This window comes from Scomber japonicus, chromosome 1 (assembly GCF_027409825.1).
Source record: "Scomber japonicus isolate fScoJap1 chromosome 1, fScoJap1.pri, whole genome shotgun sequence".
NCBI classification, from domain to species: domain Eukaryota; kingdom Metazoa; phylum Chordata; class Actinopteri; order Scombriformes; family Scombridae; genus Scomber; species Scomber japonicus.
In genome coordinates, this window is record NC_070578.1 from 25,027,446 (window position 1) to 25,128,893 (window position 101,448).

General features: G+C 37.9%; 6 protein-coding genes across 6 annotated transcripts; 3 read left to right on the forward strand and 3 right to left on the reverse strand.

The window, feature by feature from the left end:
- Positions 1-23,205: 23,205 nt before the first annotated feature.
- LOC128362166 (beta-2 adrenergic receptor-like) lies at positions 23,206-24,781 on the reverse strand. The gene is made up of 2 exons (XM_053322855.1): positions 24,499-24,781; positions 23,206-24,110 (listed from the first exon to the last, which is right to left on the reverse strand). The coding sequence occupies exons 1-2, from the start codon at positions 24,779-24,781 to the stop codon at positions 23,206-23,208; spliced, it is 1,188 nt and encodes a 395-aa protein (XP_053178830.1).
- A 15,007-nt stretch (positions 24,782-39,788) lies between these two features.
- Positions 39,789-43,425, forward strand: LOC128382712 (haptoglobin-like). The gene is made up of 4 exons (XM_053342755.1): positions 39,789-39,875; positions 40,232-40,293; positions 41,763-42,037; positions 42,680-43,425. The coding sequence occupies exons 1-4, from the start codon at positions 39,871-39,873 to the stop codon at positions 43,241-43,243; spliced, it is 906 nt and encodes a 301-aa protein (XP_053198730.1). The 5' UTR covers positions 39,789-39,870; the 3' UTR covers positions 43,244-43,425.
- A 6,855-nt stretch (positions 43,426-50,280) lies between these two features.
- On the forward strand, positions 50,281-53,868 carry LOC128380786 (haptoglobin-like). The gene is made up of 4 exons (XM_053340711.1): positions 50,281-50,376; positions 50,733-50,794; positions 52,284-52,558; positions 53,140-53,868. Exons 1-4 carry the CDS (start codon positions 50,372-50,374, stop codon positions 53,710-53,712), a joined length of 915 nt encoding a protein of 304 aa, XP_053196686.1. The 5' UTR covers positions 50,281-50,371; the 3' UTR covers positions 53,713-53,868.
- A 12,027-nt stretch (positions 53,869-65,895) lies between these two features.
- sult5a1 (sulfotransferase family 5A, member 1) lies at positions 65,896-69,990 on the reverse strand. The gene is made up of 6 exons (XM_053320785.1): positions 69,852-69,990; positions 68,391-68,602; positions 68,170-68,296; positions 67,958-68,055; positions 67,291-67,471; positions 65,896-66,014 (listed from the first exon to the last, which is right to left on the reverse strand). The coding sequence occupies exons 1-6, from the start codon at positions 69,988-69,990 to the stop codon at positions 65,902-65,904; spliced, it is 870 nt and encodes a 289-aa protein (XP_053176760.1). The 3' UTR covers positions 65,896-65,901.
- A 5,572-nt stretch (positions 69,991-75,562) lies between these two features.
- On the forward strand, positions 75,563-82,022 carry dpep1 (dipeptidase 1). Its single transcript, XM_053318488.1, has 10 exons — positions 75,563-75,886; positions 76,036-76,162; positions 76,915-77,047; positions 77,136-77,286; positions 77,977-78,046; positions 78,943-79,119; positions 79,603-79,687; positions 79,807-79,882; positions 80,437-80,572; positions 81,629-82,022. The coding sequence occupies exons 1-10, from the start codon at positions 75,759-75,761 to the stop codon at positions 81,824-81,826; spliced, it is 1,281 nt and encodes a 426-aa protein (XP_053174463.1). The 5' UTR covers positions 75,563-75,758; the 3' UTR covers positions 81,827-82,022.
- A 1,965-nt stretch (positions 82,023-83,987) lies between these two features.
- On the reverse strand, positions 83,988-99,183 carry slc22a31 (solute carrier family 22 member 31). The gene is made up of 9 exons (XM_053320690.1): positions 98,794-99,183; positions 94,244-94,347; positions 94,008-94,162; positions 90,028-90,196; positions 89,069-89,214; positions 86,753-86,861; positions 86,284-86,498; positions 85,079-85,190; positions 83,988-84,590 (listed from the first exon to the last, which is right to left on the reverse strand). The coding sequence occupies exons 1-9, from the start codon at positions 99,181-99,183 to the stop codon at positions 84,146-84,148; spliced, it is 1,845 nt and encodes a 614-aa protein (XP_053176665.1). The 3' UTR covers positions 83,988-84,145.
- Between the last annotated feature and the right edge of the window lie 2,265 nt (positions 99,184-101,448).

Below are 101,448 nucleotides of genomic sequence, written 5' to 3' on the forward strand. Positions count from 1 at the left end.
CCGGCAGCAGTAGAGGAAGCCCTTCAAGTCCTCTTCCCCTCAGTTGAACTCCCTCTCCGCTCTGTTATTAGCTGTGGGCACTGTGGTATCATAGCCTCACGTTGGTGTAGGCTGCTGCTTTTATTATTTATTCTTGGATTTTTCTCACTCATTGACACATTGAGATGCCCTCATAGCCTATCATAACACCGTCCGCTAATCCTAGAATAGACAGCAGTCATTAGATATAGCCAGTAAAGGCAGCGGTACTGTGAGGATCAGCTGTGAGCTGCTGAGTGCCTCCTTCTCCCTCTCCTGAGGCCAAGTCCAGACTGACATGTATCCCATATGTGGTGTCACGGGGGGAGGAGAGGCGAAATCTGGCTCAAAGACAGACAAAACTTTAAAAGTGATGGCTACTTAAATGTACAGTTTCCTCATATAACTTCAATCATAGCTAGGAGGCAGCACTTATCTGTCCTGGAGATGATATTTGTGCTTGTTGTGATACAATCTGAAAGATAGCAGAAAAAATGGAGGTTGTATATCATCTTGAATGAGCATTACCCAGATATTTAGTATTAATTTTTTTACAGCTCAATTGTTGCTTTTTAACTCAGTGTGTCTAACCAATGCACTACTAATCTAATCCGTGGAGAGCAGATGTCTTGATTAATATATATACAGTCAGTGAAGAGGAGGGAATTAGACTTTGCTTGACTGCATAGGGAGAGAAACAAGCAGGAGGAAGAAATTGCAGTGAATGAACATAATGATAATAATAATGATAATTAATAATAATGCATTTTATTTAAAGGCGCCTTTCAAAGCACTCAAGGACACCTTACAAGGCACATATAACAACAGCAGTACATTAAACAATATAAATCAGGTAACATTTAGTGCAAAGATAAAGAATAAATATGAATGTGACTACAAAGTGCATTAGTACAATAACTAAACAAGAATGTGATTGCATAGTCAGTGTGAGACAGAGTATGCCACTCTGAATAGGTGTGTTTTCAGACAAATCAGAGATTTAAAGGTGGAGACAGAGTCAGAAGTGTCAATGTCTGGTGGGAGAGAGTTTCATAGGTGGGGGGCAGATCGGCTGAAGGCTGTTGACCCCATGGTAGTTAACTTGGCAGAGGAGGATCGGAGAGTTCGGGAAGGTGTGTAGATGTGAATAAGTTCAGAGAGACATGATGGTGCCAGGTTGTGAAGGATCTTAAAAGTGAGGAGTAGAATCTAAAAGTAGTAGAACATAAAACGCACATACTGCCTTTGTATGCAAAACATGTACCCAAACCAGTGCTGAAGCAGAAGACTAGACGAGGAGAAGGAATGGACTAGGGTTGGATAGTCTACACATGGCTTGACTTTTTTACTCTTTGAGTAAAACTTCAGTACTCTGCTTAATTATTGATTCATCTGGAGCACCAACAGCTACTGCGTATTCAACATAACTGCAATGTTCCTGATTCAGATCTCGTTTGACAGAGAGATATGAGAACAGGTTACATATACATAGGATCACAATAAGATATGTATTCACATCACAATCAATAAATCATACACACCCAGACACAATAAAAACAATCACAAATATTTTGAAGGAAGTGATGAGGGACAGAATCCACAGTCCTAGTTTTGAACAAAAATATTTTTTAAATTTTTGTTGGGGGTTTTTGTGAGCCAAGGTATATTTAAAATGAAGTGGATCTTCCACAGTTACAGCCTTTTTAGTATTAAATATTGCTCTGTGTCTTGACAGAGTGTTTCCCTGTTGAACTGTGGTGGAAGGATCCTAACAAATTAGGCATTAAAAACACATATATTGACTTGATTTGACTAATTTGACTAATTTAAAATAAACTGTTGCACTGGAGGGCTGTAGATTTTGTCCCCCATCTCTTAAATTTTAAATGGATTATGAAGGAATGAGATCTCTCAATGATCAGTATGAACAGGAGAAATGATTATAGAAAAAAAAAGAATATTCGTTTGAACACCTGACTTGTTTATGGCAGACTTTAAAAAGAAATCTGAACCTATCTTTTTTTTCTTTAAGATTTTGAAGATATTTAGTGTCTTTGCTCTAAAGCGACTGCAGAGTGTTGAATATGAGAGAGCCATTTGCTGATGGCATTGGGTTATTATCCAACAAATTGAAGTGTTTTTTTAGTCTTTATTCAGCACTAGACAGACAGAAAACATGGGAGAGAGAGAGGGGTGTGACATGCAGCAAAGGACCTCCGACCAGGATTCGAACCGGGGTCAGCTGCATATATGGCTTGCGTTCTAACCACTCGACCACCTGCACATCCCAAACCTATCTTTTAAACGATTGATTAATTATGAAAACTATTTGTTGAAAATTGACTAATCTTCTGTCAATAAACTGATCTATTAGTCAACTAAATGCTTCAGCTCTACACTCTGCATAGCCCTCTGTATACTTAGTTTTTTTCATTTTGCCTTTATTATATAGTGACAGCACAGACAGGTAGGAAACACAGACCGAGAGATGGATATTTATGACATTTCCCAGGCTCAAACTGGACTCAAACGGAACATTATGGGAAACAGCATAAACACAAGGCCCCCACAACACCCCCTGTTGCTTTTTCTCTTAAACACTCCACTGTTCTGGTTTGGTGAACCCAAGTATTGGTTTTGACATTTAGACTGTTCATTCTTTTGTACTGTGCTATATATAGATGACATTTAAAAACGTAAGTTTCTTGTGTGATATTTGTGTGTTTTTTCTGGAACATGGGATGGCAAAAGCTAATGAACCATTGTTTTCAATCAAAGAAACTCCATTGGGAGACTTTACAGGCTTGAGAAGAATGCACAATGACTAAAAGATCTAATGTCTTCTGTGTCAACGGTCTCAAAACCAATCAACCCTGAATGTTACAAGGTAAAGCAAAGATGGGTTCTGGGTCAATTGTCAACTTCAAGACCGTAAATTAAAACTCTACCTCAAAATGAGAAAAAGTGTTCAAAAACACTTTTTAATGAATGAACGGTAACAAGAATTCATGACGAGCCTTGTGAATACACTTCAGAAATGTATTCTCACTAAAGGTTCATCTCAATTCTTATGGTTTGACCTGTACGTATTTTGTCCTTGTGACTGCAATCTTGAGTGCTTTTCAAACATGGGTTATGTAACATTGCTTGATTTATTAATCTTTTAAAGATTTCTGTCATTCAGACATGGGTGTCTTTATTATATTAAATGGACTGTACTTATAAAAAAAGAAGAAGCCCAAATTATACTTTATGAGTATGCAAGGGTCTACTAGGATCCTGTGACATAAATTTTGTCATCAGAGGGTGCATGTGTAAGCTCTGTGTGTAAAACTACAGTACGTGATTTTCTTGTGAATCTGCGCAATTACAATGCTGTCAAACCCAGATCTACTGTGCATGTATGAAACACGTCCTCCAAGCAGACTCCAGAAAATAGTATTAAAAAGAGTTACTACACATTTGTGATGTCCACAGTTGACCGTGTACGTGTCCGCTTGGGAATATGTTTAAACCTTAATCCAGACATGATATTTGACATCTGATGTGTGAGCTGAAAGGTAACCTCATGATATGAAGACACTCTGTGTTCTCACAATGTGCATCAGTGATGGATTTTAAAACTTATTTTGCAGTTGTAGCATGAAGTAAAGACCTTGAAGTACTTATCTCAAATGAATTTATTTAATAGCAAATTCTTCTCCCTACCTCATCTATTCCGCTTCTTCACACTGTGAGGGGAAAAAAAACATTTTTATAGGCTGTTCTGACATGAAAAGAATCTCCTCAACAACTAAATGCTGGCTGATTAACAATGTTTATGAAACTAATTAAATTTTCTTTGTAGATATGAGATGACAATTAAGTGATTTATAACAGTAATGTTACAAGTCAGAACATAATTGACATCATTCAAGTCCCACTTGTGTCATGTAAATAAAATGTAACTAGATCTGACCTAGTAAAACTACTGCTGTGATGTTGAAGGGTGACTCAGATACTTATTCACAAGACCAACATGAAAAACACTTCTGTCCAACAAGTATTATGTGTTTTCTTGTCACACTTAATACAGATTAAAGATATTTGCACATTTTCACACAGTTCGCACACAGTAGGCTTATTCAAGAATGGACTTTTTTCACTGATAACTCACAGAAAAATCTTAATGAACTGATCTGAATTGCATTATCACAATTTCTTTTTTGTTGTAGTCTGTAGTTGCAGTCTGTTAGTGTAGATCTGAGAAAGTGTATGCACCAATTTTGGTGTTTGGAATTCAGCAAATCTTAATTTAAATATGACTAAGACATAAGATGGCAAAACCTCTATACATGGAGAGAGGGAAAAACGGCATATTTATAGCAAGTAGGAGTTTGGGGAAAGCCAAGCACAACTCATCACCCATTTAACAACATTTCTCCTGTGAAGCATGTCGATGGCAGCATCATGCTGTGGAGGAGGATCAACTCCACAAATGCAGGCAAATTCTTGAAGAGAAACCTGCATCCAAGTGTTCAAATTGATATACCATTCAAACAGGACCGTGACTACAAACACAAAAGAGATAAAGACACTGGAATAACATCAGAGCAGGAGCATGAAAGTCTTTCAGAGTCCCATGCCAAGACTCACTGAAAACCATGCAGCAGTTGTCGATCCTAGCCAACCTGACTGTCAAACCAAATCTCTAGGGCAGAGAAAACCACCACATCTGCACTAATCAACCATAACGTTAAAACCACCTGTCTAATATTATAGAGGTCCCCCTCATGCATGCAACCTCATGGACTCCTCTGAAGGTGTCCCCTGGTATCTGACACCAACATGTTATCATTAGATCCTTTCCTGTAAATTGCAAGTTAGGGTCTCCATTGGACTTGTTTTTCCAGCTCATCCAACAGATGTTCAATCAGATTTGGTCTGTTGGAGATCTGGGGAATTTGGAGGCCAAGGCAATACCTTGAAATCTCTCATATTTCTCAAACCAATCCTGAGCAATTCTTGTAGTGTGGCAGGGTGCATTATCCTGCGAAAGAGGCCACTGTTGTCAGGGAATACCATCGCCAAAAAGAGTTTTTTCCCGCAGCACTGTTTAGGTAGTTGGTACCTGTCAAAGTAATGTCCACAGGAATGCCTGGACCCAACATTTCCCAGCAGAACATTGCTTAGGGCGTTACACAGCACTGGCTTAGCTTCTTGCCATAGTGCATCTTGTTGTCATCTCTTCTCCATGTAAACGATACACCAGCACCTGACCGCCCACATGATCTAAAAGAAAATGTGAATTCATCAGACCACCTTCTTCCATTCCTCCAGTTCAGTGTGATGCACTGTGTTCTGACACCTGGCTATCATAGTCAGTGTAGCGGCTAAAACTTAAAGTCACTGAGGGGCTGCATAGACAGGCTAAAACTAGTCGAAGCGCTGGCTACTGCACGACTATAACTTGTGTCTAGTGAAACAAACAGCTTCCGGATTCGCTTGATGCATTCTTTATTTCTCACCATTTCAATGATCTTCAATAACATGCAAGTATCCATTGCCAGTACATATAAAGTCCATTCACTGTGTCACTCAACAAACAAACGTGACGGAGCCCAGAGTGGTCGAAAAACTGTGTGCTCCTCCGTCTAGCAACACCTGACACCTGACAGAAAGTTCCCACCTATACAGAAATGTACATTAAACACCATGAGGACCTAAACTGAAAACAAGCTTTTGTCAATTTCTTTCAAACAGATTGGGGTGAAGTTGTGTGTCTTAAATGGTAACTGGTATAAATTATTTTTACAGGAAAGGCTTATCCATTTGCAGTTTAAAGCTGCATTTTATAAAACATTCCCATAAATATAATTTTAGAAAATGAATGTCTACAAAGAAATATCATCAAATATGTTTCTTCTAATCCAAGTTTAATTTCACTACTGTTTACCCCTTTAGTAAACAAACATTTTAAACATCCAATTTTTGCGTGCTGAGTGTAGTTTCTCAACTCCTCTAGGCGAGAGGCACATCCAGATGCAACAGCTGATGCCACGATGTACATTGCTGCTGCACAGCGCTTAATTGCGGCAGAGCAAAGGATAACCTGATTATCTGATTCCTCATCATTAGTGGCAGCTAATTTTCTACAGCATTTAGACTGAACTATCAAATTGCCCCATCATTTAAATGTCACAGTCTTGAATGAAGGCAGGCCCTCACTCACCATGTCAAACTCTGAAAACCAGAAGACACCGATCAATGGACAGTAAGGCGGATGTCAGGCAGACGTGATTATGCAACACAGAGTGCTGCAGGTGCTGTTTGAGGTGTTTGTTTGCCATAAGGAATTGGAGGAGGAATCACAGCTGTGAGCCTGTCAGGTCAGGTCAACCAAACAGGCATAAATGTTCTTCCTGAATCCTGATAGTGATGTAATGCTATTTGGATGTTACAGTTTTTCAGATAGAGCATAAACATGTAAGGTTAGAATTAGTGGAAATACTGTATATACTGTAAATGTGAAAAATGTGAACTGTGAATTATGTACATTGTCACTTTGTAAAATCTGATGCATTATTGCATTGACACCATGGACAACATTGAACCCCACAGATTTCCTCACTGGCCGACCACAATATGTCAGAATTGAAAATCGAATCTCAAACACTGTAAAGATGAACACTGGCACCCCACAAAATGTGTCGTCAGCCCCATGCTTTATGCAGTATTCACCTACGACTGTGTTGCCTCACCATCCTTAATTTTGCCTCTACAGTTGCATCATAGACTCTATCTTAACCAGCTGCATCAATATGGGAACAGCACCGCCATGGACCACAAGATTATCAAGGTGCACCTTTCATCTCCGCAGGGCATTTACCACTAGAGAGTCCCTAGAGGAGTCTGCAGCATCTAGAGTCCACTCCCCCCCCAACACAGGTCTTTCACACTTATGCCCTCAGGCAGGAGGTAGAGAAGTGTGAAATGTAGGACCTCTATGCTAAGGGACAGATTTTATCTTCAGGCCATCAGACTGATCAACAGATCCCATCCACTGCCCCCAACCCAACCCTAACCTATACCTCATCATACAATAACCTTCAGTCTGTCTTACCCCTTGCACCCACCCACCACCTCCACACACACACATACACACACACTCCACACTCACACACTCTACCTCAATATATCTCTGAGCCTAAGTAAAGGTTGAAATGAAATGAAATAGAATTTTGCAGATATTTTGTTTGATACTACTCTGTATATTCTACATAGTGTTCTTTGGAGATTTTATTTACTTCCTTTTTATCCCTCCTGACATTTTATTTATTTTCTTTATTTGTATATTCTTCATTTCTATACTTTCTGTACTTATTATTATACTATGCTATGTATTTCTTTAATAAACAGCATTCAGAGTGGAGGCACATAGAACTTTTAGAAGCTTATACTAAAACAAAAGACAAAAAACATCCTGGTCCTTTGCCCCCCCCCACATTTTCTATTTTTACAATCTATCTAGCCACCCATTTAATATGGCAGAGCACAATAATAACTTCTATATCTAAATTCCCATTGTTCTTACATGTGCAGTAGTTAATTTATGGCTTGTATATATTTAAAATAGGGCTGTCAAACGATTTATTTTTTTCATCGCGATTAATCGCATAATTTCCATAGTTAATCACGATTAATCGCGTTTTGAATTGCATGTTTGAAATCCTGTTAATTTACATTTCAAGGCAGTTTTAAGCCCATAATGTAAAGCATTTCTTACCAGAGTGTCTTAACTGGGAATCGATCACGGCTCTGCTGCGACTCCCACACTCCAAAATGGTACTTTGGTGGAGCTGAGGCTTGCTTGGCTACACCTGGGTGTTTAGCGTGGAGCTGCTAACTCAAACTCCACGTACTCCGGTGGTAGTTAAACTCCGTTTGACAAAGGTTGCATTTTACTTTTGACTTGTCAACTGAACCGTCTCGAAGTTTTTTAAAGTTAAACAAGCTGTTCAAAAGTCCATGAGCTCTCTTACTTTCCATCACCGCGGTAGGTTTACTGCAGGAGGCCACTTCAAAGCATAGCGCTTCAGCTAGAGGAGCCGTCTACGGGTGAGTAGAAGGGACAAAAAGGCTCGCAAAATTAAAATGCGATTAAAAAAAAAACGCATTATGGATTGCCTTAATGTAATCGCGATTAACGCGTTAACGCTGACAGCCCTAATTTAAAATATTTCTTCTTCTGTACACTTTGTCAAATAATTTGATAAACAAGTTATCCTTCAAATACAGATTCAGCCAAAAGCGCCATTTTCAACACTACAATCCCAGTCAAATGTCAGTTATAATATTTGTGGTGGAGGCACTGGCATAATTAGAGGTGACTGTTTGACTGTATGTTGCTGCATGTGGTTTGCTGATCACCACAGCAACCACCAGTACTTCCGCAGTGGGTATCAGCATAACCCCACCATTTTGGTTTTTCATACATCACTGCATTCATGCAAATAAGAGCTGAGTAACACCAAGATGAAGAGCAGATTTGGACAATGCATCTTACACCATCCTTTGCACTGGAGACAGGCTTCTGTAACATCAAAATATTTCTTTATTAACAGAACTCTTAGAGGATAACCTTGCAGCAGTGTAACAGAAACAGAAAGGAAACTGTGCAGAACTATGAACTATGGTGAACCCTTTAGAATTTTCCTATCTCTGCATTACCTAACACATGATGAGATTTTACCCAAGTCCGAAAATTAAATGGAGGAACAAATTAGACAAAAACATTGAACATATTGATTGAGGAAAATGATCAAATTTTCCTCTTTTGCAGCAATAACTTCAACTTCAAATTGCACCAGTAATGGTTTATCAACCCTGCACATTGGCTTGGAGAAATTTTAGCCCATTCCTCCTTACAGAACAGTCTCAACTCACAATGTCAGTGGGCTTCTTTGTATGAACTGTGCGCTTTGCTTCCTTCCACATTATTTCTATAGGATCAAGGTCAGGACTTTGACTCACTCCAAAACAGGAACTTTTTTCTGCTTTAACTATTCTTTAGTTGAATGACTTGTATGTTTAGTGTTGTTGTCTTGCATGACTTTCTGTTGAGTTTCAGTTCATGAACGGGCCCCATGACATTTTCCATTAGAATTTGCTGGTATAACTCAGAACTCATAGTTCCATCAAAGATTGTAAGATTAGTCTTAGCTCAAAGGCAGCAAAGCTGGGCCAAACCACCACCATATTTCACAGATGGGATAACTTTCTTATGCTGGAATGCTGTGTTTGCTTGTTGCCAAACACTTCTCATCCACGTCAAAAAGCTAGATATTGGTCTCATTCATCCACAGAACATTTTCCAGATAGCTCTCTGGATTATCCACATGGTCTTGAGCAAAACATAAATGTGCAACAATGTTCTTCTCTGCCATGCGCACCATTGATGTTCAGTGTTGTCCTGATGGTGGACTAGCGGAGGGTAACAATAATGATTGTGATGTGATTGTGATTGTGTAAAAATGATGTTGAATGTCCTCCATTTATACACAATTTGCCTGACAGTCGACTGGTGGAGTCCAATTTTAGAAATGGTTTTAAGATCCTTTTCAGCCTAGTGTGCATCAACAACTCTTCTTTGGAAGTCCTTAGAAATCTGCTTTGGACTCATTTGGACTCTGATAGTGAAGACCCAGGTTTACTTCTTTTAATAATAAGGCAGGGCCTCCCAGACTCACACTTAATTGTCATCCCATTGATTGAAACACAGGAGTCTAATATCCCCTTCAAATTAATTAATAATCCTAGAATTTCTCATAATATAGCTGTGCACAATTATGTAACATTGGATCATTTTCTTCAACAAATAAATGAACAAGTGTCAGGTATTTGTGTTACTGATGTCGCTATTTCTAGTGTCAGGACTTGCATAGTAATCTGATCATGTTTTAGGTCATATTTATGCAGAAATAGAGCAAATTCCAAAGGTCTCTCACACTTTCAAGCACCACTGTAAACCAAAGAATATAAAAGCCCCAAAGAAAATGAGCCTAATTTTGTGTAATTTGGTACAAACTACATCTGGCCTCCTGTGTATGGGATAAAAAACAGCCTTTAATGCATCTTTATATTTGAACTCGCTTGAGTGATGCTTGTTTGCAGTGCAGTGTGACTGAAGTTTACAGCCCAGTGTCCTTCTGCAGATGGTTGTTATGAAAGCTCATGAAGCCTCTGGCTATGGGAAGTCACAGGTGTGATGGAGGCAGACAGAGCCATAAACGACACACCACGCTGCCCAAACCAATTACTGCTGATGAAACTGTGTATACATACAAAACACACAGAGAGCAGAGGATAGATACATCAGTATATCTTGACAGAGGTTCCATTTTTTTATTTATTTCAGATATCTTTGACAAAGACTTTTAAACAGTAAAATAATGGCAGTAATGCCAATATAAAATGACAATAAAGAAAGACAATGAATAATTGATCGTACAGAGATAAAAGAAGAAACCAAATGCAATTTTGATTGATTATTATTCCCTATGCAGCATAAAGTGCCAGTGAAATAAGCAAAACAGTTCTAACAGATAAGTTTGTGTTCATGTTGGACTTAATATTATGTTGAAATTTATATTGAATATTCGTAAATTATATGTGGCTCCACTCTCTGCTTTGAAAAGAAAAATTAAATGAATCGGGTCTTGCACAATAACAACGACTTAGTGATAAATCAAGATATTTATTGAAATATCACAGGATCAGAATGGATGGCAACACTAAGCAGTATGCTGCATATATACAACTAGAAAGAATGAATGAATGTATGATTGAATGAGTAAATTAAATGAACAAGCTGTTGCTGACAGAATAAATCAATTAATTAATGTTATCAAAAACAAGTCAAAAATGCAATAAGGGGCAATTAACTCTGAGTAAAGCCCAATAAAAATTTGATTTTGGATAGTTCTTTGCATCAACTCTTAGACAGAAGCATGGCAGATATTTTACCTACTGTTTCTGTCGTGATGACGGGCTGACTTCATAGAAAGCACCAAGCAAGGTGAAGCAAACTCAGTGACCCTTGGGTGGCCAGGGTGACAGCCAGATGAGAACCACAGTAGCGGGTTCAGTGAAGCACTTTGGTTCACTGCTTCCCAGGAGGGTGAATCCAGTCTCACATTTAGTTGAGGCCACACAGCAGGCACACAGCAGGGGTGTACGTTTCAGTGTTGTTGTGTTCAGTGGCAGGCTGCACAGTATGGATGCTGGAGCTCTAAATCATTAAGAAATCTGTAATGATAAGAATAGGAGATTATAAAAATAATGTATATTCAAATGACAAACAGCATGTAATAACTAATCGTACTTGTCTTTCAGTCTTTCTTCTAAGTTGAGTCTCTTTTCTTGAGCGAAAAGGGAAAAATAACAACGTAACATGGACCCTAATGGCTGGCTCAGCTGGAAAAAACTAAACACAAAAGACAATGCAGCAGCATTCAGCACACAAACAAGCAAAAAAAGAAGCCAAGCCAGATAAAGATTTGTCAAATGTTATCATTTACAAGGCATGTTTTGGAAGAAATGGGATCCTTGGTGCTCTTTTGAATAGATAGCTTGATTACTAATCAAAACTGACCTTAAAATGAAAGTGAGCTAATTCTATTCCTATTGGCTATCTGAAAAATATGCAATTGCAAATTGGATGCTCACCGATTTCTGACGTCTATGCCAATGTCATCAACCAGTGAGAAAATACTTAACCAAATAAAATACATAATAAAATCAATAAACCTTAATTTTCTAATCTGTATTTAAAATCTAATTGTATCTATTAAGAAAACATTGTCCAAGTAATTTTACCGTAGCTAAATAACACACTTACACTTAATAAATTAAATGCAATGCTATAGAAAACAGACCATCACAACTGAACACAACACAGATTAACATTGATAAGAAAGCCAAGATATATATTTTTACAACTATTTTAAACAATCATTGTAGGTAGGAAGAGAGAGGCACACACTTAGAGAGGAATATGGACTTCCCAAAGTTTGTGAGTCCAGAACAAGGAAGATATTTCCAGGTTGATGCAATCTGTATCTGAAAAGAAAAACAAAGTAGTTAACTCCCAAAATTGTCTAATTCCTCTCTGTGACTGGTGGAGAAGGCTGGGTTTTCAGTTCTGTTCCAAGCATTCCTGACATCCTTCATGGTTTGAGGTCAGGGGTCACTGTGTGTGTGCTCCTGTATCTACACAGACAGACTGTTAGACCAAAAAGAATCATAACATTTTTGAAAGAATTGTAGCTTCCTTTTTATATACCTGGGGTTGTTGATGCTCTAATACCATTTAATTGGCTGGTACACAGCAAGCGTCACAGAAGGTAACAAGGCAAAAGTGCAATCCTTACATTTCAGACATTTGCTTCTATTTTTGGCATTGTCCTACACTTTTCTGGTTTTACATAACTTCCACTTCCCATAAAGTAAGCAAACACCCACTCAATATGGGACTTCAGCTCTCATTAGCCCAAGACAGGGGGGCAGCTCTGGCTCAGGAGGTAGAGCGGCTGTCCACCAATCAGAAGATTGGCAGTTTGATTCCCAGCTCCCCCGTCCACATGTGTACAGTTGCCTGCTTTGGCTTGAAACAATGCTAGGAGAGCAGTGAAAGTGAACCTAAAAAAAGACACACTTGAGGGGAACTTGCAGAGTCAAATAATAATTCCCTGGGTTTCGTCACTATGAATGAGTGCTTTCATCACATACAACTCATTTGATCCATTGTTAGAATAGAATAGAATATCCTTTATTGTCATTATACAACAGGTGTCACAACGAGATTGGTTTGGGATCTCTTCCCATGGTGCAATAAAAAGTCAAAATAAATATTATACATAAAAACAATAAAATACTTAAGAGCTAATTACACACAGTCTATTGGACATGTTGCACTTATTGCATATGTTACATGAGGTAGATGTTGGATACTGTTAGGTATGCGAGGTGCTGAGGGTGTGGGTGGGTGGTTAATTGTTCAGGAGCCTGATAGCCCAGGGATAAAAAGTGTTTCTGTGCTGGTTTGTGCGGCTTCTCAGGTCCCTGTAAGTTTGAAGAGGCCTTGGCCGGGTTGAGATGGGTCCGACAGGATCGTCTTTGCCCTGTTAAGCCTCCAGGGAGGGCAGGGGGCAGCCAATGATTTTTTGTGCCGACCTAATGACCCCCTGCAGGGCTTTTCTGTCTTTGGCTGTGCAGCCGGCATACCACACCTTGATGCAATACGCCAGCTTTCTATCGTGGAGCGATAGAAGGTCTGCAGCAGCTTTGCCTCCAGGTGACATTTTTTCAGTAGTCTTAAAAAGTGCAGTCTCTGCTGAGCCTTGCCCACAACTGCTGAAGTGTTGGTGTGCCATGTTAGGTCGTCAGCCACATGCACTCCGAGAAACCTGAATGAGGAGACTCTCTCCACACAGGCACTGTCTATCTGTAGTGGGGCGGGGTCCACTCTCTTCCTTTTCCAGTCCATCACCATCTCCTTGGTTTTGCTCGTAGGCTACGAGCCTCTGGACCTCCTCCCTGTACGCTGTTTTGTCGCCGTCGGAGATGATACCCATCGCTGTAGTGTCGTCTACAAACTTGACGATGTTTGAGTGATGGGAGGAGACAGTCATGTGTGTATAAACCATACAGTAAGGGGCTCAGCACACAACCCTGAGGGGAGCCCATGCTGAGTATTTGGGTAGAGGATGTGTGGGGCCCAACCCTCACTGTCTGTGGGCGGTCCGTCAGGAAGCTGTTAATCCAATTCGCAGGTGAGGGGTGGGAAGTCCAGGTCAGTCAACCTCTTGATGAGAATGTTCGGCAGAATGGCGTTGAACGCCAAACTAAAATCAACATGCGGCAGTGTGGAGAATGGTGGCGATGGCATCAGCTGTTGAACTGTTTGCCTTTTAAGCAAACTGGTGCTGGTCAAAGTTCTGAGGGAGGGAGGACTTGAGGTGGTGTAGCCTCTCGAAGCACTTCATGACCACAGGTCAGTGCCACCGGTCTGTAGTCATTAAGGCTGCTTATGGTGTTTTTTCGGGGGTTGGTGGCTGCTTTCAGGCAGGGTGGGACGGTGGCCAGTTTCAGGGAGGTGTTAATATAAAATATTGCTTTTAACAGATGTAGGGATGATTATACAGAGAAAACTAAATGCTAATTAGTAAGAAGGTGCTCAATATTTCATTGTAGTGTTTGTTTTTGTTTGTTGCTTTTTTGGTTCCTCAATAACAAATTTAATATTTGTTTTGGTAGCTAGATGGATTTATAACACATTTTTAAAGCTTTAAAAGTATTCAAGCTTCTTTCTGGAATTACTGGTGATGATAATATCAAGAGCAATAACCTTTTTGGTATTATACCACCTCTTCAAACACAGTAAAACCTCTTTGATAAATATTACAGCACTGCCTCTCTGCTTCAAGACAGGTTTCAGTGACAGGATCAAAGTTTATTGAGGTGACTTTGGATGAACAGTGCAAGTGGGTATATTTATTGAGGACAATGTCAGCAGGGAGTCCAGATAGACCTGACACCAGACCAACAGTCTATTTGACTGAACCTCAGGCTGCTGGGCAGATGGCAACACTGATACCAAACTATGATTATGGGTGAATAATTTAGTTGACATATCTGCAAGGTGCTGGACAGAGCAAGGTGGACGCAGGTTGATGGAGCTTCTGTTCTTCTTCTCTGGAAGTTAGAAGCATCCTATGTGAACACGGAGAGATAGCCTACACAAGCAATCAGTTACAATATTTAATCATTAAAACACCAATTCTCCCTCCACTCAAGGCACAGCATATCAGTGAAATAATGGACATGTACAATATTTATGAGTGAGACATTTTAAAATAGGAATTGAGAGAAGTATGTTATTTTGCAGAGGTTTGGAAAGCAAATTTTAGAGGCAAGTGGTCAGCTGATTTCAAGGGACGATTATCCCTTGTGGTTGAGTGAATAGTATAACGATAACCTCAACATAGCAATTCATGTGATAACTGTAGAAGAAACTCAACGCCTGTCCTCTCAATGACAAAACCGAGAGCAGGGACAGTGATGCAGAGACGGATGATGGCAAAATGCAACAGCAGTGCCCTGTAATGTAAAGTTAGTTAGCTAGGTTGTTCATTTTTATTTTTTAATGCAAAACTCATACTGTATGGCTCATTCCACATTGGATTGCAGGACACTATACATATATAACATCAGAAATATAACTGACATCTTAACACACAAAAACTAATTATATGTACTTCTGTATACTTGTAAAAAGTAAATCTGTGCATAACATTTTAAATAAACTTAACATCAAATAGCAGGAGGATTAAAAAAAATGAGCCTAAAGTTTATCCTGATAGAGAGCTTTATTTTTTATATCCTAACCTAACGTTACTATGGTTATGGTTTTTGACGCTTGTCTATGGACATACTGTAGGTCTACTTTACTGTTTTGTTTCACTCTCACTGCCCTGCACCAAACAGCAGCCATCTCCTTCAAGAGTTGGTGGAGACCAAAAACAGAGCCAAAAGGAGAGTACATTTGGGGCTTTTGTTCATCAGATGATCTTAAACAACAGCAAAATTAATGCTGATATTGCTCCATGAATGGACAACTTAACCATAAAATAATAGAAAAATAAAATACAAAAATAGAAAACAAAATATTGTTATTGTCATTTAGATGGCACATTGATCAAATCCACTCTTTTATTTCTAGACTGAAATACCATTATGTTTCAACATTAAGTAGTAAAATACCAGATCTTGCCTTAAAGCTCTTTGCTTCTTAGACAGATTATAGAGACTCATTAGCTTCCTATATTTTTACTGTCAGTAAAAGTCAATTATCTTGATGAACAGGTTTTTATTCTTTTCTGTCCTCTGAGTCTTACACTTGAGGTTAATTGTCAGCGGAACTTAATTTTTTGGCAGCAGAGCTGGGATTGATTAAGGTATCCCCAGTTGTTCAGTATCACTTTACAGATTATTTTGACTCCTGCAGACCAGGAGTAGATGTGGCTTGTTGTTTCCCCTGTGCAAGGAACACAGCATCACTCCCAAACGCACCCCTCCCTATCACCCCTCTCAGCCATTTCTGCCTTTGCCCTTTCCTTTGTCGAGCCAAAAACAGACACCAGCCACAGGTGGTCTCTGTGCTTTATTGGTTCTGACACACATCTCTTGCCTTAAGAGCTTAGAGAGACAATTAAAAATTCATTAGGACAATGAGATGTGAGAGGATAAAAAAGAAATAGGACAGACAACAATACATAACCTTGCTGAGGCTTCAAAGTGCTCTGACCTATCGTCTACAATGTCTCTTGCTGGCGGCATGATTGTGCATGTGTGTCTGTGAGGTTGTGTTGTAGTGCAACTATAGGGAAACAGGGTCTGTTTAATATAGAAAACAAGACTGCCCCGCTATTACCATAAAAATTACAAGGCAGAGGGGCAATTATTTATGCAACACTTTTGTTAAGAACACAGAAATTCACAGCTGCTGCTGATTTCAACCATATTCAGTTGTAAATGTGTATGCTCCTCAAAGCAGCTGCTACAGTACACTTACCTTGTGATCCAAGACATTTAAACACATTCAAATGATTCTGACTAGCAAATAACCACCATCCCTGGTTTTTGTTTACTTGCAAATCAGTGTGTCTATGACTCACTTTTAAAGGACTGTATTTGTGTTTAATCTATTCTACACTACACCACATATTTTATCACATTCCCACTAATGTTTTCAGTCACAAACGGTCACATATGACATTAAATTAACCAGAATTTAAACACATTGCTACACACTGAAACAGTCAAAATGAAAAGTGGCTTTCTAATGCCTTTGAATTCTCTTTGTGATTGGTTGGGTTTTTTTTTTACATGGTTTTTGCCCTGCATAGAATTGGTTTGATTTTCACTATGACAGTGCACTGCCATATTATCCCTGGAATAGGTTTTACTAGGTTTTAATAAATTGAAACTCTAGTCTGGATTAATTGTTCTGTTCTCTGAGCTGTGGAATATCTTGATTTTAAAGCTTGTAGATTATGTAATAGTGGTATTTTTGTCTTGGTAGGAAAACACATCGCTGAAAGTGGGTCTGGTTGTGACAACTGTCTGGTTGTGTTTGGTGATCCTTCATAACACAATCTAGTGAGATGCTTGAGCTCTTTTTTCATGTCTGCACTGTTCACAAATCTTCAGTTCAATGAAAGCAACTGTGTCACCTAGATTTTATGTTTACTAATTTGTTTTTGAAAATATGTTAACATAATTACTGCATTTTTGTACTAATGAGAGCATCTCTCCATCAGAGCGGATGGAGACAGTTAGGTTTAGGAAACAGAAGCACACCTTATGTATAAGGTTTGTGAAAGATTGTGGTTTCATTACTGTTAATAAATTAAACACATCTTGTGCTTACAATCAATGTAGACTTTTACAATATTTAAACAAGACATTCTTTCCTAACCTTAACTTCTACTGTGAGTTGTCTAAACATATTAATGTATGATTTTAGTTATGTTTTAGTTGCTGCAAACAAATACTGTATTGTAACAGCAGCTACACGGTCGCCCATAGTTGGAATAAAATATTTTTTACTTCTTCTCATGAAATGATTGTGACAATGTGATTTATTCTTGATAGATAAAGTGTTTATTTTCTCAAAATTGTATTGATCAATCTCATTGCACCTGATCAAAGGTGATTACTGATGTGTATCAATTGAAACTAAAAAGAGGAATGTGTCTGAAAACAAAATGATTCCAACTTTATGGGCGACGGTGTAGAAAAAAGCATGTCAGTTTTTGCAACTTTTCACATTTGTTCATTAAAAATGTTTCCTCATCATATTGATAGACAATATAATTAATGGATAAGGGCTGGCAGTTTTTTATATTGTCAACAAATATTGTTGACAAAAAGTATTGTGTGAGCATCAATTTAATAATAGTTTTTGGACAACAATGGAGGTCTGCAGCACAGAGGAATAAGATTTATCAGGCTTCAGATGAACACAAAATACTTGTAAGTAGGATCGATTCATTGTTGGTTTGGCTCTGCACGTGAGATTAGTGACATGTTGCTCTCTGCAGAATTTATGTGCTACTAATTTGCTGTTGCAAATGATTAGGGTATAAAAGTAGTTTGTATAGGAAACAGGGTAAGTGTAACAGCGTTGCACAGTCAGATCGTAGCAATCACCTTTCATTTGAGCTTGGAGAGATAAATTCAACAATCCCTGTTCAGAAGACTTAAGTGACCCTCTGACCATTCAGAGCTCAGGATATGATAACAAGGACTTTGAGGTGAATTCTGTATTTGCCAGTGTTAAAACTTCAAAAAGAGTCTAATGAGGGACATGTTAGAGGACCCAGCATGGCAGATGAATGATGCATGAAGTAGAATCAGATGGCAGGCACACAGATAATAAAATTTTAATGTCAATCAAAATGCAACTTCACAAACCCAACGGTAAATCCTCCATCATCTATGATGCAACTACAATAAATTTCTTTTTCAGCTTAGAACATGCTGTTCAGCCTGTCAAGCTGTGTCTAGACAGTAACAAAAGTCAACATAAAAAGCAACAACCGCCACAAAGAGACTTTGATGCTTTAACACAAATCCCTCTGCATGTGTGGGGGCAGTTTATAACATGATATATCTTGGAAAGATGCCACCTCCCTGCAGCAAAATTCACAGTGGCACTGCATGAAAGGCTTTGGAGAGTAAAAGATGTAATATCAGATACAAAGATCCATGGGATTGTTCATCAAAGCATATAATCTTTTGGTTCATGAGTCTGTGCTGCAAATACAAATCAGGCTGTTTGGATAATTATGTAATAATTAATAATACAGTGTATAAGTGACACATTATTTATTCGTCATATAAATCATATATCCATATATGGCACTGTACTCCTCCCTCTTTCTCTCTTCTCTGCTCTCTCTCTCTGAACATCCCATGTTTCTCAGCGTTGGACTCAGTCACATGAGCAGGCAAGTGTCAGATCATTTATTTCATGGTGGGACTGGAGGTGGAGTACGCTTTTATCACATCCCTACTGACATTAGCCATCAGCCTCTCGCCCCTTCCATCTCTCAGCTCTTTAATGTCCTCTTAAATTGCAAGATCACTCTTGAAATGGAGCGATTGTGAAATACAAACTAATTTCCCATCTCTGAAAACACACACGCTACTCAAATCATAATTTGGGTCACTAGGTTTCAAGATCCTCTCGTCTGCATCTGTAGGCTTGAACTTTGCTATTTTTATTTGTTTCAGTGTAGAGATAAGACAGCACATCAGACCTTGCTCTGGATTCTTACCTGTACACTATCCCTACTACTATTCCCCTGAAGATCCAGGACCCATTGGTGTTTCTGTGGCTCCTTCCCCATCTTACATTACATAACATCACAGATTTGATCCTAGTGGTATCAGGGCAGTGATGCTAAAACACTGAATGTAAAAATGCTGAAGTGGTTTTCTAGCAGCTTGTGTAACTGCTGAGGCTGTGAATATTACAGCAGAGAGCTGAGTGCATTTCAGTCAAACATTAAACTCACAAATCAAATGTTCCCAAACACATTTATTATTACCAAATCTGATGCAATCACCATTGATGAATTATGCATTACTGATACAACTCTGTACAGTGATTCAATTTCAGCACAATAATGGTCACATATTTTCTTACACAGAACCAACGATGATTGAGATGCTGAAGATTACAAACTTTTCCATGACTATGACAGCTTTTTAAAACTAGAAATATATGAGTTTTGCTGCAAAACGCAAAATGGCTATTTGTTTGTACATGTAAGATATTCATTCATTCAGTGAATGTTTGCACGTAACATGCTAACATATTAGATTTGTTTTCTTTTTGTTTAAATTCCCTGATGTTGTTATTGGGTCAACCTGCAGTACATCACAGCACCCTTAACATCAACAGATACCTTCATGTCTATAAGATTGTCAGTCATTTGTCTTTAAAGGACCAGTGTGGGGATCTATTGGCATAAATCTTTTCAGAAATAGAATACAATATTCATGAGTATCTTTTAATAAGTGTAAAATCACATGAAAATAAGAATAATCGTGCTTTTGTTACCGTACAATGAGCCCTTTATATCTACATAGGGACTGGGTCCCCTTTCATGGAGGCTACCATGTTGCACCACCATGTTTTTACAGTAGCTCAGAATAGACAAGCCAAACACTGTTGGATCTCCCATATGCTTAGAAGGGGAGGGGATGAAGTATTCAGTTGGTTGCAATCTGCAACCACCACTAAATCTTACACACTGGTCCTTTAAAGGAATAGTTTTTGGGAAATAGGTTTATTCACTTTCTTGCCAAGAGTTAGGTGAGAATCACTCTCACATCAGCCTATTAAATACTGTATTGGCCCATATATGAGACCAAATAGTGGGGGTTGTACTTAAAAATTCAATACATTAGATTTTCTTTTTGAGTGGAGAATATCAGAGTAACAGAAACTTTGAACGAGTGTTGAATTTTGGGGGGCTTGTGGCCTCAGTGTTGACAGGCTAACAAGTTACTTGGTTTCTTAGCAAGTCTCACAGACTTAGTGAGCTCTAAAAGTGTTTAGAAATCCCGGTTTGACCTACTGTTTCTGACAGCACATGTAATGTGTTTTTCCACCTCTAAATAAACTCTCGACAAGTGTCGAAAGTGTCCGATATCTTTACTGCAGAATCAGACAGAGGACCAAATAGTCTGTCAAACTGCCAAAATTCATGTCACAGAACATGGTGATAAAAAACAAAGTGCTAACAACAAGATAAGATCATTATCATTTTTTAAGAGCCTGACTGTGGAGAATGTATTTGACTGAAATGCAAGCTAAACAAAATTACTGTACCAGTCAGAAGTTTAGACACACTTCCCCTTTAAGGGAATGCAAAGGTGTGTGCAGACTTTTGACTTTTTTGGTGCTGTATGTTCTGCTTTGACAGGCATTGCAAACTAGCTCAGGCTAGGCTCACGTTCCCAAACGGACTACTCTTACAGTGTTTTGTATCTTCAAAAGAGATTTTCCAAAAGCAGGTTTTTGGAATAGGGGGGTTATATTATAAATTATATTATATATATATATTATATTTGATCCAGTACAGTATGAAGTTACAACCAGGAAAGGTAAAGAGACAGAACTGACTGCGGTACACAAATTAGATATAACATGTTAATTAGTGAGGTTTAGATGATAGGTGAACTTTAGTCTTTACCTTTGGTCAGAACTGGGCTAGCTTTTCCCCCCTGTTTCCAGTCTTCATTCTAAGCTAAGTGTCTCCTGATTGTAACTCCGTATTTAGTGGCCAAGAAAGCAAGTCTATTTCCCAAAATATCAAACTATTCCTTTAATGGGCACTTCATGGTAAAGAGAACAAAACTGTTTTTTAATTGTCTTTCACTATCACATCGATTAAACAAAGAGAATAATGTTCAGGTAATACATCTGGAAACATTTCAGAGCTTGAACGGTAAGAAAAGATCATCTATATTGAGTTCAATAATTTTCCCGCTGGATTGTTACCATATCATATTCTCATAATTTATGACAGAAATACATGAATAATCATTAATCATGAATGAAAATCTAGCCATTTTATGTAGTAAAATGCTCTTCAACCTAATTTATAGATATTTTATATTGTCAAATTTTACAATACAGAATTCCAAACAATACACAAGACTTATAGCTGACACACTGATGAAACCATTATGTTACATATACATAATACCCTGAAAAGGTAGGCCAGCACAGTATGAGGGTCTGCTATTATTATAATGTTTTTTTATACTAAATCTCTGTGGATGTCATCCCATTCACTTAGTCTACAATGATTTCTGTTTTTGTAAATATACAGATCATTCTTTCAGTCACATTTGCTTGAAAAAAACATAATTTGTAAAATGCTAAAGGTTTTACAAATTTAACATTGTTTGCCACATGCCACGATCCAAATGACCCACATAGGACCCACACATTTATAATAACTAATAAAGTGCATTCCAGATACAGTACTTGAGGCAGATTGAAATCAGATGCTGAGTAAAATTAATATAACACCATTTGTAATGCACAGTATTTCAAAGAGGAGGCAGTAGTAGATTTTCTTAACATACTAAATCAATATTTCAAAACCCACAAACTGAAATTAAAAAAAATTAAAAAAAATTACTGAGTGGTTATTGTGGGTGTCAGTGCAGCTTCTGGGTTTAGTTCCTGAAGTTATTGAAAGGCCCACAAAAGCCTCTGATGTAAAGCTTCAGGAAAGAGGTTTGACGATGGAGCAAGGCGAGACAAGAAGACCAGAGGAGAGGATGTGTCCTATTGTGGCAGTGGAGTAGCTCCAAGACCTGCAGTTTGTTTCCTCAAGACCTACACTGTGTGTGCTTGGCCAAGCTTAAAAATCATGCCATGCATAGATATAAGTTTGCTTGTCCAGAGACAATTGTGGATGGAGCTCAAGTGTTAAAGTGTGGGATGGATTTTGATTTAATAAATAAAAGAAAGAGCCAGGAACAGGTTACCTTAGCCTACCATAATGAATGGAAACAGATGAAAAAAGCTAATCAAGGCCTGTCTGAAGACAGTTAAATCCACCATCCGGCATCTCTAAAGCTCACTACTTAAAACATTACTTTTTATTAATTTAATCCATAGAAATATTGAAGTGTAAAAATAACAATTTTTTAAAAATGTTTTTACGGGGGTTAGATGTCGGATGCCGGACAAACCATTTGTTGACCATGTGCAGTAACTTCCTGTAAAATCCACTGTTTACCTGGCAGCTACCCTCGGCCACAGCCTCAGCTCATCTCATTTTTAGATTACTTTTTTTTTTTAAGTACATATAAGAATAATTAATTAATGAGCTTTAGAGGTTCTGGTGGGAGGATTTTATACTTTTGGACAGGGTGCAGCAAGCCATTTCACTGTGTTTCCTTTCTTTCTGCTAGGCTAAGCTAACTGCTTCCATCTAAAAATGTTCCATACATGATGTGAGAATGGCACCAATCTTCTTGTCTACAGTAAGTCTCTGCAAGAAAACAAAAGAGTGCATTTCCCAAAATATCAAACTACTCTATTTAAGATGTCCCTCAGGTCTTCTCACCATGTGGAGGGGGGTGGTCTCGCAGAAAGAGCAGGGTGACACCCTTCCTGAAGCGATGGTCCCTGACACTGTAGATGATCACGTTACAGCAACTGTTTCCTGTTAGGATCCAGAAGGCAATGAAGGAAAAGTTACACCAGGTGTATCCCACCACGTTCCCAAGCACAAACACTGCAATGGGAGAGAAGGATGCTGTGAAGGCAAATGTTAATATACCAATTGTCTTAGCAGCTTTGATATCTGAAAAAGAGGGTCTGTGGGAGCATCCTCCCCCTCCTCCGCCTCCTCCTCCTCCTCCATCACTCAGACTGCCCTCAGATAGGAGTTTGCGTTTTCGGGTGTACTGTCTGATGCTAGTGAAAGACACAATGTTAACTGCTAATGTGCCACCAAGAAGTGTGAAGTCAAACGCTGGGAATAACAGCAAAATGTTGGCATCAGGTGGCAGCTGGCTTCCAAACAATAATGGGGTGTAGTTACACATACGACTGCATTCATTGTACTCCAAAGTGAAGTTTCTGCTAAAAATGAGGGGTGCAAGAGCCAGCAGAAAGCTGGCAGCCCAGGAGAGCAGGATGAGAAGCAGAGTTCGTCTCCGTGTTACCAAGGCATCCTTGTGAAGTGGCCGTAGGATGGCAACACTTCGCTCCACTGTCATGAGGAAGATGGTGCTAATGGAGACAAATGTGCATCCAGCGAACACAGGGCCAATAAACATGCAGGGTTGCCAAGGGCTCACTAGTCCACCCAGAGAGTTAGAGGACACTGGTGAGGTGGAACTACCCTGGTACCAAATGGGAGGCGCACTGGTTACCATCAGAGAGATCTCAGTGTAGACAGAGAAAGGGACCACAAGGACACCAACCATCATGTCTGCTATGGCCAGAGACACTGTGAAGGAGAGAAAAATATGCTGTTTTCATATAGATATATTTTTAAACTCTTTTTATTAAAATTAAAAAATGCAGTATAGTGGATATTTTTAAAACACTTAAAAGGAGCTTTCAGTTTTCAGTTTTTTGATAAACTAGTGTTTTGGAATAAGACTTTAGACTTTTAAAGGTCTATGGTGTGGGTATATTGAGAAAGTATTACTCCTTTTCACAATATTGGCTGAATTCCCACAGGAAAGAAAACTTCTGCTGGTGGTTATCACTGTGTAATCATCACTTGACCATATCAGCTTTTATTTACACGTGGATAGTTCAAATAATTTTCTCAAATGAAAATGAAATGAAACACTTTCTGCTACCAACAGGCACTGGGTGGTAACATTTACCTTTCAGATATCCCTGTGGTGTTCTGGACTGCCTCGTCTGCACAAAGACAGTAAGAGTGACCACATTCCCAACCACGATGGCAAAAGCCAGGCTGACCATGAACACCACTGTCAAGGTGCGATTGATAAACCCACAGCAACAGACAGTACAGAGAGGGGCCAGAGACTGGCCTGACCCAAACTCTGCCTGAGCAGATGCAGTCCAATTGAACGGGTAGTCTGTAGTCGCCTGCAGAACTGCTGTACTCCCAGGAACACTGATGTTGGAAAGCAGAGCAGTCATGGCCCAGGATTGACTGGTTTTTCCTTGTGATATGTGGTAGGGCTGCTTATGAAACCATATTCTGGGCTGAGAAACTATCCTGTTGAAAAATAAAACGACACAGTGTTAAATAGCAGTGTTTTTAATCAGTGTTAAATCATGTGTCCTGACCAATACAAACCTGGGTCTTCAACTAGAGAAGTAAAACACACACAACTAAATGAAGCTTAGACAGTCAGAAAGAAAGCCACTCTTGTCACACAGTAATGTCCACACTCTGGCCGTCACCCATTTCAGCTAGTACATTTGCAGTTCTAAAGTCCCCCTCAACAAAACAAGTTCTTCAAATATCCATCACTCTTAATATATATATATATGTATATATATATATATATATAATTAGTTCTAAAAGAAATAATAAAAAACAGAGGGGGACAATGCAAGTTTAAAAATTCCACATTTTAAAGCATTTGCATTATCTCTGGGGTTTTCTAATTTCTGCAAAATGAACTCATTGATTTTTTTTCTATAATGGTTGAATTCTGCAAATACTTCCCACCAATGAAGCCTTAAACAGTCATTGTGGAAAGACACAAAAATCATTGATTACCTCAACATCATTAACTCAAGCAGACATTTGGAGCTGAAATGATCAGAAAACTGTCTCTGACTTTCATTTTAAACATAGCATGATTTTGTTTCAGGATGAGCTGTGATGGCTAGTCGAGTCATTGCATTGCAACACAGAAAAAAAATTAACATGGTAACAAGGAGCTTCTTGATTTTTTTTTTTCTAGCCAGATAACTGTCTCTTCTTATATCTTTAATAGCAGTCAGTCATGTGGTGTGGCTAGTTACTTTGTATTGCCAACTATAGCATACACCTAGCTACCAATCAGAACGTTGTTACATGTACATTTCATAACTGCACATTAATGATCTTCCAGACGTTTAGTCAATTAACAAAAAATTAATCTGCAACTATTTTGATCCAATTGCAAATGGCAATGTCACTTTTTTCTGACATTTTTACAGAACAATGATTAATTGATCATGAAAATTGTGCAGTTTAACTGTAATAGTGTGCCACATGTCAGGCCAAGCACATAATCTAATAATGTGGAGAAGCTATGGAGTGCAAAAAGCATTTGAAGAGCTGAAAACAATAAAGTATATAGAGTGTTTAAATGCAGAGATGTAATATGTTAAAGGGGCTGTTTATACTAATGTTTTGGATAAAAGACTGGGTTCTCTTTGATTGTGCAATCTTTGGTGCAAAAAGGTAAAGTAGCCCTTTAAACTAAATTTCTAGGCAGAGTACAGACTGTGATTTTGTGTGTACAGTATGTGTGTGTGTGTGTCCTGGCTACATGCTGTTCTTGTGCCCTAACACTGTTGGAAGCACCTCGATGCTGTCAGTACCCATGCAGAAAGTCTAAGTTCAGTACCAAATGTCTCTCTCAGCTGACAACTAAATACACGGGTCCTTCAATCATTTATGCTGTTCACTGGGCTGGAGAGCAGGAAGGTACACACATCCAAGAAAACAAAGGGTAACAGGAATGGACACATTCAGACCACAGCAAAATCCCATGTTCTTACTTTGGCTTTAGTCGCAGAGACACTCAAAAAAATGTCACAGCTGTGTGACTTTAACTAATATCAGCAGTGAATTAACCTCAGAATAATGAAAGGGTTTGAGAGGATGAGCAATTAAAAAACACTTGTGGGTGTGCTCTCTGTTACCAGTGTATTTTTCAGGAATTAATGAAGACACAGAAGAATTACATATTAAAGGACTGTAAAGCTGGTCTGCCATGACAAATTGCTCACATATGATTAATTAATTTGAAGTTTATCGGATGTTTTCCCTCCACAAGCTAAATGCAAAGATGCCGATGGTAAAACCTCACGTGAATTATCTGTACAAAAAAGCTTTTCAAATTCTGTTCTAATTAAACACATGTAACAGGGGTGAGATGAAGTATATAACCTGACAGACCTTTCATAACCTTTCCATGTTATATTTATATGTGGAGAAGAGAATCAAATAGCTGAAATCTTTCATATTTTTAATTTAATATTATTCTGCAGTGCCTATAAGAAGTCTATATTCATGTTCCTCACACATGTAGATATGTCATTGTTTTATAACATTGAATAAAGATATACTGTATATAATATGTTTTATTTGAATGAAGATCAACATTAAAAGACCATCACCTCCTCCAAGTCAGTAATTACTGGATGCACCTTTGGCGCAATTATAGCTTTGAATCTACTGTATGTGAATAAGTGTCCATCATCTTTGTGTGTCTGAGAATATCTACAGTAGTGTGGTGCAAAATTAATAATGGTGCATTTACTGATTATTCACACAGAGGCAAAAAGACCAAAACAAAACCCAATAACACATGTCAGACACATGAAATCAGTTACAAACATAACAAACTAAACATGCAATTCTTTTATATGTTGATGGATAGCATCCAGCAAAAAGTGACCTATCTCAAACACCTTGTATATTCCCATGTACTGTAACCTATATTAATCTCTCTTGTCAAATAGACTGGGATGTCCAGCAGATATTTTCAGGAGAAGCTTAATGAAAAGCTCATAATAAAGTGGACTACAGGACATAAAATGCATTTCTTTCTCAACCTCATCCAAATCATGCAGGTCGTGTTAATGTTCAGTAGTATAAATTAGTCAATGTACAAAAATAATATATTTACCTTACATACAGACAGTATCTAATTTTGTACATTCATTGTCATCTGCTCAGTGAACACAATGACAGTTACAGATATGTAAACATAATAATTATAATAAAATGTAACATACTCAACTATCTTACAGCTGAGTATGTTACATGTTATATTTATCTCTCTCAGATTTTGCCCCCAAACAGACCATTATATTGTAAAATGTATCATCCATCACTCTTCTTCTAGTAAAACCATTATCCACCAGGATCCATCTAATTGTTTTTGCCATTAAAACCTCAATATACCAGCATTGGATTCAGTTTTTGTCAAATCATTTTACAGAATCACAAAGTCTGTCTTTTTTGTAAAACTTCTGTACAGTCACTAATGAGTTCCTGGGAGTCCATTCTGGGGTCTAGGTTTCTCATAAATTAAGTGATCAGTCTTAGTCTCTGTCGTTCTAAGTGCTACAGTACCAGATTCCTCAGTTTCCCAAAGGACACATCTGGTCCTAGTCTCTCTGCGTTCAACATGCCCATTCTCATCAGTCCATGGTCTTGAAATGAACACATGCACAGCATGAATCCCAGTTGGCTGTATTTCTGCCTAACATATGAATTCAGCTCAGGCAGAGAGACTATGTTGCATGACTGATTACCTGATTGTTACTATTGTCTGTGTGCTCTGTGTTGTGCTATACTCTTGGCGTGTTATTTACTTGGTCATCATGCTAGTATTCAGAAATGACAGTGTGGGAAATTATGCGCCTTTCTGAAAGCCTCTGTGTTTTGTTATCCAATAGGCAGGGAAAACCATATAGCATTTTTTTATCAAGCATTATACTGAAGCATGCTTCACATAGCCCAGCCTTTCTAGGAATCAGGAAAATAGTCAGCTATTTATATATCAAGGAGATAATGTGTTTGACTTTGGTGTATCCAATGATCAAGGCCAACAATTTTTCAACAACTCGTCAACAATCTTTATCTAAAAGAAGGAGCATTAATTAATTGAAAATTGCATTAAGATGCTGATACTGGCAGGAAAATAGGGCCACAAAGTCTGGGGTGGTTGGATGTAGAGCTGCAACAATCAATAAACAATGAACAATGAATCAATTAGCTGGTTATCAGAAAAATACTCAACTAGTTTAATAATTAGATAATTGGTTTTTAATAATTGTAAAGTAATTGGTCAGGAAATACTTTTTTCTGAAGATGTCATTTTGTGCTCTAAGAAATTATAACAGGCATTTTTCATTATTTTAACACTGTTTCTCATAAAACAATATTGAATAATAGTCAGATTCATTTATAATGAAAATAAAAATTAGCTGCAGCCCTAGTTGGATGGTCAACAAAACATCTGAAAGAGAGAAAATCCACCAGCCTCTGTGCTTCTCTCTGCACCTTGGTTTTCATTACACCCTTGTGACAGTCAAACTGAGCCACAGCAACAATAAGATTTCATCACTCAAACTGATCAAGGCCAAGACTTACTGTATAAGAGAATATTTTTTAAGTATTAACATTATAAATTAATCTTGTGAAGACCAAAATTACTGAAGAAGGATGGGGTGGCTGACATATTTTGTATTGAATGTATCCCTTCTGTCAGCTTCAACAGAAACCTTTAAATCATACACAGTTAACACTTCAGGGTTGTATAATGAGAGGTATTTTCAACAGCTTTAGGCAGTAATGTTCATGTCACAACAAAGCAATGCCTTTACTTTTAATTTGTCTGATGGTACTAGGAGTAAAACAAAAGAAAATGTATTTTGGGGAGGATAGTGCATGAACCTCATTATGGGGCTTTTTGCCTTTACCTTGAGTAAAGATGACAGGCGGAAGTCTTCCCTGTGGCAAGACCCCGGGTGTAGTGAGACAAGCAGCTGACAGCAAAGACAGCACACGCTTGCACGCACGCACACACATACACACACACATACACAAACACACACACACATACGTTGACCTTAGTCACCTTTGAAGACATTACATAGACATTAGTTTCCTAGTGTCTTACCCTGACCATAACCACTACTTGCTTAACCTTAACCAAACACTAACCTTAAACACTGAACCACAGACTCAAAAATCAGCACTTACTACTAATAATTGAGGACATGGCTTTTGTACCCAAATTGCACAAGTCATCCTCAATTAACTGGTCTTTAGTCAGAAATGTGTCCCCAAAAGTAGCCTATGGCAGGCTCACACACACAGTTTACTGTTAGAAAATCCCAACATCCCCACATCCAGTACAAACCGAAATATCTATCTGTGTTCTGGGCGAGTAGAAAATAAAAAAATAGGGGAAAATAAAATTGCCTACTATACAGCATGTCCTACATCTGTTAACATTTCTCAAACAACAAAAGAAGCCTAAATGGGTTTTCTTCATTTTGTGCTTGTGTGTGTGTGTGTGTGTGTGTGTGTGTGTGTGATGACTTTTGCAAACTGTTCCTGTTCCTAAACAGCTTTTATTTACACCACAACTCAGTAGTTTTTACATTATTTGTTTTTTTCAATAGCTGGATCAGATCTAGATTAGATAGATAAAGAGTAGAGTGACGGCAGGAGGTTGCAGGTTCCATATTAATTCATTTTTTATGAGTTTTTATGTTCTTCTTCTGACCCCTAAACTGCTGACTAACCGCTGATCACTTGAACCTTTGAGGAGGTTTGATAAGATTCTAATTGGCCCTCAGCATGCAGTTGATTAGCTCAGCAATGAGAGGGTTATAAGACACCCAGAGAACTGATTGTAGATCAATTGTTGAGGCACTAGATGAGTGAAAATGGGAACACTAAAAACGGAGTCTGCAATTATGCAGTCATCCAAAGAGCAGTGTAGGTGTGGGCATGTTGATTATTGTGTAAAGATGTTGCTCATTACTGGTCATGAATGTAATGGCTATGGCTTTGTCCAACTCATCTTGTTTTTTTCAGATTCACCCTCGGTCTGGACTGAACCAAACCTCGGATAATCTATGGATACCAATTTTGACTTTTACACATACCATTAGAAGCTGATAGTTAAATTGATAAATTAAGTGAGTGAAGCTTTTCTTCTTATTGTTATGTTTAATAAATGTTCATATTTTGTTTATTACGGCAATACTTCCCTGCACTGTTAATTTTTTTTCACAACACATTATGTGGCACCTTCAAATGCCAAGTTCAATGCTGACAATTCTCCATTTAGTGGAAATGGGAGAGATGCCTCTGGCTTCACAAAGCAAACTGAGACGCCACTATGTTTAACATGAACATCACAAATTCACATGCAAGGAAGGATGCTCCAGTGGCCTGGGGAGGCATTTTGCATGGACTGCAACTGATATGACTGGAATCTATTGTTACATTTAACTACCCATCTCTCTAAGAAAGGTATCAAAATACCCCAAAAAATACTTTAAAAAGATAACAGCTTGAATAGACGTTGATGGTGATGGGAAGAAGTATGACATAAAGGATAGCAGCCCCTGCCATTAGTGTATCAATGTGTGTGTGAATGGGTGAATGTGACTTGTAGTGTAAAAGTGCTTTGAGTGGTCGAAGGACTAGAAAAGTGCTGTAAAAATACAGTCCATTTACCATTTACAAACACTGTAGAACTTTGTGTCCAAAGGAAAATCACTGTTTATTATTTCAATAGAAACTCTGAAGGCTGACTTGATGTGAATCCTGGAGTTGAGGAGAGCAGCAGGTGAGTGGACTGTTTATCACAGTATTAATCACAGTGGAGACAGCATTTTTGCTGTCAGTGGCATTGTACTTTAAGGTACTTCCACGTTGGCCAAGCACGGTAGTTCCCACTTAGTACTAATGCAGATTTTTTCAGTCAAATGCTGAAGATTGGTGGGGTTTTATGGATGTAATTGGAATTAATTGGGGGAGGAACCAATTAAGATCATGTCCATTTATTAAGTGTTTTAAGTGGAGTTTGAAACTAGCATAAAACAGAACAAAAAGCATGGAGTTGTTCAAATAAGTGTCCTTATCATGTACAGAAATGGAGTACACCATAAATTGAGCAGGGTCCCTTTAAGGATTTCTACAGTTTGCTGTTCCCTGGAGGCCACTGTACTGCAAAGGGTGTATTTAGGTTTAGTTTGTTGGTAATGCATACATGAATTGTCTCTGACAGGGCTGTGTCCCTGAGTGACAGATCAGGCATATGTAGGAAGACCGTGGGTGCTTGGTCAGGGCTCTCAGGCCAGGTCGCCCAATGCACAGAAGGGTCATGTGCAGTAATAATGGACAGGCTGGCTCAGAGCCGCCTGAGGCCGTCTGCCACAGCACATGAGCAAAAAAAAGACGACTTTCTCGTCACATCTTGGCCTGTCATTCTGTCTGTGTTTATTCCCCTTGTGTTTGTCAAGAAGTGCACCAGCAACACATTCAGACACATACAAAAATACACTCCTGTCTTTTTTCCACTGAGAGCTATATCATCAAGTAAATATAGCATGAATTAAAAGATTCCAGTTAAAATGTTTTTCAAGAGATTAAAGCAAACATTATTTTGGCAGATTATGACTATCATTATTTCTATTATGATTATTTGATCAGTGGGATTAAGTGTGTTTGTGCATGTGTGCACGCTTCCTCCATTCTGTCAATGAGTCTAAATTACACACTGCTAATGGATGTCACAGCCGCCTTATTATACTAACTCAACAGCTGCTATGCCTGAGTGTTCAGATACCTGACAATTTCATCGTCATTGTTAGCAATGCTTTTAAAAGATTTGGGGCTCAGTAATGAAAAGATGAAAAGATTTTGAAGACTTCAGAGAGCTTGGGATTTCCTTCAGCTTTTGTAAAGAATCTCACATGAAGTTCAATAATAAACAGTTTCCATGAACTGCATTTAATGCTTTGTTTCCTTTGGGTAAAAAACATAAGCAAATGAAATAACAGTCATCCAGGAAAGTTTTCAATTATTTCACAGGCCATACAATGCTATTATTATGAATATTTTGCTCTTAAGTTACAGGTATTTATCTCCAGAAAGCACTCCTCATCATCTGTCTCTTAATTCAGATACTTTGATGACCTGCAGTGCTCTTCATGTATAATAGTAATATTGTATAATAGTTATTTGTTTAACACATCTAGTAACATTAGTCACAACCTACTTCTCAAATTAAAGCAGTAATCTTACAGCCTTTTATTTCAGAAAACTACAGCAAGGTCTGTTTTTAGAAATGTTACAAATAAATGGAAACTGAATGTGTTTCAAGAAGCAATAACAGTTGAGCGCTCTAAATCAAATTATTCGCATGCAAATGTAGCCTGACACAAAATTATATATCAGTTTGGCAATTTAAAAAACAAAACATAAACGCCACATGGAAAATAAAATAAGATAAATTGTAGAAATGTTTCACCTCCTTGTATCATTGTTACAACACACATCAAAATATTTAAAAAGGAAAAATTAGATCATACCGGCATCTTTACTGTTATGGACCATGAAACAGCTGAGCAGAGAGATGTCGATAATGAGAAAACAATCCAATATTGAAGTGCTGACTTTGTGAAAGTAAAATCCAGTTAAAAATACTCCAGTGAAGAAGGAAGTGGAGCTGTAGTCCTGGCATCATTCATTCTCTGGAGAAATACACATGCAGCATTAAGTCTCTCACATACTCCAGCTCTTTGTCCCTGTGATTCAGCCTCTCCCCTCTCCGTCTCCCTCTCCTCTCTTTCACTCTGTGGAGTGCTCAATCTCCCTTCCCCTCTCCACGGCTTCCCCCTCCCCTTTCCCTCTGCCAGGCTTGCAGTCCTTATCACATGCACATGTTCTTCCCCTGGAGCTTCAAGGTAAAGTCCACACTCTCATTCTTTCCACCCACGTTCGCCTTCTGATGTGACTCTCCTGGCCCTCTCATCCTCTCCCCTTCTTCCTTGCCACTCCGAGCATCTCTCACGCTTTGTATAACTGTCTCCAGTTGACTGCATCCAGTCCGTGCTTTATTATATTCATTTAACTCTTCATTCACAAACTGTTTGTCCTCTAGCTTATTAAATCTATTTTGTTTTCTTTGCTGTATACCATGGCTCTCCATAATCTTTCTTAGTAACTGACAATGACTTATTGCATTTTGTTAGTGACATTTCATCACGGACGTATCAAATAACTATTTTTTTCTTTTTGTTTACAAAATCACTTTGGAGTTTTCCCCAGGTGTTTGCCTTGGATCTTGGAAAAATGAGAGCCTGAACGAGAGAGATAGGTACTACACACTGTTAATGGCCCAATAAACACCATCAGAAGGGGTAAAACATATCTATCCAACGCTGGGCATTTGTCCAGCGTTGCCCCGATGGCCTTTACACACAGCTTTGATCGTATCTGGCACATGGGTCATATCCTACTGTCTTTATTGCCCCCAGGGAGCAGAGACTACACAGCAATCAAGTGAGACCTCTGCCCTCAGATTTGACTGTAAACACTGGAGAACACAGTGCAGAACACATCACTGATTTGCCCTTTCCTTGACTTCGTCTGTATACAAAATCAAAAAAAGACATTGAAATGGAAATTGAAGCTTACATCCTATATGAATACTGCAGACATGTTGATGAGGTCAGAGAGAAGGAATGAACAACATACAAGCTGAGCAGCATTATGTAACTTAATCCTCAAGGGTTTTTTCAACCTGCCAAATGAATAACCCTGATATATTTCCTGTTAATTTGTATTATATTGTGTATTCCACTTTTCCAACAACAGATATCTTGGCTTCAGGTTGATTACATATGGAGTGGCCTCCATGACTGGTCTTTTAATGCTGCTAATGTGGCATTAACTGCAGCAGAAGTCATGCTATGAATAATAAAGCATAAAGCGTGCAACCCTGACCATGCTTGCAGTTATTTTCCCTGCGTTTCCATGTCTTTCCCTTTTCCCTTGCATCTCCTGTTTTCCCCTATTTGACTGTGTGAGTGTGTATGTTGTGTGGGCTTGGTTTCATCCATGGCACTTTCCAGTTCCCTCCTGACTGTGACTCAGTCACCTTGCCTTCATCTGCCTTCCATCATCTCAACAGTAATTCAACTACGGTTCTCCATCCACTCATCGTTTTTTATGTTACTTAATTCTATTGTCTGTGATTGGATATGCCTTTACTGATCGTAACAGAATGATCTGACTTGCGTGGGCCCAGCATGCTGAGAACGCCTCCACCAAGCTCTTCCCACCTAGAGTACCCTTATGTGACAACATGACCAGGTACTTCACAATGTCATGGAAACACTCAAGTCACCTTTAGCCAATTTGACATCAAGTCAAAGAGTTTTTCACACACGTCTCCTGACCAGCCCCCAAAGCCCTGGCTAGCCCCTTTGCTCCAATACCTTCGACCCAGCTAGCTCTCCATCCCAGAGAACCTCACATCCCAGCGCCGGAGTGCTAAGTGGAGACTAGGGGATGTGCTGATCTTTTCTGATCCAGTGTTCCCTAGTGTTTGAGCAACAACCCTCTACGCAACAGATAAGACCCCCATGATATCTTGCATCATGGGGTTACTCAGGGGGAATGCTTTAGCCTGGACATCAGCTGTGTGGGATAGTTAGTCACCTGTTCACCAAGCTTCTCTTATACTAGCTTTGTCTCTGAAATGGGACAAGTTTTTGACTGCCCTGTTAACACTACATTACCAAACACCTCCTGTTACTGTGTCAGGGTTCTCCCTGCATAGCTGAATAGACAGTTGCATTTAGGACCAGATCTGCAGAATTGGGTAACTTGGAATTGAGCTTCACTTTTTTTAATGGGCTATGCGTTTCACTGTCTAGAGACGATTCAGGCAGATTAGATGCTTTAATCTCCCACAACCATTTATTTGGATAAGTGTCTTTGTGAACACTGTAGATAGAAAGCTAGTTGTCTTCTATCTTTGTCCTTCCCTTGATCATCCCCTCCACCTCTCATGAGAGCCAGCCCTTGCCTTTACCGAAGCATCTGTGCACTTCTTCTGTGTCCCTATCCTCAGCAGAGGAACCAATGCAACTTGGTCTGACATCGACTGAAAGCCTCCAGAGAATGATAGCAGGTTTGTGCATTTACTGTGGTCAAGCCAGCTATCTACTAGCCTCCTGTCCTCTTTGGACAAAAGAGGAGGCTCACCAGTAAAAGTGGGGATTCTTTCTTCAGTTACGTGATCCATGCAGCTCAACGCTGCGCTTATCTCTTCCATTGTGTGCCTCTGAGGGAAATTTTGTTTACAAAACCCAGCATATCCATTTAACCACTTGAAGTTCCCCTTGACACCCACACTCTCAATGGAAAGCTCCTTGCTTGAGTAACTCACATTACTGAGCCCCTGTTGTTGATTCCATTCATACAATTTCCCACAATCTGTTCCCCTCATACACCCTTGATCCTCGGTCAAACCTGGTTAAAACTTCGTAAATCCCACATCAATTGGTCCACCAATACAAGTCAGAGCTGGAGCTCTTTTTGTCATTAATCTTGCCTGAAATTTACCCTAGCCGAAGCAGAGGCAAGAAATACAGGAAATCACTGGACGACCTGCACGGAGAATTCTGCCGTTGGTTCCCTGATAAATTGACAAGTCACTTCAGCTAGTGTCATGTCCCTTTTCACAAGACTCTGACAGTGAAAAGACAGTGCCGCAGGAGTTGCAATTGGAACTGAACGATCCTCAATGTGACTCTGTCTTAAAGAAGAAGTTCAGCTCCCTTAAACTGGATGAATTGTATGCTTCACTAAGCAAAGCCAAGTTTCCAAACATTTGGAAGATGGCACAGAGGATGCTGGTGTTGTTTGGTTCTACCTACGTGTGTTAGCAGACGTTCAGTGTGATGAACATCAACTAAGCACCCCAGAGATCCCACTTAACTGATGAACACCTCAGATCTGTCCTGAGAATTGCCACAACCAAACTGACACCAAACTTTGATGCACTGGCAAAAAAGGGTTGACCAACAACACTGTTCCCACTGAAATTGAGTTTTATTTACTTTGTAGTTAATGGCTTTTACATGTAATTTATATTCCTTCACACAAACACTGTCCATGTCCTGTCATAGGCAGAGTTCATGGGTGAAGGCCCTAAACAGTCCAGACCAAAGAGTTAGCTTGCTCTTTCCAAAGCAATTAAAAGCTATTATTGAGCAATAATAATGAACAATATCAAACATTTCCGTATTATGTTCTAAAAATACACACAGTCTGTGTAACCTGTAAATAGGGACAGTACTATTTTGGCTTCATACTCCAGCACAGTGGATTAATAATGAAACGATGACTGTGAGGTTAAAGTGCTGACTTTTGGAGAACAGAATTGTACGTTTGATCCATTTAAGAGTGCACTTGCCTCGGGTGACTGAATGCTGTAAAGCTTTAGTAACTCTGCCACCATGAAATGACTTCATTTGAAATCAGTGTTTGATTTTCAGGATTTTCAAATTTTGATACATTTTCAATTAAATGCTTGAACTGATTACTCTCAGGAAATCATTTCTCCAGGCTCTTGAAAGCCCACATTAAGTCCTCTTGCACAATTATTCTAACCTTTAAGTCTGACATCTGTCTAGTTAGGCTTGTTTAATGTACGAACATACTGACTGCATGGAAGTGAAGCTTTTTGCTTTTGTACATTTTCTGTGTCAGTGTTCCTGTGTATCCCATGTGTGCGTGTATAAAAATGAGTTTGATTTGTTTGCTGGAAAATGTTCTCTTTAATTTAACTGTAGTTTTCAATGGTTTGATTATGTGTTTATTCATTTATTTTGACATGATGTTGACAATTTAGATCACTAAAAGCAGGTTTGTGAGAGACCACTTTCTACCTTAACTGTGATGGTTAGAAACATACGTGGAAAAGGTCCAATTAATCTGCCCTGCACACGCCAAATGCTACAATCTCTGCTTCATTCATTACATGAAAAAAGTGATAGGGCTGCAATGGAAAGAATTAATAAATTATGGTGTAATCTACTATTTGTTTTCTCAATTAATTGATTAATTGTTTAGTCTATGAAATGTTTAAAACAATGGTATTCACATTTTCTTAGTGGTAGGGCCGGGTGATATGAGCCAAAAGTCATGTTCTCTATATTTTTAAGCTGAATGACAATATACAATATATATCTATATTTTATCCGCAAAGTAATTAGGGTTGCCCCCAAAGCAATATAGTGTAGTTGCTTGCATTTCACATTTTAATTGAATAAATATAGTGGATTCAATTAAATTACTTCTACTACTTCTTGTTTTTTTACTCTGGTAGTGTAGCTGTCACCTCCAGTTTCCACCTGGTTCACTGTCTCTGTGTTTGAAGCACACACTGAGGGCTCAGCCATTGGTTTTTTAAACTGAACCAACCAAAACCAGCATAATGTTGCTGCAGTGTGCTTTTAAATTCAGATTCAAAAGTTTGAGGTGGAGCTGCAGGGTTGAGTGGAGGTATGTGCGGAATTTTATTTGTGCTGTTGAACATAATGTAAGGTATCAGAATATTTGGCCTTTTTTCTTGAAAAAAAAACTGAAACAATTAATCAATTGTCAAAATACTCACCAACTGATTTTCTGTTGATAAATTAACTAATAGTGACAGCTCTTTACTGTATTCTAATGTCTTGAAAACAATGTAAAGACTCCTGCTGCTCTTTCCATTGTGTCGAAAACTGTGCATATTGCAGTCCCCCAACAAATATCATATTTATAGGTGCTATGAAACTAAAACCTTGCATTTAGTCTATATCCACTATGATATATAAAATATAACATAAAGACCATATGGAGAGAGTTTACAAAAACAAAACCCATCTTTCTGAATATGTTTGAAGATTGAGCACTAACTCAGTGAAACAGTTTAAACACCAAAAATTGGTTTTATGATTTTACCGTATTCCCAAAACTGTAGCTTGTGCATGTTGTCTTAAGCAATGCTTAAGACAACATGCACCACTTTTTTCACCACTCTGTTTGACTTCAAATCATGGCAACGTTTAAGTTAAATATGTCCTCGTAATCAGTGTTTGAGTTTTCAGCTTTATAAACATCCACAGTAGTAATGCTGGACTTTCCCCCTGCAGCAGTGTAGCACAGATTTGCCTCACTGCTATCACTGTTAACTAGTTACTGCCAAGAATTTAATCAAATATTGTAGTGTTTGTACCCCTGTACAACATGTGTCATATTTTCAGTAATAACAAGTAAACAGGACAGGCTGTTGCATTACTTTCTTCATCCACAAGAGATAAGAATCGTTGACTCAGTCAGATTTGTTTAATTTTAGTAAACTATGATGCAAACAGTACAAGCTGTTAGTGCCTGTATTGATTTGCAAATTAGAAAAACACTGACTTGTGAAATAGTTTTACTCACTAGTTAACAATTAAGCTTGAAATCAAATCAAAATCATAGCTGAATAGAGAACTACTCAAATCAAGAATGAAAACATATTTTTTACACCACATAGCAGACATAAGAAATCTCTATAAGGGCAAGTTCACAATTTGTCAGGTCTATCTTTGGGAGCCCAAATTAATATTTTCTTGACATATTCATTCCTCCTGTTCTTAATGATCTGAACATCTCCTTCATAATGCACTTACAGTGCAAGAAATAAGGAGACCAAAATCCACAAGCCTCTTAATGCACAAAAATGTAGTTTATCTGAAGATAATATGAAACTTAACAAATTAGTCAAATCAAGTAGATATCTTTCAACATTACAGTCTTTTTAGTGCCAAGATCCCTCTTTTTATTGGTATATTTCCACTGTAGCTCAATGGGGAAACACTTGGAAAAAACACAAAGAGGGAATTTGATGCTAAAAAGAAATGTGACAGATATCCACTTGATATGACTAATTCAGACTACTGAAGCCTTAGATAAGCTTTTTTCACATTTTTTTCACAAAATGACTGTGGACACGCTGTGGATTTTGGCCCCCATCACTCACATTGAAGACACATTTGAAGGTGACCTTTTCAGTATGAACAGGAGAAATGATTGCAGATCAGAAGTAATGATACATTGCCTAGGTTCGTGAACCTGGTAGCTACAGTGTCTCTTAAATATTCAGCTTTTGTTTTGACATTACTATCTATTTTATAATAAACTGAACTAAATTATCTTTATCAGCCTGTAGCGATACTGTAGGTGCAGCGCATTTTAATCATAGATACATTTATTCTCCCAGAATTCAGGCTGTGGTAGTCTCCCAACTGATGAAAGCAAGATTTCACAATTGTTCATTTGAGATTACCGGAATCAACATTTCTGTGCCAGTCAGGAATTTCCACACTAAAGGCTCCCAGCAGATATAAAGCCTGTCAGTCGACTACAGGCAGAGCACATTCGAGAGGAGAGATCATAGCAATCACTGCAGAAGATTAATATTCTCAACAAAATGTGGTGAGTTAAAATCTTTTCACTATCTTTTGTCACAGAACCAGACATTGAAATGATTCAATCTATAAATTTAAACATTTTTTTTTAAATTAATGAACGTCTTATTATTTTCTATCTTTTAAAAATCTATCTACTTTGGGTGCATTTTCCAGTAAGTATCCAGTAATGGTTTTGAGCTGGTAAATCAAATGCTTGCATATTCTGATTCTTAAATATTCTGATTCTGAAGTAACTAACTTGTTTAATTTGTCACTGTTAATAATTAAATTACTCCCCTCCCCCCTTTTTTGTCTCCACTGATCCAGAAGAGCAGAGACATTTAATGTTTACTCATCATGTAACTCTGTTGTTGTTTTAAGGTTTTCTGTGGCTGTAATCTTTGCAGCATGGGCCTGCTTTGCAGATGTGGCACACATTGAAGGTAGGATGAAATGCTCCATGTTAGGAAACATGCCTCTGCTGAGGAAAATGGTGCTTTGATTTCAAAATCAATCTATAGTTCAACATTGCAAATTTATAAATTAATACATTAAGTACTCGATCGTAGGCTACTTTGGGAGACAACAGTCAGAGTCAACAAATCCTCCAAATTAAACAACCAATTATGTAATATAATAACATTTGACAATGTGCACACACAGAACCACACATCACAGCATTTTCTAATCTGGCGCCTCTCGTCATGTCAGTTATAAGACTGCACTTAAGCTAAATGCTGACATCAGCATGCTAACATGCTGATATTTTGCACTTAATTCAGTGTGTTATAAAGCTATTGAGCAAATTTAAGGAATTCATCAAATTGCAGATACTGTATATTTTACTTGATGCAGAAAATGTCAGTCATTAAACATTGCATGGCATGAATAAATATCAGTATAAAATGTGCCAATCTAACCAGTAGATGTCAAGATATTGTATAAATGGAAACTTCATCCTGCTAATGATGCTAGATGAATAAGTTAGAGAATAATCAATGTCAGACAGGTGTCTCCTCTGGGGACCATGCATGTCTATACAAACTTTCATGGCAACCCATCTAATAGTTGTTGAGCTATTTCTTTCTGGAGCAAAGTGGTGGCCAATTTACAGTATCAAAATATACCCTACACACTCTGGGCTCTGGTGTCAATTTCAGGATGCAGAATTAAAACAGGATCACGAACTTTATAGGTTGAGGCCATCCATGTTATCACTTTGAAGAAAAGATCACTTGAAGCGGTTTTCATGATTATCTCAGCCACACAAAAGCCATGCAGATCAAAGCACAGAGAGTAGATGGATTCTCCTCTTCACTCCATGTTAAATGAATTAGGAGCTGCTGTTTCTGGAGGGAACCTTCACAGCATGAAAAACATAGCATCACAGGGCTTTTTTGCCAAATTGCCAAAGATCCATTTAACAGCAGATCTCTGGAAGTGATAACAGTATGCTCTAATGTCGTGATAACACTGGTGTCAAGGATATCATATTTTGTCAAACATGTTTAAGCTCCTCCAGAAGAACAAAATTGTTGTCGACAATGCTTTAAACTGAGAGATAAACTGCTCAAACTGGTGAAGCATTCTTTATATATATCGGTTTGGTTCTAAATAGGAATCTTGAAAAATAGTGAGACTCTGGAAGTCTTACTGAGATTAAGAATGATTTCAGAACAAATTAATGGTTTTGTCAACCATTTGGGAACTTCACTCATCAAACTTTGAGGAAAGCAGCTTGTTGAGCAAAATATGGCATCAAAGTCTTTGTTGTGTTGATCAGTCCTGATCTTTAAATTTACATTCTAGATTATACGAGAACAATACTCATTTAATGTAAAACAGATAATAATAATAGATAATGTTTCAAAAACAAGAAAGAACACAAGATATGTCCATCTTTATTTCCCAGCCTCAAGCCTCCGTTCCAAGCGATTGGTTGGGGGGACCCTGGCACCTCGTGTGCCCTGGCAGGCTATGGTCTACCTGTCTGACAGCATACTAGAAGGAGGCTTCGCAGGCGGTGCTCTCATCTCCGACCGCTGGGTTTTGACGGCTGGCAGGAACCTGTTTGTCAGAAAGACACGACAGGATACTCGGGGAAAAACTCCCCTCATTCCTAAGGTGTACCTGGGGATCTTAGGTCGAGAAGAAGCTGGTCCCACCACAGAATTTGAAGTAGAGAAGGTAAGCAAAGGAAAACATCAAATGGAAATGAAAGATAAAACATGTTGAAGCTACTGTACTGTCATCATTAAAATGCGCCTTGTGTATTCATGAATTGTATAAGCAATTAAAAGTTTATGTGAAGGCAAGATTTCAGTTTCCATAGATGTTTAATTAACAGTAAAAGAAAGCAGGAAATACATGTAATGTAATGCACAGACATGAAGTTTTTTTTTCTTTTTTCTTTTTCCCCCTAAAAACTAACCCTCATCCTGGAGAAAATAAGAAAAACTGGAATCCTGCTACACAAAACTGTTCTTCAGACTTTTTAATCATTTTCTAGTTCTGTTTACTTCTAACACTTTGGGCATCTTAAAGTTGTTATGTTATTACTGTACTCTTCAATTGAATTGCTCACAACGTGCACTCTTGGCTTTGTCTACTCATAGACAAAGCTTGGAAATACATGTATTTTTATTGGACAGCAACAAGATGCAGAGTATAAATGTATGCATCGCTCACAGTAAAAGAAATAATCTATTCATAATGTGATATTAAGAAGGACATTTCACTGCTTTGCTATTCCAGTTTATTAATATACAGAGCCAGATTAAAAACCAAAACACTAAATCAGACTCTCTCTATTGAATCCCCCTACTGCAGGTTGTTCTCCACCCAGGTTTCCAGAACAAAACTGACTGGGACAATGACTTGGCTCTGATCCAGCTGAAGAAGCCTGTGGTTATGAGTGACAAAGTGACCCCCATCCCGCTGGCAGAGAGAGGCCAGGACGTGAGCGGGCCGGTGGTCATCGCTGGGTGGGGCTGGGGGATCCACCTCACCCCTGCTTCGTCACTCAAACACCTAGTGCTCTCCCTGGCCACAAACTCTCGCTGTAGATCAGAATATGGCACAGAGCTTAGAGAAAACTCGCTGACACCATTTGTGGATGACAACATGTTCTGCACCAGTGAAGGTGCCTTCAATCACAATGTTTGTTTTGGTGATGCAGGCGGTGCTCTGATTGCCAAAGATTCTAGAAGTGGAGAAGTGTACGCTGCAGGGATCCTGTCTTATGATAAGGCCTGCCAGACTCGCAATTACGGAGTCTATATGAAGATATCTTCATATCTGCCCTGGATTCACAGCGTCACCAGGGGAGATACAGATAAATCGTCTGCTCTGCGTACTGAAGCTATGGATAGGATGCTCAGATGGCAGCTGTAGATATTCGGCATCTGTTTTTTTGATTAAGTAGAGAAATCATAACAATATATTAAGTCAGTTACTAGTTTTCAGCGTGTGCAATGTAATTACTTATGTCTTGACATTAAAATATTGTAATGGCATGTGAAAAGGAAAAAATACAGTCTTTGTAGGATTTCTGGTAAATAAATAAATTACCAATACATCTTGTTTGGAAACTTGTTTGTTTGGAAGTCAGCTGTGGTGCCCACACAATGTTTCATTTTTAAACACTTAAAGATACTCTCCAGATATGTTGTATGTACGGAAGAGGATTAGGGCCACTGTGGGGAAAAAAAGTGAGTTCTGACTTTTACTCAGAATTCTTTAAAGTCAGATTTCTGAAATTAAAGTCAGAATTCTGAGAAAAAAGTCAGAACTCACTTTTTTCCCACAGTTGTCAGACCTGGACATAAGTGAGGACTCCGATGCAGAAGGAGGATAAAGGCAGACTTTATTAGTTCCAACTTCCTTGACAAGGCGACAAAATAACAGGCTAGGAAAACTTAACTATCAAGGCAGGAATCTAAAAAAAACAAAACCACTCCTAATGAGGAGGGAAAAAGGCCTAAAAAAACTTAAGGACTAAAACAACAGAAAATCACTCAACAATGAGGTTCTACAAAACTACACTGACTTCTACTCGTATTCTATGAAAAAATTACAAACCAAAAATCACTCACAAGGAGGCTCTATAAAACTACACTAATTACTACTCTTAATCTATGAAAAAATTACAAACAAAAAATCACTCACAAGGAGGCAAAACAAGGGCTTACGTGACAATGACAAGACTGAGAAAACAAGGGCTGAAGAGACTGGCTGGGGTGCACGATGAAACGAGACACTCTGGCACAAGACAAGGGAAGACGCAGACTATAAAACACATGAGGGTAATGGGGAACAGGTGGAGACAATCAGGAATCAGGGAAGACAATCAGACCGGTAACACATGAGGAAGGGCAAGTGACCTGAAACGAGAGGAGAGTTAATTTTCAAAATAAAACAGGAAGTCACGAGACAAAAACCCCAGGACAAGACAAACCTCACCGCGGTGTGACAACAGTGGCCCTAATCCTCTTCCGTATGTATGATGTATACTGTAAGAATATGCTAATTTAATATGGTTTTATATAAGTTTAATTACCTTTTAAAAATTCTTAAAACTATACTCTCTTCTCCTCCCTCATCAAAAACCAGAATCTGTGACTGTGCAAATACTGTTCATTTCAAAAGTTTAACTTCTGGACAAAACTGCTGTCTCCTACTTCATTTGTGCACTGGAGGCTTCAAGTTTCCACATCATATAAGTTGCATATTGGACCACGATTGGGTCCAAACTAGCGATATTATGATTCATGCTCATAAACCTTAAACTCAGATTATTAATGAGCGCACAGAAATTTTCTCTCCTTCAGCAGATGAATGTGAAATCAGTCTTCTAGTGTCTTTCTGCACATCATTCTACATCACTGTGTTCAGTGAAGCTCAAACATCAAGTGAAGCATCAGTTAGGAGAACACATTTTTCAGTGGAGGGCGACATAAAGTTTGAGTGCTTCAAAGGTTGAGACGACATTTCATCATGTGCTTTCATCACCGTGAAAAGAAAAGTTGTGGACAGAATAAAAGTGAATGACATCATTCAGAATTGTGGTTTTCAAGTGTTGCCTGCAGGTGCCCCCCCCACCAACACTAGCAGTATTTCCAAGATATTTTCATCTGACAGGTGTGTTCATTCTGTCATAAATCATGAACAACAACAAATGTTTTTCTCCACGTCAGAAAAGTGGGATGATGACAGCTGCCTGTCCAGCTCATACAAAATGAAGGTGAAAGATGAGAGACAGAAACAGATTCTTCATTATTGTCAATGTAAGTGATTTGTTAAATGTGTTCATTATGACGGTTCAGCAGAAAGAAAAAAACAAAGAAAACCACTGCTGATTTAAACCAATAAATCTGTTGCACAAATATAACATTTTGATTCGCTGCAGGACATCAGATTACAGCCTTTTACATTTCTTCCTTCACCCCCTGACCAGCTGCTGTTTACTGACTTTATATAGTGCTAAATACTGACCCTCACATATAGTGATTACTGCTAATGACTTCTTTTCCAGGAGAGTAGCATGCAATGATTAAATAAAATAAATTATATAAAATGATTATTTTAAAAGATACATTCATTCATAGTAATAAAAATTCAGCATATACACAGAAACCTGTGTATGCATGCATCCTTCAGATTGATTTTTTCCCCCATAAATTTGCAAACAAACAAAAAAAGAGCTGAATTGCCATAATGAACAATAATTGGTAAAACAATGTGATAAAACACGGGCACAATTATGCCTAAGCATCACAATATAATGATAACATATCAAAACATGCATACGTTTCTTTAAATTTAGAAAATTATTTGTTTCATGAGTATTGAAATTACGTGAATCAAATGTCTTTACTGCCACAAGATCTCAACCCAACTGAACACCCTGCAATAATTAGTTGATTAATCGATTAGTCGATCGACAGAAAATCAATTGGCAACTATATAGTCATTAATCCTACTACTATAATTGGAGAGCAGGATGTTTGTCGTTCCGTCTGTCGGTCCACCTTTCACCAAACCCCTGACGTTTTTGCGTAGAGACGCCGTACGTAGGGGCGTGAACGACAGGAGGAGAGAAACAATGAGAGGTGACATTTCTTAGAGTTAGAAAACTGGTTTATGAATGAGGGTCCGGGATTATGTTGTTACCCTTTTCACAAGACTCTGAAACAGTGCCGCAGGAGTTACAATTGGAACTGAACGATCTTCAATGTGTCTTAAAGAAGAAGTTCAGCTCCCTTAAACTGGATGAATTGTATGCTTCACTAAGCAAAGCCAAGTTTCCAAACATTTGGAAGATGGCACAGAGCATGCTGGTGTTGTTTGGTTCTACCTACGTGTGTTAGCAGACGTTCAGTGTGATGAACATCAACTAAGCACCCCAGAGATCCCACTTAACTGATGAACACCTCAGATCTGTCCTGAGAATTGCCACAACCAAACTGACACCAAACTTTGATGCACTGGCAAAAAAGGGTTGACCAACAACACTGTTCCCACTGAAATTGAGTTTTATTTACTTTGTAGTTAATGGCTTTTACATGTAATTTATATTCCTTCACACAAACACTGTCCATCCATCTGATGCTGGCCTGGCCCGTCTGTCAAATTTTAAAAGTCATTGTGGCCCCTGAGCCAAAAAGTTTGCCCACCCCTCTCATAGGCAGAGTTCAGTGTGAAACCTGAAGGATCATAGGAGTTCATGGGTGAAGGCCCTAAACAGTCCAGACCAAAGAGTTAGCTTGCTCTTTCCAAAGCAATTAAAAGCTATTATTGAGCAATAATAATGAACAATATCAAACATTTCCGTATTATGTTCTAAAAATACACACAGTCTGTGTAACCTGTAAATAGGGACAGTACTATTTTGGCTTCATACTCCAGCACAGTGGATTAATAATGAAACGATGACTGTGAGGTTAAAGTGCTGACTTTTGGAGAACAGAATTGTATGTTTGATCCATTTAAGAGTGCACTTGCCTCGGGTGACTGAATGCTGTAAAGCTTTAGTAACTCTGCCACCATGAAATGACTTCATTTGAAATCAGTGTTTGATTTTCAGGATTTTCAAATTTTGATACATTTTCAATTAAATGCTTGAACTGATTACTCTCAGGAAATCATTTCTCCAGGCTCTTGAAAGCCCACATTAAGTCCTCTTGCACAATTATTCTAACCTTTAAGTCTGACATCTGTCTAGTTAGGCTTGTTTAATGTACGAACATACTGACTGCATGGAAGTGAAGCTTTTTGCTTTTGTACATTTTCTGTGTCAGTGTTCCTGTGTATCCCATGTGTGCGTGTATAAAAATGAGTTTGATTTGTTTGCTGGAAAAATGTTCTCTTTAATTTAACTGTAGTTTTCAATGGTTTGATTATGTGTTTATTCATTTATTTTGACATGATGTTGACAATTTAGATCACTAAAAGCAGGTTTGTGAGAGAACACTTTCTACCTTAACTGTGATGGTTAGAAACATACGTGGAAAAGGTCCAATTAATCTGCCCTGCACACGCCAAATGCTACAATCTCTGCTTCATTCATTACATGAAAAAAGTGATAGGGCTGCAATGGAAAGAATTAATAAATTATGGTGTAATCTACTATTTGTTTTCTCAATTAATTGATTAATTATTTAGTCTATGAAATGTTTAAAACAATGGCATTCACATTTTCTTAGTGGTAGGGCCGGGTGATATGAGCCAAAAGTCATGTTCTCTATATTTTTAAGCTGAATGACAATATACAATATATATCTATATTTTATCCGCAAAGTAATTAAGGTTGCCACCTAAGCAATATAGTGTAGTTGCTTGCATTTCACATTTTAATTGAATAAATATAGTGGATTCAATTAAATTACTTCTACTACTTCTTGTTTTTTTACTCTGGTAGTGTAGCTGTCACCTCCAGTTTCCACCTGGTTCACTGTCTCTGTGTTTGAAGCACACACTGAGGGCTCAGCCATTGGTTTTTTAAACTGAACCAACCAAAACCAGCATAATGTTGCTGTGTAGGAGCAAATCCTACATTTGTGTGTATCAAGAAAGGAGAACGTGGAAAACACCAGCAGAGGCGAAAGGTTAGGAGATTGCTCAACATTGCTCAACAGGCCATTATGTTTATTCCATCAAAATCCTAATAAGGAGTTGTTTTTCACCATATCTAATATTCCAGGGAAATCTGGCCACCAACACTCAAGAATAGAATTCCAGGAAACTGAGAATTAGCCTGAACATGCCAGGTCAACTTGACCTGATGCACGCACACAATGACGCACGACACCATACGAAATCAATGGTATAAAGGGTCTGCAAGGGCGCGCCTCGGGGCTGTTTTGCTGTTTTACCGTTCGTGTTCTATCTTGTTGTTTGTATTGAGTATCTGCAATAAAGATCCCAGTTGGCTGTTCGACGACTTCTGTTCTCCGTCTCATATTTTAGATTACTGAGTTTAGGTAATCGATCAAAGTTACAACAGCTGCAGTGTGCTTTTAAATTCAGATTCAAAAGTTTGAGGTGGAGCTGCAGGGTTGAGTGGAGGTATGTGCGGAATTTTATTTGTGTTGTTGAACATAACGTAAGGTATCAGAATATTTGGCCTTTTTGCTTGAAAAAAAAAAACAGGAACAATTAATCAATTGTCAAAATACTCACCAACTGATTTTCTGTTGATAAATTAACTAATAGTGACAGCTCTTTACTGTATTCTAATGTCTTGAAAACAATGTAAAGACTCCTGCTGCTCTTTCCATTGTGTCGAAAACTGTGCATATTGCAGTCCCCCAACAAATATCATATTTATAGGTGCTATGAAACTAAAACCTTGCATTTAGTCTATATCCACTATGATATATAAAATATAACATAAAGACCATATGGAGAGAGTTTACAAAAACAAAACCCATCTTTCTGAATATGTTTGAAGATTGAGCACTAACTCAGTGAAACAGTTTAAACACCAAAAATTGGTTTTATGATTTTACCGTATTACCAAAACTGTAGCTTGTGCATGTTGTCTTAAGCAATGCTTAAGACAACATGCACCACTTTTTTCACCACTCTGTTTGACTTCAAATCATGGCAACGTTTAAGTTAAATATGTCCTCGTAATCAGTGTTTGAGTTTTCAGCTTTATAAACATCCACAGTAGTAATGCTGGACTTTCCCCCTGCAGCAGTGTAGCACAGATTTGCCTCACTGCTATCACTGTTAACTAGTTACTGCCAAGAATTTAATCAAATATTGTAGTGTTTGTACCCCTGTACAACATGTGTCATATTTTCAGTAATAACAAGTAAACAGGACAGGCTGTTGCATTACTTTCTTCATCCACAAGAGATAAGAATCGTTGACTCAGTCAGATTTGTTTAATTTTAGTAAACTATGATGCAAACAGTACAAGCTGTTAGTGCCTGTATTGATTTGCAAATTAGAAAAACACTGACTTGTGAAATAGTTTTACTCACTAGTTAACAATTAAGCTTGAAATCAAATCAAAATCATAGCTGAATAGAGAACTACTCAAATCAAGAATGAAAACATATTTTTTACACCACATAGCAGACATAAGAAATCTCTATAAGGGCAAGTTCACAATTTGTCAGGTCTATCTTTGGGAGCCCAAATTAATATTTTCTTGACATATTCATTCCTCATGTTCCTAATGAGCTGAACATCTCCTTCATAATGCACTTACAATGCAAGAAATAAGGAGACCAAAATCCACAAGCCTCTTAATGCACAAAAATGTAGTTTATCTGAAGATAATATGAAACTTAACAAATTAGTCAAATCAAGTAGATATCTTTCAACATTACAGTCTTTTTAGTGCCAAGATCCCTCTTTTTATTGGTATATTTCCACTGTAGCTCAATGGGGAAACACTTGGAAAAAACACAAAGAGGGAATTTGATGCTAAAAAGAAATGTGACAGATATCCACTTGATATGACTAATTCAGACTACTGAAGCCTTAGATAAGCTTTTTTCACATTTTTTTCACAAAATGACTGTGGACACGCTGTGGATTTTGGCCCCCATCACTCACATTGAAGACACATTTGAAGGTGACCTTTTCAGTATGAACAGGAGAAATGATTGCAGATCAGAAGTAATGATACATTGCCTAGGTTCGTGAACCTGGTAGCTACAGTGTCTCTTAAATATTCAGCTTTTGTTTTGACATTACTATCTATTTTATAATAAACTGAACTAAATTATCTTTATCAGCCTGTAGCGATACTGTAGGTGCAGCGCATTTTAATCATAGATACATTTATTCTCCCAGAATTCAGGCTGTGGTAGTCTCCCAACTGATGAAAGCAAGATTTCACAATTGTTCATTTGAGATTACCGGAATCAACATTTCTGTGCCAGTCAGGAATTTCCACACTAAAGGCTCCCAGCAGATATAAAGCCTGTCAGTCGACTACAGGCAGAGCACATTCGAGAGGAGAAATCATAGCAATCACTGCAGAAGATTAATATTCTCAACAAAATGTGGTGAGTTAAAATCTTTTCACTATCTTTTCTCACAGAACCAGACGTTGAAATGATTCAATCTATAAATTTAAACATTTTTTTTTAAATTAACAAACGTCTTATTACTTTCTATCTTTTAAAAATCTATCTACTTTGGGTGCATTTTCCAGTAAGTATCCAGTAATGGTTTTGAGCTGGTAAATCAAATGCTTGCATATTCTGATTCTTAAATATTCTGATTCTGAAGTAACTAACTTGTTTAATTTGTCACTGTTAATAATTAAATTACTCCCCTCCCCCCTTTTTTGTCTCCACTGATCCAGAAGAGCAGAGACATTTAATGTTTACTCATCATGTAACTCTGTTGTTGTTTTAAGGTTTTCTGTGGCTGTAATCTTTGCAGCATGGGCCTGCTTTGCAGATGTGGCACACATTGAAGGTAGGATGAAATGCTCCATGTTAGGAAACATGCCTCTGCTGAGGAAAATGGTGCTTTGATTTCAAAATCAATCTATAGTTCAACGTTGCAAATTTATAAATTAATACATTAAGTACTCGATCGTAGGCTACTTTGGGAGACAACAGTCAGAGTCAACAAATCCTCCAAATTAAACAACCAATTATGTAATATAATAACATTTGACAATGTGCACACACAGAACCACACATCACAGCATTTTCTAATCTGGCGCCTCTCGTCATGTCAGTTATAAGACTGCACTTAAGCTAAATGCTGACATCAGCATGCTAACATGCTGATATTTTGCACTTAATTCAGTGTGTTATAAAGCTATTGAGCAAATTTAAGGAATTCATCAAATTGCAGATACTGTATATTTTACTTGATGCCGAAAATGTCAGTCATTAAACATTGCATGGCATGAATAAATATCAGTATAAAATGTGCCAATCTAACCAGTAGATGTCAAGATATTGTATAAATGGAAACTTCATCCTGCTAATGATGCTAGATGAATAAGTTAGAGAATAATCAATGTCAGACAGGTGTCTCCTCTGGGGACCATGCATGTCTATACAAACTTTCATGGCAACCCATCTAATAGTTGTTGAGCTATTTCTTTCTGGAGCAAAGTGGTGGCCAATTTACAGTATCAAAATATACCCTACACACTCTGGGCTCTGGTGTCAATTTCAGGATGCAGAATTAAAACAGGATCACGAACTTTATAGGTTGAGGCCATCCATGTTATCACTTTGAAGAAAAGATCACTTGAAGCGGTTTTCATGATTATCTCAGCCACACAAAAGCCATGCAGATCAAAGCACAGAGAGTAGATGGATTCTCCTCTTCACTCCATGTTAAATGAATTAGGAGCTGCTGTTTCTGGAGGGAACCTTCACAGCATGAAAAACATAGCATCACAGGGCTTTTTTGCCAAATTGCCAAAGATCCATTTAACAGCAGATCTCTGGAAGTGATAACAGTATGCTCTAATGTCTGCGGTGCACATGCTATAACGTGATAACACTGGTGTCAAGGATATCATATTTTGTCAAACATGTTTAAGCTCCTCCAGAAGAACAAAATTGTTGTCGACAATGCTTTAAACTGAGAGATAAACTGCTCAAACTGGTGAAGCATTCTTTATATATATCGGTTTGGTTCTAAATAGGAATCTTGAAAAATAGTGAGACTCTGGAAGTCTTACTGAGATTAAGAATGATTTCAGAACAAATTAATGGTTTTGTCAACCATTTGGGAACTTCACTCATCAAACTTTGAGGAAAGCAGCTTGTTGAGCAAAATATGGCATCAAAGTCTTTGTTGTGTTGATTAGTCCTGATCTTTAAATTTACATTCTAGATTATACGAGAACAATACTCATTTAATGTAAAACAGATAATAATAATAGATAATGTTTCAAAAACAAGAAATAACACAAGGTATGTCCATGTTTATTTCCCAGCCTCAAGCCTCCGTTCCAAGCGATTGGCTGGTGGGACCGGGGCACCTCCTGTCCCCTGGCAGGCTATGGTCTACCTGGCTGACAGCATAATAGAAGGAGGCTTCGGAGGTGGTGCTCTCATCTCCGACCGCTGGGTTTTGACGGCTGGCAGGAATCTGTTTGTCAATAAGAGACGAGAGGACACTCGGGGACAAACTCCCCTCATTCCTAAGGTGTACCTGGGGATCTTAAATCGAGATGATGCTGGTCCCACCACAGAATTTGAAGTAGAGAAGGTAAGCAAAGGAAAACATCAAATGGAAATTAAAGATAAAACATGTTGAAGCTACTATACTGTCATCATTAAAATGCGCCTTGTGTATTCATGAATTGTATAAGAAATTAAAAGTTTATGTGAAGGCAGGATTTCAGTTTCCATAGATGTTTAATGAACAGTAAAAGAAAGCAGGAAATACATGTAATGTAATGCACAGACATGAAGTTTTTTTTTCTTTTTTCTTTTTTCCCCCTAAAAACTAACCCTCATCCTGGAGAAAATAAGAAAAACTGGAATCCTGCTACACAAAACTGTTCTTCAGACTTTTTAATCATTTTCTAGTTCTGTTTACTTCTAACACTTTGGGGATCTTAAAGTTGTTATGTTATTACTGTACTCTTCAATTGAATTGCTCACAATGTGCACTCTTGGCTTTGTCTACTCATAGACAAAGCTTGGAAATACATGTATTTTTATTGGACAGTACATTTATACAGTATAAATGTATGCATCACTTTCTCCAGTTCAATTAATATACAGAGCCAGATTAAAAACCAAAACACTAAATCAGACTCTCTCTATTGAATCCCCCTACTGCAGGTTGTTCTCCACCCAGGTTTCCAAAACAAAACTGACTGGGACAACGACTTGGCTCTGATCCAGCTGAAGAAGCCTGTGGTTATGAGTGACAAAGTGACCCCCATCCCGCTGGCAGAGAGAGGCCAGGACGTGAGCGGGCCGGTGGTCATCACTGGGTGGGGCTGGGGGATCCACTTCACCCCTCCTTCATCACTCAAACACCTAGTGCTCTCCCTGGCCACAAACTCTCGCTGTAGATCAGAATATGGCACAGAGCTTAGAGCAACCTCGCAGACACCATTTGTGGATGACAACATGTTCTGCAGTCAGGGTCACAGTTCAGGTTTCTTCATTCACAATGTTTGTTTTGGTGATGCAGGCGGTGCTCTGATTGCTAGAGATTCTAGAAGTGGAGAAGTGTACGCTGCAGGGATCCTGTCTTATGATAGGGCCTGCCAGAATCGCAATTACGGAGTCTATATGAAGATATCTTCATATCTGCCCTGGATTCACAGCGTCACCAGGGGAGATACAGATAAATCGTCTGCTCTGCGTACTGAAGCTATGGATAGGATGCTCAGATGGCAGCTGTAGATATTCGGTATCTGTTTTTTTGATTAAGTAGATTAGTTTTCAGCGTGTGCAATGTAATTACTTATGTCTTGACATTAAAATATTGTAATGGCATGTGAAAAGGAAAAAATACAGTCTTTGTAGGATTTCTGGTAAATAAATAAATTATTACCAATACATCTTGTTTGGAAACTTGTTTGTTTGGAAGTCAGCTGTGGTGCCCACACAATGTTTCATTTTTAAACACTTAAAGATACTCTCCAGATATGTTGTATGTACGGAAGAGGATTAGGGCCACTGTGGAAATAAAAAGTGAGTTCTGACTTTTTTTCTCAGAATTCTTTAAAGTCAGATTTCTGAAATTAAAATCAGAATTCTGAGAAAAAAGTCAGAACTCACTTTTTTCCCACAGTGGCCCTAATCCTCTTCCGTATGTATGATATATAAGAATATGCTAATTTAATATGGTTTTTACGGCGACGTAGAGCTGCCAACCATGTAAATATAGTTTGACTCAGTAACATGTTATAACGTGAAAGGTTTCACGTTATAACGTGATATTTATTACGTCATAACGTGATATATATCACGTTATTTCATGATAGGAAACCATCATGTTATTACATGATATGGTATTTTCACGTTATAACGTGAAATTATCATGTTATTTCTTAATGAGAAATGATGCAACGTCAAGCGGGTCGGATTCATTCTTTCTTCGGTACAACCCCATGCTTTTCAAAATCCTTCGGAGAGTGCGCATACTGACAACAATACCATCTACAGTGTTCAACAACTGTAGAATGTCACCATGTCTTAAACCAAGCTTGAAATAGAACTGAATCAAGTCATGTAGACGAGCCATGGTCCTTGACTGAACCTGTGAAGTGTTGGAGTGCTGAATGCCTAATATCATGAAATAACATGATGAATGCTTAACATGAAATAACGTGATAGTTGCATATCTCAGAATAACGTGATAATGTATTATCTCAGAATAACGTGATAATGTATTATCTCAGAATAACGTGATAATGTATTATCTCAGAATAACGTGATAATGTATTATCTCAGAATAACGTGATAGTTGCATATCACGAAATAACGTGATATTTTCATGTTATAACATGATAATTTCTTGTTATAACATGAAAATACTGCATCATGAAATAACATGATAATTTCACATCATGAAATAACGTGATAATTATCACGTTATAACATGATAAATATCACATTATAACATGAAACTTTTCACGTAATAACATCATACTGAGCCAAATATATATTGGGCTTGGCAGCTCAGCGCTTCCGTAGGTTTTATATAAGTTTAATTGCCTTTTAAAAATTCTTAAAACTACACTCTCTTCTCCTCCCTCATCAAAAAAAAATCCAGAATCTGTGATTGTGCAAATACTGTTCATTTCAAAAGTTTAACTTCTGGACAAAACTGCTGTCTCCTACTTCATTTGTGCACTGGAGGCTTCAAGTTTCCACATCATATAAGTTGCGTATTGGACCACGATTGGGTCCAAACTAGCGATATTATGATTCATGCTCATAAACCTTAAACTCAGATTATTAATGAGCGCACAGAAATGTTCTCTCCTTCAGCAGATGAATGTGAAATCAGTCTTCTAGTGTCTTTCTGCACATCATTCTACACCATTGTGTTCAGTGAAGCTCAAACATCAAGTGAAGCATCAGTTAGGAGAACACATTTTTCAGTGGAGGGCGACATAAAGTTTGAAAAGAGAACCTGAGTGCATCAAAGGTTGAGATGATATTTCATCATGTGCTTTCATCACCGTGAAAAGAAAAGTTGTGGACAGAATAAAAGTGAATGACATCATTCAGAATTGTGGTTTTCAAGTGTTGGCAACCACAATTCCCACCCCCCCCCCACCAACACTAGCAGTATTTCAAAGATATTTTCATCTGACAGGTGTGTTCATTCTGCCATAAATCATGAACAACAAATGTTTTTCTCCATGTCAGAAAAGTGGGATGATGACAGCTGCCTGTCCAGCTGATACAAAATGAAGGTGAAAGATGAGAGAGATAGAAACAGATTCTTCATTATTGTCAATGTAAGTGATTTGTTAAATGTGTTCATTATGACGGTTCAGCAGACAGCCTTCCCAAAGAAAACCACTGCTGATTTAAACCAATAAACTTGTTGCACAAATATAGTATTTTGATTCGCTGCAGGACATCAGATTACAGCCTTTTACATTTCTTCCTTCACCCCCTGACCAGCTGCTGTTTACTGATTTTATATAGTGCTAAATACTGACCCTCACATATAGTGATTACTGCTAATGACTTCTTTTCAAGGAGAGTAGCATGCAATGATTAAATAAAATAAATTATATAAAATGATTATTTTAAAAGACACATTCATTCATAGTAATGGCATCTACAACAAATAATGAAGTGATCTTAATTTTGTAAAATGACTGATCATGTGAGTACAGTGAGTGTATGGTTTTTTCAGCATATCGCAGCAACCTGTGTATGCATGCATCCTTCAGATTGATTTTTTTCCCCATAAATTTGCAAACAAACAAAAAAAGAGCTGAATTGCCATAATGAACAATAATTGGTAAAACAATGTGATAAAACACGGGGACAATTATGCCTAAGCATCACAAGATAATGATAACATATCAAAACATGCATACGTTTCTTTAAATTTAGAAAATTATTTGTTTCATGAGTATAGAAATTACGTGAATCAAATGTCTTTACTGCCACAAGATCTCAACCCAACTGAACACCCTGCAATAATTAGTTGATTAATCGATTAGTCGATCGACAGGCAAATCAGTTGGCAACTATATAGTCATTAATCCTACTACTATAATTGGAGAGCAGGAAGTTTGTCGTTCTGTCTGTCCGTCTGTCTGTTCACCTTTCACCAACCCCCTGACGTTTTTGCGTAGAGACGCTGTACGTAGGGGCGTGAACGACAGGAGGAGAGAAACAATGAGAGGCAACATTTATTAGAGTTAGAAAACTCGCCTAACAAAAAATGGTTTATAAATGAGAGTCCGGGATTATGTTGTTACCACGAATACACGCGCTGCAGACACACACACACTCACACTTCTGGCGGTAGTATTTTTTTGGTAGTTGGATAATGCTGTAAGTACAATTATTGTTGATCTTCACTGCATTCATGTTGGTTACCACTAAACAGCCAAGCTGCAAAGGAAACTAAACCTTTGTATGTGAAGTTCTACTCTTGGTTTCCTCTTGAGGGGGGAGGGGGGCACAAGTGTGTTTGGGACATATACTTACTTTGGCCTTCATATACAAATATACATTCTTCTCACTGCTTTAATCTATGAGCATGTGTCTTTTGGCAAGCAAACATGCTGCAGCACCCAATGGGCGCATTGTTCTAGTATTATATAAAAATAAATTTCAGTCATTTTTCAAGGAAAAAAAACAATCTTTGTTTGTTCCACCTCCTCAAACATGACAATTCTCTTTTTCCGCATGTTGTGTAGTTGGAGCTTCTGTCAATGAGGAAAACGTATAACATTTAAAGTCAGCATTTATTTGCGTATTTGCTGCTTCTCACAAACATTAACAGAAGACGACAAACAGCAGACCTCCAGCTGACATATTGGCACGTTAACTTTACTACTTCCTGTTTTTCACTATGAAAATAAAAGCATTTTAAGTAGTTGAACTCAAAGCTTTCAAAGGAAATTAAATCTCTGGTTAAACACAACAATAATCATTTCTTGTTCCTTACGTCATGTAAATATTGTAAATAACAACATTTCCAACTGTTAATACTTTGCCCTTTTAACTGACTATTAATTAATTATTTATTTATCTATTGAACTTACCATCTCTTAACACTGCATAATGTTTGACTTTAAATTGAATATCTCAGCATTTTCATCTGTTTGTCAGACAAAGCCACAAAAAGCCAAAGGTAAAGGTTTTTTTTTTTGTCACACATACAGTTGTACAGTGAAATTCAGTCCCTGCATTTAGCCCATCCCAAGTACTAAGAGCAGTGGGCAGCAATTATACAGTGCCTGGGGACCAACTCCAGATCTATTTCAGTGCCTTCGTCACAGGCACTCATAGGGGAATTACCCTGATACACGTTTTGTTGACAATGGGAGGAAACCAACCATTTTTTCACTATTTTGTTACATCTTTAAACCACATCCCAAAATGTATAGGTTAAATCATTTGGCATGATGAGTTTTTCTGGGACAAGTGCCATTAACTGGGGGGCTCAGTTTAAGAAAAAGAAAACTTGGACAACTGTAACTCTGTGCAGAAATAATAGGCAGACAAGCACTCATTCACATTTACAAAAGTGTGCAATGAAACATATCCCTGCAGCTGATAACATATTTTTTGACTATTTGAGGAAACCCACAACTACAAGAGGAAAGCATGCAAAGGCCAGACTGGGCTTAGCTTGTGATAGTACCAAACAACCCAGCCAGTGCATTTATAAGTATCTTGATTTAGAGTGAGATAGTGTTGTAGTTAAATATATATATTTTTAAAGCTATCTCTTTAACTGTAAAAAAATAAATAAATAAATAAAAAAAATCATTTTTTAGCTGTTGAAGGGAAGAAGTACTTTTTAGCAGCTCTGCAGCAGGGTGCAAGAAGTTCTTCTCGATGGCCTCTAAAATATTAATATTCCTGTCAGGGGCCATTACTCTCTACCCGTCTCAGAGTGTGTGCAGTACTCTCTCTGACTCCATCACTCCTTCAGAGCACTGACTGAGGTCAACACTGATAGCCTCTTACTGCAGTTTAAACCGGAATTAGTATGCATGATGAATATTGTCTTAACATCTTTTATGTGGGCACAGACTCAATTATAGGGTTAGGGTTTATGTGTATTTGTTTAATACATCACAATTACTAAGACAGACACACATTTGATGCAAATAAATATGAGAGTACAAGCCTTAGTAATTTATGCTTTGATGAATATACAACATATCTCCAACTGTAAATGTAGTACACCATTTGTTTAAACTTTCTGGCCGGTTCAGAGGTCAGAATCTAGTTGCCACATATCTTTCTTTTAATTATGAACTATGAAGGGGATCAGTAAACTGTTTTTTTTTATATATTTCATTTCTCTGCAGCCTGTATATCTGGCAATTTGTTCTTTCCTTTAACGAGACAGATGTGAGCCAAGACTTCCATTCCTTGTGAGAACAATATGCAAGTCCCCACAGTGTTATTCATTTTAGTTCATTTTTTTGGTTTTGAATGTAAGTAATGTAGTGTGATGTAAACTAGTTTGTGTGTGTGTGTGTGTGTGTGTGTGTGTACTTATATTACTCATGTTGTGGAGACTAAATATTTAACAGCACATAGTGGGGACTTGCCACCCTTTTGGGGATGAAAAGCGAGTTCCCATAACATAAATCATGAAACTTTGAGGTGAAGACTTGGTTTAAGGTCAGGGTAAGTCTCCAGGAAATTAATGTCAGTTGATGTCATGTCTTCTGGTGATGCAAATGACTGTGTGAGAGAGATTAATGGCCAAGATGAGACCAAACAGGAAAATGTACCATTCAACTTCTGATTTAATCCTGGTCTGTAAAGGATTGTGTATATTTTTGAAAAATATTTGATATGCAATAAAATTATGTAGTTTTTTTATCCATTATTATGCAAAAAATATACAAAAGGTCACTTTATTAAGATCAATTAAATGTAACACTCTCTGTTAATTAATCCCAACATGTAGCCTACAATTATTGTCTGCTTCCTCCCACATTAAACAGAAACTCGCTCAAGATGCAATGCTCATTCTGGCCATCTGTTTAGTATGTTCAATAATCAAGCACAAGAATTGGGCTTTGACGTATAAATAATACAAATCAATTATATTTTATAATCAGGTCTGCTGTTGGAAGCACGTTGTGTACTCAGCTGCCAGGTTATGTAAACTGAAGCCATCTGGACAGCACTGCCAATCTTTCTATTTATTGTACTTCACAAGGCAATACCACAGATATGGTGGCTTATATCACCTCACCCGATCAACCATTTTCCATTGCTTTTCAAAACAGCATTTACTCAGTCTTTTGTTAATCATAGATAAGGCAATGATGATATGCTTCCTTGGTCATGAATGACATAATAAATAGATAGCAACCGGAAATAACCAGAAGAATCAAGCTTCAAATCAGTCTTAAGTTCAAAAATTGACATCCTCCATCCTCCTGGTGTTTACTCACAACTTTTTTTTTTTTTTTTTTTTTTTTTTTTTAAATCTAATCCATCTTCTTATAAGTCACGTTGAAGCTCAGCTCTGGTAGCTGCCTTCAGATATGCTGGTGTTTATTGGGTTGATGAGATGACTCTAGATGATAGGCACTATGTTGTTGCATACATGACTTTGCAAATGGACATTTTCTGATATCTGTGAAGTTTGATGACAAAAGAGAAGAGCCTAGAGATGTTTGTTGTCTATTCGCTGTTTTTAAAGAAGACTGCAAGAAATGAGTCGGTATTTGTCTGTCGCCTAGCAACTCTTTTCTTAAAAGTTTAACTGTTTGAATTAGCCTGACAGATTGAATTCTTACTATTCAGTTATTCAGTGTGATATTGGCCTCATGTTAACTGTTTTCTGTAAGACGGGGAGGGGTACGTTAAAGTTCAGCATATCAGGCTTGTTTGACATCTTTTTCTGTTGACACAGAAGTCACTGTTAATAAGTAACTTAAAGAACAGGTTCACAGTTTTTCAAATCTGTCTTAAAGCAACAGTCAGTCAACAACACTGAAATAGTTTTTTTTTCTTGCCATAATCATTCCCCCTACTCATACTGGCTATTAAAAATCCCTTTATAATGCACTTAATTTATCTGAAGCAAAAATTAAACTTTTGTTCAATTTAATCAAGTCAAGTAGATATCTTTCAAAATACCCTTCGCCTACATTGAACTCACATTTGAAGGGGATTTTTTAATAGCTAATATGAACATGAGGAGGGTAACGTAACCACACCCAACACATGATGTCATGGGTTTCTATACATCACTTTAGCAATGTGAGCAGTTAAACCACTGGAGGTCAGCAAAAACATGATTTCCAGAGGGTGTTAAGTTACTCTTTAAGCATGTTTAAATAGAGATAAGCTGTCAATATTAGGAAAGCACATTGTTTCTGCAAAGAAAATCTTCTGATTAAAAATGTTTTTATGTTTACATTCTTTCATTCAAGCTCAAGTAGCTAACCGGGTACAAGTGCAATGAGAAAGAGCCTTAAGTAGAAATTGTTGGGTTTTTATTGCATTCCTGTGCAATACAGGAATGTACTAGACAAGGAAGAGTTTAAAGGTTTCACAATCCACAAGTGAGTTCCCATTGAATCAGTTTTTGAGGGTATCAAATTTATAATATAACATTATAAACTTGCCTCTCTTAGGATCAGGAACATATTTGATTTGTATTTTTGGTTGCAGGAAGTTTCAAATATTGTGATTCAGAGCAGTGATTAAATAGTTCACAGTGTGTTTTAAGAATACCTCCAGATTTTTTAAAGACTGTCTTGATGCTGACAAGTTATATAGCCTATTCATTAAAAAGTTTCATATATCTCACAGAGAGTTCCCCTTAAAAATATTTTGATGGACATGATGGAGAACAAAATCCACAGTCCTCTATCTGAAAATGTAAAAATGTGTTCAAGGTTAAACTAAAACAAATGTTCTGTGTCACCTGTCAATCAAAGTCACCACCTCTACCAGAAACATGGACGCTAGGTCTGAGAGCTTTCTGCTGCTAACTCAGCTGCTAGCTTGGCGGCTAACTCAGCTAACTGGCTAGCTGTAGACTGTAGTAGTAGTAGTGTGCACTGAATGTAATTATACCTCTACAGCAGCAGGGGCGGGTTTATGCCACGGGTCTGAAAAACCTGCACACAGAAATCTTGAAACACAGTTTGTGAAGCCTAGCTCCACAATTCAAATCTAAATGGTTGAAATGCTTTTTACACCTTTTTTATTAATACATTTATGACCTATTTAATGTGTTTAGAAGAAAATGTCTGAATTCAATTTACACAGTCTTTAAAGGGCATATGCTCCTCAACATTACCCAAGAGACTTAGCCTTAACTTTCTCAAAGTTAATGATGTCAGTCTGGATGTAGCTTGTTGTGTGCTCGTGGTGCTGTGGCAACATGAAATGTCCTGTGTTTTAGAACAAAGAAATACAGAACAAGCGATTCAAGGTCATATGTGTCCCTCTGAAGCAACAACAAAGACAAAGACTGTAAAAAAAAAAAAAAGAAAAAACGAAAAATTTAGTGCTACTAAGAGGTGAAAATAAAGTTGTTATATATACATACAATAGTTTCATTTCATGATTGAAGACCTTGAAATTTTCTCCTCATGCGTCACCACAAAGACTCACAGTCATATCAGAATGTTTTTTGTGTGGTGGGCTGTTCTGTTCGATTCTCACATATCAGAATCTTTTTTGTGTTTGTGTTACATAAGGATAAACCAAACTACTTTGCTTCCTCTGCAGCTGCTCTGTGCCTATACTAACGAAAAAATGGAAGGATGATGGATCTGACAGGGATTAAATGCCATGCAAATGCCATGCTTGTCACACCTTCTCTTGTCCAGGGTACAACCGCTCCCTTCTGCTCTCCGGATCTCATTACCAGTCTCTTATCAGAGAGGAAGAACAGTTCCAAATGTTGGTCAGAGTTGACTTTATTCTTTTTTTCTGGTTTTTCACAACAATCGACCTACTTAAAAGGTATGCTAAAAGTACAAAATGCAAAAAGTTAATGGATTTCAGTGATAAATAGTAAATACATAAACTCAGAGCATCAGTTATTCATGTAGACTGCTTTAGAAGGATTCGATTGCCTCTGCTGTGTGATACTGTATGTATTTTTCCTGAAGGAAGTTTTTCAAAGAGGAACTTTGCAGCATGTGAGCAGACAATATATCATTTCTGCACTGTCAAGGCTATTCTGGTGTCATGATTGGATGTAAAGAGAAGTTTACAGTGCACACAACCCTCACTAATAGCAACCTCATATGGGTTGTCATGTTACGATACTGCACCAAGATAGAAAAGGTCAGCATGCTTTCAGAAGCAGGTCTGCAAATCTACACTACCCCAAACCGCTACTCCCCCCACCCCCTCCTCCTCCAAGAACAACAACAACGGTGCAGAAGGACTAATGCAGGGCCCTGTTCCATAAAGCAGGATAACCAAATAAGCCAGGCTTATTTCATTAGTCTGGTTCATTTTCCAGCAGATACGGTTCCATAAAGCAAGCTCAGCATAGTTCAAGCTCAGTTACCACGGTAACGTATGCTGGCAAACTAAGCTGGTCCGGACCAGGCTAATTGTCAGACTTAGCCTGAGTTGCTACTTAGCCATGGCACTGACCGGAAAGTCAAGGTGTTTGTTATAAAGCGGTTTATCTGAGACTCAGAGCTTGTAACATTTTTTCATATTTCTTTATTGTGGAAAAAATTAGATCTTTGTTCACATCACACATTGTTGTTACATGTTTCATACACTTTAAAAACATAATTTAAAAGAAGGTAATTCAATTTTCAGCTTTCAGGATAAGCTGAGGGGCAATCAAAGCCCCTTGACAAGATTTTTTAACAGTTTCTAAAGAGCTTAATTTGCAGCACAGCTCGGCCCAACTGTGACATGGGCAGAAGTCTAATTATCCTGAGTAGAAAACACCTGTGTGGGTGTGTAGGGTCTAACTTGTGAATATTTAGGATAATTTGATAGGAACACATCTTAAAAGGTCAATCTGTGTGCTACATAACAGTTTAAATAGATTAATTAATCTGTAAACCGAAATGACAAATTAATCTGTAAACCGAAATGATAAATTAATATTAATCTTAAATTTTTTTGTGTGTCATTTATTTATTTTTGATTCACAAATGTGGACATAGTGTGTGGTTTTGTTTGAAACCTTGTGATGCAGGGCAATTAACACTTACAGCAGCTTCACCCTTCAACCTCTTTCCCCTCAGCAGAATCTGAAGCCTGATATACAGTATAGAGAGGTGTGAAGTGGCTTCTCACATGGCTGCGATGTGTGAGTGTGTGTGCACACACACACAAGAACTTCAATGCTACAAGCGTGTGGGTATGACCAAGGGTGGACTTTATTAGCAGCTGATACAATGGCACATTTGAGCCTTGTTAACTTGATTACTCTGTACACATTTAACTAAGATCACATAGATTGGTGACAGAAGGCGAGAGAAGATTCAAAATGGGAATCTGCTTGGGGAACTGTGTATCAATGAAAATGAAGTATTCCTCAAATTGATTTTACCATTCCCTGAAAAGATTCATTTCATCTCATCCTCCAGTGAGCTGAACAGCTGAATCTACTTTTCAGATTGTACACCTTCAGCCGTCCTTCACCTAAATCTACAGGCAGGAATTATGACTAATTCATGAAACATGCTCAAACAACATGTTTGTAAAGACATAAGACAATAATCTTCAAGGTTGTATGAGCTTGAGTTTGAATGCAGTGCCTGCCTCTCAAGTTAGACTAAATGGCATTCCTATTCAAATGTGCACACAAGTCAATACAGAAACACATATGCAATACACAAGTTCACACCCAGTTCCTGCATGCAAACATGAAGTACACAAATATGTAAAATTCGCTCTGTGGCTGTTTGTTTAAATCATCAGTGGCACGTTTTTGCCGCAATAGAAGCATACAAATACAGACACACTTGCAGACAAGAGCTCCTTAAATTAAATAATCTGCTCACAATTGACTCCTCCCTGTGTCAGAAGATAAAGGGATATGCCATGTATTTTTTCCACTTTATTTCAAGTGTAGCCTTGCCTTAAAAAGATCTTACCATTTCTCAAAGAACAGCACAGATTTTTTTAGATTAGTTCATGTATTTTTCTTACCTAAAAGGCAGTCACTGAACACGTTACACCATTACAGTACACAAGACATAAACACATTTTCTCATTAACCTCTGGTGTAGCCGTGCAGAGAATATTGGTTTAATTTGTCCAGGTATCTGTATTTGAGATGTCTGCCTCCTAATTCAGTGTTTGTTTTTCTTTTTAGGATTAAAATCTGATATTTTAAAAAATGAATTAGCAAAATCTCTTTCCAACAACTGGGAGACAAGTTAGACTGTCAACCCCAAATAGCTGAATATCTGCAACAATCTGTAACAGTTGAGTGCTAAACACCATATTTACAGTGGGATAGAGCATGGGATCAATCAGCTGTCAGCTCTGAGTCTCGGTGGATTAATGCTCATATCAAGCTTTACTAGACAGGCGCCTTTCCACAAGTTATCAGTTCATCCATACAGTGACAGAGCAGTGTGTTCTGTACACTCTGCACCATATGTCCACTCTTACGCACACACACACACACACTGAATAGGGGTCTGTGAAGTGACAGGATGGACAAGGACAACACAACCCTCTGGACAAAGAACTTTATATTAAAACCTTTGGCCTGTCCTTCCCCCTCTGCTCATTGTTGTGGCAGTTACATAACTGTCAATTTCTTTGCTTGTACTGCACATTAGCAACCTTAAGTACCACTTGTTCAGTACCAAGGAAAGGCATGATTTGGACTCTTCATGGTCAGTCATAAAGGGATTCAGTTTATGTGAGATTTATTCATACATTTATCATATCAAAACCTTATATACACTACCGGTCAAAAGTTTTAGAACACCCCAATTTTCCAGTTTTTAAAGATAAGTGGTGAACTACCAGAGGTAAAAAAAAGGTAAGGTTACCCAAAACTGAAAATTATACAAAACCAAGATAGTAAGCTTGAGAACATGTTTTCAATAAAAAACTGGAAAAATTGCAGTGTTCTAAAACTTTTGACTTCATCACAAGAGGAACATGTACAGACATATAAATGGAAGCAAGATAGCAAAAAGGGCAATTTAAGAGTACTGAGCAATGCATTATCATAATGTATCATCCCTTAATTGTATCTCTGCAATTTTATATCATTTTCATTGCATATCAGAATGATTTAAGCAGATAATATCCTTAAAACTACAACTTAAAGAAAACAATCCACTTGGCATCCATCTCACAGGATGCAACGTGATTTCTGATGACATGAAGCTTTTCACAGTTCTGTGGTGAGTCTTCAGTGGGATTTGATCATTAGCCATGTGTCTCCTCTTTATCTCACTCTTCCCACACAAACTCTAAAGTGCATCCCTGCATTTCTGAGTTGAAGACACTTTCAAAATATTGATTCTGCTCCTCCGTGAAAAGGTTTGTCCAGTCACCAATCTTACCTTAATTGAAGGGAAGCAAATACAGTGTAAAGCAAAGGTCAAAGGAGTCATTTAAAAAAAGGTATTATCTGCCTTTTGTTTTACTTTAAAACCAGTTTTTGATTAAAAAAACATTCATTCATCAACTTCCAAGTCCTACATTGTGACTGGGACACTCATGATGTAAAAGCTAAATTGCTGAAATGTAATTTTTATTTTTAGATAAGTAAGAAAATCAGTGAACACAGTATAGAGATATAGTTAGATCATCATCACCATTTAATGATGTTGGTCATAGTGTTTTGGAGCCCATGCAACATCAACATGTGTCAATACCCAGTGATGTCAACATCATGTAAATATACATGGATATCCCTCTTCTTAAAGAAGCATTTCACATATTCAGATATAATCCTTGCTTTAATAGTGGACTAAAAACTTCAAGGACATGTAGTTGTTTAAATGATGTTCTCTACAAGCAGTGTAGACCTGTGACATCATCAGCCTAACTGATGTAACTGAGCAATCATCTTGCGTGCCTATTAGCTGTTATTTCCAGACACTTCTCCCTGCTCTTATTCATGGTTTTCAAGTTAAAAAAAGCTTGAAATTGTAGCAATGCCTCTGACCTTTTTTCATACTAATTGTACTCTGTAATCATCAGTGACTCCCCTGGTTACTGCAGGTAAAGAGTACATGTATAATTGAAGCTCTAAAATAATCATTACTTTGCTTCAAAATTGAGCATCAGGCCTGATGACTCCTGTGTTTCCAGACATAATAGAAGATACCACTGAATTTATCAATCTTTTCTGACAGCATCAGGAAACTTTAATAACTTAATTTAGTTTCTAGTCATAATTGTGTGCATTAAATCTGTTTTTTCCAAATATATTCCTTTCATAACCTCAAATGTTTTTGTGCCTACTTATGACTTTAACTTGGCCATGAACAGCGAGCCGGTCGATCAGTCATTTTTGTTTCTTGGTTTATACTATTTGAAGGATTTTTAGAGATCTGGTGAGAGAGAGTATTTGATAAAGAGTATTTCAAATTGCATCCAGTGTTTAACTTGTGACGCCTCAGATTAGTCTTAGCACCCCTTGGAGCATCTCGATCTTTATATTGGAGTGATAGCATGTCCCAGTCTTTTTCTCTAATATGTTGTTTGTGTAAACATTGTTTACAATATAAATCATGATACTTATGACTTCATATGGGACATAGTGGATGAAGAACATCTTGAAACTGAATGGAACAAAATGGAAATATGACATATAAAAGAACAGAGGCCTACCTCTCCTCATGAAGGCACCCTTGCTATGATCTATTATTTCTTTATCAATGAGGGTGTAGTTGACCATGTTGTTGTCTTTCATGCTGTTGAAGCTACAGTGTTTCACACAGTTGTTCAGCTCATCCTCCACCAGGGAGCACTGGAGGAAAGAGCTTACTTTCTTTATGGCACCTTGGAGATCCTGAGGGAGATAGAGGACAATTGTAATAAAATCAAATAAATAAACAGGAATAAATGGATATAAAATGTACATTTGGATTGCATTGATTGGGGGTGGGGGGTGGGGGGTGAGGATGAATACATATGTGTGACGTGTCAGATGAATCAATGTGAAATATGAATGATCATGTATTTGGATGTGAATGAATTAATGTTTCATGTTAGCCACCATCCTAGGATAGTATGTATACTATCCTACACAAGATATTACTGTGTTGGTTAACAAGAGACTGTAAGCAAAACCTGATGATGGAAAACATTAAGTTAAAAGATAATTATAAACATTTTCACACCATAAGCCTCCGCTTTCTTTAACAGACCTGACACAGCTCTGGAGATTGGGGAACAAGATAAATGTATATCTTACAAGACATGTTTAGTGGTGTATTTAAAACAACATGTTTGTTGACGCTTTGGTGACAAGAATTATGGATCAGTTCTCACTCACCAATGACATCTCTTCATAAGTGATGTGGAGCAGATTGCTCACAGTTGCTAACTGACTTGTCCAGCCTTTAACATGGTCAAACCAGGAGCCAAAGAGCACTGTAACAAATAGATGTAACAAATACATTTAATCAAGTTACACTCTTGGCTGCAAAGCTGAAGTTAACATATTCTCACAAAATAATAAAATATATTGTCCTGATGTCAACTCACATTTGCCTTCCAGGAATCGATTTAAAAACTCCTGAAATGAATCAGCCTCTGGGAGGAAGTTGGCAATTTTATGGAAATGATAAAAAGACGACGCCACATCTTTTGGGTTTCTGCTTACATAAATGACCTGTGTAATGATGAGGAGCAACAGTGTCAGAATGGCTATACTGTACTCTGAACCATGCTGTGGCACAAACAGTTGTAAAATATGTAAATTTGACCTTGGCTTTGGAGCCCTGGAGGGCATGGCCCAGCAGGTGATAAGGCAGGTGTGTGGTGATGACTCGAGGTGTGGCAGATGAGGCCTCTAGTACCGCAGCACAATAATGCTGCTCCAGCCAGGGAGCCCGAGTCCAGTTTGGAACAGTTTTTGAAAACTGTGGGTCCCCTCTGCTTGATATTAGAGTCACTATTTCCTGCATCCATGTGGTGCCTGTTAAGAGACAATAGAGAAACATCTGGGAACTGACTTTCATTAATTAAACAATCTGTAAGTTACTTTAAAGTCCCACTCCTCTCAAAAATGTATTTTGCTTATTGTTCATTCATTTGGTTTGAACACTAAAAGGCTGTTTTCACAATTACCTGCTGAAAGAGGAAAGTAAATAATGCTCACAAAAAAGCTGTGGTAGTATGATTTGTGACATCACTACTAGTTAGAGCAAATTATAGTCCAGTATTCACTTTACACAAGATTGACATGGAAACTTGAAGCCTCCAGTGCACAAACACTGAGAATGAACTTCACAGTGAAGTGGGAGACATTTTGTATCTATTGCATTATTTTTATGTCACATTAATGTGACAATACATCAGTGATTGGCTGGTTTTGTGGTTCATTTACATCCAATGTGCCAACTCGAGCAAACATGTAAATCACTGAGAGCACACGAGATGTTGAGCGAGCAGAGGTACTGTGAACGAGAGCACACGTGAAAGGATGAGCTTGGTCTATCATCAGAACAATGTAAGCACAATAGTCACGTCATAATGTGTGTACAATCAGGACAATGGTTAGTCAGTAGATTATAACATACATACATACATACATGATGTTCACTCAATGTTCGATGATGTTCACTCAATCAGCATTTCATGTAACATAAGTGGTGTCATAGTCAGCAGATTATGACACACACATACTGTACACCTAATCATGACATAGTTACTCATTTGATCAGAGAAGATGAATAATAAGAATTTCCATTACAGGTGCCTGTCATCACACAGAGCAGAGACTGAGGAAGTGTGCAGACAGAATTGAGTACGCACAGGACAAATTTTAGTTTGCTCAGATAATTATTTTCTGTTCAAAATATAAAGTGTGTGCTCGTGGGAGTCTCACTGCACTCTCACTAATGTGACACAAAGATAATGCCATATGTATCCAGCAGTTAAACTCAGAAAAATCAGAAAAATATTTGCATATTTATCGGTTCTGGAATTTTAATGAGGAAGAAAAAAATATATGTTATTTTAAGGATTTTCACAAAAATAGTAAAAACCATATTTAACAAACCATACTACTCAAAGCAGATTATTTTATATCTTAAAACATGTTTGGAGGGGACCTTGAAAGTCTAGACATGCAAAGTTACCTGTCATCATGTAAATTGCTTGAAGATACTGCAGTTTACATGATGGCATGATGGTGTGTCCATTTTATTGTCTCATGTTCTTACCTGACTTTGGATAGGAGACAATGAGGATGTCCGTGTCCTGAAATGGGAATTTGAGAGCAAGCTGCAAAGAATCCTGGGTGTGCAAGTGTCCAGGAAAAGAAATACCATGAAACACCTCTGTGACATCTAATCTGGCCATAACTTGAAATACGTCCGTATTTATTGGTCTCTGTTTAAATTCACAGCTGCTTTGTTTGTCTAGTTTCCCTTGTGTTTCCCTTCCTGTGGCTCTGCCTGTACCGGTCTACCTCTCTACTCTGCCTCCCTGTGACAAAGACTGACTAAGGACCAGATAAGCTTCACATTAAGTAAAAAGAGGAAATGCAAATGAAACGCCTCAACTGGACATCAGAAAGTGGGTGTATTTTGTGTTCTCATGTTTGCAATGCTTTCCAAACATGACACTTGCAAGTATATCAGTGAGACAAAAACAGGAAAATTTAGCAACAAACATATGCAATGATCTGTGTGGTGTTGGAAAAAAAAAAAACGTCAGAAGACAAGGAACATAAAAGAAAAGTTGTGAAAGATGTTGTAATATATTTTGAAATGCCCCAAAGAGAACATATAGGAGGAACTGACTGAAAATGTTATATTTTTACTTTTTACTAAGACTTTTTACAATACACAAAGACTACTCACACCAACAACAAGCATCTTTGTGGAATGTGAGCTCTTGAGTTATGAATTTGCACCAAATGCCTCAGTGCTTATATATGGAAGCGTATCTGCACCTTTATTCAAATGGCAATTCATTTTGCAAAATGGCAATTCAATCTTCAATGCAATTTGAAAATGTATTTGGCAATTCACAATTCGATATACAAAGTGATAATGCAATCTTCAATACAGTTTTAATTATCTCATTGAAAACTAGGAATTAAAATTAAATTATGTGAATTCCATTTTCAACATGGTATTTTTGCACCTTTATTCAAATGGCAATGCATTTTGCAAATTGGCAATTCAATGTTCTATTTTGCAATTCAATCTTCAATTTTGTAATGCAATTTGAAAATGCATTTGGCAATTCACAAGTCAATTTGCAAAGTGGCAACGCAATCCTTGCATTACGTAACAACACAACTAAACAACACAATGAAATACAACAGTGCCCCCGTTTACTGGATTGCATTTTCTTTTATACAGTCTATGATTTCCACACGCGTTATCTGCACCAAAATTCAAATTGAGAATGCAATCGGTCAGTTCTCTCATCAAGGCTGGTCTTCCTTAACAATATTATGCGACTTCTCAGCTGTGTCCAGGTATTGGGTAATACAGGTAGCAATGTAACCAATCAGAGACAGGTAGCATTCATGCGCGTGCACGGGTCAAAAGGAGGAGGCCAGAGTGAGAAACAGTGAATGTGGTACGGACGATTAAAGTGGAGAAGGAGAGAGTGACCGAGAAACATCCAGAGAGGAGAAGGTCAGAAGGACAAAAAATGAAATATAAGAATTTTGACCAGACAAGGACCGGCGGACACAACCGACACATCGGTGGTTTTCTAACCAGCGGAGGGACAGACGGACCGGAAGGTGAAAGCGGACAGGTTTGTCACTACCCGATTTCTGGAGCTGCCCAATTTGCAGTATGGCGCCGCCATCTTGTATGGTATCTCCACTTGGAGAAACTTCATTCCGTCCCTGCCCTATTTCTGCACCGCTGTAATATATATTGCTTCTGTGTTAAACTGGTTTAACAAACATGTACAAGTAGCCTGCTCTGTTTAAATGTATACATTTTTGTACAGGCTAATGTTTGTGTTTCAGCATTCTTGTTTACATTTTAGTTTTTTTAGTATTTGACCATTTGGTTCTTTGTATGTGATACTCAACAGTTTAGTTGGCCAGGTTTACAGTAACAAATGGTCAGTGGTTTTGTAGTTGCCACAGCATACTTTACCACACACACACACACACACACACACACACACTTCAACCAGTTTACTTCAGATCAGACAAAAGCATTTTTTGTTATCATGGCATTAAAGGATTATTACCGTTTTTTACAACCCGGACCTTATTTCTAGCATAAAATACGACCATTTACTCACCCAGACAACTTTGTAGTCATTTGGACAAATGAGCTCCAGTGGAGCGCTGCGTATATCTGTATAATGCGAGTACACGGGGCACCGAAGCGCAGCCTCTATATAATGCATTATCTGCTGCGAAACTAGTTCATTTCAGCAATATTTTTCACCGTCATTTTGTGACGCCACATAGCCACAGGCAAACAGGAACAGGCAATACTCGAGGTCAGGGTCAGAAGGCTGGTGCGTTTACCAGGGAAGACACAAGGAGAGGAGGTCAAAAACAAGCAGGGTCAAAACCAGGAAAACAGTCTGTGAATTAGTACTGGAAGGTCTGGCATGAAGCAAATGCAAAATGACAATCTGGTAAAGAGTGAGTGGACAACAGGAGTGTATATGTATATATACACAGGCTTGATTATAGTTGGGGTGCAGCTGAGAGTCCAGGTGATTTTCTGGTGAGCTGCAGCTGAGTGCCCAGGTGAACAGAGTTAACTGATGAGGTGGGTGTGGCTGATTAGCAGGAATAGAGCAGGGGTGTGGTGAATGGAAAGTTACCAGCAGCACTGTGTACAGTTAATCTGTATGGTCATTGTAATGGCCGCAAAGCTGTTCTGATAATAAAACTTGAGTGAAAGTATTATGCTTGCTTCCGCAATCTAATGCTAGGTATTTCATTGATGGGTGGGCAGTGGTGGTGTGTATGGTGTGTATGCATGGTCTTTGGTGGATCGTTCGGGGGGGAGGGGTTTGTAATCAAAATTCTTTCAAGGTTGGCAGGTCTGTACTTACAAAACATACTAAGGAGAAAACCCATACATTATCTTTAGTTTATATAATTGTTGCATGCCTGTAATGCAATATGAACCACCCAATACTGATATGAACAAATTTGTCATTTCAAGAAATGACACAAGAGGGAGAGGGGTTGATGTGAGTAAGACCATATGTTGATAAGTTATCTCAGATTGTGTGGTCTGTTCTCACTCAGACATGTTGAACCCTCTTTACACTTAGTTTGTGTTGAAATACTGCTTGCTAGATCATACTGGGCTATAATTCATTATTATCAGGCTGTCCTAACAAGTCTCTAAAGACTCTCCATCTGCTCCAGAATGCAGCTGCTCGTGTTCTGACAAAAACTAGAAAGAGAGATCATATTACTTTCATTTTGGCTTCACTGCATTGGCTTCCCATAAAATTTAGAATAGAATTTAAAATCATTCTCCTCACCTTCAAAGCTCTCAATGGTCAGGCTCCATCATATCTTAAAGAGCTTATAGTACCTTATGTACCTACCAGAACACTGCGCTCCCAGCATGCAGGTCTACTTGTGGTTCCTAGTATCTCTAAAAGTAGAATGGGAGGCAGAGCCTTCAGCTATCAGCATCCTCTCCTGTGGAACCATCTTCCAGATTTGGTCCGGGGGGCAGACACCCTCCCTACATTTAAGAGTAGGCTTAAAACTTTCCTTTTTGATAAAGCTTATAGTTAGGGCCGGCTAGGCTTGTCCTGAACCAGCTCCTAGTTTATGCTGCTATACGCTTAGACTGCCGGGGGACTCCCATGATGCAGGGTTAGGGTTAGGGTCTATCTCTCTATCCATCCATCTATATCCATTAACATTCATGTACTATTAATACATTCAATAACCTAAACTTCTTCCCTGGAGTTGTCTGTGCTTTCTCGTCTCACAGGTAATCTGGGCCTGTAGACGTCCGGATGACGGATTCCAGTCCCGGACCTTCTAGCTTCATTGTTGATTTTCATTGTGCTTCTCTCTCCTATTCTTCCTCTCTCTCCTCTCTACCCCAACCGGTCGAGGCAGATGGCAGCCCACTCTGAGTCTGGTTCTGCTTGAGGTTTCTTCCTGTTAAAAGGGAGTTTTTTCTTGCTACTGTTGCCAAGTGCTTGCTCATGTGGGAATGTTGGGTCTCTTTAAAATTAAACCTGAAGAGTTTGGTTTAGAACCTGCTCTATGTGTAAAGTGCCTTGAGATAAAGATGTGATTTGGCGCTATACAAATAAAGATTGCTTGATTGATGATACTGTATGACATTAAGGTGCTTTGGATAACAATTTGATTATAATCAAGCAAAAAAGCACCACAGCATGCAGTATTACAACCAGCTGAGCTTAGACAAAGAGGGGGAGACTATAAAAATAAAAGAGAAAATTAACTAAATACAGAATTTAGTTCAAAACATACGGAAAGAGAAAAGGGTTGACTGACTGACTGGGTATGTTTGCACCCAAGATTTGTGCTTTGTCTGAAGTGGCGCCTCACAATTGCCAAAAGAGTTTTATGAACAGCCTGTGGAAGTATTTTCTCCATTTTAGGCACCTAACTTGTGTATTGGGCTCTGAGCGCTTCCAGAATGCAGGTGACCTATGCTTTCTGCAGCAATGCACCTGCAAATGTGAAGTAGACCAGATGAACAGTTCAAGAGAGATGCGAAGTACAAACATACATAGAAACAGACAGGCTGAGATTCCTTGCTTTATAGAGACACTTTGACCTCAAGATAGTTCATATTGCATCAATGATTATCATGGATATCATCAATGTCATTATCCCCTGATTATCTTATTTCCTTCTTTGTAAGCCAAAAGCTATTACTAAATGATTGACATGCAGAGGGTTTACATTTACTTTCACTATAATAAATTGTAGCTGTTATGTTGAAAAATGAACAGAAATATTAAACAATTATAACAAATGAGTACATTTTACAAACCTTATCTGTAGGCAAGGCTCCCAGTCCTAATGGCTTCACAGCCAAATCACAGTCAAACAATGACAAGCTGATTAGTTTATTTTTGCATTAACATTTGCGTTGGAAAGCAGCTTTTTGACTGTAATCCCATCAAAATATATTTTTTTAAATTATGTGGTCCATTACATTTCATTAGCATGTTGAAGTAAACATTTCAAAACTTGCATGAAGCTGCAACTGTAAATTATGCCTGTTATTACCACACTGGAACAGAAAACAGCTCTTTGGCTTAATGTACATTGTATATATATCAAACTATGAATGTTGTAATCATGAGTTCATTTATTGGTAATAAACATATACCAATAAACATATATATTTTTTAATAGAGCTAAAGGAGAGTGAATATTGGACTTACATTACAGTGCCAGCGCTAAAACTAACTAACTTACATTAATCAGGACAGAACACAGGACACAGCTTCAAATAAACAACAATGTTGATCCATAACTGCCAGACATGTTAATAAACAACTGTTTGCTGACAAATTCAACATATCAAGAAAACTTAAGAGGTAATGTCAGCGTTATGTTCACAACTTGTTTCCGCTGCCGCCAAGTGGTCAAATAATTAGTTAATCCAAGTTTAAGGTCAAATGTTCATTTATTTGTAGTACAGAGGCTCTTACAATTGTTCTGGCAATTTTATATTAAGAAGCACAAAGTTGTTCGTTGGCATAAGGCAGGCATAAGTTGTGAACTTTAGAAAGGAAGTCAAAGGCCAATTATACATTAACCAACATGTATTGGTTAACAATCACAGAGATTGTGAGAATTTTTAAGCTGGTACGCTCGATTTATGGCTGCTGACGCTGATGAGAAACAGCCCTAACACAGAGGCGGAGCGATGAGCAGAGTTGATATATGAAGGCATAATCTAACACAGGCAGGATCTGCAGAATTACAAACTAAAGACTGAAAGACAGGCAAATCGGACAGAAACCAGTCACAGCAGTTAAATTAGAATTCCTCGGAGCTTAAACAAAAGTCCAGCAGTATAATCTTAAATTGCTGTTCGCCAATAGGGAAGAACATACAGGGAGAGAAAAAGAAAGAAGAGTAGCGTGTGTATCAGTGTGGGAAAGATTAAGAAATGCTGGCCAAGGTTATCTCAGTTCTGTGTGTGACACTCTGGGTCATGTCGTGTGTCATCACCTCAGCTGAGGACCCGAACATGACCAGAGCTGTGAAGCTGATGTCTGAGACTCCACTCATCGATGGGTAAGTGACACTCTGCATACACTCTGTGGAAACATCTTTTGCTTAAAGTATAATCATTGTACTCAAATGGTCTGCTTTTTGCCTTGTTTGCCCAATCTGAGTTCATGATTAAAGTTTTGAGGGCGGACCTTTGCTTTCTGCTCTTTCAGCCATAACGACCTGCCTTGGCAACTTCGAAAGCAATTCAACAACCAGCTCAACAAAGTGGATCTTAACACACTCAGTACAACACACACCAACATCCCTAAGATAAAGGAAGGGCGGCTCGGAGCACAGGTACATAACAAAACACAATGTACTGTAAACAGGAAAACTCTAAGGAAATATCCCTCGTTGCAGATTAAACAAATTCCAAAATTCATTTTGTCCATGTGTCTATTAGGTTTTTAAATGGAAGCAGGTGAAAGCCAGATGAAGCTGGTGCCATTGAGAAACTGTGTTTTTGTACTGTGGCTTTAGGTGTGTGTGTGTGTGTGTGTGTGTGTGTGTGTGTTTGTGTGTTTCCTTTTTTGTTTTGTTTATTAGAGCTGCTATCTGGCATTGAGTAGGTATTTATTCTGTATTTAATATCTTCTTGGATTGTATTTATTATGCACTATCTTTTGTATTGCTCCGTATAGAAAAGGATCACAAAAAAGCTGTATCACAAGGTTTAGTACTTGTTTGTCCTCCATATTAATAAACAAAAATCAGTTAGCAAAGTTTCATTTGTATGCAGATGACATTATTTTCTCGGGTTTGTTAAATCACAATGCCTGTGATAAATTAACATATCTGAATTTTCTCCTCCCTGTATTTTGCACACTGGGGTTAAAATGCATATTGATTATGGCAAACTTACTAAATGGACAGCACCTATTATCTTGCACATTTGAAAGACGCAAGCCTCGGTGTGCCTCGTTAGTAGATCAGCTAGCACATTTTATGTGGCTGAAGTTTGCACACATTTGTACACATGCAAACCTTCAGCGAATCAGGCCCATAGTATGGTGCAAATCACTTTAACAATAACTTTGTTCCTCTTTCAGTTTTGGTCAGCCTATGTTCCCTGTGACACTCAGTATAAAGATGCTGTCAGACAAACACTGGAGCAGATAGACGTTGTTCACAGGATGTGTCAAAAATATCCAGAGACGTTCATGTTTGCCACCAGTAGCAAAGGTGAGATTTTTAGTTGTATTAGTATTCTCAAAGTCGATCAAAATGTATGGTGTTTCAGCTTCATCTCTCATATCTATGTGTTGCACAGAGATCACAGATGCCTTCAATCTTAACAAGACAGCCAGTCTGATCGGGGTGGAGGGGGGTCATTCCCTTGACAGCAGCCTGGGCACCCTTCGCACCATGTACTATCTGGGGGTCCGCTACCTTACACTTACACATTCCTGCAACACACCCTGGTAAGAGCTGGAAACAGAAGATTTATGCCACCTCACACACAATGAAAAATACACCCACATGGGATCTTACAAGCCCCACAAATGCTTTTTAACAGTGTGAGAATGAATAAAAGTATTTTTAATTTTCTTATATGTTATAACTTCAGAATAGAAGCATAGAGTAAAAACTAATGGGAGGGCTACAGCACAGTGAAGACAGTATCATAAAGGTGCTGGAGACAGAAAAGGATGAATAAAAGCTTTATTTAATCTATTCATTACCTCAGTCCTCTGTAAAGCCCAGCCTTTTCTGTTATGTGTTTTACCACTGGCCTTTATGGTCAGTTAAAATTGTGCTATGGAGAGTTAGGGGGATTCCAGCATGTTGAGCTTTCCCAAAAGCTGTATCAGGTTTACTGGAAGAGTCAGTTTGTAACTAAAACTGTTACCATAGCAATGAGGACAATTTTGGCTGGATTTATTCTAACTGTATGTTGCTGAAGTAAGAAACCTTGTGTTCTATACTTAGGGAGCTGAAAGTCCATTTCAGTGCAAAATATGTGCTTAGTTTGCATTTGTAATAAATTCACTTTTCATAGTATGTGACCTTTCACATTTAATGGAATATAAACTCAAAAGACACTGAAATGTAATTTTCTGGTTTCCTCCTTGGTTTGGATTTCACATGGTATCAATGACTTGTCTTGTCAGGGCAGATAACTGGCTTGTCGACACTGGATCAGAGCCATCTGAACACAACGGTCTGTCCTCATTTGGCAAGGTCAGTCTACAAGCAGGGATGGACGCATTGTACTGTAAAAGATTACTACATTTTAGATTAGTGTCTTAAAGTTTATATTTATATGCTGTTATGACGTTCCAATGTCCATGGAGGAGGACATTTTATTCAACTTCACAAAGTGTTGTTTATTACAGGTGTTGGCCAAGTCTATTTCCAAGATGTGTTAAGATGAAAATGTCTTTATTGTCACCAATAAAATGTGACCTTTTCCTGAACAACATAATGAAATCATATGAATGAATAAATAAATGATTTTTTTGTTTTCATGACATAACACTAAAAATGGTTAATCCCACATAGGATAACAGTACACAAAATAATCACACAGTAATACAACATATAGTTTAAGTAACAACTTTTAGAATTGAAGTTCATGTTTCAGGGAAATCAAGTATTGCTTCATCAAACCACATGCTGTTTAGTATGAGGAAAATTCATTTTTGCGGATGAAAAAACCAAAAAAATGTTTTCTAAAATCTCACACAAAACAAAACAAGTATTTTAATAAGAACTGCAACCTCTACCATAGAAATAAGTAGTTTTTAGTTGTACTTGTTAATCTCCTTTAATAGACAAAAAGCAATAAAAAACAAAATTCATTGCATTTTCTACTTCATTTAACTCACATAAATTACAAAGCTGTTCCCATTCTTCAATACCAACATCCCAAATGTGATGATAAAATACTACATCTGAGTCTGGCACACAAATCTTTTCCTTTCATTCGCTGTTATAATATAAATGGTATAACATAATGACAGTAGAAATTAAAGACACAAAGCTTTGAGGAAATCTTATGTAACTTTTGTATTTGGGATAAAAAAAATTAAAAAATCATGACAACAATCAATGCAACTAACTTTCTGCAACTACAGCAACTAATTGTGGAAATGAACCGTCTGGGTATGCTGATCGACCTGGCTCATGTAACTGTAGCAGTGATGAACCAAGTGCTGGACCTGTCTAAAGCTCCTGTCATCTTCAGCCACTCCTCCGCCTACAGTGTCTGTCCAAACAAGAGGAATGTTCCCGATGATGTTCTCAGGAGAGTGGTGAGTAAGTGTGGGTGTGCTATGTAGGGATCCAGGGCCAGATGAGCAGGTGGTAGAAAAGTGGAAAGAAAAAGCAGGGAAACAACAATGCTGAGTGAAACCTGATGAGTTATATTGGATGTTTTGAAAATGAAAAAGAAGAAAGCATTAACAGATGACTGCAGTAAACTGGCCTGCCAACTAAAGTAATGAAACACTTTAAAAATACATTCTGCCTTCGTTGTCTCAGATAGCACACCCATAACTGGTCTTTACAGCATCAAAGGGTTAAACGTGTTTGCAAATCAGCACTGAAATTTTTCCAGTTACTGGCAATAAAACTTTAAACAATAAGACAGTTGTTGGCAGGCGCTATAAAATAACAAACAGATAAAAAGCTGCTCCAGTGTAACAGGTCACAGGCACTCCTAGTCCAGGTTATGTCATGCTCCATGTTAGATCCTGTAGATCAGTAAGTCATGGCTGCCCTGTCTGTCTTTTCAGAATGCAACTGGAGGCATTGTTATGATCAACTTCTACAATGACTATGTGACCTGCAGCAAGACCGCTAAACTCTCAGATGTTGCTGGTAAATTCCTGTTCTGACCATAAACACTACTGTAAACCTGGTTAAATATTAGCATTTATCATTCTGTCTTCCACTTATGTCCATCAACTTTATCTTCATGTTTCCTGTTTTTACTCTAGACCACTTTGACCATATAAAGAAAGTGGGCGGGGCAGGCATCATCGGTTTTGGTGGAGACTATGATGGGGTTACAAGGTATGTGGAAAACATGTCAGAGACTTAAAGGTCCTAAAACATATAATAATAATAATTACTTTTTTTTTGTGTTTTCAAGTTTTCCTGTTCTAATTTCTTAGAGCCCAATGTGATGACTTCAAACATCTTTGCTCTGTTAGATCAACGGTCCATAACCTTACAATATGAAGTTTACTATCATATATGACACAAACAAGAATAAAATCCTCACATTTGGGAAGCCACAAACAGCAAACGCTTGTTACTTTCCTTAAAACAATAATACAACAATGATTTGATTATCAAATGCTGAGTATTACTCTGGACTAATTACAGCTTTACAGCTTCATGATTTATATTACACGTTTGAGAGTAAACTCTATAACTAAATATATTTTCCTCCAACTTTACAGTAATATTGACAATCAAATGACTATTTAATATTATAAAAATATTTTATGAGGAGCCTTAAACATAATATGCTAGGAAACAGTGGAGAGTTGGGATGAAAAAGTAAGAGAGAAAGTGTAACAGCTGGAAAGTAAAATGATCCCTCCTGCATGTTGTCGTCTTAGATTACCAGAAGGTCTGGAGGATGTGTCCAAGGTGCCCAAACTGGTTGCTGAACTGTTGAGGAGAGGGTGGACTGATGAGGAGGTCAAAGCTGCTCTAGGAAACAACTTGCTCCGTGTACTGCGTGAGACTGAGAAGGTGAGAGGTGAACACACACAGACAAGTCCAAGACCTCAAGTCCTGTGTGTGTGTGTGTGTGTGTGCAAAACATCCAGCCTCTCTGTTTTTAGGGGCACTTAAGGAGCTTTGTCTAGTCCTTAATGACATAATGTTTATTTTAGTTGAAAGAGTCACTAATATTTGTTTGGTTTACGTGCACTTTACTGTGAAGTGCCATGGTGGATATATTAGAGCTTTACCCAAAAAACAAGTTTCACTTTTGTAATTTCCACATGGAGGTTGAAGTGAACTCTATTCTATGGGAAACTGATCATTACAATAATTGTGATATTACATGAATGCAGCACAACAAAGAGACGCTATCAAGTTGCATTATGGAAAGTGTAGGATTAATCAATTTTGGGGTTCACCTTATGGACTAAAAGCTAGGATTACTTCTGATCTAATTGCGACCATACTGGTTTTGTAAAAACCCTTTAAACCCACTGACACATCAAATTTGCATAAAAATCATTCCATCTTCGGTCAAACTGAACAATCAAAACGCCTTACCCCAGCAATCAGCGGCACATTATTTCTCATTTCAGTGATAGTGGTTACATTACATTATGCATTTATACCCATCTCATAAATGTCCACACTTATCTGACACCACCCTGTAATTTCAGACCTTGCTCTGTAATCATGATGATCAGATGTTTTCTTCAGTATCAAAGGTTATCCAGTGATTGTTATTTGAATGTCCTTGATTACAGTGCATGTTGGAACAAATAGAAGCAAGTGCAGCATGACTTTCAATGGTGCAGATTCACCAAAATGTAAAGAAAATGTTGCATCAACATATTCCTTATATCTTATATATAGGAAAAAAAATCTAATTTTAAGAAACTATGTAAAGCTGTAAAGGAAAAAATGTAGGTATCTACTTCTATAACAGAGTCCTTGAAATCAAAAGGATTCTTTTTATATAACGGAGGGCATGTGCTGTGGAAGCAGGTGGAATCTGTGTGTGAACACACTCCTGTCACAATGCCTTTCTGTCTGGCACCTGACAGTTTTATCTTTGTGCGTCAGGTACGTGACGATATGAAGGACACGAAGCCAGATGATCTTCCTATTCCATATAATGAGGTGAAGAACTCCTGTAGGACGAGCTACGGTTACCCCAACACTGATGGTGCCAATGACGCTGGTGCCGTCCATTCACTGAGCACACTGGTCCTTCTGCTCACACTGGCTCTCCACACTCTTATAACATCAACAGCTTTCTAGGCTGCTCATCAACTCCTGATTTTATGCTTTCCACAAATACAAATTAAATCTGAAAAAAAAGAAATTCACTCCACTTGTGTTTTTAATGTTGGAGCTTCTATTGTCTCTGTGCTGACAACACACATTAGCTGCAGTTTGTAAACAGCAACTTGCAGGTCTAAAACTAGGGTTATAGATTACCAACCATGGAAATTATGATGTGAAATGTTAATGATTTTCTTTGTTTTATGAGAAAAAGGCTGAAATTTAGGAGAAACTAAGCTATTTTAAACAATGGTGTTTAACCTCACTGGAAATGCTCGTATATACAACAGTGATTAAAAATAAAGAGGGAACAGCACAATAATTATCAGACAGGGCTGAGTTTATTGAAACCTGAGTCAAAGTTTCAACTCATCTGGCTGTTTAATTCCACCATGAGACTGTCAGAAAGAGGCTGCTGCAGGCAGATATTGTGAGATATTGTGATAACTGGAGTGTAGTCAAGTATAATTTGAAAATAAGTACACACAAATAAAATATTCCTCTATATCATACTCTCATTTGTGTCACAGGACGTCCATGCAGCATACAGTGATATCTTTAAGAGAAGAGCTCCATCTAGTGTTCTGACAGGGTAACGCCAGAAAAAAACAACATCATTGCAGCTCTGAATATCCAATAAGGAGATTTTCATGTTTTAAATTAAATTTACAGATGAACTGGAATTTCGGAGGTAAGAAACATTGGCTGGATTTGGTATTATATTTGGTATTAAGTTACCTTCTTAGGCAAATGTATAATCCATTTAACGTTTTGAATTATTTATTAAATGGTAAGGAAACCTTCAATTCATACAAAAGCATCAGTGTTTGCTCACTGAAGGTAAAATGATAAATCCAGACTGCCAGTGAATATACAGTGAAGTATTACACAACAACATCTCCCAAAGACTAGTCAAGTGGTGTATTTTTTCTCATATTATACACACACAAACATAAAAGACAACCTTGAACAGTACAAAATCCTTTCAGTAACAGTGGAAAATAATTGCATTGGCTTAACAAGATGTAGAGACATTGAGAGGCAGAATGCACTCACTGTAGTGTTTCAAAATAAATGTGGGTTATATCATATATATGGAGCTTTAAAGCAATCATTGTGAGAATATGCCCTTCAATTAAGATTAGTCCTATTCAATTCTGAGGCATTGAAACAGCAGCATTGTGACATGTTCTACTAACATAACTTCTTGTTATTCAAGAATCTCCTCCAGGTAAAAATTCGTCATCATCACAAGACAGAGGAGTACATTTGAAAATTCATTAACTACTTCTAGTGTTCCAGTGATTTAAAAATAGCACCTATTTAAGTAACAGTGGCCTCACAAAGTGGTTAATAGAGTGGATAAACTTGTTCATTGGCATCAGGTTGGTATCTGGTTTTAATCTCTTACACAGGTCACCGCCCAACACCCAAAGGCCCAAATGCGTGAAATATTTGATAGGCTTGTTAGTGGTTCAAAAAGGCAGTAAAAATATTAGGAGGAATATCCTCATAGTTTTCAGTGACCAGTGCTTCATTTGGCGCCCTATTGTGTGCTCGACAAGAATCAAAAGACTCCACAACAGCAGTTTGAACTGGCCCAGTTTCCCCAAAGCATCTTAGAGCTGAGATTATCTTCAATGTAGATCTCCAATAAAATCATCTTAGCCTTTAGATGTATTTGGGAAACAACGGCCTGGTGTGTCCTAGTGCTCCCTAGGCTCCTCTCAGCTCTGAGACATTGGTGAATCAGTGGTGGACGGACTTAATGAAAAGTGCATGAGTTACTAATAAATGGACAAAGTGCTGCTGCTCACATGATCAACAGCAGTCGCATGGAGCAAGCCTCTCTGTTGAAAACTGGTGTCTGACAATTTGGTTTGAATGCCTCCACACACATAAACAGTTTGACCACAACTAAAAAAGGGTGAGGTCAAAGTCAAGCAGGCAGAACAGTCAGTTCAGAAGGATTTTTCTGGCACTCAGAATGGTTTAGATGACAAATAAAATGCAAGAAAAAGAAGGCCACAGTTTTTCAGAACATTTTCTGAAAAGACATGACAAAAAAATATCTTTCAAGTGTTAAATACAGCACCCAGACACTGACATATTGACTCGGAGCTGTTGCTCTAAAGTGCACTGCATCCAAGCCAAGGATGGTTCATAGGGTGAGTTATGACCAGCCAGTGACTCAGACAATAATTCATTCAGGGATGATGGTAGACGGTCTGTCAGAGTTCTAAGGAGGAGGTATAATCCAAGTCTGTACAGTGGAGGATGAGAAGGATCTTAGAATTAAGACATAACTTCTCTTAGTGTCTCATTCTCTCGTCCCTGTGATTCACTATCTGACAGCAGAGCAGTGTGGGTTGGCACAGCGATCCTATAGGGCAAAGTATCTTTAGTCAACATCCTCCTGGTGGCAGAGACCAAGCGGGAATAGTTATCAGGGTTGTACTCTGACAAAGGGGGCCGGGTGCAGAGTAGTGGCAGGTTGTCCCTGCCAGGCTGGGACAGGAAGAGAGGTGGCCGGCGCTGGCTCTCACCCTCCTTCAGTGAGTCTGGAAGCGGCTTGCGTTTACTTTCAGGCAGGAGCATGATACATAGCACAGAGAGCACGGCAAAAGAGGCGAAGATGACATGATGTAGGAAGTATCCGCCATTGTTTTGGAGCTCCATCAGGGAGGAGGCGGCCATGCCAACACACCCTGCTGCCAGCACCAGGCCCAGGCAACCACCTCTGAGAGAGGGAGAGAGAGAGAGAGAGAGAGAGAGTGGACCACAACGAAATGGAACAAAATTCATCAGGGGAAAAAAATAAATATGTAACGATGATTCTTCATACCTTGTGTGTTAAAGGTCAAAACAACGATATTTTTAATTGTCAACAAATATTATTAGAAGCCCGAAACCAACAATGGCCTAGCGGTCCCTAATGAAAATATAGCTGTAAATTTTTAAACATTTTTAAAATACATTACAAAAAAGGCTGAATAATTTCCTTAAACAGTAAATAATAAGTAAATAATACATTTGATGGGGACTACTTTCAGCTGCAGATTAATACACATTTGGCTTTATCACAGACAATACTTTTAACTTTACCCCCCCAAAACATAACAATTTAGAATGAAAATAAAAAAACATTAAAGTTTTGGTCTTTAATGAGATGTGGACACTAAGAAAAGTAGTATGTTGATCATTTCAGTCCAGAAGATAGAAACTTACCGCACTACAGTGGGCATCACCTCACAGGCAAAGAACATACTGAGCATAGCGAGAGCCTGAGAGGACAGCAGACCCACAACAGAAAGCACCAACACCAGGCCTCCACGCAGGTCTGAAACACAGCAAGAACAACAAAATAAGTTATTACATTTCTGTGCAAAAACTGTGTCTGCAGTATCTTTCACCTCAGAAATGACAATAATTTCCCAAAATGTAATAATCCAAACTTTTAGATTTTTCATGTGAATATCAGTTTGGCATGAACATATTTTCAAGCGTGGAGGAAGCTCCAAATGGATTATATACATATCAAAAGACCCCATGTTGGGTCCTGTCCCCAAGGCTGAGAAACTGATCCACTGTATTTCCTTCATTTCTAACCCTACAGTACTGATCTGTAGGTCCTTCATTTCTGAAAATCCAAATTCAAAGCAAAGTTTAATATTAGCAATATGTTATTCCATACATCACAACTCTGGGTTGATGAATTATCAACGCTGTTGAAAATGTCAATGTTGTTAAATCATAAATGATTATGTCACAAAAATGTCAAAAGTCAAATACAAATGTTGACAAATGAGTTGAATGAATTGTTATTCTACTCATTTCTGGTGGAACAAAATACTACAAAAGGTTTTGATAGTGCCTGATTAACTAGTAATTTGCAAAAAAATGTTATTATTTGTTTAAAAACTAAAGCAAGCTTTCCAATTAACATCTTGTGTTATCAATCCATCTATAATCCTGTCATCCTGTTTTTCCATGCTGTCTTTCTATATTTTTGCGCCCTAGTTCTTGATCTTACATTATAGGTAACTGAATATTTTAAGGTTTCGGACTGTATATCGGACAAAATAAGACATTTAAATGTCTTATGTTGTGCTCTGGCATAGTGTGACTTTTTTTAATGTTTTCTGAGGTTTACAGACAAAATTATTAATTGATTGATTGAGAAATAAAACAGCAGACCAATTAATTCTGAAAATAATTGTAAGTTGCAGCCCTAATTATGATTCAATTTTTTTTCAGTGTTTTGATCCTTTTTAAGAGGTGTATTGGCTATTTTCAAGGTGCTGAAAATGAACAGTTGCAAAAAGGCTTATCATCCCTAAAAGACACAGGAAATGGCAACGTTTGATTCGTTTTGTAGCACAAATATTCTAAAAGTAAAATACTTATGAATGAAAGATGGAGGTGTAATTTACACTGAGTGAGGGCCAGCAGCAGCAGCGATGACAGTCCAGTGATGATGGCAGAGAGCAGAAGCATACCACGCCGACCAAAGCGATTGACAGACAAGCAGATGAAGATGCAGGCCAATGCTCCGGTTATCACTCTGAGAAAGTAGCTGAAGTAGAAGTTGGTAGAATAACTGTGCAGGTTTCTGGTGAAACAGTACTGGACACCTGTTCCAATAAACCTGGAGGGGAGAGGAGAGTGTTGGACAATACACATCTATGAAACCCAAGAAACAAGCTGCTGTATGTGTTCACATATTTTACACACAGAGAATCATTATCAACAGTCTCAAGGCTTAAGGCTTCTAATCTGCTTGCCTTCTCATTTTTATTATCAAATAGAAATGAAGAGGGGAAATCAGTGGCAGATTTTATACTAATTGACCCAGCCTGTCTGTTTCATGGACCATTAAGTTCACAGAGAATAAAAACTCACAGAGTGAAACTGAGGATGAGGCAGTTCTTCCAGATAACACGAGTCTGACGCAGCTCCAAAACCGAATGATACCTCGGCTGGCAGTCTTCTCCATATGCTGAACTGATCTCTATAAACAGAAAAAGAGGATTAAGACAATTCTTTTCCCAAAGATCCAAAGGTTATCATCTAGGTGTAATTAAAAATTTTGAGGGCAAGGTTTAAATCTATTTCTTACAAATCCTGCTATTTGATGCCATTGTGCATATTAATAATTCATGTGATGGTCCTTTCAATACAATAACTCATCATTCATCTCATCCTACTCCCACTCTTAATTTACTTATAAAGTGTATTTTTCTTTTAATAACTGACATTCTCAGACATGTAAAGATGTGAAAATTTACTCAAATTGTTCTGCACTTTCCAGGATGCTGAAATCTAAATAAAACATGCAAGTAAAAAGGTAACAAAAGTTTACACCACTATACATGTCAAACAACCTGGCCTTTTCATGAGAACTGATTTCTTGCTCTTAAACCTGACGGAGAAATGCATTCAGCAAAATGACCGTGCCTTAATGTAATTTCAGTTTGGTTACATTATTTTTGCATTCAAGACAGACAGACAAGCGGAAATGTTATAATCTCCTCAACAGATGGACCAAACATGACGTGATGAATTGAGATACCAGTCAAGTAATGAGGTTATTCCAGGTATAATGTAGGTCAATGGTTCACCCTGAGTTTGAGAGGCATAGAAGCATTTCAGAGGAGATAATGGAGGGAAAGTTTGGGAAAAATAAACAAAGAAAAATCTGATAATAGCAAGGTCAATCAATATTGGGTTGGTAAGATGTATTTAGATAAAATGACATAAAACCACTAAATACAAGATGGATTGAGTTATGACATTGTGAGAGAAGAAAACAGTGGTGGAGCAAGTAAAAAACCACTAGCAATATGACAATGAAAAAATAAAATCCATAACAAGTAAGAATCCTGCATTTAAAATCTTGTTGAAGTGAAAGTGCTCATGTATTGGCAGCACATTGTACGTAAAGTATCAAAAGTAGTAAAAAATAAAGTATTCACAATTCAGAATGACCTAGTATCATATATATTGTATATACAGCCCAGGAAAAAAAGACCACTGCAGGAGTATTAGTTTCTCAGGTTTTCACTATTTATAGGTATATGCACTGACAGCATTTCTCCCAAATTCAAATTAAAATATTGTCATTTAGAGCATTTATCTGTAGAAAATGACAACTGGTGAAAATGATTTTCAGCATCTTGACATGCTCTGCAGTCTTTCACATTGCACAAAAATACAAGCAGCTCAGATTTATTTGATGGCCTGTGACAGTCCATCTTCCTCTTGATGACATTCCAGAGGTCTTTAATTGGGTTTAGGTTTGGAGACTGAGCTGGTCATGACAGGGTCTTGATCTGGTGGTCCACCACCCACAACTTGATTGACCTGGCTGTGTGGCATGGAGCATTGTGCTGCAGGAAAAAACACTCCTCAGAGTTGGTGAACATTGTCGAAGGAAGGAAGTTTTCTTTGAGGATAACCTTCTAGCCTTATTGAAACTCAAGCTTTTTACAACTTCCGCACTGTCCCTAGGAGGTAGCTGTCCTTGCCATCAATTCATTGTTGATTTGAATGAGTTGGCGGTCCTTTCCACCCTCTGCTTTGTTGTTCCCAATTTCTGCTGTTTGATCTTGTCCTTATGTACTGCTGTCTTTAACTTTTTATGGATTAAAGCAACCTGGTGCTCATTGTATCCCTCAGCCAGTAAAGTCAGAAGTGAACCCTTCTTTTTCTTAGTCAAATCTTTCCTTTTTAACTCTTTTGGCATTATTATTATTTTATTCTAATTAAGTTACTTTTAAGACTGGCTAGTGAACTCTCTTTCCTACACACTTGCTATACTTTAAAGGACCTTCATTACTTGTATTACACATTTTAGTTTAGGAAACACCTTAAATTCCCTGATGTTTAGGTCTGAGAATTTCCCCTACAATCATACAGGCTTGATGTTATGCCAGGCCAAAAAAATATTTTTAATGCCAAAAATAACACCAAATATCCATTCATTTGGAAATCGATAGTGTTTGGGTGTCCCTCTGTGTATCGCTGTTCCAAATGTGAGCCAACTCATAGAGTCAGATGGTTGCCTGGGAAACTCTTGCCTCTTGGTAGAAATACGACATTGCGTAAACACACACACACAGAATTGTTGAATTTAACTTCTCATGAAGGATAAGATGGAGAACCACTGAAGTTTGTGTCTTTATGTGCATACACAAGCTTGTGAGTGTGAGTTTGTACCTGACAGCAGGGTTTCACCAGGGTAGATTTCATCCCGCAGACACACACCGTTCCTGGTTGAGAATTCCTGGAGGCTCTTCTTCACCTGAGGGATCTGAGCTGTGGCCAGCAGCCAGCGAGGAGACTCAGGAAACACTGACGCACAGCTGAGGAAAACAGCCGTGTTGTCATACTTCAAACTTCTTTTTAACATATTCACACCGGTTCAAAGGTTGAACAGAACCTTGAATTGTGTTTCTTTTGTTTATTTGGTTTTAAAAAGGAACTTTTTACAACAGTATGATTTATTTGGAAGAATAAAGAAAACATTATTTTACTGAGGTAGAAAGACTCTTCAAATGAATCACATCACTTCATCACTGACATGAACATGTGTTTTCATTTATGAGGCCTTGCTATCTAGGTTGTGGAGATGTTTAACATTTTTACTTGAGTTCAGATCCAATAATCAGGCTTTATCAATCACAGTAGTAACAGAAGGTTTCTCATACCGACTCTGAACTGGAGAGGGCTGGTTTCTGGTACAAAGCACCTTCTTACTAGAATTAACTGGAACACAAACTGAACCAGAGTCAGTTAATCCTTAAAGTGACCTACAATTCTACTTTCTAATATTTTCAATGATACTTGATGATTGTGTGTCTTGTGATGTTTTTCAGGTCTCTCACATAAAAGAGATCCCCATTTCCTGAATAAATACAACTTAACTGACCTAAACTAACTTTGAATGGTGTTCAAAATAATTTTCCAAGTAGGATTTTATTTATTTAAACTCGTTCCTGTGAATTCACGTGTGGCTGTTTGGGGTTTGAGCTTGAACCAGTATCAACTCTAAACTACCTTTAAGTGAAATTATGTCACAATGTGAGACTGGTACAGTGAGCATCACAGAAAAACAATAAATACACTCATGGTGTGCCCACCTACGCACTCCAAACATGACTGTCTCCCTGACTCACCACCAATAAGAAAGCAGCAGGAGCAGAGGTAAAGTGGCAACGGCCTGGAGAACAGGCCAATCGCGGCACAGAACAGCGATGCCTGGCAACAGCAGCTCTGCAAACACTGTGAAGAAGCTGCTGACCATAGCAACCATTAGACGATGGGGAGGATCACAAAGCTCCAACCCTGAGAGAGCGATGGGAACAGAGAGAGGGAAGAAAAACAGATAACATCTAAACATAGTGGAAGGAAAACGAATACATTTGTCCAAAACCAATTGATTGCCAGGCCGGACATGAACCTCAACCCCATGACTTCTACTGGCTGTAGTAGTGTGTAATATGTGTTTAACTGTTGATTCCAATTCCATATCAACATACGTCATGTGTATGGCTTGTGTGTGTGTGTGTGGATGTTTCATATTACTTCCAACACAAAAATTTGCCACACAAAACCAGACCAAAACACACATGGGCGTGCAGCAGCACACAAACATGCAAAACATCACAAATAAAACAACCACAATGTGAATTTATGTTATGATGGACATCAACATATTTTTTTAAAAAACATCAGTCAATCACAGTAATGATCAATGAAACTGTCAATGTAGTCATGTGACGAATCCTGCTTAAATCCACCATCAAACTAACAACCCGCCAAAGTGTCAGCGCTCCTGGATATTAAAGGAAATGGGAGATGAGACTCTGATTGGTTTACTGCGTGTTACGCCCAAAACACGCCTATGATTAATGAGGGGACTTAAGTCCAAGCGCCTGCCGCAGTGACCATTTTTCCACTGTTAAAATAGCAAAAGTGGATTTGGACATGCCTCCAAACTAGTTGTAATGTCACAAATCATGATTGTAGGTACATGTCCCTTAAATTCAGATTTGTTTTAAAGTTTCACTGAAACTGTCTATTCGAATCTCTTATACTGTGGAATCTGTCTGCTCTTTCCTTTTGGTACAACCTATTTGCACCTTGTAGGTTTACAGCAAAGCAAAATTCTGCATACCATTGGGAAATTAGCAAATGCAGACTTCAAGAACCTAGATAAAACTGCTAGAAAATTAAGTTCTTTTAACCTCAGGTATTCATGTAAACTTGTTTGTGAGTCTGTCAGACTGCATGAGTTTTTGCTGAACTTTAACCTCCTCTTTCCACCTCCTCCCTGTGAGGGGCGGGGGAGAGAAGGAAAATGAGGAGCTCACTTCCTGCTTACTTCCTTGCCTTCAGTTCTGTCCTGCTATTGTTTTCCCATCTCTGCAGTGGAGCTGCACTGGCAGGACATCACTGAGAAACATTTCTCTCAGGCCCCCTGCCCAACCCAACATCTGCCTAACCTAAAAAAACAAGTCTGGACTTAATCTAACCTTGACTTTACAGGAATGTGGGAGTACGTACGTATGCATGTCAAAAAAAAATTTCAGATGGGACCACTTAAACACTCCACTAACCCTAACCTAACCCTAATACCAACTCCACCCACGCAGCAATGTGTACTGTTCTTACAAACAGTCACGTAATTACATTCCCATGCCCCTTCTCTCTTGTTTAAAACAGTTCTAGAGGGAGAACATGCTGTATTTGATACACTATGTGTCCCTACCAGCCGGAGACATCTCATCATAGACCAACTCATGCAGAAGAAGGGGTTGCACACTCGAAAGGAGGACAGCTGAGTGATAGGAAAAGAAACCCCCAACCATAAAACCCCCCACCAGCTGCCTGCTGTCAGTCAGAGCTCAGCACAACATGCTGCACTTTGTCATCAGCTAAAATCTTGGCAACCTAGATATCCACTGTCATACACTTGCATACGTAAAGAAATAATGTGAAATGTTGAAATAGTTTTCAACCTAATTACTCTAATCTATAATTAGTCTTCTACATTCTGTAGTTGGTCAGAGTTAAAGTAGATTCAGGTATATTTTCTTTAAAGCTATCGAAACAATTTGTGCTAGGAATACATTAAACTGTTATGTCACAGTCTAACCTCACAGTGCAGTTACAAAATGTTCAGTTTTCTTGTAAAATTACTGATCTAATGTTGCGTAAGTGTGGTGATTATCTCTTGATGGGTTGCACGATAAATCTGTAGGGTCATGAATGATTCACATGATACAGAATAAGAAAAAAGCAGCAACCCAAATTAAGTTAATGTTTCTGACTTTTTTACATAATCTGAATAGTTACACATGTTCAGGCCTCTAAAAACATAACAAAAATTTAAAACCTGTAACAAGGCTTCGTGAGTGGACATGGTTTCAATTTTAAGGGTCACAAGCCAAAAAGGTTGGGAATCACAGTTACGTAATTTCAAATGAAGTAAAAACAAAATCATCAAATTTTAAGTAAAGAAATTTCTGGCCAACAAAAACACATGTTCTGTGCATCAACTGCATGTTTTAGTATCTTATACAACTGTTTTATGTTATCAAAGACTGACTAATAAAAGCTGAGACGATAATATATACATCTTTGTTGCAAGATCACAGGAAAAAAAAGACATCACATGAGGAGGAGATGGGAAATGATTAGAGATAATGTCCCGAACATTGTGTAATTTATCCACAGTGGACCTACATCCTCTCCTTACACGATTTGCTGTTTAATTAAAAGTGATGATAAATATGCTGACATGAAATGCTTCAGTTACAGAGCATGTGAGATGTTCTTCTAAAAGATCACATCTGGCTTTGACTGGGAATTGAGGCCACCAGAAAATGTTCATACTAAAATACTGTTAACTTCAACAATAATTTATTAAATAGACTTCAGACTCAAACATCATGAATAAGAACGTCAATTCTGATCACAGTTGTTTGTGTTTCCTGCAAGAAAGATAAAAAAAGAAGGAAACACTATGATAAGATAACAAGCAGCATTTCTAATTTGCTTCTGTAAGGACAAAAAAATTTTTTTCTTATCTTATCTGACTGATAAGATACTCCACCAGTTAGCTACTGTAGGTAGAAAGATTTGTGCGGGGCATTTGTATTCAGTATTTAACTCACAATCTGAATGTTTTTTTTGTGTGTTTGTTTTGAATGGATAACACAATGAAACACTGAATTGAATACAGGCTGTGCAGTTGCTACCAGTCTGCATGCAGGAGGTTCCTGAGTTTGTATTGAAGCAAACAACGTGACAGCACTTTACTATACACCTAAACCACAAGGCCACAATATATTATATCAACACCATAAAACATTTACATTAGATTTCATACAAGGAAAAACATTTTTTACTATATATATATATTATACTATATTAAAAAAAACCCATAATTGTAAGAAATCTAAAATCAGAGCACTGTTACACATGATTAGTTGAGGGACTTTCTGCTTAATGACAAGTTAACATAATAATAAACCGCAGCATGTCTTGGATTGTGGACAACTGGATGTACGGTAATGTTCATGAGTCACCATCCTCCTGGAATTCACCTTTCTGCTTTCAGAATAATCTGAATTTTAGGGTTAATATCGGCACTGTAACTTTTTATTCTCCTGTTTTTATCAGCCTTATTGTTTTAGCTTCATTTCCACTTCAACAATTTTAATTGTGTTTACATTTTATTTATTTTGCCATGTGTTTCTTTTATATTGTATGCTGATTCATTTTATGTTTTATGTGAAGCACTTTGGATTGCCTTGATGTTGAAATGTGCTATACAAATAAATATGCCTTGCCTTGCTTTTCTGTTATGTCTTTTCTGCTGCTTTATATATTTAATTAGATTGTCTACATAAAAGTCCAAGCAACAAGTTGACTTCACAAAAAACATGACATTTGCATAAACACAGTGCATCAAATGACTCAGAGTGAAAGTGCAGGAATTCAAAAGTGCTCTCTAACATAAACATAGGAGTGAGTTGCTGAATGTGATGAAGCTGAGGTTGTCTTTTTTCAATCCCTCAGAGAAGTTTATTACTGAATAAGGCTGCATGAGGCTCAACCGCAGAGCATTAACATTGAAATGGATACTCACTGGCGATGTACGATGATACAAACACCCCAGCAAGCATGGTGCCTTGAGAGAGGCGTAGCAGGAGAAATACCACGGCACTGTTAGACAAACACACCGCCACTCCTAACAGGCTGGACAGACTGATGGAGAGGAGGAAACCCCGCCGACGACCTAACCTGAAAACACACAAAATCACACTGCTACTGATTCTAAGTCACATTTAAACGAAAACAAAGTGTAATCTAATTATTAGTTACCAGTCACATAAGGAACCGAGTAAAATGTATCCCAGAATCCATCCTATCATGAAACAGATGTGTTGCAAAGGGATTTTCCAGTAGTCGCTGCAAACCAGGTTCCACTGAGGAGGAAGACAAAGACAAACTGAGGACAGCTATTGAGCATATTTGATGTGTAAAAGGTGTTGCTGCAGTATGTGATGGAGAAGTTTAGTTTCATATTTAAAATAGGCTATGTAATTGCCTAAAACATCTGGGCACTGTGGTTTAATGGAAAGGATGTTATGTTGTAGTTACAGGGTGAAGACAGCAGCACAAAAGTATGAGAGTACAGTTGTAAACTAGAAAATTAACTACAGTCCCCATGTTCAACGAAGAAACATGTCATTCATTGGTGTGTTTTTCCGACAACAGTGAAGTCTACGGCTCAGAGGAATGAACTACAATCTGGCTTCGTAAAACAGACAAAACTTGTGGGTGAGCTCTGGTCATTATTGAGCATTCATGGAATTTGCTGACAATAAGAACAGAATATACACCATCTTTATTCTTTAACTATAACTCAGCATTATTCACAATACTTGAAATTATTTTATAAAGCATACAGCAACGTTTTAGACAGAATGACACATCAGTCATTGGTTTCATTGGATTTTATTGTGTTATCAATTGATTTTCAGGACTTTGAAACCTGATTTTCCAAAGAGAATATGTAGTGGCCCTTATTTTGTGTCAAAGTTTCCTTTTTGCTGCTGTAATGCAGTTGAGAGCATAGACTTAAAGCATGGAAAATAGTAAAAAAAATGGTTCTTCGACATGTTGGTGGGGAAACTCCAATGACTGAGAGTCAACACTTAATTTGAGAATGAACTCCTTTTCGATAGCTGACACTCAAAATCTGATATCACTGAGTCTTTGAAAGCAAATCTAGTTTTCAATCATATTCATCATATTTCAATTGGATGACCTATTTTACCAAGTGCCAGAAGGTTGATTGACATCAACTGGAAACAGGAAATCAATCCCAAAACATGTAATGTGCTTCAGAAAATGGTCAGTAAAGTACATAATGATTTAAGGTATATAAAGCATACACCAAATACACTTTAAGTGTAGTGACCAAGCTTCCATATGTGATGAGTTGAGAGTGAGAATGTGTTGTGTAGATTATTCTCATGTTGCAGCACTTTCTTCATTAAAAAACAAAAACTAGCCTATTTCTATTTAATATATTTTTAAATGGTCTATGGGGGAAGCAGCATATTGACTAGGAGGAGGATACATTTTTGTCCTCAATGGGATAAAAATAACTAAACAGAAGCAGAAATATACAGATCCTCCCCACCTCCCAAAACCCACCCTGAATATAATTAGTATAATCAAAGAAAAAGGCACATGGATCGTAAACACACTGCATTCATCATAGTTCAACTACGTAACATGATGAGAATAGCAAGGTAGCAGTCACATCACAAACACAGAGATTTCTGTGAGCCAGCAGGAATGTAGATCATGTCGTTCCTAATTGAATTTAGATGTCTGCTGACAGTGTTATTACATTAAAACAAAGCAGTGCTCAAAGTAGAGCTTGCCAGTAGGCTATACTCCTAGTTAATACCAGCCACTGCCTGTGAGGAAATTCTTCTCCTCTTTGCTCTACTCCCCTTCTTCCCTTTCCCTCCATCCCCTCTTCTCTGCTCTCTCTGTGTGTGTAGTCACAGTATTTCATAACCGTGTTGGGGTTTTGTGTCTTACAGATACACATGACTGCAAAGTTTCAGATCAAAGTGCTTCAATGAAGTAGTATTGAATAAAGGATAAGTAAATTGTGGATATCACATCTTCACATACAAGTGTGGACAAAATATCAAAACACAGTACAATACAACAGCCCTACAGGAAAAATGAGGCCGCCAAATCGATCGGCTGTTAACCAGTGAAATCTTTAAGTTGATGGAGCTCAATGCTGAAGGACAAGAACAAGAGTTTTTTGATAAACTGTGGGAGCCAGCAAACAGAGTAAGTAGGTATCAACTACACAATGGCTTGGTATCCTTCCACATGTTTTAGACTCAATTATTAACTAATTAATTGAGAAAATAACGAGCAGACCGATCGATCGATGTGATAACATAACTTTATCTGTTAGGTATTGAATTCCCAGGTCTGAAACAAATTTTCTCAACTCATTTTTCCAGAGAATGTAATATGCAGTGATATGAATCTGAGGTCATTTAAGTTTTATCATCATGATTTAACCAAACACATGACTTCCTGAGAAAAAGAAGGAAAAAAAGGTTGAAAAAAGAAAATATTACATATCTTTTAGGTGTTGAGGGTTGCCTTGTGACCGTTACTTCCTCTCTGCTAATGTATGTCTCCCGTGTTCGGCATGTCATCAGGATTTCTGGCACTTTCTCCTCGTCATATTATGCACACTAATTTTACAGTATTTCTCTGGAAATTCAGGCAGTGACTTCTAAACTGTAACTGTATCACAATAACAAAACTATACAAATATACAAGTGTGTCATGAAGCTGGACACTATCAACTTCAGTATTTTGAATGCAGTTTTGAAGGCAACATAATGCAAATTACACACATAACTGGATTAACATGGAACTGGACTTCTCTTAACCCCCATTCTTCCCTCCTCCTGTGCATTATCTACACTATTCCTTTATCAGAATATTACATGTCCCATATTTGCTGGATGATTATTTGAATAAACAAATTGAATAAGAAATATGGACAATGTTAACACAACATCAATTGTAGGGCTGCAACTAAGAATTATTACCACCAAATCTACCTAATTAATTTTTTGATGAACTGATTATGAATGTGATTCATAGAATGTCAGCAAATTGTAAACAATGTTAATCTAAAGTTCCCACAGCCCAAAAGTTGCTTCAGCAATGTCTTTTCTTTTGATTGGCTAATTGATTCATTGACTAATAACTGCAGCTTTAATCACATGTAGTTTTAGCCTAATAATAAAAGTTTTGAAAAATACATTTTGGGAGCTTGGATTGCGTCCAACTGAGGATCTTTGTGGCATGTCTTTCATGTCATATGTGTAATAAATGCACAACCCCCCCCCCCCCCCCCCCCAAAAAAAAAAGTTCAAAACAACATAATGAACACAAACCAATTGACCTACAATGAAGGGCCTTTTGATGGCCCTTTGGGGGTGGGAAGGGGTTAATGGTGGTTAATGCAGCTCTGATCACAGGGAAGCCAAATAGTTGTCTGAATTGCTGGTTTATGAGTCATAAACATTGCAGAAAGTATGTAATATCCTGATGAGTGGTGACAGTGATATAAACAATGGCCTCAGAAATGGCTTGAATGGATCTAATCTGTCTCTCAACCAAAACATAATGACCACCCACCAATATACTTTATGGTGTTTGTGATATTTTTTCCTCACTACCTGTATTTAGAACACTATTAAATGCGTATTCCTCCTTTCCTTTATTGAACTTTTCCTTTGTCCCATGTTGACGTCGGGGCAGAGGAAGCTGCTTCGGTGAACGAGGGTCTCAGGAAGGAACACGGAGGCCTCAGACTTCCTAGCGTCACAGTTTGTCATGGAGAAATGGAGAAACAGTTCTCTGCTGCCTGTATCCATGATACACAGACAGCAATCTAAAGGAAGAGCTGAGGCGTAATTAGCCATAATGACTCTGCCCTGATGCTTGTCAGCTCCATTTTTCCGCTGCAGGTCATAACACTCACTGATGTAGTTTACATACTGCATCAAATACTGGTGTTGCTTTAACATGTAACAGTGTGCATGTATGATGATGTTTGCACTGGGTCACATTGAGAAATATTTTCGTTAGGAGTCTTATCAATGTTTGCAGACTGGGATGGATCCTTGAGTGACATAAGTCCAATGAAACAGGTAGGGGAGAGGATAAACAAGCTTATATTGCTTGTTTACACATGTTGCACAACAAGACACTGTCTCACCCAAAGTAAATCTTATTGTCTGGTTGTTGTAATAAAAGACAATCTAAGAGGATCCATATGGAGCTTGAACATTACTCACAAAAAAAATCCAGCTTTCTTCTTCACTCAATCTTTCTCAGAGGGAAAACCTCACTGTAAAACTGATACAGATATAACCAGACAGCAGATAAGTAGGCCTACACGTGAAAAAGAGCAACTACGAAGTTTTAACTGCTCAAGCTGAGCAAATATTGACTGAACCCTCGTCTGTCTTCAGATCCACAGAGAATCTGGATCAAATCCAGTTCAGCAGCATAATAATAGAGCAAGGCCCAGAAATATAATTAGCTAATTATCAACGTGATCAAAGACATTTTTGAATATTGCAATTGTTTTCAGTGTCTTGTCTGAAAAACATGCTACTGACCTAACTGTGGAGGTCAGTTGAAACAGAAGTGGGTACAACCAATATTTGCACTGTAACTGTAATCATTTTATTTTTATTTATTATTGGGTAATCTAACTCAATATCTTCTCTAATTCTTTAGCAAAAAAGTCCTAACACACAAAGACACATAAATGATGACTTGAGGACTAAACAAACTCTTACCTCAGTTACAAAGTTGCTGTGGAGCCCCGCTATTTGGGTGTACTCCCACCCTTTGGTGCAGGACACCCTCTCCCTGGGCACATTTTCGGAAAACTCCGAGGTGTTGGCTGGATATTTAAAAAGTTCACAGTGGCTCCGGCCGGTGCCGTTCACCCAGGGGATGGTGAGGTTGAGGTATCCCTGCCTGGAGAAGTTGCTGAGGAGGAAGGCTGAGGGCAGAAGCTGCGGGTCGGGTTTACAGTGGTACGAGTCCGGGATAAGAGTGTAAAAAACGTCGCTAAACAGATTCAGCATGACCGCGAAGTTGGGGAACCAGCTGAAGAAGACCACGATTCGGTTGTAGCGTCCATAGCCGCCGGTGTGAGGGAAAACCTTCGCCTCATAATCCATTTGAAGCGGGGTGTTTGCTGATACAGATGGATCACCGCCTTGACTGGCCATTGCGCAGTGAGTGCGCACACTCAGCCGTTTGCAGCTACAGCAGGTAAAGCACGCATGGAGGAGGAGGAGGAGGAGGAGGAAGAGGGCGGGGGCTGTGTGGTTCAGACTCCACAAGGGGTTTTGGGAACTACCTATGACCTATGACCATGACACACCTGTTTATCCGCTGCTTTGAATCATTTCTGGATAGCCCCTGAGTCACATTTGTGTTACCAACAATAGCACAGAGAGCAGACTGCTGGTGAGATGCAGCTACAGACTTTTAATGACTCGATCTTAAAATATGTGAATACTTGTGATGGAGCACAGTATGTATCCTTTATCTAACCAGGTAACAGTTTCAATCAGAATCAGAACATCTATTTTCCAAGAGAGACATTTAAGAAAGCAGCCCACATAAACGTTGTTGCAACAATAAACACAAACAATAGAAACAGACAAATGTAACTGATGCACCCTACAAATGATTGACCACAATATCCAGTTAATATGGGATATAAGGCCAAGGACAAAAATCCACTTATGATGCATAAACTGGTACAATTTTCTAAAACCGTTTCAGTGAAATTATTACTGTCAGTACTATTTTCTCATTCTTTAAAAGTGATTTAAATTCCCCCACAGTAATCAGCTCTGACAGCTCTGACCTTCTGTATATTATTCCTGGAAGAAGGGGCTATGTATTTAAAAACGTTTTGCCTAATTCCGTTCTAACTCTGGGGACCAAGATCTGCAGAATATCATGAGAGTGCAGGCCACATTGATTATGATTTTTTTTTTTATACATGTATGTACACAGATTAGGAGAAACCAGCCCAACCTACAACAGTGATAAAATTGCAAGAATGGTAACAACATCACCTTTGGGATGGCCACGACGAAAAATATTGTAACCCTTCAAAGCAACGTCTTAGTCTGTGATAGATTTGTTTAACCAAGTTTCAGACAAAATAAGAATATCAGTATCAAATGATTTTGTCCAGATGTTCACTTGATCCTATTAAGGATGTATACCTCTGACATTTAACCCTTACCCTTCTTTTCACTCAGAAGAATGTTAGTGTCAAAGTATTAAATTAAAGGAATTATTGAGCTCTAAACTGTCAAAATGTCATTCAGTGTAACTGTCCCGAGTTAAATTCTAATGACAAAATTGTTTTTAAAATGTAGAAAATCCTCCTAATATATAAATTGACACCCATGGCATGATTATGTAAGTGTTTGCAACACTATATAGAATAATGGGCAACTTATTTTATGTTTAAGATTTAAGATTTTAAGATTTAAAAACATGAATAACTGTCCCAAAATGTGTGTGTCACCAATGTCATTCAGTGTAACATTGGGTAAAAAGCCATTTTAAAGCATATCACATCATGCTGATCATGTGACAGTGTGTGAAATCATGAAAATGACCCTTAGAAGACCCTCTGTGCATGTGGTCAGGTGACTACATCTCTCTGTAATATTTGACAATTTCAGTTTTTCACCCGCTTGTAACCCATAGTCCACAAATGTATGTCCTTCAGTGCGACACAGAAAACAAACTTCAAATATTATGATTTTTTAAAAAGCTATATTAAATATGATAATTCATGATAATGTCTATAGGTGAAGGTCATAACTTTATATAGCTAGCCAAGGAACTGCCTGACAAATGTGTTTATGTATGGGATCCATCCTTCAGTGTAACGTTTATGTCATTCAGTACAACAAATTCTCCAGTGTTAAACATGTTACACCACAATGTCATTCGTTACACTGAATGACAGAAGCATTTTTAATCCATTTTTTCACTAGTTTATAACATTTATTCATGCAATTCATATTTATTTGTTGCATTTGGTTGTTGGATATTATCATTTTTAACTATTTTATGGCATTTGAATGTATTTCAAGGCACATTATCTGTATACTGTAGACATCTTAAACATTTTGTTCTGATTTTTATACAGTTTTTAACTTTAAAAAAAATTCAGTGCGAGGCAGTAAATGTTTGTTAAAAACCTTCAACAAATTTAGAGTTGTACCAATGACGCATCAAATATGTGGTGTTCAAAATGAAATAATGTGATTTTTTCTGGGTAGTTATATTTCTGACAGTCTAAACATAAATATAGAACCATATGATTGTGATAAATGGACATAAAATACTTTTTGTTAAAACAACAATTAGTGTTACACTGAATGACATTTTTCCACGATATACTCTTA

What these genes read in the sequence shown, in the direction of transcription:
- LOC128382712 (XM_053342755.1), top strand. An exon ending in AGATGTGGCACACATTGAAG is followed by an intron (nt 40,294 to 41,762) that starts GTAGGATGAAAT and finishes TTTATTTCCCAG; the next exon opens with CCTCAAGCCTCCGTTCCAAG. An exon ending in CAGAATTTGAAGTAGAGAAG is followed by an intron (nt 42,038 to 42,679) that starts GTAAGCAAAGGA and finishes CCCCTACTGCAG; the next exon opens with GTTGTTCTCCACCCAGGTTT.
- LOC128362166 (XM_053322855.1), bottom strand. Translation starts at nt 24,781, where the DNA reads ATGACTGCTCTGCTTTCCAACATCAGTGTTCCTGGGAGTACAGCAGTT. An exon ending in ACCACAGGGATATCTGAAAG is followed by an intron (nt 24,111 to 24,498) that starts GTAAATGTTACC and finishes TCTCCTTCACAG; the next exon opens with TGTCTCTGGCCATAGCAGAC.
- LOC128380786 (XM_053340711.1), top strand. An exon ending in AGATGTGGCACACATTGAAG is followed by an intron (nt 50,795 to 52,283) that starts GTAGGATGAAAT and finishes TTTATTTCCCAG; the next exon opens with CCTCAAGCCTCCGTTCCAAG. An exon ending in CAGAATTTGAAGTAGAGAAG is followed by an intron (nt 52,559 to 53,139) that starts GTAAGCAAAGGA and finishes CCCCTACTGCAG; the next exon opens with GTTGTTCTCCACCCAGGTTT.
- dpep1 (XM_053318488.1), top strand. Translation starts at nt 75,759, where the DNA reads ATGCTGGCCAAGGTTATCTCAGTTCTGTGTGTGACACTCTGGGTCATG. An exon ending in GTTTGCCACCAGTAGCAAAG is followed by an intron (nt 77,048 to 77,135) that starts GTGAGATTTTTA and finishes TGTGTTGCACAG; the next exon opens with AGATCACAGATGCCTTCAAT. An exon ending in ATGATGTTCTCAGGAGAGTG is followed by an intron (nt 79,120 to 79,602) that starts GTGAGTAAGTGT and finishes CTGTCTTTTCAG; the next exon opens with AATGCAACTGGAGGCATTGT.
- slc22a31 (XM_053320690.1), bottom strand. Translation starts at nt 99,183, where the DNA reads ATGGATTATGAGGCGAAGGTTTTCCCTCACACCGGCGGCTATGGACGC. An exon ending in CTCATCCTCAGTTTCACTCT is followed by an intron (nt 86,499 to 86,752) that starts GTGAGTTTTTAT and finishes TCTCCCCTCCAG; the next exon opens with GTTTATTGGAACAGGTGTCC. An exon ending in GTGATGCCCACTGTAGTGCG is followed by an intron (nt 84,591 to 85,078) that starts GTAAGTTTCTAT and finishes TCCCTCTCTCAG; the next exon opens with AGGTGGTTGCCTGGGCCTGG.
- sult5a1 (XM_053320785.1), bottom strand. Translation starts at nt 69,990, where the DNA reads ATGGCCAGATTAGATGTCACAGAGGTGTTTCATGGTATTTCTTTTCCT. An exon ending in CTTATGAAGAGATGTCATTG is followed by an intron (nt 67,472 to 67,957) that starts GTGAGTGAGAAC and finishes TATCTCCCTCAG; the next exon opens with GATCTCCAAGGTGCCATAAA. An exon ending in GGGTGCCTTCATGAGGAGAG is followed by an intron (nt 66,015 to 67,290) that starts GTAGGCCTCTGT and finishes CCTTCAATTAAG; the next exon opens with GTAAGATTGGTGACTGGACA.